The sequence below is a fragment of the Stegodyphus dumicola genome, chromosome 7 (assembly GCF_044657685.1).
Source record: "Stegodyphus dumicola isolate Sdum_Otavi_A_Nest chromosome 7, ASM4465768v1".
Lineage (NCBI taxonomy): Eukaryota > Metazoa > Arthropoda > Arachnida > Araneae > Eresidae > Stegodyphus > Stegodyphus dumicola.
In genome coordinates this window covers 116,186,446-116,290,351 of record NC_140774.1, presented here as the reverse complement: position 1 = coordinate 116,290,351, position 103,906 = coordinate 116,186,446, and the positions used below count along the sequence as shown (strand labels likewise).

Here is a 103,906-nt window from a genome sequence, read left to right as displayed (position 1 = left end):
ACCAAAACGTTGGCAGAAAATCATAGATTTTGGTGGTGGTTACTACCCGCACTAAAGATACTGCTTTTATGTTTCCTAACTTTATTAAGAACTTTTTTGGCGAAACGTTTTCGTTACAACCATAAATTTGTTTTGGACTTTATCTGACTTTCTACTTACTTGTTGTTTGACCTGTCTGGGAAGCCAAGGGATGCCCATCCGGTACACTGGTTAATGGCGCTGACTACCTTATCGATGGACTCAGCTGGAATTCCAAAGAGGGCATGGATGTTTGTAAGCGTATGATGTCTGTGCGATAAGGGGCACTCAAAATATACCGCAAGCCAAAAGTCCTCTCGAGAGGCTGATGGTAAGAAAAAAGGGGGGGGAAGTCTCTCGTACCACGCTCCGGATATTCGTCCTCAAAATTGGGGCGGAACTGAGCTATTAGGGCGGCAGGACTATTAGGTCACTGTTGACTGAACTATTAGGTCATTCGTATATGACCAGTAGTGAAATTCTGGCGGCCAACCCATTTATTATTATACCCTTGAAGGCGAGGATGTGTTTAATTGTATAGTGCATAGTGTCTGTGCAACATGGACAACATTTAAAATACTGGCTACTCGAAAAAGGCTTCTTGCTAGGGAAAAATATATGAAATGCCCTTATATCCGTTCCCCGACGTGCTCTCTATCAAAGGTAGCGAGTAGCTGTAGAGTCAATGTGGTAGAACTTTACCTGTGCAACCATTTGTGAGATTCTGGTGTTCCAGCCCATATCTTTCTGTGTATTCACTATCCAATATCTATTTTTCCAAATCATTTTTTTTTTCTTTTTTCAAATCTCAAAGTCGCAGATTCCAGTCAAGCAACGACAGCAAAGGGCAAGCAATTATGGCTGAATTATATTTCTCTTTTCTGTGCGCAAAGTATTAATTAATTTCTAAGGTGTCTAAAAGCATATGGTAATCGATATCAAGTGCAACAGCATTTCTGGTGTGTTATACAAGTACATACACCATAATTATTCTGTGATGACCAATAACATTGCAGATATTTAGCTCTCTAGTATATATTTAATTTTTATAGCAATTATGCAAGACTTGCTAATGTTTAAGGCTGTCTCTTTTTTTTTAACAGAAAAAAGGGTACAGAGTCGTTCCGGAAACATTAATAGAAAACAAAACGAAATATCAGAAGAAAAAGGCAAAATTTTAAAAGCAATTTTAGATAAAGGAAACTATGAATTAAAAATTTCTGCAAAGAATGTAAGTGCCATTGTTTCTCCTCTTAATGAGTCAAGCCAAAAGAAAAAGTTCTGCATTGGAAACGCTAATAAAAACAAAGATATATATCCAAGACCCTCATGGAAATTTTCCACTCACACAAGACCTGCATCTAAATCCCCACAAAGAATATCTAGAAAAGATGGAATAACCAAATCTCAAAACACACAAACTCGTGTCAACCACGAATCACGCAGAACTACGAGAGAAATTCCAAAGAAACAAATTACCGAAATTGAAGTGTTTATGCCTATAGTGGATGCTGAGAGAGATACATTAATTCTTCCAAAATATCATCGTCCAATTCGCAAGACATACTTCATAGACGTACATGAGGTTCAACATAATGAAAAATACCCATGGCATGCTGAAAGCAACGGTGCACACAAAACAACGAACCAAAATAAGTTCATATTTCCAGTGAAATGGACAAAACATACCCGTGGTAAAAAGTATCAAAATTTGCTTAAACTACCTGAAAAACAGTTCATTTCCAGTAATGAGGAATGTAATTCGTTACATAATTTTGTCTCGTTTCCTGGGAAAAGTTCGCTACAAAATTTAACAGAAAGGATAAATAAAAGCACTGTAGTGAAGCTTCGTAAGAAAAATATACCAAGTGCGGAATCTCTTGAAAAAGCGCAAAATTCAACCAGATCTGATAATAGTCAGTTTAAAGATATTTCTGAGGGTAAAAAGTCTTTTCGGGATATAAAATTAAAGCATTTGAAAAGTAACTCTAAAAGGTTTAATATAAAAGAAAAGCAAAGTACTCTAAAGGCCCCAATTCCATTCGATGTATCCAAAAAAGATATTTGTAAGTTAGTGGTAGAGAACTCTAGAAATTTGCAAGAATCTGACTATGAAAGTAATGTACCCGCCAGCAAACAGGCAGATCTTTGTAAGCAGAAACGCGGTTTTGACGAACCTTGCAATAAAATGTATTCTAATGCTTCACCCAGACATAAAATTGAAAAAGTAAACATTTTTTATCCATATATTAAACCTAGAGAAAAGCGTTCAAAATCGTACAAAGAACTATATGCTGAAGAAATGGCTTACAAAGAACAAACATTTAGAAGAAGCAACAGTTACAGTTTCAGATGTAAGCAATTGGAAAACCAATGCGATGCAAAAGATTGGCGAAAGGCACCTAGGTTGCGAAAAGATCGTACCAATTTAAAGAACAATCATCAGAAGGATGATAGCTCTGACAACAGTACTGAAATTTGGATAGACAGGTTAGCTCTTCTATTGTATTTATTAAACTATTAAAATATCAACAAATCTTAAGTAATATATTAACCATTAGTATGTGTGCATCAGTGGTTTGAACTTTCAGAGGTTATCCAGCTTTCAATAGTGTGGTGGTTCAGCAATCGTAATATTACATCAAATTTCAATAAATCAGCAATCAATAAAATATAAATTGCTTTAATTAAATATAATAATAGCACAAACTTAGAAATCTCACATTTTCACTACGTCTCATCTTGCATCCAACTATCTGAACACACCCAATGGTGCTCTTAGCGCCCTCTCGCGTCACGCGGGTCTTACCATTCTTCCCGCTTAAACTCCCATGGAGTTTACATTTCAGTTTTCAGATATTCAGTTAAAATTTAAAGTCAGTAAAATTACACTAAATTAAATATTAAATTTGTAAATTAGTAAAATATATAAAATAAAAGTTTTTCAAGTTCTTATCATTCAATCTGCAGATGGTAATGGAATAACTTTGTTGATGGCTCGCCGAAGAACACCTGTAAACGTCTTAGCTTCAACTACTCTAACCAGACCATCAGCACCAGAATACACTTGTTGGATGCGACCCAACGGCCAGTGCAGAGGATAGGAGTTGGAGCCCTTTAGTAGTACTAGGTGACAAATCTGTAAGTTCGGCTGCGAAATGCTCCATTTAGCGCGATTCTGGAGTTGATTTAGATACTCTGAATGCCACCGGTTCCAAAATTTCGCTTGGAGTCTCAACTAGTTCCCACCTGGAATGAAAAGAAAGAGAATCCGAAGCAGCATCGGTTGTTCGGTGGTAGAATGCTCGTCTGCTACGCGGGCACCCCCGGGTTCGATTCCCGGCCGATGCACTAAATGCGCATCAGTGGTTTGGAGATTCAGTGGTTATTCAGCTTTCAATAATGTGGTGATTCAGTAATCATAATATTACATCAAATTTCAATAAATCAACAATCAATAAAATATAAATTGATTTAATTAAATATAATAATATCAGAAACTTAGAAATCTCACATTATCACTACGTCTCATCTTTCATCCAACTATCTGAACACACGCAATGACGCTCTTAGCGCCCTCTCGCTTCACGCGGGTCATACCAGTATGCTTTGACTGAATGATTAAGTAAGTTATTTAATAAAGTGAAGCTTATTAACAAGAATTGCCTTTTACCTTTGCTTTCCGTTTTCGACTATATCTGTGAGCCAATGTTTGTAATAAGATTAAATTACTACTTTGTGTTTTGTTATATATATAAAACTGAATTCTAAAATGTATACTGGTTTAATGGAAGGCATCCATAATTTTACATTTGAATACTAATTTGTGTAACTTCGTTAATTCGTAATTTATTCATTTTTTTTTAATTTACGGAATCTTTAGTTATTTTCATAACATTAAATACTACGCACAAATTTATGCGTTCTAATGTGTGCGTTTAGTTTTGTCCTCTGTGGTAGAATCAAATTCCATATTTCTTGTTTTAAATTATTTCTAACAAGCGTTACTTACTTTTCTTCTTTAACCATTTCTTATATTAGTTTTAGGTCGTTATCAGTATATTGAAAAATAGCTTAAACAATGAAAATGCATGATGAAGATTTAACATACTGTGTAACTGAATTTTAATATTTAGCTATTGAACTAAAACTCAATATGTAACTTATTTTACAAAATCCGATTAAATTTTCAAGATTAAAATGATACTGCTCAAGATTAAAATGATATATTCAAGATATTCAAGATTAAAATGATACTGCTCAAGATTAAAATGATTAAATTTTTAAGATTAAAATGATATATGCTCATATGCTTACAAATATTTTTAAAGAACTTCATTGTGTAGGTATGTTGGTTCCCCCAAATGTCTTTCATCTCCAAATGTCCCTTCCCTTTGACGATTTGATTCCCTTTGACTTCCGCCGATACCTCCACTTGCAAATCTGTAAAATCCCTCTGACATCCCTGCTCGCTCAGCCCCCCATTTCATTCTGAAGATTGGGTTGTATTTTTTGCACCAGATTAAGAATGCAAGGAGTGCAAAAGCATCTCTGTTCCCCCCCTCCCGATTTTACTCCTTAAAGTTTTTCTTCCTTTTTAAACTCCCCCCCTCCGTTTTTATTAAGATGTCCATAATTACTACTTGAATTTCCTTAATCTAATCCTTGGACTTAAACAACTATTAACAAGACTCTTCCCCCATTACCCTCCTAACTATTTGTAGTGCTGTATGGTGAATGTCAGCAGTCATCTGAAGAACCAAAACGGAATTCAAAAAGCTCTTTACATTTATGCATTCTGTGGTTGAATTTCTCGTTACTTTACATATGCTTTGCATGGAAAAAAGGTACTAAAAATATAGATGCTGCCCCCCACTTTTCCAAAGAGAGGCGTTTTTGAATAGGAAACGTTTACAGAGAAATATGAAATTCTTACTGAAGTAGGTGTAACTTGTAAAAGGTCCATTACACAAATTTCTCTTTTTTTATTTTGTAGAGTCATTAGGTATTTATCAGAGAAAGAAACAAAAATGAACGAAACCCTCGCTGAGGTTCGAACTCCAAAATTTCCGACTGCCAGGTGGTCGTGCTTCCAATTATACCAAGAAGGCAGGTGTTGAGGATAAAGAAAATACCTTACAATTTTAATTCAATAATTTGCAAGTTGGACATTAACTGAGAATAAAGTAACAGAAATACCGGCAGCAGTTGGTGCTATTCGAAATTTAAAAATCTTCGCTGAAAATCCTCTAATAATATGTCAATAAACGCTGCATACTTTTCGCTATGCACAGAAAGAATTCAAGAGTGAGTTAAATTGTTGCTTTTAATGTAAGGTTCTAAATTTTAATTTAGATTCGAATTTTATTATTCTCCGTACATCTCTTGTTAGTTGCATTTGGCTTTAAAGACTCATGGTTATTAAAGCGAATAGTCAATATGCTTTTAAAATCGTCTAACCAATTCTCATATTGGAAATCTAAGCCTTATGCACTCTACTCTTGCCTTTATGACGTACGTCGCATTATTGGGCTTTTGAGGCCGTTGGTAGCTGGTAGGACACGTCTAATTTAGGGTTAGCTATATATTATAATTAAATACGAAAGTATTTTGTAACACACCAATGAAAATACTTCACATAGAGAAAGGATATTCTTTAATCCAGTAATTAATTATTTCAGAATTTCATCACGATAAAATATATTGGTATCTTATCCCTGCGTACAAACTAACAATTCATCTTATTATTACTTTACTTCTTTTCAGAAATAAATATCTTCAAATGAGGCAGCGGAAAAATAGCAACAAAGACATCGCTTCAGCAAGTCAGCATGTGCGATCAAATTCAAGCAAGAGCTCCAACCATCCTGTGCCTTTACGCAAGCGTCCCCAAACCAAACTGAAACCTGTCAATAGATCAGGCCAAGTTTAATGAATCACTTGAGAGATATAACTAAGGATATGAAATTTGCTTAGTCTTCTTCAACGGTTTAAAAGCTAAGCCTTTCGTGTAATAGTTGCCACCATATACTTTTATCATATCCGTGAAAGAACTGAATATATAAGGCAATAAACTGCCAGAATAAACCGAATGTGGTAATAATTAAATACGAAAGTGTACAACAGTTTTATTTGAATCTGAATGAAACTACTGTAACAGTGATACTTCCGTATTCTGAAATACTTGTTTTTAGACTTTTCTCGCTGATTGTGAGATCCTTATGTACTGCAGGTTTAGTTATTAAAGGTACATGACTCTTAAGTTTGAACTTACTGCATATAAGCTATAGAGATTCTCTCAGATAATAATGGAACCGACAGTGAAAATGGAGAATTCTGCCACATTTTATAGGCACGTGAACAGCTATTACATAAATGAACTGCAGTGAAAACGTATGGATATTTTTGTGCTTGTTATGGAAAAGTATACGAAAGCTCTAGAAAAGTAATGGAAGCTTAAAAAAATTGAGTCTATTTTCCTACGTACAATGACCTTTCAAAACTAACAAGAGCATCCGTTTTTTGAAGCTCTTGACTATTATTGCTTCACATACACAAATTCTATGACCAAATCAATTAGTAAGACAAAATCAAACACTATACGGACGAATACGTTTTAAAATTTAGGACAGCCCACTTTCCAAAAATATTGAGGAAGAGGAAAATTACGTAAAAGATTTTTTTAAATTTCAGAACATTACAGGAAGGAAACTACGCGAGTAAATACGGTACTTTACTTGCATTCTCGATATTCTCGAAGTCGTCTATGTCATTTCAGTACTGAAATACAGGTCTTATACATTAGAGCAAAGTATAGGATCATTAAGATACAATAACACGCCAAACAAGCGCTAATTTAGAAGTCAAGCAACAAATTTCTCTTCTATTCCTCGACATTTTGGTAACACGTAACACATCCGACTTCAGTACTACAGTTTACCGTAAACCTTCTTTGGATTGCCTTCCACCACACTTCAAATCATGTCATCCGACTAAAGAAAAGTTAGCTTCATTTTATTCCTATGTTTTCTGTGCACTTCAAGTTTACTCCTCCAAACTCTCTCTTGATGTACAACTAAATTATTTAAAAGCAGTAGCTATTGACAGGGTCTTTTCGCCCAACATTATTAATCGAGCTGTTAAAAAATTCTCATCTCAACACACCAAACGGCACACTCTTGTTTTAGGAGATTATAAGAATTCTGTTGTTATTCCCTTCTTTCCGTCATTTAGCTAAACAATTGCACGCATTTTAAAAAAACTTAACTTTCGGTTTGTTTATTCTATTATTGATAAAATTCCGAGTTTCATGCTCAAGAACCCCATTCCGGATATGAATCCCTGGGGTATTTACAAGATTCCTTGTGGATCCTTACAGGATTCCAGTGTGGTTTAATTTACACTGGTCAAACTAGAGAGCCTTAAATTTTCGCATTAAGGAACATAAGGCATATGTTAGAAAAACGGAAACACAGAAGTCTTCTGTTGCCCATCATTGTTGGTCCGAAAATCACACTTTCAATTTTTCTGAAACCAAAATTATTCAAAAAACATTTTCCATCGGTGAATTAGATTTTCTAGAGGCATTTCACTTAAAGATATTTCTGTTCTAGTTAACAATCCTAATTCCAAGTCATCTTTGCCTTCAGCCTTTAAGGAAATTATCTTTTAGTTCTCGTTTCATCAACAGATGGTGCCAGTGGCTTAACTCCTGTCCAGTCTTTCTTATCTTATTTTATCTAATCACTATATCTTATCTCGTTCATTTGCGCTTTTGCAGCTGAGGATGATGGTTCGGTAAAACCGTCGAAAATACTCCTGTGAAAATTTGAAAATATAACGCTGATTTTCTTCTAAATTAATATAGGATCATTGTTGAGTAAATTCTGCATAAAGTCGATAGTTACTCCAAAGACTCAGGATCGACGAGGCAGTTAAAAACAGATTCCGACACTATGCTAGAGTCCGTTTTATATTGGTGTTTGTATTATGCCGATCTCAATCATTTTCACATCCCACTAACAATAATAATTTGATCTACTTTCCTCTTGATTGTGTGCTGTTCTAATTATTATCCTTGTCAATAATGCAATTCCCATTAAATGCCGCTGTTGTTCTTACGCCGTGTCAATGCAATACCGATATCGACCTTCCATAGTATACATCCACAGTATAAATGCCTGTTACAACTTTGTGAAAGTGACAAATTTTCATATTCTGTTACTTATTAATGCCGATGTCTACCTTCCATAGTGTGGAACCAGTGCCTGCGACAACTTTGTGAAGGGGACAAATTTGCATTAATTTTCTTACTCAATATTACATCGTTATGAAAATTTATATTTTATTCTGTCATTTGCTTGCCGGTGTCGGTCCGGCGCTGAGTCTGTTCTACGCAATGCTAATACTATGCAATGTCAGTTTTACGCAATGGCGGTTCTATGAATATGACACTCAGGACAAGTCTCACATTTGAACTTCCTTACCGATGTCACGCTGCGAGTACAAATATTTCATTTGATCAGTTTTCTTCCTGTTAAACTGCAAGAAAAGGGGGTAAAGAACACTTTGTCCATGGAAATTGAAATATTATGCAGTTAGCACGTGTTCGCCACTTTTTCTGCTAATCAACGATATCTGTAATAAAGTTCTTTTCTTGGCTAGCGAACTGACCTCCTGCAGTTAAAATAAACGGCCGCAATTCAACTAATTTTTATGGTTGCTCTGAGTGTTGCTTATTGTTCTTCTATTCCAATTGTTGCTCTTCTTTAATATTTTCCTTCCGCAGGAGCTGATAATAGGAATCATAGTGTAACTTGACCAAGGTACATCTAATCCATTCTATTTTAAATATGTATTACAAAACTTTCTAGTATTGTTTAGGATATTCTCAGAAATAATAATTTATCGACAACCTTTGTACGGGTTAATAATAATTAATATCGAGTAGCTACGAGCAAATAAAAGTTCATATATGAAATGTAGTTATTTTCTTTTTTGACACTATGCAGTACTTCGATTAATAGAAATATTATTTTTTCTTTTAACTTTCGGCACAAAAAATTGATATTGTTGCTTATTTTTGTCTTTTATTTGTTGCTTTCAGTGGGTTATTGGGGCAAAAAGAAGAAGTAAATTTTAAATCTAAAATGTTATTCTAAAAGTAGCTCCCACTCCTTACTCATTTTTTTTTCCTGCCCCCTCCCGAAGCATCTTCATTCCATGGATTCGTTTACTTCAGGTATTTGAGGACAGTTCGCTCTTATAATATTCATGGGTAAATTGTCAAGTTCAAATACAGATCATTTTAGTAATGACTGATTTATTCGAAATCAAAATGTACTTTTGTTTGATATGTACCGAGCTACTCAAGTAGTTATGAATTTATTGCATTAGAAACTGGTTACAAGCATCGCAGATATGAAAATCATAGGTAGCTAAGGAGATAATAACTTAATATGCTCTTTTAATATTCTTAAGCTAATCTTTCAAAAAAATTTTGCGAAATTTGTCATTATTTCAGGATCAACATAATCGATTTTTTTGTTTATGGTAGATTTGTGCCTTAGTAATATTACGAGGTGTACTAAAGATAAATCTGAGAACGTTCTAAAAAATTCAAATGTTTTTCCAGTGAAATGCTTTTGTAGAATGTTACAATGAAATGCTATGCAGAATGTTGCAACTATTTCGTTTTTGCACTGCCCTTTACCAGGGGATTCAAATACGAACGGGACTGTTGCTATTCCATATCTACATATTACAATAATGCGTATGCAAACCGCCAGTTCTCTCCTATGGGAAAGAAGATCCACGGAAGTTGAAGGAGATACCTTCTGGAAGTCTATAGTGGACATCAATGAAAGTGAGCTAAATAGTTCAATCCCAAGTCTCAGGTTTAAATCCCATTTGGAATGCATGCTGTTATGCAATCGTCACCATTTATCATTGTTTGAAAATGGATTCACAACCAGCTGAAAAACTTCTAAGAAAATGATATAAAAGTGTTTCCAGTACGTTGGCAAAAATGTATCGATTCTAGAGGGGAGTGCGTTGCAGGGTGACTTTCATTCACGCTAAATGTTATGGTACAAAAAATCAACCCTTGTCATATTGTAATCACTTAGTATATTCTACAAAGTTATATTAGGGAAGCATTTAACAAAAAGGAAACGGTTGCAACGCACTACATTGATGTAAAAAAAATTACCTTTGAAACGAGGTTTAGCATAGAGAAGGATGAAATACATGTTTGTGAAAACTTTTAAATTTCGTTTCGTTTTGTTTCATTTAATTATGGCAACGTAAAAGAGGGCTATATGCCTAACAGAAGAGAGACTGTCGTGAAAGACTATGGAAATAGGACTGCATACATATTACAGATGGTAAAACCTCGAAAACGTCTATGTGGCCGTTCTCCGAGACTCGAAACCCGGAACGAACTACCAGTATTCAGCAGCGACCTTTACCACTCAGCCGTTGGTGGGCCCTAAACTTTTAAACGTTCATAAAACTATTTACATTAATCTAATGTTTTTTAAAAGTCTCTAACAGGGGAAAAAAGGGGTGAAGAAAATATTAGAAATGTGTGAAATTTTAACAGCGGAAAAAAAGGCTAAGTTTCAGTTCTTAGAATTTAATTAGGGTAATTGCGCGTAAGTTTGTAAAATGCATACATTAAATAACAGCACTTCAGCAATCTTTATAATTTATTAACAACAGATATGTACAAATATAATATCAGATAAATTATACCAGATTCTGCGCATATAAGTTTACATTGAATATATCTGTTTTCAGATAATGAAACTTAAAAGAATCCAGATTTTCACATTTGGGTACCTATAGATTACATTATAGCATAGAAACACACATTACTTTGTTAAACACCTTTTAATCAGATTTTGCGTTGCCTATAAAAAAAGTCTATTTTAATATAGTTACTGTAGATATTTTATTTGCTACAATATATATACAAATATCCGTAAAAAAAAGGGGGGGAGTATCTCACTATCTGAATTTTCTCACAGTTATTTTACACATTTAAATTAATGCTTTGATAGCAGCTGAGCTAGCACTTAGAAGCTTTTATCTTATAACTCTCAGCTCATATAGGTTTTGTCGAACTTTATCTAACCTACAAATGTAGCCTGTTTACATTACAGTTTTAAGTGTGGTTGTTTAATTTGGGGCTCAAATCCAGAATCGCTGTGTACACAAAAGGGCAACGTATCACTGCGCCATTGACGTCATAGGCGAGTTTTATTTATTTATGTTTTTACATAAACTGGAAGTTCTTACGTTATCCTTGCTTTCATAGCAGAAATTTAAAAAATGTCTCGCCGCATATTGTTAAAATAAACACAAAATATGATCGACAAAAATTGCTGTGCCTTTCCAATAAGAAACATTGATGAATCGAATGGAAATACTATGGGTTATACTCCAAGTAATTACAAGTATTAATTACATTGCAAGTTACTGAAACGCATCTTTTTTCATTATAATGTGCCTTGTTAACTGATGTATTTCAGTTACGTTACTGTAACAGATTGAAATCCCTTCCCTTGTCTGTCCGGTAAGTCTTTACTATTGCACTTACTTAACACGTTTTTAAGAAATATCTTGATTACCGAAAATTCAATTATAAAAAATATGATTGCCATATATTTCCTAGCACCGATTAGGATCTTCTCATCCCTCAGAAATCGAATCTACAAAAAGAATGTAATGGACGAATATCTGGATGACTAAGATGTTTGTCTACAAACTGGACGAAGAGAAATTTTAGCACGCTTCTCTACATATGGATCAGTTCTCACTTTGAGTCAAAGAGATGAAAATATTGCGAGGTTTATAATAATATTTTCAGCAACAATTTGAGTTTCAAATAAACCTCTCTTTTTGTCTGAACATTAATCTCCTTAAGAAATAATTCAGATTTAGGTACAGTCACAAGTATGCAAATTTTAAACGTGGCTATTTGGACAGGCAGTGAGAGTAAGAAGACGCAGAGAGCTAGTAAAATTAACAAAATTAAGTTGAACAACTGCCGCCAAGTTTTTATTAGTGCAGTTCTCTATTATGAATCCTTGGGATATAAAAGATTTCATAAGTGTATAATTCCGAGCCTATGCAGAATTCGGGGAGTGTTGCATTTTCCCAGACTTATTACATTAATTAGAGAATTGCTTGCTTTGAGCCCATGACTTAAAATTACGTTAAGTCGTTTATTTAATGTCTATTATTTCTGATGGCTGCAGGTTAGCAATTTAAGTAAGTAGTTATAGCAATTTAATAATGAATATTTTTTGTTTTTTTTAATTATTATCGCTATTTCTAGAAAACTAACTAGTATAGGAATTATAATTTGCTTTGCAGCTCTTATGTCAACGCCTATGCTAGTTAATGAGTTACAGACAATTTTATAAACCTCCATTAATTTCGAGAGCTATCGCCCGCAAGTCCCTCATCTTAAGGTATAAAAACAACTTTTGGTTAAGAAAGAGTTTTTAGGCAATTTTATGTCGAGAGGTTTATATTAGAAGACTAACATTTTCGCTACTATATGTAACATCACTATTATTGCAGTAGATCACGTAATAAGTAAAATAATTTCTCAGGTTAGGTTAGGTTATTTAATCACGGCAAAACCTCGAAGGCTATCGGCCTAAGGGGAGGGATGCCTTCGTGCAGGACGTTTTAAGGGAAACTGGCTCGTATACATGTTACACATGAGGAAAACCTCGAAAACACCCATGCAGCCAGCCCGTTCGCGGGATTCGAACCTCGACCGGACTACCAGTAAAACAACTTCTCAATAAGGAAAAAAAGAGAAGAATATGGTTTATGAGGGTTTTAGTTATATAGAACATAATAATCTATTTCTATTAGAGCAATGTTATACAACGTCTTTCAAAACTTACTTTTTTTAAAAATTTGTCGTAGTTGTCTTGGATTACGAAATTTCAGTAATAAACGATAATTAGTAAGGCTTATTTAATTTTAATATTAGGTATTTCTTGTATAATATTATTTCCAAAGTTTATAAGGAAAGTTAACATGAATGAAATAATGAACAGTTGCTTTTTCGGAATAGCACAAGTTATAAATTGCACAGCTCAGATATTTGCTTTTTGATGTGCATTATTTAAAATTTGGAATTTATGTGACAGTTGTTAAATGGTTTAAGTGATTTTCTCTCAAATTTCATGTAATTCATTAATTATCCTCAATAACATTGAAAGTTTCGTTATAAAACTTTTAATGTGTTAGCATTTATTTATTCGAATATTTTTCGAGTTTTTCTTTTCTTTATACTTTCTTTCAAATGTCTTAATAAGATCGTAAATAATATTTTATAACTTGTAAATAATAATTTTCATGAAAATTATTGATCACTTGTATACTTTATTGATTAATTACAACATTCTTTACAAAGTATAATAGTTTTCAAGTAAGCCATGCTTTTAAGTAAATAAGCATGGCTTACTTAAAAATTACAATTTCAATTATATTTATTTAAATTAATAAATATAATTGTGAGATACGAAAATTTGAAATATAAAATATCTTTCAATATGGTAATAAAGAAAACAGAAAGTAATCTGAAAATAAATAGTGCAGTAATCTCTAAATATTGAAAGGCAACCCGGAGAAGATTAATATGTGTCGAAAAACAATGTAAATTTTTTGTATGTTATTAACGACAATGATATTTTTAAGTCACTTAACAAAAGTTTGTCCTGACATTTGCTTCTTAAAGTATTATGGAAGTACTTAGATTATTAATTTCAGTTTAGTTCCGTAGAATAGTGATTAATTTACTTCATCTAATTGATATTAGAATTATCTAGGGAATATTAAATGGATATCAACTAATCAAAGGCTGTTTTTTATTTCAAATTTGTGCATAGCTGACGAAGTGTTTTTAAGAAATATTTTGATGTATTTTTGAACATCATTTTTTTAAGAATAGCACAAACGTCATTTGGATTTCACTTTATCATTCAACAAACACTTTAAATTTACAAGACAAAATTTATGTTAAGCTCTACTTACAAGAAATTACAAATTTATTGTTATTGAACTTGAATTTCTTTGCAATGAAATAATGACGGCTTATGAATTTACTAAAGATGGCACTTAATATATCCTTTACATGTAAAGGATTTTAGAAAATTTTAAAGACATTTTAGCGGTTGATTAAAAATTTCTAAATAAGATTGTAAGGTTAAGCATTTCAATTCAGAACTTTTTGTTTGTTTGAATATCACAACCGCTTCTTTGAAATTCTCTTAACGAAAGAAATGTATCAGTTTTTAAAAGCAATTTTGAGAAGTAATGTTGCTGTACTAAACTAATAAAGTCAATAAATCAACTTCTTTTAACGGTCATTTAATGTAAAATATGTAATTATTTTTTTCTAATTTTAACAATAATTATAAAAAATTTCCTTTTGGAAATTTCAGCTAGCTAAATCATCTCTGGGCTCAGTTAAAATTAAATATTCGGAGTAAATGATAACAGCAATAAGAAAATCAAATAGACATGAAATAAAATACTCTATTATCTACTTTTACATACATGTTCAGCGATTAGTTCTTTCAACATATGCATTAATTTATTATACAGAAAGGCTAGAAAATTTTGTACAAAAACCAAAGAAAGTCATCCTAGTATAGTGACGACGAACCTTGTAGATTGGCATGTCAAACAATTGGAAAATGCCTAATATAACTCAATAGCTAGTACTCCTTTTTCAAAAACCTGCAGTACTTCCTTACACATTCTTTTAATAACGTTCGGAACAACAAAGCATTTTATATTGAGTCATAATCAGCTTTATTTATATAGACTCTGTATACTGATAAAAATTGTTTTATTATGCAAATGATTTATTTCACGCTTTGGTTTGGTAATATTCAAATCAATAGAATGATTTCTAGTTCACCAAAGAACATTAAATAACGTAATATATTGACAAAGTTAGTAACATATACAAAGAGGAAACAAATTTCTTGCAATGATATTAAATTGTGTTACATATCATGTACTGAAGTTTCAAACAATTATAAAAATCAGGTACGAATAAAACAAACTCAGAGATAATAGTAATTAATGGAAAAGATCTAAACTATGTTCTTACAGCATACTAAATGAACAACAGGAAAACTACAGCTATGCAAAAGAGAGAAAAAAGTAAAAGAGAAATCAGTGGTTTTTGATAGAGGATACAATATGAAACCTGATATTTTGGCTTAAATGATTAAATGGAAGCATATTCGCAATTTTGATAGTAATTTGAACTGGTATGAAAAAAATATAGTGTATTTGGTATAACCATTAATGCGAGTTGCTATCCAGCATTTTCTGAATTAATGCCCTTGAAACTAAATAACTCAATTTAGATCTTGGTGGCTGCTATCAAACTAACGTATTCCCTCCTACGTATATATCCTCAAAGATTTTTACACTAGCGGTATGTTCTTTGGAAGGTCATTTTCGGACTGTTGAACAATACTTTTACATTTGAAAAAAAAAACAAAAAAATTCTGGATATGGCAAAAGATAAGAAATCTGCAAAGTCCAGATCCAAAGGAATGAAAGTACATGTTGTTTTCTTCCAAAAATTGATGGATGCTCTTAGCCTGTTGGGCCAATACATTATTCAGGTAGAGAAGCCATTTAACGATCCCACACACTGAAACATCTTTTTCTCAGTTAGGGCGTGGTTGTTAGAAATTATCGGAAAATAGGGAAGGAGTGAACAACCAGTGTAATGAGTAGGTATGGTTTCATCATGAGTCTGAAAAACGGTCTCATGATGAACAGAAAACGGTGACGATCTAGATCTCGTCACCATTTTCTGGCTTACCTTGTGTTCTTTGATCGAGCTATATAAAACACTCTTGTTGTACTGCCACAGAACTTGCGGAATTTCACCAAATTCTAAGCAAATTTTGATGCATAAATTGTTTTTTATTCGTAGAAAATTTATCTAAAAAAGAACGATTAAAATATATAATAGACAGCACAATACACCGCTGCAACTTAAAAGCTGTTCCATGTAACAACAAACTGCTTAGTATACCTAAAGACAGGTGAGTTCTGAATACGTATTATTCCAATACTCGACTTACATGAATTGCAAATGGCGGAACTATCTGCAGAATTTTGGTCAGCATCACATTTGATAACAATAAAATAATTCAATTTAATTATTAGCTGCAGAAATGTAAAAGCTAGTTTGAACAGTAGATGACAGAGACAACCGATGATTTCGGATGCTCTTGTACGTCAATATCAAATTGTAAGACTTATGTAATAGATTATCATATATCACTATTGATATACTTCTCACAGGTTCGCCAGCACTGACTAGGAATAGTTACATATTTAAATAAATTATATGCCTTAAATATCTCATAGTTCCATGTTAAAAATAATTAAGAATAAATATATCCAATTATGAAATGAAATGTCACGATAAGAAAAATTCTCTATGAAAATAAATAATTTTAGGTATCTTGAATTCAGTTCGGCTTCTTGGTCGGCTTGCTCAGGATCGGTTTTTCGTTTGCGATCGGTATTTAACTGCCATTTCGTGCTTAAAACGCGTGAACTGCTTTCGGTTGATAATATTTTGTCGTTCTCTCCAAGCACCTCGGCCTCTTTTGTTTTGCACACCTCTGTGAACTGCAAATGCTGGATTCAGAACCCACAGCTCAAATCCCGCCAGATGCATTTCAAAGACCTAAAAAAATATAGCAAAAGTGTATGTTAATAGAAGTTACATATTGAAATATGTTGATGATAAAACCAAAATATTAAATTGTATAAGAGATAAATGACGCTAAATTAAAAATAAAGTTTGAAATCAATAGGTGTTTAACAGAGTTTTTCTGAAATTTATTGTTCCAAAGATCATTTTTCTATCTGAACCTGATGAGAAGATTTTAGCATGTTATAGTTTAAGCTATTAGATAGCTTCTTTCAGATTAAACACATATATATCTTTCTTATTTTAAAAATTATACACTCTTAATTTTTGAAGACTATGCAAAATAGCTAGAAAAATCGGCATTGAGTACGTGTTAAACATTTTTGAGTGCAATATAATGCGAGACAGATCTCTATGATGAAGCTCACAGTTTAAAAAATAGTCAATAAAATAATGAATATTATTGACTATTAAATAATGAATATTATTTTATGATAAATATAGATTTTATTATATATTACTATATTTTTATAAAATCTATATTTATCATAAAATAAAAACACATTATATAATATATAATGTGTTTAATATGTGGTATCAGTATCAATTACCATATTCATGAGTTTTGTAGATTTAATACTAGCCCAGTATTCCCATTTTTCTCTTTCATTTACATTCTCAAAATATTTTAACCCTAATAAAAAAACTCTTTATTTTTTATACTTTATTAAGCATTGTCCAGCAGTGACATTAAGGTTGTATATAAACATTGTCTAAATGAGTTCAAGAGATGAAGCGTCGTTATGATATCATTTTGTACATACTTCAGTTATCAAAGCTCAGTGGCCTTTAGAATAAGAGGTGACCTTCAATGAAAGCCTAAAAGGGATACCTTTTGTATCCCTGTTTAGAGAGGCTGAAATGGGCCGATTTTCAAATACGTTTCACCTGACAAAGCCTGAAATGGAACATAACCTGAATATAATCGAGTGGTATTAAGGAGTGAACGGGACGCTGTATGACGCTGCCTATCATAAAGGAAGTGACACCTCTATGATAGACATATACCTTTATGGAAATTACTTTTTAAGTTAAACATTTCAAAACAGAGAGAGCATTTTTATATTGGATTAATTTTTCGACTTACTTTTTTTCTTGGCGAACACTGACCGCTTTGCACAAAGGTACCGGCACTTTTGTAACAATGCATTGGTACGAAGGCCTCTCGATTAAGTGATTTCCTTACTTTGCAGTTCTTGATTGCAATTTAAAATGTGTACTGATGAAAAAATTCGGTCGTATTATTTATCTCCTACTTCCAGTATATTCAGTGTTTTATATTTCCAAGAATCGAATGACTTATTGTATTTTGTTATTGTATAGTCAACAGAAGTTCTATTTCTGTTATCGTGGTTTGTCTTGTAGATAAAATATAGCTCAAATTCTAATGTTTAGTTATTATCTATTGGTGTGCTAGTGTCTTTTGAAATGATTTGGTAAGGACTTACTTAGTAGGATAAATTATTAAATATGTATTCTAATTAGCAAATAGTTAGACCATAGGACAGAAGTTATCAAAATTTAAAAGATGAAAATGTGTCTTTTATAAGGTCGGTCACTTAGAGATCACTCTAATAGTTAACATATAGTTCAAGACAGATATTTCTAATTATAGTAATTTTTGCTTGCAAGAAATAGCATCAATACTTGATTGAAAATAATTTTACAGTTGAACTAATGTTAGGAATTCATTTCATTGCATTGACAGTACAATAAGATTATATAATGATAAAAAATAAGCTTTTAAATAATTTAATAAAGACATATAATGTGAGTAAAAGAAGCTAAGGTAATCAATCGTCAATTTGTTTTGAAGAAGTATGCTGGGAAGGTGGGAATTTAAAAAAAAGCCGACACCATCGTAATAAGAGCACATGGTGAGAAAAATAAGCTAAACCTATTGACAACATTACAAAGGTACAAAATGCGCACAGTCACCAGTCACCGTCGCAATGTAATAAAGGCAGATGATTAAAAACTAGCTAAGGGTTCATTAAACAATTGCATAACAAATAACTTATCTTTATTATCATGGTTTACAGAACGTTAAGGACTTATTTTATATTGTGGAATCCACTTCGAATTATATTTACTTTAAAAAACCCCTTCTAATAAAATTTATTTTTATGATAGAAATATCAGATAAAACAAATCAACAGCGTACTAAATTAATTTGCTGTAAAGGAATAGGGTAAAGTATAATAAGGATTTATACTGCTTATTTGCCATTCATCTCTTAACTCCGGCCCCCAGTAGCCAAGGGATAAAGTAAATTATGATTTGTTAGACCTGATATAAGAACAGCCTACTCTTACAGTTTTCAAAATAACAAAAATAATGATTCCCTGCTCTCAGAGTGGTCTTATCTTTAAAAAAAGTCAAGCTAAAAAAACTTCTATAATTTACCTTTTGTATAATTTAAAATCTTTTGTAGCTATATAAAAGTATAAACATCTTTTATTAACTGTAATAATATCATTAAAAAGGGTATATGTTATGCTTTTTAATCACTATTGTTCGTGTGCTCTGAGATTTGAAGGTTTCGTTAGACCCTGTGTGTTAATAATGCACGTGTTTCATAGCTTCTTGTAACATAACGTAACGTGATGCAAAAAACAGAAAAGGTTGATTTTGAAGTTTCTAAAGTATTTATATTTCAAAATTAAAACTATTAATTAATGGGGCAGAGCTATTTATAACTTAACAGAATGACTCAGAATATTATTTATTACTATAAACATATGCACTTTTCAATTCAAGTCTGAGTTTAACATTTTTCAATGCTGTTATCACTGCTGCTTTAAACTACTGTTCTTATCTTACAGCAGATTTGATCCAATTCACCATACCCCAAAATAAGCTGTTCTTACAAAAAATAGTAGCTTTGAAAATCTTAAATATTTTTCTGGTTGATTGCTTTAAATGCAATCAACCTTATATTTCAAATTAATTTCAAATGCTTAGTCTTATATTTCAAATGCTGATATTTTTTTGTGTAAAACTAAAAAACGATTAAGACTGAAAGAAAAATACACCGAAGCTTAGAATACAGACATGGATTACAAAAACAGAATTTTAACGACGTTTAAGATATAGGCTAATTCACGTAGATTTAGGATAATTCATGTCATTTTCTTGAAATGTCATCTTGTTAATATAAATAACAAATATTGTTTCAATGCCTCAGTTTCTGAAACATACATCTGAAGTAAACTACAGATCATGACTAACAAGAAAACTGGGTATGTTAAAATAAATAAACGGAACCTTTGATTTAACTAAGCGAAGTAACATATAATTAATTCTGCACTATACCTAAACATAAATGAATTTCTTTTACGTGTATCAACAAGAGCCAAAAATAATTCCATCCAGTTTAATGCATTTCATTAAGCTAAGAAAAACCTTTTCAATGTCAAAATTCCAAAACATTTTGCATTAATAATGTTATTATCTCAAGTCCATTACCAAAATTAAAATAAGTGCAGCAGTTCAGGAAAGAAAAACTATTAAAAGAATTATATCATAATTACACATAGGAATTGAGGGAAAAAAGAATTTCTCTGGGTGAGTTATTATAATTTCTCGCACGTTTTCGATTAAGCTAATAATTTCCCAACATTCTGATCCTTATTCTTGGCAACGTCAAAAAGGTACATGAAGGATTTTCATGAATCAATTTTTGGCTCCACTATAATACTGACATTTTTTCCCCAGGATTTATGTGACCTTAAAGAAAGGCCATTATTTTGCAGACTGCATATCTCAGCTTCTAAAGAATTGACAACTTAACTTTTAGGAGGGAATAAAATGTTAAGAGATTCTGGCTAGTGCTGTTGGACTTAGCATCATAAAAATTATTCTTGTTGTATAGCTGCCCGTCTATGGGTAATCAAAGATTTTAAAAACATTCTTTCTCTTATTTTTGCTGTATGTACATCGTGTTCACAAATTTCCTTACCTGGATACTTTAGTTTTGTAACTGTTGATATATACTTTAGTTTTGTAACTGTTGATCGTAGACATACATTTCCAGTTAAAAAAAGTTTCAATTATGCAAATATTTATATTAAGGCATTTTTAAATTTAAAAAAATTCAATTATGTAAAAATTACCAAATATGAAATTTTATATGCTTCCTCCATCCGTTTACTGTAACAGTTTACATCGGTATACGTCATTCAACAGTTCCAGATCTTTCGACTTATACCAAAAGGATTAATACCGAACGAACTTTTATATTAAGAAATAAAGGAGAAATAATTAATCTGTTTTAATAAAAGTACCATTGATATTATTATTTCACTGTTTAATACTAAAATATAATGCAGCATGCGAGATGCGACGGAGGACGTGGGCACCACTCCTCTACCAATACGGTTAATCGGGTTACAGCCGAAAACATCGCGGACGAAAACGTCGCGGAGAAAACAATGCAAGGCGAAAACGTCGTGCTACAAAACATCGTGGGAGAAAACATCGCAAAGAGAAAACATCGCAGTTCTAAAACATCGTGGTACAAAACATCGTCGTCGAAAATAAAGCGGTTCAAAACCTTCGCAGTTTAAAAACATCGCCGTCGAAAATATCGTGGTAAAAAATAAAGTATCTACAAATCATCGCATGACGATAACATCGCAGACATGCTTTTTTCAGGCTTTAATAACTGTAAATGGATATTCCCATAATGATTTGTGAGCGCAAGTGATGTAAGGAAGGATAATTTTTACTTTTACATTTTTTTATTAACTAATAAATTTTTGCTGAAAAAATAAGAAGGAAACTCAAGCATAGAAAATTAAATGCAACTTAATAGATTATACTTTTTATGAAAAATTACCTGTAAAAACTTTATAAAATATGATTTATTAATGGTCTTTGTTAGTTAACTATGTCGGTTTAAAATTCTATTAAGTGCTATAAGTTGCATTAATTTTCTATGCTTAAGTTTCCTTCTTATTTTCTCAGCAAAAATTTAATATTTAATAAAAAATATGAAAGTAAAAATTATCCTTCTTTACATCTTGCGCTCACAAATCATTATGGGAATATCCATTTACAGTTATTAAAGCCTGAAAAATGCATGTCTGCGATGTTATCGTCATGCGATGATTTGTAGATACTTTATTTTTTACCACGATATTTTCGACGACGATGTTTTTAAACTGCGAAGTTTTTGAACCGCTTTATTTTCGACGACGATGTTTTGTACCACGATGTTTTCTCTTTCCGATGTTTTCTCCCACGATGTTTTGTAGCACGACGTTTTCGCCTTGCGTTATTTTCTCCGCGATGTTTTTGCCGCGATGTTATCGGCGGACACCGGTTAATCGGTATAGCGCCACGTCCGCCTTTATCTAGATAACCATACGTGTTCATTGTGCTAATATATTAATATATAAACATACATATAATGCAGCAGAAGAAATACATATTGCACATAAATGAAAGATGTGTTTCTGTCATTCGTATGCAGCATTCGAGAATAGGACGTGGCCACAGTAATTATGAAGTCGTCTGACCACAGTAAACCGGGACACTTATCGTCCGGTCCCCACGCGCAACTGCTGAGAAATGTTAACAACTGTCTGGTTTCGATTTCTTTTTCCCTACAGGGCCAACATATGTGTCATCAGTCGCCGTTATTTTCCTTGGCCGACAACTACCAACCTTTCTTATAATTGTACCTGTCGTTCGGAAGACTTTCCAAACTTTTAAAACAAATCTTTTAGCAATTCCAAACGTTTTGGCGACAGATGTCAAACCACTTCCCTCCTCAAGCTGGCCAATTCTGCCTCATATAAAGTGTCCTGATGATTTCTTGCAGACATGTTGTACGTACAATCTCCCTTTCAATTGAAGAATATTGCCTTAAAATGTGACTTTCTTGATTTAAAGTTGTCTTTTACTGCGCACGCTGACTTCTCACGTTTTGCGTGCCCTGACATGCTGGTGCTAATTTGAATGTTCGTTATCTTTCTACTGAGTTGGCTTTTCATTATATTGATCGCAAAAGGCCCTTTTCCACAATTCTGTGGCTGTAATGTTGAAAAATTAATTTGTTGCTTAATTTTTGGCCCTTTTCAACAATTCCATGGCTGAAATGTTAAAAAATGAATTTGTTGCTTAATTTTTGCACACTAGTATAGGTCTCTGAAAGGATGTAAAAGAATCAACAGCAGCATATAAATGAGTAGCGATTCAGTCCAAAAAAAAATGGAAATCCGTTATAGCATTAAATAAATTTCATCGATCACTAAACTGTATTGAAAAAAAGGAAATGAAATTATTCAGTGGTTTAACATCAATACATACAATACGTGCGTAGGAGTAGCACAAAGCTTAAGTCATGACACCACTTTAAATGAGCATTTCATAATTACATACTGTACTGGTAGGTTTTGTTAATTTATGATTTCGCATGACTTCTTGATAAGTGGCATCAGTGTATTTAAAATGAGTTGGTTCGTCCTTGGTATCGCTTTGTATATGTCCGCTCGTAGCGTCTAGTCATTTTTTTTTCTGATGCATGACCATAAAGAACAAAGACTGTCCATGAAATGCTTTTGTTAATGGCGAAAACTGCTGTTAAGATCGTTATTATACTTCGGTAGCTTTTAAAGATGATGTTTCAGTCAGTCGCAAGTGTATGAATGGTTTTGAAGATTGAAAAAATGGCAATAGGGCAAAAAGAGACTAGCAGATTCTGAAGAAACACTTTCTGTCTGACTATTCGTGGGACGAACACTGTGGTGTTTATGAATTCATGCTGTCATCGAATCTTCTTGCGTAGTGCATTTTCTTAGTTTCCATGAATAAAGGAAGCTCTCAAAAAGCAGTTTAGTGAATAAAAAAGGCAATTCTGCGATGTATATGAAATGAAAGAAAATGCTTTGATTGTTTTGAATAATATTCCGTATACAAATTTCCAGAAACTGTGTTCATACTTCTAACAGTAAGCAAAGCATTCGGAAAATTGTATCAATGCTGATAGTGTAATTGCTTAAACATAATTATAGTTATTTTGTGATATTTTGATCGTATTTTGGTTCTTGGAATAGCTGTATGACTTTTCAATACACTTTCTCTCCTTGAAGTTGATTTTAAAGCAACTCTGTTTCTAAATTCATTAAAAAGTTTTAGAATTTCTTTTTTTTTTACTTGTGGTCTTTATTGGATTGTTAATATATTCCATTGCCGATCATTAATATTAATCATAATCGAAGTTAGTCATCTCATCTTTCTTAAAACGAGTTTAGACTGACTGACGGATTGATCGATGAAATATAGCAGCGAATACCTCACAAGTGTGCAGTGTGTGTCGCTCGATTGCAAATAATGCCGCATGGGCGCATCACGTAAGGCTATTTGGATGTAATAACCCCAGACGAGAAAGTCATTAGTAGGAGAAGGAAGCCCAGAACATCGCAAGCGTGAAGAAGTCCGTCATCAGCAGAAAAATAGAAGTATCTGTAATAAGGTGGCACCATCTATTGCTTCCCAAAAAGGAGCTAGGAAAATTATTTTACAGAAATCATCTTACCAAGAAACACCAGATTAAAATTCATTTTTTATCATCTATTCCACCATTCCAAAGGCAAGTAAGTAAAATGTTTCTTGAGGAGACTGGGTCTTTTTACACTTCTCCGCAAATTCAAGGAATTTGCAAATTAGCAGCTATTGCTATGAAACTGCTAATTTGCAAATCTTGAAATCAGGAACTGGCTGTTTCAAAACATCAGAAAAAGATTTCGAAGATAGAGATGTTCGAGATGGCGGCAGGTCTACCAGCTATAAGAGGGAAGTTGCTATTCGAAGTATCTTTGGCAGGTAGGTTCGTTTCTGTTTTTCACATCAGTGCTACTATAAATTTTTGGGCGAAATTCGCGTAACTTAGATGAGGCAACATGGTTCAATTTGCAGTGCACGCAAGTCGGTTTTTCATCTTTTGGAATTTTGCAGATGTATGTTAAATGAATTTGACTACACTTAAAACATTGTGGTAAATTGTTGCAGAACAATTGTCCATGTTCATAATATTGGCAGCGAAAAACACATCATTGTATTGCGATTGTTTTCATATCTTCTAATAGCCACTCTCAAGTCGAGAATAGTCTTCTTCTCGTAAATATATTTACCACATCTCTTCTTTTCAGAGAGAAGAAAAATACGGGTAGTTTCATTTCTACACCACCGAATTTATTAATGAGCTGGGAGACTTTAATCACAGGAAAGCCTTCATCCACGAACATGGCATCAGTTAGTCGCGTGATCACGACCTTTAAAGATGTTTTATTCTTTACCCTGAGTTTAAATTTCTGTATCATTTTGATGATGAAAAAAATAGCGATTACTCAAATTTCCAGGAAAGATCTGATTTCATGATTTAACAGCCAGATTGCGTGTGTAAAAAAGTATGAATAATAAATAGACTTTTTTTATTTATCGAACTGTACAGTTTACTTTAACATAAACATACTGTAAATATCTAAATAAATAATGTATCGTTATTTTTATTCAGAAGCATTTGTTTTCTGATTCATTATTACAAATGAAAAAGGTATAATGATTATTTGGTGATATTTGTTCTTGTTGTGTACTCTTGATGCAATAAGTGAAAGCATCTCCGAATGCTAAAGCAGGAAGTTATTAGAATGTAAACAAGAATGGCAATGCCTTAGATGAGACTCTAATTACCAACTAAGTCAAAAAGCTAAGGTTTAGTGACTTGAAATCATTTTATAATTACTCATAACTCTTTAGGTAAAGGAGTCCCGGCATAAACATTGTGTCTAGGAAACTAAAATTATTTTAACGGGCGTATCGTAGGGTAGTTATACAGTCTCCATCAACAAATGTTTATACAGAATATGCTTTAAAAGTTTAAATCTGTTCGAAAGCACATGGACTTATAAAAAAATGGTCCAGCAGGCAATGCAGCTCTTATTACCATTTATTATATTTGAAACGGTATGATTATATCTGAAGAGAAAATTTTAATTTCGTTAATGCTAAAAGGATTATTTAGCTATTCTTTAACATTGTTCTGCTACTGTGTTTTTCTTCCTTTGAAAATGACACTATAACTGTCCTTAGGACATTCCGAACACTAAAAAACTAGTATATGATTCAATCACATGACATCAGTATTTAAAGTGTAAAAAGAAACAATAAAGAAATATTGTTTTAATCTTGAAATGCTACCAAAAAGAAAAACAGGAATGTCTGTTACAAGAGAAACAAATATCAAAATAGCTCATGAATTGTCTGCTGTTGGTGAGTAATTTGATTTAGGATGTTGTGGGACACGTTCACTTCAATGATACAATAATTTTGGAAAAAAAAAGCCATGTCTTGGAACTGTAATTTGTTTTCGAAAATTATGAGCATTCTGATCATAAAATGAATACTTTGAAGCCATGAAAGCACTTATGACATATTTTTCTAGAAGAGCCTAATTCCCACGTTTTTAGCTTTCTTTTCTACTCCTCAGATTGTAAATATCTATTGAATAAACAGCTACTATCACATTACCTAGTGATATAGACGGTGCTTTACTTCAAAATGATCTTTTGAAAGCCTTATCTACCTTAGATGCGCTGCTGAACTATAAGCACATTTTCACGTTGTGTAATGCACTAAACTGAAATACTTTTATTTAATTTAACCTAAAACTAAGATATATCTTGACTACTAATTTTTTTTCTAGAAAAGCTAAAAAATAACAACTTCGTTTATATGATCATTAAATACTGATCTCGTATTATCTGGTAATGCTATCTTATCGTTAACTCCCTCATATTTTTATTTTTCTTGCAAAATACATTAAAAATTAAAAGACATCTTATAAATGAGGACATTTTCTGTATCCAGGTCAATAATATATTTATATTGTCATTTAACTAATAAAATTTGCAAAAGTGATGCAATCGGAACTAAGAAAGACTTATAATTTTACAGATCAGCGCTTTATAAACTAGAAATCTCAACGGAATTTAATTTACATTTTGCGAATGACCAAACTGCTCACGCCACAAGCAGATTAAATTTATTGAAGTGATAACGATAAAGATATCTCACTTTACTACAGAACTAAAACATGCATATGCTTGTATTATACAAATTCATCTTTTAAGGAAACTTCATATTAAACTTTATTTGGATTTTATAGATAACTTCGGGAATCTCTGCGTTTCATAAAGAGCAAGACGCCTTCGTTCTAAATATTTAAGCATTACTTAATTTGTATTTAACATGACGCGCGTAGTGAACCACAAACTCGGTGTTTTTAATAAAATTGGACGTTCCGTTCCGGAATCGACACAGAGAATCGATTCACTTAACTGAGAAAATTTAATCGAATTTCAAAAAATGGAGTTGTAGCTCTTTTACAGTTTGCGGAGAGCTCTTGTTGGAAGCTTTCCAAAAATAGAGATATGCTATTCGTTAACGGACTGATTCACATTGCTGAGCGAGTGAATGCCAGATTCACAAAAAAGCTCTTGTTGAAAACGTGGCAGAAAAATTCGATGGGGAGTAAAAAATGTTTATCCTTCACTGTTTAAAGCGAGATTAATGTTTATCATTTTCCAACTTTTTGAAGAAATTTTATTCTTATTTCTGTGTAGGTAGGAGGTTTTTGGGAATTTCGAAATTACAGTTGAAAGAAATATGTTCAGAAAGTTTGCATTTGATTGAGTCGATCTTTCCGATACCATGGCTCCCTGGATTCTTTTTGCTTCCAGCTCCAACCTCTCTAACCGGTCCCGATCCCACTGCTCATTCGAATCTTTCCGCTCTTCGCTTCATCCTCGTTGACCGCTTTTGAGTCAACTCTTTTTCGGATCTTTTCATCAAGTTACATGTAGTGTGCTGTGAGGCATAAAAAAGAACCGATTCGTTTCAGTGTGCGAACGGTTCTGATCCGATCCCATAAAAATGCGGTTTCGCCTATTTTTAGTTCTTAACTGCTCAGTAAGAAGTATTTCAGAAAGTCCGGATGTTTGCTTCACTTGGATACTATATTTCCCATGATACAATTCCAGATGTACATGACTGTACATTTTTACATCAATATAATATTACAAATATCACTGAATCGCATCCTTAGTCTCCACAGTCCCCCCCCCCCTCGCTTGCATTTTCCATTTAGTCCCCAACATGCACTTTCTTTCCAAGCACTGTTCCTTCTTTCAGTGTTCATTCCTTTACGTAATCTTCAATTCAATCAGGGCATAGTACTAAGCTCTAGTGTTTTTTTTTTTTTTTTTTTTTTTTTTTTTTTTTTTAAATACCATCGACAGGATCTAACAGGCCACGATGCTTGCAATAAGTTCCACAGCACTATTTCGTACGCCCCTGCCTTGACGTATCCCCAGAGTCGCACAGTATGCTGCGATATTTATCAAATGATCAAGAGATAATAATTAAGTCAAAAATTAGATAAAGAAAGGGAGCAAAATCCTAACAGGAAAACTTAAATCAAAACTGAATCGAAAATAATAAAATTAATAAAATATTTGTGTAATAAAAAGTAAAAATTTTAAAGATTCCTTGGTTTTCTTCAAGGAGCAGCCGAAGCATTTTCAACAGAGCCACGTATCTCATTTATATCGGGATGTCGTGAATTTTCAAATAATTCAAAAGAAATAATTAAAAGAAATTGCCAGTTATAATTCATTTAATTTACATGATCATTTTAAATGTCTTTTTAAATTGCAGGAAAGGAAAAACTTCAAAACATTTAATTTAATTAATCATCAAAATATCATCTGCTCCGAAGTGACAGCAAAATAAAATTAATGTAAAAGCAAACATTACAAGAAGAATTTTCAACTACGTAACCACAAGACCACTGGGTAAAGAAAAGCAATATAGTAATTAAATACTTAAATAAATTTAGAACCCAAGAAAAAGTAGAATTGCTAAAAAACTTTCTAAATCAATATATATATATATAATTATATTTATTGTACTCATACATATATATGTGTGTGTATGTGAGTGAGTACAGATGGATTTCCACATTTTTAGAAAGATTTTGGGGCCGTTTAAGTAAAGTTTAAAATGCAAAGAATGTTTATTTTAAGTGACTGATCTGATAGCTTTTGTCTGGGTTATAAATGTGAATCTTGATTTCCATGCTAGAATGGGCTTTTGTAAAATTTCCAGGGCTATTGATTTCCATTCCTCTTTCATTACTTTCTGGAGTCCATACATCGTTGTGGGTTTGCGCTTAGAATGATATCATTTCAAGAGACCAGAAAGAGCAATAATGCATAGGTCAAGAATCAGGGAACTTTGGAGGAATACATTGAAAAGGCATAGATGCAATATCTTTATCAGTTTTCATTTTTCAAGGAAAACAATGGTAGGTTTAGAAATATGACTTGTTGCGCTGTTTTGACAAAAGTGTCACTCTTTGAAAGCCATTGTGATAAAGAAATGTAATTTCTTCTGTAAATATCTGACGTGAAACATTCTCTTGATAGTACGTTGAGATGATTTTACAATTTTTTCCACTTTTCTAAGTTTTAATTTACCACTGTAAGAGAATACTATGACAGTCATAAACCCCTTACTGAAACTTTCTTCGCATTGACGGAATCAGTTTTGTAATTTTTTTTTTTTTTTTTTTTTTTTTTTTCGTTTTCGATAATAAATGGCCCTTTCTTCGTTGCAGTAATTTAGGTAAACTCATGCTTCATGTATTTCCATTTATGTCCTGCTAAATAGTTTTCATGCAGTGATCTACAAATCTGAGTTAATCGTATGCTTCGGCAAAAGATATTTTTAGCTTTTTTAAGTTGTAAATATTGGTACATTATTAGCCCAAAGGAGTGCTAGCCCAGAAGGGCTATTCTCAAAATGGCATTTTGTGTCGAATTACTATAAACAGCCATATCACTTTTAAAATTGTTGCCACCAAATATTATCGCACTGTATTATATTTAAAGAAATTAAATAATGAAGAATCTGCATGAAAGTACATATGTTTCTCTCATTATGAAAAAAACAACGATACCTAGAGCGATCAAATTTTGAGTAACATAGTCATCCACCCGAATGTGGGCACCTAGAAGTCCGAATCTTGAGTTTAAATTTATTTTATTACCTATTTCATATTTTTTAAATTTTAACAAATTTCAAAGATTTCAAAGCGAACAGTGGCAACACAGTGAATGGAAAAAAATATTTTTATCTTCAGCGCACGAGACTGTCTGTCGGAAATTCTAAAGATATGCTGTTTTTAAATATTTTAGCTCAAATACCCTCGAAACGTGTATAGTGTAGTAGTGTACAGTGTCGCGCGTAGTGAAGTTTTAGTTGAAATTAGACTTTTTTAAAAAAAATTTTGTTGCTACAGATGTACGTATTTAAAGACTTTGTAGTTGATTTCTGTACCAAGGATTTAACTTTAGAAACGTTAGAAATAGTACATATCTTTTTCGGATATTCGTTTGGAGTCTTCTTTTCATGCAAAAGTAATTACTGGTGGTTTTCCTTTTCCACTTAATAATGTTTTTTATATTGCACTTGGAAATTTTAATACTGTGTATTTTACATCATTTTTGAATTATGAAATAGGAATACTTCTTGACGGAAAATGCAGAAACGTATCCTTCAATCTGCAGTTTGTTTACAGGCGTGATTTTGAAAGAATGAATGAATTTAAAAGTAGCGCACAATATGTTACATTTCAAGGAATAAGCTGTTGTCAAAAATTTTTATTCCAAATCATTTTATTCTTTTTTGAATCCTTTATCGAAATCTTCCTTAAAATGTGTAAGCAGCATCTATATACATATATTTGATTAGATTATTCAAACAGTTGTTCAAACATTATTAACTAGAATAGATTAAATTATTTTCTGCCAATTCCTAAAGGTACGATCGATTTTCTTTCGCTCTCGTAATCCTATTTTAAACATTGTCTGATTGCAGTGAATGCCAAGAACTTAGACATATTAAATCTTATGTAAATATTAGATTCTGACCTTCAATCTGACACCTTATCTGGAATAAGTCTCCTGGAGATATAAAAGTAGCAAAAAGGAAAGACTCTGTGATCTTGAGGATCGATTTTTACGCTAGTAGGATTTCGATTGGTTGAGACATTTCCAAGATATATCTCAGGTGCAGAGAACAAAAAAAGTAAAATATCTTAGCGTTTCTTTACGGAATCATATGTTTCTTTAGGGAATTCAATATCGCTAGACAGATATTAGATTTACTGAAAGCACGGATGCAGAAAATTTGTAGTTTATTTCAGTTTTTCTCGACATCATTTTGTTTTCCAGAAAAACACGTTTTGAAGATATATATGTTATTTACAATATATGAGCATTTTCATAAATTTGTCTAACATATATAACATTAATATTCTGTCATTTACAATCTTTATTTTATGAAGCGTAATGCACGATGCTTGTATGCATTCAAATATAAAACAGATTTTATTTTCATTTTTTTTTCAATGTAACTGCATAAGTAATCTTACAGAGGTTATGTAATCTACCTATTTTAAAGAAAACGGAAGGAAAGAAACTGATTTCTGTTATGTTGCTAACTCTTACATTTAAACCCATGAAAATTAGATTTTAATTAAACTTGGAAATTTTTTATTAACATTTGACAAGGGGCAGATTCAAAAGATGTAGTTTAACTTATACTTTAACGAAAAAGAAAATTCCATCTTCATTTAAAATCAACTTTAATAGGAAAAAAGCCTTGCGTTTAAGAACAATGGTTATTCTTTTTAAGTTGCAAAGATACGTTTGTGAGCATTGCATTCGCATTGTAAAGTGTAGCAGCAGGGTATATTAATGTTATATCTCGGGGAACGATTAAAGAAAAATCATGAACAAGATGTACAAAAATTCTATTTCTGATTATCACATTGATATTTTGCATTGTGATTCATATTGATTCATTATAAATGGCTCATTATGTTTCATGATGAATCATATTTCATTATGATTCGTAATGGCCATGTTTTATTCCTTTCCTGTATAGAAATGGCACTTGATTGAAATGTAATATCACTAACAGGATATGGCAGCGGTCATATAAATACCTTTGTGAAGAATAATTTTGCTCTCTTCCAAGCACTGAGACTCGCAAAGCTGTATATTCCGAGTTGCCTTTTAATAATTTTCTTTTTACCCTAATATAAGAATATTAATTTAATAAGAATTAGATTTAGTTCCTATTCCGTCGTAAGCACCATTTAGAAGAAATGGTGCTTACATGCTATTGCAGCCTCCTTAGTACAAGTCATAAAATTTTCAGAATGAGTCAAACTCTGGGAGTCATGAGGAGCATAACTATTCTTCAGGCAACTATGCTCATGATAACCCTTTAGTCAAGTAACATCGCTATTTTCGAATGCATTCTTTTTGTTGTATTCCAAGTTTCAACAATGTACAACGTTCAAGTTCTAACGGCGTACAAATAGTGTACAATGTCAACAAGGACATAGACAAGGAAGAAATCAAAAGAATTATAAAAACACAAAACGCTACTATTCAGTAGCAGAGATCGAAGTTCTATTTACGATAAACGCCCATATGCACAACAATAGATTCTGTAAGTAGTTCTAGCAACATGCAAAACATTAATGAGCAACAAAAAGGACAGCCTTCAGTGGACCAAGAACAATGTTAAAGAATTTCTAAAAGTTAAATGAGTCAAGTGTGTAGGATTTAATAACAGTGTTAGAAATTGCACAGAAGGGAAAAGAAGCACAGGATATGGTGAAGAAAGTTTCGAAGCCAAAGACTGCACGGAAAAAGGAAAGAAATGCGTTGGTAGTCAGAAAGCAATCAGAAATATAATATGGGATATACTGATCAAGACTCACGAAGCAAGGAATGCCCATGTTACATAAAGAACTGACGCAACTAAAATATAATAAGCTACCATACTACAAATAAATATTCTGCCCTCAAAGAGTGAAACAGAGAATTCAAAAGCTGTGCTCGAGCTAAACATTTCTTTCAAAATAGCATGCATGCAAGAACCGTACGTGATTAATAACAAAGGGTACGGTTTTCCAATTAAATTTAGAGAATTTGGTCATTCAAATGAGCAAAAGTATCTATTTGTATAACAGATAGTGTTTCAAGTAGCAACTGGTTTTTTGATAGTCACAAAGAAAACAACACAATAACTACTAAAGAAATAAGTCAATACACTAAAAGATTAAACGACAACGTTTCAAAGCGTCTTTGAAGAGCCACAACGAAGAACAGTCACCAACAGCGGAATAAAGAGTCCCCTTTAGCAAATTTGCAAAATATGAGGAAAACAGTTGCTATGGGAAAAATAAATAAGCAATTAAGAAAAATTTCCAGAAAAGAGCCGGAGAAGATAGAAAACATTACAAGGCTAGGTACAGAAGGCAAATCTATAAAGAGAAAAAGTGATCCTGGGACGAATTGTGGGAAAAGATTACAATGAATTCCCTATTTGGAACGTACTTTGGCATGTTCATAGGTAAAAACTTGGGGCTTAACCGCTTAAGCACTTAATCGCTTAGGCTAAACGCAGCATCAAGAGAAGACGGAACGACAAAGCAGACAGCGAAAGGCACGATATTCAAAATAATTAATTACCACTTCTCGCAGGATCACACGAGCGAAAACAGAATGGAATACACCAAACTTAGAGCAGGACCAAGCATCCCAGCCATCACCGATAATGACCGCTTACTCACAAAAACAGAGATAAGGTGAAGGATAACTTTTGTTAAAAGAGAAAATACTCCGGGTCTTGAGAGTCTCACTGTTGGGGTAATGGAAGAATTAAGATTAGCCAATAAAGATTTGCTCGTATAACTTTACATTTATTTTAAATTGTTAAAATTCAAACAGATATTTCGTAACACTTTCATCCTTTAAGAGTCGAAGGACACAGAATAATTACTTTTATCTCACTTTGAAATATAGTTTTAGAATAATTTTGTTGATTCTTGTATCGAACGCCATTTTATTTCATCAAATATTTTTTTTTTAATCTAAAATGTTTAACTATCCAGAAAGGCATAAAAATAATGACGGCAATAACGATTTGCTTTGTATGCATACATAAAAATATAAAGAGAAAATGACAAATTCTGACAAAAGAATTTGTCATTTTCTCTTCTGCAGTCACGCAATGTGATGGAAAATGATAACATCGGAATTTGTGCACAGGAATTAAAAAAAGGAAGAAGATTGTTCTTTTTGAAATTATTGATCATGTCTCCGACTACAAAAGGCCTATTTTCTTTCTGATTCTAAAAGGCGAGGCTCTATCATTGGCTTCTTTTGTAAAATATACGTGTGTCTAATCAAGCTGAAAGTGAAAAGTTTTTTTACGAGGTTCAACAATACTTCCAACCAGCTGCCAGGAAAGAAAATAACTAAAAGCAAAAATAATTCAGGTGTTCCATCCTTATCTGAGCTATCTATTTCTTTCTTACGGAACTGGTGATGGAGCGAAAAAAATGTATAATGATCCTATAAAGCCTTTTTTGCAGTTAAAAGAAAAGTGAATGCCATGAGCAAGCCATGTTATTCGCAGTGTCTTGCGTTAAATGAGTGGCAGAACAAAATCATAGCAGAAAAAAAGCTTAAATAAAAAATGCAAAATTAAGACTTTTGAAAATTTTGAATTTTATAAATAATTTACGAATAAAAGTGAAATAATATATATATATACATACGAATGACTGAATGACTTACACACTACGAAACATTTTTTCCAATGGATTCTTCCGGAAATTTTTTTAATCTTATAAGAGAATAAAGTCTCTTGAACCCATTCTTCAACAGCGTCAATAACCAACTCGTTAGACATGAATTTTTTCCTTTCTGAAATTTCTTTAAATGAACTAAAGATGTGAAAATCCGATGTTGCTAAATCATTTACAAACTAATTTTAAGAATGGAATAAATCTGAAGTAGAACAAAAAATCTAAAAATGATTCGCTTTGAAACACTTTTGTGAACCTCGTACTCCGAGGGGTAAAATAAACATTGAAATATACATTTGAAGGCTTTTACGCCGTCGTTCAGAGCGTCGTTACACCATCACTCATCATTTAATTTTCCCAACTCACTTGAGGCTTGGTTCAACTGAGCTTTCATTCGCACTCTTTCCACCGCGCGAGGCGGAAAGTAAGCTAAAAAAGATTATAGGACTGCATTTGCTGATGCTATCGTTAACACATTTACGAGGTAAGGCGGGCTAAAAAATGACTTTGAAGTGGCTATTCTAAAGCAACAGACTATAACTGGAGATGATGGAAGGTGGACTGTAATGCTGACAATTTCAACCATACCTGTGTTTGCCTAATGAGTCACAATTAAGTTGAAATCCTCGTATTTCAACAAAAACCTTTGTCTTTAAATGCATTAAAAGAATTTTTAGTTTACTATAAATAAACTTTAATTAAACTACTGTGTTTCCCCGGAAATAAGACCTAATAAAAAATTCAAGCTCTATCTTGATTTTTCAGCGTGCTTCTAGAATAACTCCTACCTTTAAAATAAGCTCTACTTAAGATCATCAGCCAGATGAGCCCCTTATTGCTGAATGACCAAACGAAGATGTAATGCGCATGCACATTTGAAACAAACGAGTGTGATTACGGCAAATAAGAATCTTCAGTATTCAGTACCTCATGTTAGAAATGTGTGTGTGTTGATTTAATAGTAAATTCAAAGGATAATAAACTCAAATAAAATGAGTGCAAAACGAAAGAGCTATAACATTGAGTATAGGAAACGACTCCGGTGATAAAAATCTTACAGCTAAGCAAAGAGAAAAAAATGTTAGGTCTACGAATGGTGCGAAGATCAAAGTAAAATAACCTCAGTCAGCAGAACGACGAGGAAAATGCCATAAAGCTTAAGTGTGGATCAGGTCGGCAATCATTATTTCCTGAATTGTAACACATCATCCGTGAATGGACTGCTGACAGAACAGCAAAGTGTTTGGTTGTTCGCAAGGCTGATATTCAAGCATTTGCCTAGCAATGGTATCACTGCTAAACATATCGCCAGATCAAAGCATCACAACACTGGGTGGGTGGCTTCCCTGAGCGATATGAACTGGCTCTAAGAAGATTGGTCACACAGTTCAAATTTGAAAATACTGAAGTGATTAAAAGTACATTTACATTTAAGTGTTTCGTTGATGGCATTGACTTCTCTAAGTTCGAACTCTCGAACATGATTGCTATAGATGAAACTGTTTATGGATCAAGGGTCTTAAATTACTATTGATCTGAGAGGTGCCTCTGCGATGTACATTCCCTCCATCGCTTATGAAGGTGCATGCATTACAAGTATTTTTGCAGTTTCCCTAGATGGAAAGACCTCCTTCCTCCTCTAATCATCTCTAAGGGCAAGAAAGAGGAAATCGACAGTTTTTCAGATATTTATGATCTTGAAACTGAAAAGCTTGGTGAACACAAGCAGCAATAAGAAAGAGGGCCGATTTATTTCTACCACTTGTTTTCCGAGGTGACACAAGGGGTATGCTAGTGTGGGGTTCTGCCAGACTCACCGTGCTAAAACCACGAAGAACTTCACTGCAGAAAGAAGAATTGATAAAATAACGAGTCCCGGAGGAATGACTGCATATCTCTAAACTCTTGATATTGCAATAAACAAGCCATTTAAAGACTATCTCCGCATGTAAATGACTGCATTGAAAATAAAGCGGAGAGAAATAAATAAGCAAACTTCTTGAAGTCTAAGCTACAAGAAGTCGGTATTTGAATAAAGAATGCATAGGGTAAAATAACTGACAGCTGTCTGGCCAATGCCCTATGAGCAGGCTACATGGAAAAGAAGAGCTTATTTGAGGAAAGCTCTACTGCTCAACATAAGAGGCTAAGGCCAGTGCTCTTAGAGGAAATGAAGTGGCAAAGTATTCAGGCCGGAATTCGTGGTTTGGTGCTTTATGACTATGTTCGAGAGAACGACGACATTGCTGTATTAGAGTGGATGATTTTGTTCATTTTTGAATGCATCTTGAAAGTGAATAAATATATTTTTTGAACCTGAATAAATGCATTTTTTGAATCTGAATAAATGCATTTCTGGAACATGAAAAATAAGATATTATTGTGCAGGAAAAGTGAGACATCTCCTGAAAATAAATCCTACCATGCCTTTTGCAACAAAAATTAATATAAGACACATTCTTATTTCCGGGGAAATACGGTATACAGCCTTTTCTCATTACATGTATCATAACATGTACTTGACATCAGGTATAATTTAGACACCTCTGCTTAGTGAAGACTTTTTTTTTCCGTATTTGTTCAATACATCTTTAAAGAAACAGCTGTTTTGTTTCCAATCTTTAAATCTCTGTATAATGAAATTTATAAAGTAAACCTGCAAATGATGCTTTGAAATTTAAGATTCCATATAAGAAAAACTGCTATTGGAAATAAAGCTCGTATTGAACTACTTATAACTAATGGAATTTAATTCATTAGGTATTAATAAGTGTAACCGTGACTTAAAGGAATTCCACTGATTAAAGACCAAATGTCACAAAGCACCAAGATTAATATTACAAAAGGCAATGACTATGTTGACATCAAAACCACACTTAATGCCTATATTCACCAAATTCTTTTTCCTTAGTATTGTTGCGTTCTTTCTTACTTCTGACACCAGTTGTTACGTTATTTTCTTCCTTCACTTCGTACGGCGTTCGTGTGGATTTGGAGTGAATAACGACGACACTTGATGAAGTATCGAAACACACTTTATTCACCAATATTGTCAGGACATCTCCAAAACACGTTTCATAGTCGTCGATGAACTACTATAAACACGCTAACACGATCAGCGACACAGCCTCCAGGTTATCAGGCTATCACGGTGGAGACAGCTTCACGGCAAAGCTCCCGACTCTTCTCGGTCGTTCTCGGAACTTCACATACTCTCAAGACTCTCCACGTTAAAACTCGCGATACACTCGACTGCACACGAGCACAGCTCCCGAATCTTCGGTTTAGTCTAAGACAAAACTCGGAGCTCAACACGCTCTCTTGAAAATGCACTAACCGCGATACACTAACAGACTCCTTCGGTGCACTCGACGACCCACTCGGCACTCGCTGCGCGGCTATCAACTCGATCGACTCCGCAGGGATTGACTCGCTAGACGAGACACACTCTCGAAGAGAGACACACACACTAACTGACTGCGGACCAGCAGGGTTTATATAGCTTTCGGCTTGTGTTCGGGAATATTCTGGGCTAAACCGGTAAGAATTCGTTCCAGAAGGTTCTCCAACCGAATCTATCCTTTTTTGAGACTGAACTACTAGGTTTATTGTTCCCACAGTCAGTATAAGATTACTGAGCGTACGTACTAGTTACACGCTTTCCACGACGCTCCGTCTTTTGTTTTAATAACTGTGGAAATATTGCGATTTATATTTCAAAAGTAGTTGCTCTGCATAGCCAACATCCCAAGGAATGCGGGTATAGCAAATTTGTGATTCTAAGTGCCTTAGTAAATTAATTACGAGTTAATTACGTTTTTTACACCGAGGATTACAGTGTAAACCTATCTACACGACTACAAGTGCCCTCCCAGCAGCCTCTGCTTGCCGACGTGCCTTGTGTCTTATACCATTGGATGAGTAATATCTTCACGAGTAATTTGTTACCAGTTACAAGTTTGTAGCTAAATTTGAAGTCGAGTTATTAATTTTTAAACATATTTCGTGTGTAATTCCGTGAACTTTGACCTTTCTGCAATGTCAACCTTCGATCGGATGCAATCTGACCCCCCCCGTAGCTTTCGATTCCCATTCTACTAACAAAGGGTGAATACTGGGAAGTGGAGCATTGTTTCTTCGGTGATTGCGCGAGAAATAATTAAGCCACGACTTCAGTTCCAGCATCATTGTTCTAGTCAAAAAGAGAGCGACATAAGTTTCAAAATTTGGTGAAATTTGGACAATTAGTTCAGGAGATATTATTTTTATCTGCAATTTTTCGGACTTGGTAAATTCCGTGATGAGTGACAGCTATGTATGCAGCGCATAGTGAATGAATTTGCATATTTCCGTACATCAATTTACGTTTGTCCGATTACTTCAATAGTGTAAGCTACATTAAGTGCCTGAGAGATTCTCGCCTCAACTACCAGTGTTTATATTATTCAGTGCTTCCAGTGTTCCTCTGTACAGTGTAATTAGTGCAGCGCTGTGATTAGTGTGTTATTCTTCAGCTATTGTGCCTTTTGGATTACCATGATGTTTTGCACAGATGAAAAACAGATCAAGTTATAGTGCTCAAGTGTAATTCTTCCTGCGGGCTCAATTTTAAGCACTGCTCAAGTGAACTACAGTTACGCAGTGGCTTTGTGATTTAGTGTATTCAATGAATTAGAGACTCAGTGCCTTAATATAGAGATCTCAACAACAATCCTAATATAAGATTTCAACAGCAGTGCTTTAATATAGAGATTACAGTGCCTTAAGATAGTTCCTGGTTATAGTGCCACAATTTAGTGCTAAATATAGTGCCTCTAATTGCCATAATATAGAGATTTCTACAGCATTCAGTGAAATAGTCTACACAGTGAAATTAGAGACTTAGTGCATAATTTTAAAGATTCCAATAGCAATTAGTGACTCTGCGGAATAGCGGATTAATTTATATTTTTTATCATTAGTGATATCATACAATAGACTCAATGCAGTATGTCTGAACTAGAGAGAACCATTCTAGAGACCTTTCGGGACATCGCATTACGTGGAACAGAGGTAGTCAACAAAGACGTGAACACTTCTGTAATCCCGCGCTGTACCACTGGCACTAACACCCCTTACCCTGAGATGGTTACTTCAAGTACAAACACGGACTCCCTGCCAGTAACAGCAGCTACAAAGGCTCCCAGGAACACCGGGGAAAGGCATAGCCACTTGAAGTCAGCGACAACACCATCAGCGATTGTGCCCCAGCCACCAACCTTTGCGGCAGTGCTTAAACAGTTCAGTAAACCCAGTCTGATCATCAACCCTTTAGGGAGTATCCATCCACGTGATCTAAGAACATAGTTACAGGAAAAGGTTCCACTTAGTGAGATCCCAGTTGTCAACGCTATCAAACAGGCTCCATAAGGCGGACTAGAAGTCTTTTGTAATACAAACTAGGAGGTACTCAAGTTACAGGAGCACATAAAAAAATGCTGAGGTCCAGGCCGAGGTTCGTCTCAGGCAAAAGAGGCAGCCGAGAATAGCCATCCATAATGTTCCAGAACATGTTAAACCAGAGCAGCTCATTGCAGAGCTCAGCGCAACAGCAGATCTATCAGCAAGAGTATACAAACCCCTGTTCCGACTTAAAGAGTGCCGAGCAAACAGAGTCAAATGGGTCCTCGAGTGTACCACAGAGAGCTTTGCAATCGCCATCAACATCAGACGTCTGTTCACAGCATGGCAGGCTCATACTATCACAGAGTTCTTGGGAATCCGTAGATGTTATAGATGCCAGCAATTCGGGCACTCCCAAGATCTCTGCCGCAGCAAGAAACAGTTCTGTGCCTTCTGCGCTGGGTCGCACAACTCCAAAGTCTGTCAAGCAGAGTCACCAGCCTGTATCAATTGCGGGGAATGTAACTACCGCAACGGCACCTCCTACTACTTTGAACATCCGGCATACCACCCGGAATGCCCGATATACTAGAGAGCCGTCTACAACACACGCTGCAACACACAATACTGAAGCTATAAAATCTCAGCAGCCTACCAATGCTATGTTACTACCTAATACGTCTGAAGATAGCATCACTATCTCACAAGAGATCCTACCGACAAATATCGACAACCTCGTCAACCTGATTCTAACTCATTCCTCAGCAGGCTCCATAAAGTGCACGCAAAATAACCTCCAGCGGGCAGAGCGGGCAGAAGCAGCTACTACGCAACTAGTGCAGCATGTCCTCGATCATGAGATAGATATCATCCTTCTCCAAGTGCCTTATTGCAGAAACGGCGCGATAGCCTGCCTACCACTCTCATGGAAGATCTTCCAGCGGAAAGCGCAACTTAACGAACTACCCCCGAGAGCGGCGATCATTTGTTGCAATCCACAATGGTCCCCACTCATTATCAAGCAGGCAAGAGATCATGTTGCAATTCTCCTGAATTATAATAACTCCCAGATTATCCTATCATCCATCTACAGCCCTCCACCAGAAGACATCAACAATGCAGTAGATAGTATAGCAGAAATACACAGAAAACATACTACCATTCCTCACGTAATAAGTGGAGACCTAAATGCGCACAACGTCATTTGGGGATACCCAGATACCTCACCGAAAGGAACTGCGTTAGAAGAATTTATAATGACAGCCAATCTACAGTTAATAAATACTCAGAATGGCCCACCGACGTTCGACAACTCATACAACAAAGGATGGCCTGATTTAACAATAGATAAAAGTAACATAGCCAACAATATAACAGATTGGATGGTCACAGACGACGAGAGTTGCTCTGATCATAAATATATCCACTTTGCAATTAATACCGACACAAGCATCACTATCCTTAAGCGCTACAAGATCCCAGGCAATAAACTGCGTGCATTAACAAAGGCTTTATCGGATACCGTACAGAGTGAATAAGAAGTAATAGACCAAATAAGTAGCCCAGAAGAATTAAAAATTTATACAGATCATCTCCTCAATACATTGCGATGTATTTGCGACAAGCTCCTGAAGACTCGCACTGCTAAACGCATACAAGGCATATGTTGGTGGACTAAGGAAGTGCAGAGCCCTACGACGGCGTCTCCGAGGTGTAATGGATGAAGCCACCAAAATGGCATTGCTGACCACATTCCGCAAGGAAAGAGCGCATTATAAAAAATGCATACTACGAGCTAAAGTCAATAGCTGGCGGAAATTTTGCACAGCTAATACCAACGTCTATGGAATCCTGCATAAACTAGCTACAAATAAAGTTTACAAGCCTGACCAGCTTTATGCCCAATCAGCCAATAACTCAGACACCACTAATCTTGCAGAAACCACAGCATCTGCTATCTTTAATGCAGTCTTCCCAGCAGATAACCCGGATGATGACTCAACAGAACAACAGAAGATACGGGACAACCATTCCATTCCTAACACACCAGACGACATTCCCTTCGACTCAGCTGAAATACAGCAAATCTTCCAATAAAAAAGTCTTCGGGACCAGACGGTCTAGACTATGCAATAATAAAGGTGGCTTACACATCCCGCCCTACCTTTCTCAGCCCACGGCAATACGGGTTCCGAACTGGCTTGTCAACCACGAATGCCCTAAGTCATCTTAAAGATAGCATAGAACGAAATAGAGGCAGAAATCTTCACACGGCATTCATATCCCTGGACCTGCAAAGCGCCTTTGACACCCTCTGGTGGCCTGATATTAAGCATGCACTTAGAGAGGTCCAATGTCCTGAAAACATCTTTAACATCATCATGGACTATCTACATACACCTAGCCTCATAGTAGCCAACAACAATGGCCTCACTATCAAGCGGCAGGAAAGAGGGTGTCCACAAGACTCTTGCGCCGGTCCGTTGCTTTGGATAATCACCTTTAACTCCATACTACAACATGAATGGCCTTTGCACACAGATATCATAGCATACGCCGACGATGTAGCCCTTCTGGTGCCTGGCCGCACAAGAGATGAACTGGAACGGAATGCCACAGAAACCTGCTCGATATTCACGGACCTATGCAATAAAGTTAACCATCTCTCGACAAAAGCATCGTAATTCCACGTCCTCGCGCAAATTCCACAAGACGTCCATGTATAAAACTACTGGGCAAGAACTTAAAAATAAAGAAGACGATTAAATATCTAGGAGTCACTTGGGATCAAAGACTCACCTGGTTACCGCACCTCCAAGAAATACGTACAAAAACATCGACCATCGCAAGGAAAGCTAGGCAATTTCAAGGGAGAAATTGGGGACAAAACCCCCATATCAGGAAACTGTTATATCTGACAGTGGCAGAGAGAATAATTCTCTACGCAGCAGTCATATGGGCACAACCAATGAGCAGCCGAAAGACCAAGCTACTGACCACAATTCAACGGCTGTTTGCATTAAACATTTGCGGAGGTTATCGCACAACAGCGTCCAGCGCCGCCACGATACTTGCAGGCCTGCTGCCATTACACATAAAGGCAGAGGCTACCTATGTACGAATCATCCATCACAGACAAGAAGCCACATATGCAGGAATTACGTTCAGAACAACAGACTATGAACTCCCTGGTAGTGTGCAACACATCCACCCTGCCATCAAAGGTAGAGGGATCCATGTCAAAATCCAACATCAGCAATCGCACTCCAGACAACATACTTCCTCCGCGATTACACAACTGTTCACTGATGGATCAAAACATGATCAGGGAGTGGGCTGCGCGTTTGCTCACTACGAACATGGCACACTAGTAAAGGAATGGAAAGGACATCTCACTAACAGCAATAGTATCTTCCAAGCAGAGACACTAGCAATATTGAATGCGCTACGACATGCCCTCAACCTTTCCCTTACCAATGCGACTTTCTTCACGGACAGCACGTCAGTGCTACACGCACTCAGGGATCATCACCACACTTCACCCATCATCATAGATACACAGCAACTTTTACGCAATAATCATCAAGTCCACTTTAACATGGTATGGGTGAAAGGACACTCCGACAACGAAGGGAATGACGTCGCAGACCGACTGGCTAATGAGGCTGCCAACAATATCCACGCTCAAACTATAAGAGCCCCTACCCCCGTCTCACACCTCAAGAAAACTCTGCGTAATATCTGTAAAGAAAAGTGGCAAGAAGAATGGAATAGTGGCGACACAGGGAGAAGGACGTATAACTTCCTACCAAAGGTAGACAGGAACGTTTTATAACAATAGCCCCACTGACACAGTACATAACGGGTCATGGCCCATTTCCATCTTATTTTATGCGTCATGGCATCTCAGCATCTGACAATTGTGTCTGTGGCATGCTAGGTTCTCCCGAGCACTACCTATTTGACTGCAGTCTAACAACAAACCACCACTTACCACATCCAACGAATGATAGAACACTTTACTATCGTTTCATAATCAAACACCCGCCAACTATAAGGAGTATCTGCGCAGTTGTACAGCAAATCAACGCCCTAAGGCAAGACATTTGCGAGCCACAATAGCATGGTACTGCAGACAATGTACTCAACGATTAGGTATTCGCAGTATGTACACATTCTGTAAGCGCCACATTCAATTTCGAGCCTCATATAATCACCTGCTTTCAATAGCCAACAACGTGCAGAAATAATGTTATTGACATGTTTATCTGTGTAAAGCACTGGGCACCCAATGGAATGATGTGTTATCGTAAATCGAAATATATAATATCCGTACAATGCACGAATGTAGTGTATGCAACGAAATATGTAAATCATGCAACAGAAGCCCCTAATGAAAGTATGTACATTATGTATTAAGGGTACTGAGCATATTTCCGCACAGCGCTTCTGCTTTACGCACACCTTACTATGCCTCATATGCTTCTTCTGTGTGCAATATTTGCATTTATGTGCTCTACGTGTTTCCAAATGTATTCTGTGTGTCATGATATGTATTCTCGTGTGTGTTTTTATGTCTTTATGTTACGTAATTACGAGTGTGTTTTTATGCTTTTTTACGTTTAATTTTGTATATCTATGTGTTTCAGCTTATATGTGTGTTTGAGTGTTTTAATGCCATCCTTTATATTCTTTTTAAATTACTTTGTGTTATTTACAACGTCCTATGTAAAATCTACTTGACATCTAGCCCCTGTATGGCCATGTAAACTCCCGGTGCATCCTTACGGAGCTCCAGCGAGTTGCTTCTTCGAGATAGTGGAGGACGTGGGACATATACCTGTTTACCTATGTTATACGCCAGGCGTCCCCGTCCTCCGTCACCTGTCACCTTTTCCCACCGTCAAGAATGCCGAAATTTCATGTAAGAAATTATACTCTTTTCAAGAGTTTGAAAGTAGGGTCTCAATTAATTTTATGTTTATCATCAGTTATTGGAATTAAAGTATAAAAATTCATCTTAAAGCAGTGATGCATTAATAGAAAAATTCTGAGTTTCGTTTAAAAATATTTTCTTGTGGTAAACTACTATGATAAAAAATTCAATTTAAAAAAAAAAATATTTTCATGCAATAAGGATTTTATATTTTTATTTAAAATGATGTGCGTTAAAAAGAGAATGCCCTAAAGATAAATATAAAACAAATTAATGCTCTTAAAAAAGGAAAATAATTAACGATTATAATGGGAAAAATAGATTAAATAATTCTATTTACATAATTAAACTAATACCATGAATAATAAAAACTTGGGGTTGCCCTTGATAAATTTTAAAATATACTGGTTTTTGAAAATGCAAATAAATTAATATATTTCGTTATTTAGGTGCTCCATGCTTTTATTATTTCCGATACAAAATAGCAGGTAAATCGTGTAAATAGAATTATTTAACGTTTAAATAGAAATGTGTAAATAGAATTATTTCCATTAAATTATATGATAAATTATTTTTCTTGTCTTCGTACATTAAATATTACATCCGTTTTAAATAAAAGCTTATTGTGTAAGAAGGGTTTTCTAATTATATTTTCCTTTTTTGAGATCTAAATCACACGTTACCAAGAATGAAATCTTAAGTTATTATTAAAACACAAGCAATGCATTGTATGAAATAAAGAAAAATAGCTGAGGGTCTTTTAGAGAATATAATATTTAATATTCATTTTTGAAAGTCGGATATAATACAATGCTACACCGAGAATTTTATTTAAAGCTAAAATTAAAAAAAAAAAAAAAAAAAAAAAAAAAAAAAAAAAAAAAACAAATATCGCCTATGCATGCGTCATTAATTGCTCCACGATGGCAAACTTCATTATTAAGTTCACCAAGATGACAAAGTCAAACAAACCAGTTTACTCTCCGTTTGCTTTAAAATGCAACACAATCTTTTTAAAAAGTTTATAAAACCGCTCAATTAGTATTTTTTATCATTCTTGTTTTAAATCAGGGCGAAGGGTTTATTTTTTAATCCGTGAACATTTCCAAACTTTATATCCGAAACATTTTTAGATGTTGAAACTTAAAATTCGTAAATGGCAGACAGTTGAGCGATTTAGAAAAAAATCGTCGAAATTCAGAAACTAAATTGCAAATTTCATACATGTTTCATTTAAAAGATATTTTTCTCCTATTCGATGATGCAGTTAGTAAAATTCTGATATTTTTAGTCTGTTCGTTAAACGGAGATAGGTGCGAAAAATCGTTTAAATATTAAATAAAAAAGTCTAAATCAAATTTTGGGAAATATTGCATCATCACATTGTATTGTCATCGAGCAATAGAATTTGACAGATTATCAGAATGTAGTCTAAAATCGATGACAAAATTCCAACCACAGTGAAACACCATCAGTGAACTAAATATAAGCTTAGAAAAAGAGCAGACAATAAATTAAACAGCGAAGATTTTATTGCAGAAATTCCTGATCGTTCACGAGCCGTAAATCTACTAAAAACCTGACCTTTAACTTTTAGAACTTTCATAAAGTCGACACCAGAGTGACTAATGTCCAAGTCATGTATTAAATCTCCCCAGTGGATTAAATATTGATTTTTGTCGAAAGTGACCCTTTTCTAGAAGTTGTTATAGCTATAAAATACAACTATTTCCATTATAACATTTTTAGGGAGAGAAGGGCTCAAGAACATTCTTATTACTTTAAAAATCGAACAAAGTATTCTTCGGTCACAGAACCATTTTTATTAGGTTCCATAACAGGAAGACTGTTTACCTGTGAATTAATCGTACGTACAAATATAAGTTATGTATCTGAATGATGTATGCACCTCTGAATTTTCTGTAATAGTTTCTTTGTTTAGAAAATAATTTTACGTACTACTAGAGGACTTTAAGAAACATATTTAACATAACATAAAAAGTAAGAAATTACTTAGTGTAAAGTCTAACTGATAGGAGTACTTAAATATAATGTATGCAATAATTCAAATATTCGTTTTTTGCTTCTGTTATAAACTAAATTGTTAGTGCCAATATTATCGAGATGGCTGATCATTACGTTTTGAACCATATTAATCCCCTTCGTGTCTTTGTAACCGCATTATATTAATTCTCACGATATTCGACGCTTTTTGATTTTGGTTATATTAACATTAGACTAAACAGTAGTTGCATAGTTGTTTCCTAATGTTTCTCTTGGAATACCGATTTATTATGGAAGTTTCCAAAATTGTTTATTTAATTTCAGCTATCAATATAAAAGATTATAAGTTTCTCTTTTTTTTTTCAGAATATTATAAGATTTGACTAAATTTTCTATACAGAATGTATAAAATACTAGTAATTAGGACCGATCTTAAAATATTCACTTTTATGATACTAAATTTAGACTCACATTTGCATAGTAATTACACATTTGCTTCAACTGAAATCAGATGTTGTTATATCTTGTAATTTAAATCACAAGTTAAAAATACAAGATTTTAAAGATTATTTAAAGTCTCGAGATTTTTTAGTCGTAAATTTTAGTCGAGGTATGAAGTTGAAGTTTAAAAAGTTTTACAGCAAGCATACAATTAATAAGAAAGTAAAAGCGCCTTATTGCTTTGTAGACTTCATAATATTCGCATTACATTTTATTAATATTATGAGTAATATGAAGTATACTTAATCAGTACGTAAACATAAATGCTATAAGCCCAGAAAAAACTAAGATTCTAGAACTGATATTCGAAATATGCATTAACAGTATGCTTAAAAAGATATTATATACACTTATTTAGTTATAATTATTTAGCTACATCTCATTAAATCTATTCCAGCAATTTCCTATTAAACTTTGATTTTGTTCAGAGTAATTGGGAATTCCCGTTTTAGACGTGTCTCTCAAATGTCAAATGATAGATTTGTGTCAAATAGGATTTAACAAGCGGAAAAGTCTTAATCTCATTAATTTAGTTTCAGAAAATTAATTATCGTCGATGCTACTAAGGAATTTTATTATTCCTGATAATGTTATTCATTACGCTAAACGTTCTTCCTCCTAGCTTCTGCAGAATTAATTGCAACTGTATTCAAAATTCTATTAGTTTTGAAAATTTTACTAGGAATCCGTGTTCTATATTCTCGACATCAACAAAATTTCAGCAGCTGTTTATTAAAATGTTGTATTTTAGTGTTTTGTTTTTAGTTTATTTTTGGTTTCAGTCTAAGATGCTTCACAAATGTATGAGCGTATGATCAATTTTTAGGATGTAAAAAATAATGCAGAAATGCATTCATTAAACTAGTTGCATCGTTGTTGTTCAGAAAGAAACGACTCATATACTTTCCCAAATTTTCTCAGAAAATCAGTATTTTATTTCTGTTTCTAAATGTTAAATTAGATATATTACCTATCTTAATTTTATATCAGTTCTAATAATTAAAATATTTCTCTTTTTCATAGCTTTGTAAAATATATATGTTTCCTCTGAGGTGCAGCTAACGAAACTAAATCATTCGAACCGATTTGTTTTTACCCAATACAATTTCATAACTGTGATTGAAACGGATATGCAAAGTGTTATATGATTTTCAACTTGTTTTCGCATTCTTGTCACTACAGGCTGTCCACCGAGGCCCCGATATTCTCACAGTTTTAAATACTGCACTGCCAATATCTCAGAAATATTCCTCTAACGTCCTTTCGAAGAATCATAACAAACATCATCAGAAAACTGCGTAAGATACTTTACTTCAGTTATATCTTTCATTATGTTACTCGAAGACAAATGAATGCGGTGATCTATACCAAACGCAAGTATGAGCAAAATTTTTCATCTTTTTTTTTAATAGTAGAAGCACTTTTTCCTACCATTAGCTGGCACCCTCTCTTAAAATCTGATTACATTTTTAATATTTTAAGTTTAATATTAATTAAAATTACTTTTAAATGCCCTTTTTAAAAGCATATAAGGTATTTTATTCAGTTCCCTATTCCTTCGTGGTGTAACTAAAATCACGCTTCGACGAGTAATCAAATCCCGTCGAAAGCACTGCAGTTTCTTTAGTTTTCAGAGACTGAAAAACTCTACAAGTAAATCTCTAACAAGTGGTGCTCTAACTAAAAGGGGGTAGACGATAAGTCACCACCAAGATTTTACGACAGTGTTCCTTAATCTCCAGTCACACTTTAAAAGAAAGACGAAGTATATAAAGTATTTTCGCCCACCTTTTCGTATGACCTCGTGGTGTAACTGTAATACATATATTAACATGTTGTTAAAAATTTTGTATAAAATAACATGAAAAATCTGCCAGAAAAATAAAGTTACAGGCAGAAGTCTATTTAACATTGAGGTAAATGGCTATCTGGATAAATTGGTGATCATCGCCATTGTTAGCGACCATTTGGCGATATACTGTATCGCCAAATGTATATATATAAACGTAGCTGTATATATTGGTGTATATATATTGGTACTGTAACTAAACAATATACGTAGCTAAATAATACCTGTACTGTACGGATCTGTAATTGATGTATAACTGTAACGGATCTTATATGTAACTTTAACCGTATATACCTTTTAGTAATTTGGAGAAAGGCAAGAAAGTTTCCTGGCGGCCGATGAAAAACTATATAAGACAGGAGAGATCATAGGTTCTCAATTTTTAGTTCAAGTCAATTTTTAGTTCAGGGTTTAGTTTACTGCTGTGAGATTTCCTTGCGAGCTTCGCTCTTTGGATGCGCTTTTCTTCAATGCTTTGTGTTTAACGTTAGTAGTTTGAAGTGGTAACAATGGATTGTGCTCTGTACGTCCGAGAAGAGCTGCGCGAGTACTTTTGCTGAAAGTTTCAGAACTTTAGAGTGTTTCATTTGGGAAAATAAATGTTATCAATCTATTATTGGCTAAATGCGCATTCCATTTATTAAGAATCCGTACGCACGTAACAATATATATTTCTTCATGTTTCTGCAAAGATATATTCCACAATACCTGGAATCATAAATGAAAAATGGAAGGGAGTTTTGAAACAAAAATATGATTAATATTTTTAGAGCTATTAAAAATTCTTGAATGTTTTACGTTTTAGAAAAATAATTGCTGAAAATATTTACTGTGCTCTCTATACATATTAACTGATTGCCAATTTTCTTTGTTTAACATATCAGTTTTAATAATAAGTGTCCTTTTACTTTAATTTTCAATATTTTCAACGAATTTTAAAATAATTATTTGATTTGCAGTCCAAAAATAAAAAAAAAGTCTCTATCTTGAACTGATTTCTATTTGCTATCATAGACTTCCTAGTTGTTTCGTATGCTGTTAATTTTCCGAGATATCGCGATTCTTTCTTGGTTCCCGAAGAATATTCGTAATTGTTTTTCTGTTCAAAATTCTAAAGTATTTCAGAGTACTATTTGGAAGCACTATTATTTACGTTTTTCAGTCTGAAATGCAATGTTTCAGTAAAGCTACACGGTGGATCGTTCAAAAAGCTGTTTTATACAGAACTCGTTTCTATATGCAAAATGTTAATATTTAAGCATGATACTTTTTAAAATTAACTTGTATTAGTGATTAAACATTTTCATTGCATTCCATTCAGAATTCTGGGGGTCCATCATGGTTCAATTGGATCAGATCATTGAATATTGGTAGTTCGATCTGGGTTCAAATGCCGATAATTTGGATTTTGGATACATGGCGTTTCTTAATTTTCTTCACGAATCAATATAAGTACAATTTCTTGTGATGTAAATACACCCAGGTTTCCTGTGCGAAATAATTTCTTCTCCCACTCAGACAGTCGTGAGTTTGTTTTAATCAATTAAACAAATAAACATTTTAGGCAAATCTAAGAAAATAAGCTATGGCAAAAATAGACAGCAACAGAACATTTTTTGAATTTAAAGATAAAAAGAGAAAAAAATATGCGTTCATAAACATTAGCCAAGAATTAAATAAAGCCGATAATTCCTGGTCAGTTTGGACATCGACGATCTGCACTATTCTGAAGAAGATGGAAGAAATTAAGAAATTTGATGTGGTCAAAGCACCGTTACTTCCAAGCACCTTCCAAAATTTCTATAAGAAGTTGAGAAACTTGTTGGTGTGGATTAACGAGAAGCAGTTAAAAAGGCGATTAGGTGCTGGAAGCTATCACTTGCGCTAAGGCTAAGAATCTGTACTTGGACCTTCTCCGAAAAACACCAACTGAAGATGAGATGGTAATGAGATTTTTGAGGATGCGGAACGGATTAACTAGATTTTCATTATTTTCAATGAGGAAGTTTGTTTCTAGATACGAAAAATTCGCTATAAGAGCTCAAGTTTGGAACAAATTAAACTCGTGTCTTGATGTTCCCCTGTATGCTGAACGGAGTAAATTTTCTTTACATATAAAATAACGCATGTTACGTCATTAGCTACACCTACACACTACACACCACAGCCCTCTAGCGGCATTTTAGGTATACAAGACGTAATAAACGAATCCGACGGAAAGATTTCAGTAGTGTTAGTAAAAACCTCTGAAGGCACTTTCAAAAGAGGGATCAGCTAAATTTATTTGCTTCTAATGAATGATTGAATTTCCATTTGCATTGATTGTAATAGTGTATTTGCATCTCTATTTATGTTTATATATTTTTTATGTATTCGACTTTATTCACCCTTATAACCGGCAAGGCCGCATAAATACGGCCTAGAATATTTTTGTTATATCTATAAGAACGTATATATACGTGTATATTGAAATATGTCAAAGAAATTAAGGCAATATATTAAAAGTACACAAATCCAGGTATAAAATACCAGGATAATTTTTACATTAAAATCAAGGAAATAATTTTTTCTCATAGTAGTTTTGGGAAATTTTGTGATTTCTTAGCGAAAACCCTGACCAGTCAGACGTTTAATTCCCTTATTTGCTTAAAAAAGTGTATTTCCTTGTCAATTGTACCAATGTTGAAATCTTGCTACATAAAATTGTAAAATTGAAATTGAGATTTTAACACGGGGTGTATGTATGTTTCGTCATTAGCTACACCTATGCAACACAGCCCTGCCTCATTCTAGGCTAGAAATTAAAAGGTGTTCTTTCCCAAATGGGTTGGATATTTGCAGAAAGTATTACTTTGTATTTGTATTACGCTATATTTAAATTAGTGTAAATTCATTATAATGATCAGTAATAAAATTTCATCCTTCAAAAATGTGTATAAAAGGCGGTGCGTCGTATACACCGGCAAATACTGTAATTGAAATTTGTGTCACAAAACATTTTTTGTTTTAAACCCGTTATAAAAAGTAAAATTCTGAAAATATTTGATATATTTTAAATGCATGATGTAAAATTTGTTAATAACATGCAGTCTTATATATATTGAAAAGTAGTGAAATTTGAAACTTACTTGGGTATTTCTGGTAAAACCATATCCGATGAATCTCTCATCATGTAGAGGCACATTTGCTCTAGCTACATAAAAGGGTTCGTAAAAAAATTCATAATTGCTTATTTTGTAAGCAGCTTCAAGTTTATTAGAATCAGGTATTCGCTCCCAGCGCGAATGATTTGTGGCATATTGATTATGGATAAATACTTTGGCATGGAACGGTCTGCTTTGCTTCATTTGTATTCTATCTAAGAGCTCTGTCTTAGACTGGGGAACTGGAAGTCTTTCAGGCATCTCGTACGTAGGCACCACATATACGCATTTGGGACAGTTCTTGGCGTGAGGTGAAGAACCCAGGAAGACATTGAGCTGCTCAGCGAGTTTTGCTACGGGCATGATATCAATGTCCGTCAGGAAGTGATAAGCAGTCCTTACCCCACGCCGTGCGACGTTTCTCAGATGATTTTGAGGATGAAGTGCCTGTTGCCACCAGCGTCGAAAAGTACTAGTTCTGTACCGTAATAACAAAGGTAGAGCTTCATTACTTCTAGCACATGAAGGTATAGCTTGATGATCATGAGAATGTCCAAATATAGAATCCTCCGATGGTGCCATATCGCGATGGTATAAAAAATGGAATGTAGCATTCGTGCGTATAACTTGCGAACACAGTCTTAAATATGCGATGTAGACTTTGGCTATATAAAAGTCTACGCCTGGAACAAAGACTGCTACAGACATAGGCGCTCTCCAGGCATCGGCGACTTCCAGCAAAAGGTGCAACCTGTCCACAGAACATTGTGTAGCTAGGGTCACATATGCAGATTCTGAGTAACTGCTGTACCCATTGCCAATTACAACAGAGTCGTGTATGATGTAAGTACGCCTACTGTCTGTTCTGGAAGACGACTGGTTAAAGTTGAAGACAAAGCTGGACAGCAGGTTACCTATCAAAAGAACTCCATCTTGCTCGGCAGGAATAAACTTGGTGATGCTTTTATTTTTCGTGCTACGAGATATTAAAATCATAGCAAGCAAGTTGCAGAGGGTAAATAAAGCAACTGCTGTAATGTAGACGAACAAAGATGAACGGCTGCATGCTGGGCGGCAACGATGCCGCATAATGGGCGAACACCTGAAAAATATTATAAAAGAAATGAGAGGGATTTAAAGATAAAAAAACATAAAAATAAAATGGATGTAAAAATCAGAGAAATGCAATCTTAGTAATTACCGCGTATTTACGAATATAAGCCGAGAGATAAGGTTTTGTTGCAAAAATTCAGTCAGAATTGAAAAACCCCATGGATAAGCCAAATCTAAGATTGAATTCCAACTAATAAATTATAAATTTCATTGGAAAAATAGTTCAGAAGTGAACATCCGATCTTTAAAAAAATGTTGTTTTATCAATGTTATGGTCGAAACTGAAAATGATATTATTCTACACAGCAGATACCGATTATCTTAACTGTGAAATGGAGAACGATGCCATTCACATGGGCTTGATCGTAAAAGACAAGGACATCAGAAAATTATAATTTGGCAAACTCAAAAATTTCGACAATTTTTTAGTCAAATACTGACGTTGCAAAATTCAATGAATATATATAAGAATTAAATAAAACTAAACCTCTTTTCAATTAATTTCAATTTTTAATATTTTTAAGTTAATCAGTTTTATAACGGAATTATTCATAACTAATTCTAAACTCGTATATCTAAATTTCCAGCTGCAAAAAAATTGCTAAAATTTCCCGGCTTATACACAGAAATATACGGTAATTCGTAAAAAGAATGATGAAGTTAATTAATATAAATTAAATTATACAAATAATTTTATTGCACTGAAAAAATAATAAGTTTTTAAGAAAATTATTATAGAGACATGGAAGTTAGCAACGTCTATAGCAACGAACTAATCATTTTGCTTTTCGCACCGCATTACGTTACACTGCGCTACCTTAGCATTATCAGATTCTCTGACTATCAAATTGCCAGCTCTAACAGTTGCTGCTAGGTGTGTTGTAGAAACCTTTTATTGGCGTGGATGGTCAATTCTTAGAGAACTTCTAATCTTAAAATAAAAGTCATTAATTTGTCTAAACAATTAGAGCAATTTTTTGCAGTATGACTATTATCTGTTCGCAGACTTTATTAGAACAAGAATCAAAAGAATGATCATACTTCTTTATAATCTGAATGTCTGAGACATCTATATTTGAATTTTTCCATTTTCACATCATGTAACGGTATGTCAAATTGCCAAAACTTTAACCATGCTCGCCATACTTTAATCATGACAGCTGTTGCCAAACTTGCGTCACCAGTCAGAAGTTTACTTTCTAGAAAGCTACAAATTCGAAATCAGTTGCTAACCTCGAAGTAGAGATTTTTAATTTATCTTTAAAACTATAAACGTAATTTGCATATATAGTGTAAGAGACTGAGTAACTTAAGCAGAATTTTCTTATTGCTGAATAATGTTTTTGTTCTTTCAGTTCTTAATGATATTCAATGGAAATACGAGTACTCGTCATTTCCTAAATGTTAATATCTGTTAACCGTCATCTATTGAAAAAGTTTAATGCACAGACTAAATTAAAAAAACATGAAATGAAAATAATTCTTTCTTAATTCATAAATACCTATTTGTTGTATAATAACATTCATTTCTTCTATAACACACTCCCTTAATAAAAGAGAATATATTATACAGCAAAATTGTATTACTTTATCACTATATTTAGAATAAAAGGTTAGAATACTGTGTTAAAGATATCAAATAAAACTACAATAAGTATCCTTTATTAAACTTGCAGTTTTTTTAAGCAAAGAATATCAAGATTTTAATAATGTGTAATAATTTTAATAACCAAGATTTTAATAATGTATAATAATTTTAATAATCAAGATTTTAATAATGTGTAATAATTTTAATAATCAAGATTTTAATAATGTGTAATAATTTTAATAACCAAGATTTTAATAATGTGTAATAATTTTAATAATCAAGATTTTAATAAGACTGTAATCTTATTTCTATCAGAAATGAATTTACTTGTCGAAATAATCAAACATAAGGGGGAAGCTTTGATAAATAATAATTTGATAAATTAATTATGAAATTATTAAAATGGATAAGTCATGAGCTATTAAAATCAAACAAAAGTAGTATTGAAAATCATACTATGGAGCAAGCATAGTGATATTTGCTTGCACTGAAAAATATTTCCCTTTTAAATTAAAACAAACATAATGTAATCTAATCTAATAATTTAAAACAATCATAATCATCACGGGCCAATCTGCCGTAGAAGCTTTTGTTATTCCAAAGTATAAAGTGTTTTCATAAATTCTGAAGTAAGGAATTCATGAATAAGAAATTAAAATAATCATGTTACATAATATAGAATGTTAAAATAAAACGCTATTCAGTCACTTTATATAAAATATTTAACATATAAAACTACTATAAACAAAACCTTAAAGAGTATAGTCTATATCCTCTTCCCAAGAAAAAAAAAATCTTTACTATTTAATCTTTTATAATTTTTCGATAACCTTTAGAAAACGGCAACTTAGGGCTGTATTAAAATCTCTGTAGATATATTAATATGCAAAATGAAATTTAAAAATAAATATGTAAAGTATCAAATAAAATACACTTTATTAAATTATTACAGATTTATAGCAACGCAATTCTTAAAATTTTTAACCATAAATAGCTGAACAGTAAATGATTCTCTACAGGGAAAAATATGATATTAAAAGTTTTATCTTAATACGAGTTCATGACCTTTGGAATTATGAAATATATCATGAAATATCTCAACAAAAAGTAATCAGGACAGCAGAAAGGTGTGGTTTTCTCCTTAGGCAGATAACTCTCAAGCGTTTTCTAAAATCAGCTAATTAAAAGTTAATCAAATATTAAATTATCTTTATCCGAGAATAGATACGTGAGGAAATTACAATAAATTACAATAGATTATAAGGCAGATCTATGTTCATGGCAAACGATTTCTTTAAATTTACTAAAAGTTTTTTTAGAGGCATATAATTCCCATTAATATAATTTTTTCATAAAAAAGGAAGAAGGAAGATGTTTCATGAACTCAGATTCAGGTTTAATATTTTTAACACTTTGGTGAATGTGGACAGATGACAGAGTTTTCTAAATTTAATTCCATTAGAGTCATGGTCGGATGACATTGAGAAATGGCATTCATTCACTGCTAAAATGTAGGTCTGTTTAGAAAACTAGATATAAGCTATTAATTATAATTTTTGTTCAATTTTTTCAACCCTTTCAAAACATTTGTTCAAACTGACCGTTCACAGAATTATAAAACGGAAAGGAGAATGACATAAAAACTAACTCCATATATCATGCGAGGCTGCCGACAGTTTGTCATCCGATCTCGTGAACGCTCACCGCTTCGTGATCACACGGGCGTGACCGACTCTATGCCCATCACGCATCACAGACCCATGGACAATGAACGGAGGACAGCGATCGTCCATCATTCTTAGTTTCCTCTTTTAGGACCGTAAAAAATCTCAAACTATATATATACGCACACAAAACACGAGGGTACTTGATTTACCTTCAGTTTGTATTGATCTAGGACTCCCGCATGACAGTGCTCCCACTGAGGGTGTGTAATTGGTGAAAACATGAATGGTGACACATTTAACTCTTACGTCAGGGCAGGTTATCGCTATGCGTTTAGCCACAGTTTCCTAACTACATTTATGTTTCGCATTAAGGTGCGTCATTCGCTTTAAAAATCATTATTGCAATAGGAAGAATGATTTTTCAGTGTCATTTACACCTTAGGTACGTTTCACTATAAAAATAAGATAATGTAATGTACACATGTAAGAATAATAAAAATACCAAATAAGTAAGAATAAGTAGACTTATTATATCTGATCATATATGAAGCAGATGACTTAATCACGGTCCAGAAATGTCCAGAAATGCTACCTGTTCAAGGGCTGTATGTCGGAGGACTTCATAAGGCAAATCAGCCCTAATGAGGTTAGATATGGAGAGAGAGAGAGAACGGAGGACGTGGGCACTATCCCCTTACCAAACGGTTAATCAGTATAGAACCACAACCACCACTAACTATAGCACCCCTTCAATATGCATAATGCCACCTGAAAGGTATTCAACGTGCACGACAAGACATACAAAATAACATGTCACAGAGTTACAGATTAAAATTCAAGATACATTACTGGTACATTACTGATGAAAATATGACAGATGCAGAACTGATAAAAGGCTGATATAATACTGGTACTGATATTAATATTGATTAATCCTGATACAGTACTGATTCATTGATATAACACTGATTATTAATACTGATTAAACGGGAATGATTTTGCACAAGTCGATAAATAAATCCATCAAATAATACGTCACAGAGACTCAAAATATTGTGAATTAAAAAATCATAGATCAATGTTCTACTGTTGCATTACTTGTACATTACTAATGAAATATAACTGATACACTACTGATACAAGGCTGATATAATACTGATACAATACTTTACTGATGTAAGACTGTTATATTGCTCATGCATATACAATACTTTACTAATATTAATACTCATACGATACTTTACTGATATTAATACTCATACAATACTTTTACTGGCATTAATACTCATACAATACTGATTAATTGTAAATGGGAATGATTTTTTACAAGTCAGTAAATAAAACCACGAAATAACACGTTACAAAGACTCAAGCTAATGCGAATTAACACATCACATATGCATTATCGACACATTACTGTTATATTACTGATGCAAATATGACTGATACACTACGTATACAGGGCTGATATAATACTGATACTGATACAATACTTTACTCATGTACGAACGTTACATTACTGATACTAATATGCATATACAATATTTAACTGTTACAGTAATGATACAATATTTAACTGGTATTAATACTGATTAATATTAGTACTATACTTTGCTGATGTAAGACTGTTATATTACTGATGCAAATTTGCATATAATCCATACGGAACATACGTTTATGGCAGCAGGAGAATTTACGCTGTCTGACATAAGTCCATGCCCAAGCGCAGACAGTTTGTCCATTAAATTGACAACCTTTGCAATCAGATATCTCTGCTTTATGATAAATTTGCAGAAAGCCTGCCTGTTGGTCAAATAGAAATGGATCCAGTATCCATCTCTGAGTTTTGGTAATATTTCCAGTTGAAAAATATCCATTGAATGATTCGCTCAATCGTCTCAAATGTATTACAATGTAGGGTATAATTGTATTCTTTTCATGTTTCGCAGTAACAGAATCAAACAAGGGAAAGTTTGCTAAATTCCCCTTTTCTACTCGACATATCCAAATTTCTAATTTTGCGATAAATGAAGATAATTTTTCACTAGATATTATTATATTTATACCAAATCCTTGCATTGATAGATTCAATTCATTTAAATGGCTAAATATGTCCGTAAATAAGTAGGCCAGCCTCAGCATTGCATCATCACTCTCAAAATCATTTTTTTAAATAACATTTTTGACTAGTCAGTAATTGAATCAGCCTGCCTGTTGGTACTTGACATCTGAATATGAAGAGCAGATGTCAATGGACAAGTGGTCAGGGGACCCAATATCTATTCAGTAGCAGAACTCAGTACGGCTGAGTCCGCGTTTTGCAAAATATTGCGGAAATGGACCATGGCCAGTGATAAATCGGACGAGCTAAGGGTTGGAAATGTTACGGTTAGTGTCCACATACGCCATGTGATACTGCGTTCGTCGACCGGTTGAGCCCTGGTCCCATTCCTCTTGCCATCGTCCAATGGCTTTCAATCTCAGGCATTTCTTTAGATAAGAAATAGGCCATGGGATATTGACTTGAGTACCTGCATTGCCTGAAGTTACCTCTTTTGCTAGACTGTCTGCAGTTTCATTTCCGTAATGCCCAGCATGGGCTTTGATCCACTTAAGCTGATGAGGGAAGTGCTCTCTTAGATCATGCTGAATGTTTTGGATGATGGGGTCGGACGGTCAGGATTACCCAAAGCGTGCAACGACGATAGACTGTCTGTTTTTCTAACTGCTTTTTAATACCATAAGTGATTAGGTAGCGTAAGGCTTGTGCAATAGCAATCGCTTCACTTTGGAAGACTGAATTTTGAGAGCGCAGTTGACCCTTCCAATGATGTGTAACTATATGATCCCGCAAAACAGCAAAAGCACTGCCTGTGTTTTCGTTAATTTTCGAGCCGTCTGTATAAATTTCCATTTGAGAAGGCAGAGCTGTAGTATTTGGCTGGACTTGGATGCAAATAATAATGCCTTTAAATGATGGATGGGTTAGATATGGAGGAAAACTATGAAAATCTTATGCAGATTTGCCCTTTTAAACTGCCGAATATAGAATGCGAAGAAGCTATCAGCGCTTTTAGTGCTCAGCAACTGGTAAGTTCCAAGCTTATATAATTTTTGACCCGAATAAAAAAAGTCTGAAAGTCAAGATTTACAGAAGGTGTTCAGTAGGTTTTGAGCTTAGCGACAATGTAAAAAATTATTTTCACAGTCTTTTTACAGTTTTTCTTAAACTAAATGTAGCAATTCGTTAAGCATCGAATTCTAGCAGAAAAAAGTGTCTTGCAACAGCTGTCAAACAACTCCTGAATGTTATCCTTCAAATCATCACGCTTTTATAGCATAAAACGGGTAAATACTGCTTCAGTTCGTGTTGAGGTAAAAGACAGGGAAATCACTTAGGTCCAGGTTTATGGAATACGGTGGATAGGGAAAAGGAAAATGAGATTTATAATTGTTTAACAGAAATTTGGGAAAACTTTATCTTGAGGGCTGGAGCTTTGTAATGCAAAAGAACAACTTTTGTACTGAGTTTATAGCGGCATTTTATCATTTTGGATTATCGGAGATGAATCAACATATTGGCCTAATAAACATTCATTATCATAATATTTTATTTTGTGGCATAAAATCTGTACACAATAAATAACTTCCATCCAAAAAAAACTGGTATAAAAGTCTTGGCAATTTTCTGGGTTCTCAGCTTTTATATTTGGGAGATCTACAGTATTCCTCAAACGAGCTTTCTTGTTTCGTTTCTGAGTTACAATGATGATTTAATATTTCATCTACCATTAGTAATGAATAAATATTGCTATTAGCTTTTATCACGGAAAGCAGTTCTCAAGAACAATTAGCAACATATTTCTTCATTTCTGTTATCAGCATTCTGAGTACCATCTGGCACAGATCTTTGACGTCACCAGGTTTTATTGTAGGATTTTCTTCACTGATCAAGCAAGTATGCTCATTTCCATAGAAATCTTGGAAACCGTTGTTCTTTTGTTTTCAATCACGCATTTCTCAATTTCAGCACACATTTTTAGCAGCCATATCTACTTGTGGCCTAGCCTTGAATCATATCTTGAGTGATACATTTCCTGTCTAAACATGGTATTCCATCTTCCACCTTTTGGCGGAACAAAATAAAGTGTATCACCACAGATTGCAACAATGCGTTTGCACATTTGTTGGCATTATGTCTTCTTCTATGAAGAACTTAACGAACATTTTTGATATTTTTTGCATTAACAGATATCAGTAATCGCATAAAGCATCCTGTCAAAACTTAATTAATAATACTCGCTGTGTGCGATTTTAATTTTTATACTTCCAAAGGATGAAGCATTAATCTGAATCTGCTACTTCACTGCACATATCAAGCTTAGGCTTAAAACGCATTACAACGGCCGAACCCCATATCCATTAATAGGAGCACTCTTTAACCCCCATATACAGTACACTTTCGCAAAACAACCGGTGACCAATATATCTCAAAATACGATTAAATAACATGAACGTGAAAGAATCATTAAACTTGAAAATAGTAATGTTCTCTAAGGCAACCATTTCCACAGAAGTCTAAAAACGCTTGAAGTCTAAGAAGGTTTCAGTCTATGCAACTAAGTATACCATTATATTGTTACGAAATGTCCAGGCGCGGTAAGATAGCTTCCCCGCAAAGCAGTTTTAGGGTTGCCATAAAATGGCAAGCTAAGACCGAGTGGCCACATTTGGCGAGAAATCGCCCTTTTGGCGACATTCGGCGACAAAATTGGCGATATGCCATGGACGGATGGAGAATTTTCTGGTTTAGCACAATTCTTACCGGTTTAGCACATAATGTTCTCGAACACAAATCAAAAGCTTTATAAACCCTGCTTGTCCGCAATCAGTGCGAGTGCTTCGTCGAGAGTGCGAATGAGTGTGTCTTGTCTAGAGTGCGAGTGTCTCATCTAGTTAGTTCGTGAGGAGACGATCGAGTTGACAGCCGGCCAGCGAGTGCCGAGTGGGTCGTCGAGTGCACCGAAAGAGTCTCTTAGTTCGTCTTCGAGACAGCGTGTTGAGCTCCGGGAACGACTGAACCGAAGAGTCGGGAGCTGTGCTCTCTGTGTCGAGTGCATCGCGAGTTGCAACGTGGAGTTCCGAGAACGACCAAGCAGAGTCGGGAGCTGTACTCTGGTGCTTTGCAGTGAAGCTGTCTCCACCGTGATAGCTTGACAGTATGAAGGCTGTGTGGCCGATTGTTCCATCCTGTGTATAGCAGATCTTCGACGACTGTAAAACGTGACTTTGGAGCTGTCCTGACAATGCTGGCCAATAAAGTGTGTTTCGGTACTTCATCAAGTGTCGTCATTCACTCCAAATCCATACGAAACCCGTACTAACGTGAAGGAAGAAAATAACGTAACAACCGATATTAAAAAATAAACAATATTCATATGTGTGAGAGGTTCTCAAATAGGGTGGAATTCTCCCTAGGCAGAATTTTACAGTTTCAGGTAAGGGAATATGATCAGTCTTTTATTTAGTAGTTAAGCATTTAGTTTTAGTTAAGGAATATTAAAAAGATATTTTTATTCAAGTTTTGATATTTTCCAATATTTTCTATACTTTTTTATTATTTAATTTGTAGAATAAGTTTTAAAAACTTAAATCTAAATAAATGTATATATTTATTTTTCAAATTTGTGAAGGAGGAATGATTTTCTAACATGCATGAAGCATGTTATGCATGTTAACAAAAGCATGCCTGTTAACAAACAAAGCATGTTAACAAAAGCATGCACGAAGCAAAAAAGTTTGAGAAACTCTAAAATATACACACGCTCCAAGCAATGCAAATTAATCTTAGCAGCTCTGATTCAAGTTTAATTTCAGGACGAATGAGTGTAATGTTTTCGATTAATAGGTTACCAACTATTAAATAATACAATTTAATATTCAATCTTTAAAATTATTATCTGAATGTTTATGCTATTTTATCCACTTCGAAGAATGGCGTTAATTTTACAGTAATATGCAAGATATAAAACATTCTTTTAATTCTCGAATTCGTTCCAAGAAAATGGTGTTTACAAATAACGTAATGAAGTTATTAAAAGGAATAAGAACGAGCAAATATTTTATTACTATATAAACATAGACGTATTAATTTAAAGTATAATAATATGCATGACAATATTTCTAATAGTTAAACAGCCGATAATATCTTGATACATTGTAAATCAAAAAGTTATCAATTAATCTTAATTATGCTGCAAAAACATTAAATAATATATAGACTTGGTGTTAAAACTGGCGGAAATAAGCATAATTGACGAAATGTAAGTTATGACCTTTTAGCAACATAAACTAAAAATTCAGATTGACACTACAGTGAGATTTCGGTTCATGGATTAAGTTAATTCGTGAAGGCTGCTCGAAATATGCGTAAACGAAAACAATCCCCCCCAAAAAAAAATCACTGTAAATTAGATTAATTCTTTCCCGAAGCATAGATGATTGTTTATTTAAACTTTACAACAGCACTCTGCACACAAATTCCTAACACAAAACCAATAGAAATCAATCAATGTATATATGTATTAAAAATGTAAACACAATATTCAAATAAAATAGACGAAAACGTAATTTAATTTTACTGTATCTGTACGAAGCAGAATGAACAGTAATCGAGAAATGATTAGAAAAATATTATTGCTTGGATGTGAAATTCCCTTCCGTAAAATCATGATGTGCATTCAGAGAACAAACTAAATTCAAACTACTTGCAAAGGTCACGCCAAAACATTCCTCTATTACTGTTGAACTTTATACCAGCCTAATACAAGAACCGGCTGATTATAATGAAACAAACACGATCTGATATTTCTTCTATGATTTCTCTCATTTACAGATTCACCTAATCTAATTATTTATGGATGATTTGAGGGCTGGGGAGTAGCACAGAAAACAATACGAAGGGATGAAATTCAAATTACAAAGAAGTAGAAATTCAGATATCTTGTTAGGTATTGTAATGTTAATATTATTGTGTATCTTCATTGGAATGCAGGGGATTTTTAAACAATTATTATTGTGAAAGTTACCTGTATTTTATCCATAATTTTTTCCCATTTGTTTTTTTTTTTTTTTTTGTAACTGCGGCCTTCGAAAATTGCAAAATCCTCAAAGTTTTCCCCCCCACAATTTTCGTACCATAAAAGTAGTAAAAAAAGAGAAAAAATGCGACAGAAAATACGGTAAATATACAGCGATAGCAATAGAATGCAGCAAGTTATACAACGAAATATAAATCTTTTAAGTTTAATTCAATGGGATAATGATAGTAAAACATTTTTTCGAAAACTCAGATTTTTAAAACCATTCGCCGAATATTTTAGCCCGGATCACTACATTTAATGCTAATTTATAACTCTCATAACTTAAAACTGAATATATCAAACAACAGAATCAGACTCGGAGATATATCATTTAAAAGAATTTTGTTCCTATGTCTTTTCGAGATTCATTTTAAACGTACATAACATTTTTAAGTATATATCGTTGTAAAATATTATACTTTAAAACGAATTGAATTATTTGATGAATATTTAATTTCAACACATAGATTTTCTGCGTTCGGTTATCATATAAATTTTTGAAACTTTTTCCAAATTTTAAATGAAATGTATATTTATTTCTTTTGCCACAATCCAATTTTAAAATTCCTGGGTGCGTCTGAAACAGAATTCTTATAGACGCGTATTCTTTTTACCTACACTTAGACGCACTGCCTTCTGAAAGCTAAGGGAAAATAAACCCAAGAAAGAAAAGCATAAAATTCCGTATATGCGTGAGTAATATAGTCATTTAAGGTTTTTACGGTATTCGTACGCTTGAGATTTCTTCAAAACTTTTAAAGTATTGTTTTCACTTAAGTGACATAAAAAAATCAAATTCCAATATTTTGACACTGGTTATTTACTTACAAAACTAAGTATTCTTGAATTGCCTCACCTTTTACTAAATTTATGTAGTTTATTAATGTACTAAGTAACAGACCTCATTATTCTGTTCTACGTGATTTCACGCTTGCACATAAACTAAATAAAGGAAATAATACCAAAGCAATTAAATATAAAAGAAGCAACAGTAAACTAAAATGCGGAAAGTTTCTATAAGTTGTACAATTGTTAACCCTCTAACCGGCAAGGTCGTATATATACGGCCTAGAATATTTTTTGTTATATCTGTAAGAACGTATATAGTATATGTGTGTATTGAAATATATCAAAGAAATAAAGGCAATATATTAAAAATGCACAAATCCAGGTATAAAATACCAGGAGAGATTTTACATTAAAATCAGAAAAATAATTTGTTCCCATAGTAGTTTTGAAAAATTTGTGCTTTCTTAGCGAAAATCTTGGCCGGTTAGAGACTGCAGCTTAATTTTTGTCGTAGCTTGTAAGAACTAAAAACGCACATATAAAAACACACCTCAGCCCTTTCTGTAGTTTAGAGCACTCCCGTGAATGAGCTTTACCGGTTTACTTCCAAAGTCCGTTTGATATTGCTTTATATTATCTCCATATACAAATTATATTTTGAACTGATTTTTTATTTCCTTTTCTACAGAAAATTAAAGTAATCATGCGTCTTTTTAAATGTTGTGCTGTCTTAAATTTATCCTATGTAATTACAAATAAATGTTATAATATCTCCTGTAATGTAATGTCTCCTGACAGGAGACATCTAAATGGTATGAGAGATTTAACGATGTCCTCTCAGACAGGACGTCGTTCAAATTTCAGACAAGACATAATGATATCTCATTAGAGGAGACACTGGAGTGGCACGCAAGACTTACCACTCAGGACATTCGAGTTTCATGCAAGATATAACGATATGCCATTAGATGAGACATCCAAGTGGCATGAAAGACGTATACCTTAGGGGCGCATCCAAATGCAAAGAATCAATGTTACTTAAATCTGAATACATCTGGAACTGGTGAAATTGAAAAATAAAAAACAAAAGATGGCAGAACTTTCAAAATAAGCTTGAAAACCTTACTCTCTGACTTTCTGTTTTCATACATGAATACTTTCAAAACCATTATGTGCTCGATTTTTTGTAAAAAAAAATGAAGCACCTGAAAACCCTATTATTGTACCAAAAATAGCGCGAATATGTAGAAAAGTTTAAAAATAAACCCCGCTCAGAAATTTTCGTGCTCGGAATATGAACAGTGTTGCCACACATCAATTACCTCGCAAATGTAACTGTAATCGTTCTCATCAGGGCAAAGAAGCAAAGCGGGGAATGTTTTAACAATGCGATACGAACCACTAGTTCTTCGTGATTAAAAATATCGCCTCATTAATATACATTTGCTTTCGGGAACCCCACTGACACTGCCATGAGCCAGTTTGGCAATATTTCATTGCTGCAGGTTTTGTACATTGAAATTGAATGCTTAAAAAGGAAAAATGGCTATTATATCAGAGGTGTTACAGAATTATACAAACAATAATAAAACTGTAGTTATTGTTACATATACTATCTGTTAAATATTTCAAGTAAACCTAAAACATTTTCTTCATCAATAGTAATAAAATAATATATGCTTATGAATTTCTCAAAATTATCTTTACAATGTACAAGAAGATTACTTGGGGATTAAAAAGATCTTTGCCAGTTTCGAATTCAGGCATTAGAACTATAACCTGTTGAGCGAAGCTAGAAGTTTTCTTCTCTTCTAGAAAAATTTTTATTATAGATCATGCTGTCATTTTTACGAAATAGTTTCGACGAATGAGACAAAAACGTTATCAGGATGTGAGGAATAATATCAAAGCTAAAGATTCCATTCCTTTTACGAATCTTCTCTTGGAGAGTCCTTCACAAAGGCATCCATTCTCTTTGGGAGATAGCTCTTGCATACTTTGTCATTACAAGAAAAAACAAACAATTTCGTTTAATAATCATCAGGAGAACACAAACTGAAAAGAAATTTTTAATATGAATACAGACTTTTTTTTCCTCCGAATAAAAGAAGAGCCAAAATAATTAATTCATAAAGAAGCCAAGAAAAATAATGAATTCACAGATTAAAAGAAACTAAAACGTAACTAAACTAACGTAACTAAATTAGTTACTTATGCATTTTATATTTTATTATGGCTTTTATATTTTATTACGCAAATCTTTAATAGAGTAATCTGTAATTAAAATTCTTTCGTCAAGCTTTCTTAGATTCTTTCAATGACGGCACTCCGCTCTTTAGGCAGATGCTCTCGCGTGCTTTATAGTATTCAAATAAACTTCTTAAGTTAATCTCCACACACACTTCGAATTTTATGTCATTCTAATGTGTGACATTTTGGCTTTGCAGCTCGAAAGCAAAAAATTCGTATTACTGTTATTTATTCAAGCAATTCAGTGAAACGGACGCTCAGCCGACGAAACGGACTCTTGAATAAATTAATATCTTTTATTAAATAAATGTACAGTTTTCCACGTAATGTTAATTTGCGGTGAAATAATATCACAGCAATTTTTTTTTTTTTTTTTTTTTTTTTTTTTACAAATCTTCAGTAGTCAGATTTTCTATGTGTCTCTCTTTGAAAATAAATTCTTCGACCTTAATCTAGAATTCCAGTCTGTATATTTAAAAAAACAATTGCTGTATTTATTTATTTATTTGCATTTATTTTAAAAATCATGTAATTTTAAAGAGTTAGTAAGAATAATGTAACAATAATTTTTTATTTCAATACTATTTTAATTTTTTTTGTGCATGTCATATATATTCTTGCAGATCAGAAGGTTATGCAAATTAAGGGCAAGCGGAAAAGTGTTTAAAGCTAGACAGGATATTTGTAATTTATGCCTCGTGGCGTAAACGCCCGCAGTGCTGTCTCTGAAAATTTAGAGTCAGTATGTATTTGTCGCAGGTCAGAGTGTCTGACAATAGAATTTGATAAGTGGTTTTAAGTTAGAAAATTGTATTGTTTGAAAGGAACTTTTCCCTTGATAAATGCAATACTTCAAGACAATTCGCTTAGTTTTTATTTTTACATTGCTGTTAATAATGTAATCGATCTTTTTGAGCGTTACATAACTGGAGAATGGGACAAATATCAAGTATTAATATCAAGTACGTCATGATAACCGATATGCAATTACACTTCAGGAAAAGAGTCGTACATAAAATGCTTGTCTGATGACCTTTTAACATTTCGAATTTCGCTTTCACATTTCGATGTGCTTTATTGCGATATGAGTCATTGCTACCGTTTTGCAAATTTACGAAAAACGTGACGAGAACAAAATCAGTCATGGATAATTTAGTATTCCAAGTTATTTCGGTTTTCATGCGCTATTCAACAAAGTAAAAAATGGCGCTATTTCAACTTCATCACATTAAACGGTCTCTTAGATCCACCAGCTCATAAAAATGGTTTTCTAATGTATATTCGAAATTGACAAGGATGCTTTCATCATAAAAAGAGAATTTTAATATAACGATGTTTCGCTCCACTTTTCAAAGATTTGTTGCTTTTGATATCGAATAAAGCATTAGCTGCAGAGCTATACCGTTTGCATATTTCACAAGTGCACATCAGTTTAGCCACTGAGAGAGGGGTTTCGAAAATTGACCAATGAGCTTCTATTGCTCTTGTGATGCTAAATCTTCAAGCCTGTGAGCGTATGTTGTTTACGTTTTAATTTGTATTTGTTTCACAGGTATAAATATATGGCATAATAGTAAAATATCTCGTAGTGCTTTCGTTTTATAAGTTTAATTAATCGCTGACATTTCACTTTCGCGATTTTTATCACGCATTAATATTTGGATTGATGTTCACGGCATATTATCGCTCTTTACATTGAGAAAATGACTCAAGCTACAATTAGCTTGGAATATTGTGCATTTACTAACACCTGTGGATTCAGAGAACTTAAGTGTACACTTTTTTTAATTCTGCTGAGAAGGACTCGAAGTGTTACAATGAATCTAGTGTTTCGTATTTCAGTGCTTGCATTCTTTTGCTTTTTAAAGTGTAAGATTCAGAGTAATATTGCGTATGATATGATTATATCCATTATTAACATTAAAAGTTAATACGCGAGTAAATTGAATATATTCGTTGTGAATAAGATAAATTCGTTCAGTTTGATGAGTACTTCTTGAGTAGACAGTACATGTAAGAGTGAGCAGCTATTAAATGTAAAATTTACCACACTAAATATATACGAATCCAAATTAGTAAATTTTACTTTGAATAAAATTCTGCATTGGTTATTATAACATCTTTATCATATAAACTGCAATAAAAATTACTGACTTCTATTTACATATATAATTGGTATAAATATTTTTCTCATATGCATAGTTTTATGTAAAGATATCACTTGGGCTCAGATGTTATCACATATTTCTTTCTTCACCTTATTTACCACTTATTAAGTAATATTTCACATAGATATTTTTGCGGGGTATCCAGCATATGTTTGTATTTATTTCAAATTCCTTCAACCAGGCAATGAAATCTTCACAATTGCTTATGTTTGATCCAATTTCACAATGAAAAGTTTCAGAAGAAATCGACGATGCTTTAATTATTTTGTTCAGAAAATTGCGTAGCAAAATATTTTCAATTACCTTTCTTAAATTTTAAAGCACGCGAAAGATAATGTGACATGACAGAAATATTACTGGATGCCCGTTGGTCCATCCTAGGAACCACTCCCTCGGTGGCTATACAGATGTGCACTTGTGAAATATGCATACCGTTTAAGGTATTTGAAACTTGACTGCAAAAGTAAGTCCTTGAAATATTGTGATACTGTTTGAAAGCACTAATATGTGCTTTGTTATTGAAGCTTCGCAATATCAAATACCGTCTGAAGACAATAATGGCTGATTGATTATACCAGTTGAACCTATTATGACAATCTCAGAAAGCAGAATTGGACAGAAAATTTATTACGTCATTTGAAAAATGCAACGGAAAACACCTTAAGGTATATTTTATTATGATATGCAAATTGAAATTTAGGAGAAAGTGCAGAATCGCCCACTGCTGGGCGCGTTTTTAAGAATTGCACATACTCGGTATCAATGCACACATCGACCTATTTTCACTTAAAAAAACATCCCAGAATTGCACAAAAATGGCATTGTGCACTCTCTTGACATCCATGTACACATTGACCTATTTTCACTTAAAAAGTCAAAGAAAATTGACAAAAATCCAATTCTTCTTACTCTCGTAAATAGCGCCAAACAAATAAGTGGGCGATTCTGCACTTTAGTCGGAATTTATTATTTTATTATCGCCAAACATTCGAGAACTGTATACCTAGGAAACGGTACTCCTTCCGGGAGGACATTCTAAATACAAATGGCTCTATTTATGTTACAAATGATAAAAAGTCACAGAAACATTCATGCAGCTAGCCCATTCACTGGGATTTCAATCGAAATTAAACTATCAGTATTCAGTGTTCTTGTCCACGCACCCATTGATTTTGATAGAGGAAAACAAAAGACCTAGTAAAAGTATCTCCGTAGTCAAGCTTTAATGTAAGTGAACAACTGTATTCAAACGTTTCTCGGTGCGACTAATAAGTTATTTTATTTTGGAAAAATTCTAAAGCATTATGTTTACAAAAATGGAAGCTATGAATTGTAATATTTTAAAACAATAATTTATTTTACATTTACAATAATTAGCAATTATTTAGAAAGTTATTAATAATTAGGAAAGGAAAACTGATTTTCGTCTGGCTAAAAAATACTAAGACGCTTTTCAACTGAAAGAAAACATTGTTCACAAAAGACTTCAGCGACTTCAAAATATATCAGATATAAATTGAAGAACTGGGTAGAGCTTTAGATTGAATGAGTTGCTTAATAAGTCAAAACACTCGAGTGCTACCCAGCTAAAGGAAGCATTTATGGAGAACATTTTAAGAAAAAAACTGTGATAATTCCACCAAAGGATACGACAAAATACAAGGATATGACATTCATATACGGAAACGTAGGCTAGAGCTATATGTATAAAGAGAGATTTGCCTTAGTGTAAGGCTTTCGGACGGAATCTGGCTTATATTCACGTTTCATACTTCTTTCTTTTCAAGTCTTAATACACATTATTGAAATTTGATGATCTTGGAAGCCTTGGAATCCTTGAAGGATGATCTTGGATGTACCTGTAGCATGAACTACAGGTACAGGTATTTTTAAATGGGTGGGTCACCAGAATTTTATAGGTTGTACAGATATAGTGGCACTGCACTAATTGCGGAGCTCCGCCTAAATTTTATGGGAGTACACCCAAGGGGCGCCCCAAGAGACTCCCACTTCTCTTCCCCTACTACCAACCACTCGACAGAACGTTTGGCTTGCCGTGTATACATACACTATAAACATATAAACACCCATGCCTTCTCTAGTATTCAAACTCATGCCCATCGGTATAGCAGTTAGCGTCGCTAACAACTATACCGCACGGACGGAAGTACAAATTATTGCAGTACAGCAAAGACTCACCTGTACTCCTTTGAAGTACAAACTACTGCATCAGTACACTGACAAATTTCTTAATCAGATGGGAAGTAACATACTCAAAAGTGGGCGAAAAAAAGACATACAGATGACCGTATGCAAATAATGCTAATTATGCACGTCATTGTTTGAAATCAGAAATTCTTAAAACTCTTTTCGACTTGAGAAAGACACGTTTCTACAATTTAAGCACTTTTTATTGAAATTTAATTCGATTTTTATTGAGTTGAAGCTCATAAAGTGGATCATGCTATTTTTCATTTTCGTATACGAGCATTTCAAAAATGTTTCTTGGTTACAAGAATTCCAGCAAAGCATTGAATTTAAAAAAAAAATGGTGTGGCCGTAGAAGGTTCTGGATGAAAATTACCAGCATCATACCACAAAATCATTTCACTAAACCTGGATATAATACTGCCTCAAGTAATACTACAACTAAAGCTGAAGCTTTAATAGATATTAATGAAAGGTCTGACTAACGTTACTTTTATTGAATGGCTTTAAGGAGCTAGAATCCAACCAAAATACCCTTTATGAATATCCCCTTTTCTGATAATAATATTCGTAATATATCCTTTAATCCTTTTGTGAGGTCTTTAAAATCTAAATTTATTATAGATTACAAATAACCTTTAATTAGATCAAAAAACGTTTCATTCATCAAATCCTCTCATACATCCCAGCTCTTAATTTTCATTAGAAATTTGATCTGAAAGCTTTGAGTTGTTTATTAATTTAGAGTTTTCCTGATAAATATTAACACATTTATCCAATTTCCTTCATGGGCATGGTTCAGTTCAGTAATTGTCTCCCTTAATTTGTTATATTAATTGCAATACATTCGGGAAATAATTTTTAATCTTTTGATCAATTTATTAAACGAACTGTGTTTTTCGACAAGCAGCATCCTATGTTACTTTACGTTTCAAGTTGTGGGAATCGGATAATTTTTTCCAGTTTCATTTATTAATTTTACGTCACAAATACAGTAGTTTAGTCGATGTAAATAATATTTACACTAGAAACTTCATTGATTTGATTTAATTAGGAAATGTTTTTTAAACTTCCATTAATCTTCAACGCGAAAAGTAATCAAATATAATTGATTTGCAATAAAATATTTATGCGAAACATTTATGCGTGTAAAAATATGAATACAACTTTTAATGTACACATATCATATTCTTTAAAAATAATTGCTGTATATGAGGCATAGCGGAAAAACTGTATATAAAAAACTTAGTGTACATGATGAACCTTATCAGACTAAAAGGGAAAAAAAAGAAAAGTGTAATAATTCGTCTACCAGTTCCAACTTAAAAATATTTTGGCGAAATTATTAATTGACAGCATTTTAGTAATTGAAGGTGAAAATAAGAGATTTGTTTAATACACGAATAAAAATTACATTTTGAAACGTGCAATATTTGCATATTTTATAGTTTAGAAAAAAAGGTCTGCCTTTTTTTTTTTTTTTTTTTTTTTTTTTTTTACGTAAATTTTAAAGTCATCCGAAGTTAATTCCGTGTTGTAATAATAGCCTAAATCAGCCATTTTCAAACCGTGGGACACCAGAGAAATAAGAGAAAAAAAGATGGTACACAAAGAAACAAATTATTTTTAACTATTAAATTCAAAAATTAAATACCGTAACATCCTTTTTAAGTTTTTTCTTTAACACTCGTAAATTTATGCGATCTGAGCTTTCTTCAAAGTCAATAGCTGCTCATAGACTTAATAATAGCAAAGTAATCCGTTTTTATTTCCACAAATATTCTTTTAGCCATAGACATAACAAAATTTGTCATAAATGAAGTTTTTAAAAGGAAAAATAGAAATGGACTTTTTATTTGTATTTAATGGACTTTTTATTTGTATTTTTTTAAATGTATTTAATAGGAAATAAAAATAATTTCCTACAAAAAGATAATAGTATCTTATTAATGCTTTTAGAGTTGATCAATTTATTAGCATGTGTACACTTTATTTAGTCATCGTTTCCAGGCTCATATTGCTCTAATTTTAATTAGAATAATTTTTTACGTCGATTTGCTGTCTGTAACAGCAGACATTTTGTCTCCTTGTTGCTTTCTGTTCCTTACTTTTCTACGTGATTTGAGAATATCGACGTTTGTTTTTGAAGAGCTCGTAATAATTTGAGCATTTAAATATTTGTGAAAAAATAATAAAACAAATTTAGATTTTTCAAAATATAAAAATAACTAGGATTCACTGAGCTAAAAAGTGATGATTCATAAGTGATGGATCCAGGACAATCTACTAGTACTGAGAAGACTGAAAAGAAAAGAAAAATGTTTTATAGAAAATATAATGAGAGGTACGTATTATTTGGGTTTTCTCGGAATGGACATGAAATGGACTCTTAATCTCAATGTGTTGTCTGCGCTGAACTAGTATCCAATCAAAGTATGAACCCTCAAAAGACATCTTGAATCTAAGCATACGAATTTAAAGGATGAATCTGAAGAATTCTATGCATACGAATTTAAAGGATGAATCTGAAGAATTCTATGCATACGAATTTAAAGGATGAATCTGAAGAATACTTTAAGAGGAAATTATCGGAGTTCAAAAATTGTAAACAAGTAATGAAAGTTTTCGTTACTTCAATAGAAAAAGCTTTGGAAGCTAGTTACCTAGTAAGACAAAGAATTGCCAAAACTGTGCAGGCTCACACTAATGGAGGAAATCGTATATTACCAGCAGCTAAAGATATCGTTTTAACATTATTTAACGAAAAAGCGGCTAACGAACTTAATAATATTCCGCTAACAAATGACACAGCAAGTCGACAAATTCATGAAATGGCAAATTCCATAAAAGAGACACTTATTCAAAAAATAAAACACAGTGAGTATTTCGCATTGCAGTTTCGCAAAAAGTACTGATATAACGAATTCGGTTCAATTATTATTTTACATACGTTTCAAATAAAATAAAAGAATTGCCGAAGAGTATTTATTTTGTGAATCTTCTCATGACTGTAAATGAAATTTTCAAAGTAATTGGTATTTTTTATGTCTGAGAAGGGTATTCCTTGGAATAAATGCATTTCCGTACGCAGTGACGGAGTTCATGATTTAACAGGAAAATATTCCGGGGGTATTTCTGAAGCTCACTCATCGAGAAGCTTTAGTAGCCAAAATAATCCCCGAAACCCTGAAACTTGCTTTGAATAATATTCGCATTTCTCAAGAACGTAGTACTTGAGACGTATATTCAAGACGTTTATTTAGCAGACGAAATATATCCATAATCTTTCTTTACCGCAATTAATTTCTCGTAGAAAAAAATGATACTAAAATAATCCGTTATATCCGTTAGATGAAGGTAAACGAGTAAAATGTTGTCTTGATTGAAATAGATGGAGCGTTACCTATGAGAGGGTGTGAAATTGATTGGTTGTTGAAAGCAGTGAGATAGATTAAATGATTAGGAAAACATAAGTAATTTGATAGCAGAAACAGAAAAAGAGGTACATAAAATCCATAAGCGATTTTTATTTGAATGCTGTGGCATAAATGGCAGATTTGTGAAAATTGCACACTCTACGCCAATGTTAAAAAAAGGAAATCATTATGTTTTTTTACGTAGACATGCTTAAATACAAAACAATTCTCTTATAACAAAGGAAATAAATTAATTTTTAATTGAGATAACGAAATGTAATGTTTACAGTTCTGGAGTCACAAAATCCTAAATTCCAGGACTTATTTGTAAATTAAACTACCATTCAGGAAAAAAAAAGATCAAACGAATTACAAATTACTCATTAATAATATGATTTCCTTTCAGTGAAATAAACTATCTGCCAATAATTAGCAATTCGTGTATAATTTAAAAATAACCTTCTCATCTGCAGTTTTGTTATCATGTTAAAAAAAGTTTTTGCTAAAATTCATAATACAATCTTATATTTCAAACCGCAAAAATTGTTTTATTTCAACATTGCATTTTCCCTGGCTTTTTAGAAACGCTACAAATACTATCTTGTAGGCGTTTCAACATTCTAATATCATAACTTCACAGAAAAAACGGCTGCATCTTTTTAAGATTTCTCCAAACTCTGAAGGAGGAAAAAACGGTTACATGCAGGATTCTGCATTTCATATCGGAAGTAGACTTACCTGTGTCTTTCGCAGACCTATGTTCTTCGAGTTTGATAGATGCAATTCTGTACTTCTGCATATGTCTTGAAATTACACGTTTTACAGAGCGCTGCAGGTGTAATTTTCAGACGAAATGCTATAGCTTCCAAAGTGAAGCAGAAGGGTAAAATGAGTCGATCTCTCCGTCCCTTGCTTCGATTCCGGGTTTTTTGGAGTAGCATATTTGTGCTAACATCGCTTCGTTTGGCGACTTCTGTTTCCCTTTCATGGCTGTTTTTTCACTCCGTTTCAGCGCTTCATTATTTCGATAAAAAGAAAACTATCTTCTATCTATATATATAAAAAAAAAAAAACTATCATGGTTTCCCAATATATTATGCTTCCTCCCTGTAAATGCACAGACTTGAAATCACTGACTGAAATCACACAGGCTTAAAATGGGCACTGAATATGCATTCTCAGACTGTGTATAGACTTGAAATCACTTTTCTGGGAAATGTTCCAACAAGTTGAAGCAGTAATTTTGAAGAGATCTCATAATAATCATTTATAAATTTATAAATATTTAAGTTACAAACAACGAAGTAGCAAAAATGATATTAAAATGTAATATAATTATAATATATAATAATAATCTGATAACATCTGTTTTAATTTAAGTCAATTAAAAAGGAAGGAATTTTAAAATCAGTGGTAATACAAGCAAGACTTCAGTTTCTACAGCAACAAATTAGTCTTGTCAAATGTATTGACATTTTTCTAAATAAGTTTTATCGCAACTTTTAGCTTCACATTATCGCAATTTTTTGCTTCACATTATGCATTCAGTGAAAGTGAAAATATGAAAACAATTACAAGGCAAATACTATATTTCCTAGCATGTTTTCCCCTCTTTTAACAAATTTTATCTTCCGAAAATTAAGAGGGAAATATTATATAACTTAATTTTCTAAGAACTTGGTTACAGTAAGAACATAACAAAGGAAAAGTAGTCACGAACAAACTACTGGAACTACTCGAACAATCACAATATTATTTCCTTAAATTGAATCTACACTGCAATAATAATACATAGTAATATTAACATTACAATACCTTATATATACTGGACGTTATATAACTGACGTTAGACAGGCTGGACACGTCGCACGCACACATGTGAAACCCAGGGGCACCTCACATGAATGAATCTTGGCTGCTGTTCCCAAGAAGGACAAAAAAAAAACGATGGAGAACGGAGGCGATCGTAAGTTCCGTATTTCAAAAGATCAAGCACATCAGCAATAGGTAAATGCTACCATAAGCTGGACCATAGACCAAAATTATTTATTTTTCCACGACATAGCCTCTTATTTGGCTGCAGTAATTGAAATTTCGTATGTAAATTAGGTTTGACTTAAATGAAGCCTTATCACTATCCTTATAATTAAGAAATGAAAAGTCCGCTTCTATCAAGGAAAAGAATGCATTTACTATATCTAAAAGGGCTGAATGTCTAAAAAATACAGAGCTGATAAAACGGTATGTCACCATTCTGTTAATTTTTTCCGGTACGGACCCCCCCCCGGTTTTTTATTTTGAATGCATAAATAAAAAATATTTAAATATTGAATTTTGGAACAATATTGAAAGAGCTTTTCACACCATTTAACTGAAGTTAATTCTTCACACCAACCATAAATAAATCTTACACACTTCATGAAACTCAACACTCGGCGACTTTATCGCTTGCGCCGGCGAAATGGAAATTTGCGCCGGCCAAACGGAAAAGTACCGTTTTTCCTTTACAGAAATATATATTGACCGATGCTCACACTAAATTTTTACAAGAATGAAATCTTACAGACGAACAACAATTCGGCCGTGACTTGTACCAAGAAATTCTAACGGTAAACAATATGTGATAGGATTTGTGATATTTCCACAAGTAAAAAAGGTGTTGCCAAATTCAGTACACTAGAAATTTTAAACTAAATTAATTATCATATTCAACAGTATGCAAGACGAGTGTAGCTCGTCATTGTGCGATATGGCATGAAAAACCAATGACGAGCTAGACTCATAATTTTAATGGAAGGGGTTAAGGGCATGTTTTAGAAGGATTCCTACAAATCTGGAGAATCTAACGTCTTACCGAAATAGGATAAATTACAAAGAAAAAGAAGACTACTTTTCTGAGCAAATAAAAGCACAAAATACTGTAGAATAACAGCGTGTCTGTTAATTAGCTGTCTGCTTAATATCGGCGAGAAGTCTGTAATAAATGGTCTTTAGGTAATTGGGCTAATTATGTTTCGAAAATTAGCACACTGGAAACTGTTTCAGGATTTGTTGATTTATAGCTCGAGCAACGAAGTAAAAATTATTTCCTTTATCCTTTATTTCCATTTAAGGGCCCACCATCGGCCGAGCGGTAAATTCGCTGAACACTGGTAGTGCGGTCTGAGGTTCGAATCCCGCGAACGGGCTGGCTGCATGGGCGTTTTCGTGGTTTTCCCCCTGTGTAACGTATGTACGAGCCAGTTTACCTTAGAAACTCTTTCACGAAGGCATCCCTTCCCTTAGCAGATAGCCCTCGAGGCTTTGCCACACTTTATTTCTATCCTTTTATTCTTTTCATTTTTATATATCATATAAAGGATAAGCTAAGGAATAAACATTTATATGTGAATAGAAGATAATTATTATTATTAAAGTTACATTTCTTTAATATTTTTCATACTAAAATTTAGTTTAATATGATACGTTTTTATGGTGTATAATAAGGTTTTATTCCTTGAAAAATTAATTAAAAACCAAATTAATGCTTTTTCTGGTTGCTTTCTTTTCTTGTTTTTTATTATCACCCATGATAAAAACTAAAGATCATAATATTTATCACTGTATTAATCGTTATAGTATTATACAAATTTAAACTTACAATAATGTCAACAAATGTTTAAAATGATAAAAATGCGTCCACCAAGCAAGAAACACAACTACACTGTTTCGGATATGTTATTTGGAAACCTAGCGCTGCGCACAATTTCGGAGAATCCCCGGGTTGAAATAAAAGAGCGCTAAACCGAAACAGCGCTAAACGAAACAGCGTTAAGCGTGGTCTTACTGTACTTGTAACATGAAAAGCCGGATTATATTTTGCAGAGTTATCAGTGTTATTCTTGAAACTGAATTCTTAACAGCCAAACACCTATGACGACGAACGTTTACGCATTTTTGCTATCAACAGCATTTTACGGATTAGATATGTTGTACGAAAAGCATTTAATGATCAAAAAACTAGTTCAATTATTAGATGTATATTGGGCTTACTTCTAAATGCAAACATATCAGTAACCTTGTAATTAAAAATGAATATCAAGAAATAAAGTTCTAACAAATTGATAATGATTATAATAATATACATATATTATTAGAAAGGTTTTTTTTAATGCACCATCTCTAAGCAACACAAATTTAATTAATGCGATGAATTATTGGACTAAATTTCAGTATTTTAAGGATAACGTATTAGATTAAAATGCATTGAGAACTAAAACTAACTCGGTCTGAATTAAGATTTCACTCTGAACATAACGCGCCCAGCTTGACTGCAGTCTGTCAGCTCCCAAGTTATCTACGGAACCTTGCGATGAATCAGTGTGGATAGCAATTTATCATATTTCGTTATGATTGAATCATAGAAATGTATCAGATTTCATTATTGATTGGATAAACATCTATGGAGATGATTAAATAAAGTTTGGAAATTCTTCAGGTTCATAATTTTGTTATCTTCATCTGTAAACCTTCACACTCAGCTACGACGACTGCAAGCTAATTCCTCTTCAGTGTTTTTTTAAACTAATCAATTTACGATGCGATGCAAATTTTATTCAAAGATTTAAGATGCAGATTTTACTAAATTTTAATAGTATTTGTAAAAATAAAATAAGCTCAGTTGCGAATTGGTGTGCTAAGAATAACTGCTTTGTTTTTGGAAGACATTTACACATGAACAACCTTAGTTTCACAGCTGAAAATTAATAAGAAAGAATCCTGTTAATGAATAAGCATCTGCAATCTGTAATCAAGAAAATTTCTAGTAATTTCTCTTTAAGACTTGAAACTCAGGAAGAAAAATTAGGAAAGTTAATGACATAATATTGCCTACTTGTTTTTAGGCATACCCCAACCATTATAGCGGATGCAGTCTTAAATTGAAATTGCTCAACTAGGCGTGACTAATATAATTAGCAGTAGCTGTTTTAGAAATACGGTAACTACCTGTGTTGTTTATTTAGTACTTAAACAGTAGAAAACACCTTCTTCTCATTCAGCCATATTATTTATTAAAAATAGCCCACTATAAGTTCCAACGAAACTTAGAAAAAGAAATATAGCAAACAAAAACAGGCTTACATTCGAGTAAATACAGCGTAATGTGCTCGAGAAATTATCCTTTTGATTCACAAGAAGTTTAAAGAAAAGAAAAAAGAAAGAAATTGCTCGTTTGAAATCGAATTCTGCTAAAACATCGAATTAATAACTATCTTCTAAACTATTATTCCCATCATTTTCAAAGCGCATAGTCTTTCGTAATTTACCATAAAGCATTTGCGCCAAATCGCAACCCTAAGAGCCAAACTAGCTCAATACTCGCCAATCTCTTTCTTTCCTCCATCGAAATCGATTATTTCTCCTCCTCCTCCCACGCATGAGTCTGTTTACGGAATTTAAAGCTGAAAGCAGACAATATTCTTATTATGGGATCTAGATCCATTTTCCAATTCGACATGCTATTTCTTGAAGTATTCTGTAACTGGATTTTCTCTGGGAAGTGATCCATCAAATATGTATGCTCCATGATCCAGAAATGAGATCTGAAGAACAATAATAAAAATAAACAATAATAAAAGTTAAGATTCATCTCAATGGAAGATACGTATTTGAGAATAGATTTTAGCAGGAAGTAAGTTTTAAGTTGTGCCCAACTATTATTACCACAATTCGGCGGCACGACTTTGATAAACTTAAGCGTGTTACTTTTAAACTTCGATAAATTTCAAACTAAGAGTGATTAATAAATAATGTATTAAATGGACTAATTGATGAAATTCATCCATGCTATTATTATTTTCTGACGTGACATTTTTAGCCCATAAGGCTATTAGTCTCGAAACACGATTTTGCGTTGTTTCACTTTAATGCATTTTTTTTCACTTTTTCGAGTCCGTTGCCTTTGAGGAAATGTAAGATATTATTCTTTCATATTTAATTCGTCTATTATTGATTACCAAACTAAATTTTTTGAAAGTAATAGATGCAATGCTTAAAAATATTTATATTTACTTTTTAATCTGATTGATTTAAATAAAAATACACTTAATTCGTGATATATCTTATTAAAAACACTAATATGTTACAGTTTTTAAATATAGAGAAGACAGAAAGCGTTCGCAAGTTAATCTAAATGCATATTCATCTAATATAATTTAAAATGTTTTGCTATTCAATCTGAGAAATGTCTATTGATAATCTCTTCTAATAAACCATATTAAATATTAAAAGAGCCCATTTGCACGATCATTAAGATCTAAACCTTTTGAGTTTTTGAGCGTTACGGGTTTAGCTCTGAAATTTCAAAGTTCCTCAAAATGTCATGAATAAGTGATATTTTCTTGATTTTAATTAAAAAATGGCTCTTTCATTTTGTACCTTGATTCCTTTTCTTCCAATATACATCCAAACTGAAATCGGATACATTAAAAGCTAGCAGAAATTTTCATGTATAATGAATGTGTAAGGCAACCTTCTGTACGGAATTTTCCGGCCGTAACGCTTAGAGGCTTAAGACATAAGTTCGGTAGTCAAAATTTTAAATCTTCCTTGCATTGACGATAAGCCAAACTGATCACGGTACAGAAATCTCGTTTAACTACTTTTTTTAGGAAATTTTTCTGATAAGATTGGCTAAAGTATTAGTCATTTAAGAGGTTTAACTGAATCAATTCGCATTTACCAGCGTTAGTATTGAAAGTCACCGAAATCATTCGTAAACTTTATGGATTTTCAACACTGAGTCCATTTCTAAACTGAGGACCATCATTTTCGAAGCTGATCAGTGCTAAGTTGATTTACTAAGTTTATGAATGTGCTAGTTAAGGAATGGAAACTAAAACAGTCTGGTTAAATTAGGTTAACTGAAGAGCTCACGATAGTTATATGCCTAACGGAAAAGAGGGCTTTGGGAAAAATTGTCGAAGTGAACTATCTCCCATATTCGCTTTACACATGGAAAAAAACCACGAAACCAAAGAGCCCAAAGAGCAAGCCCGTTTTTCTGGTTCGAATTACCATTATTCAATGGTCTTAACCATTCTGCCGCTAGTGAGGTTTAAAGCAATTTGAAAATTAAGTTCTTAAAACATCACAAGTTTCAAAGCAGTTGAGGCAACTTACAGTTACCCGTAGCATTTCTTCGAAACATGAATGTAGAACATGTTTGAAAGGTTAATTCCTAAACACAGAACGAATTAAAATATTGCTTCAACGATTTTTAATTTGTTGATAGTTGAACTAATTTTAGAAGAAATTAAAAGACAACCAGAGCTAAGTAGAAATCCATAAACTTTAGTCAGGACAAAGTTAATGAATTTGCACTTGGAATTTGACTTAATGTTACTCATTGAAGAAGGTAACTTAACTAAGTAAGAAATGTTCTAGGAAATCTTTTGGCTGACGCTGAGAGGAGGCAATAGTCCTTCATTTTTGTAATCTTTAAAGCGTTCGTAAAGTTGGCAAGGCAGGAAGAAAGAACGGTAAATTTCTTTATTTACATAAAATCCTCTCATAGAGGTGCTTATGATATGGAAGAGATTGCATGAGTAAAGAAAGAAAATATAAAGAAATTCGTGTTATAGCACTGCTTCACGTGTTGTTGAAATTTATGTCGGATGATGAACTGCGAAAACGAAAGATTTCCAAAATTTGAAATGAATAAATAAATAAATGAGAGGGAAATAATAGATAAATAATAAATAACAAATTAAATAATAATAATAATAACATAATGAAAGAATATTAATAAATAATAAAATTAAAAAGACTTGGTGAAGACCACTAAAAATGTGGAATTTTCTTTTTGAAGAGCAACAAGAATCACAGATCGAGCTATGCGTATGAATTTATTTCAACATATTTTAGGACACTGAAATACGCCCAAAGGGGAAAGTGGTTAGCGACGCTGACTTCTATATGGGAGAGACAGGTTTTGAATCTCGGAGAAGGCCTGGATGTTTTAAATGTACAGCATCTGTGCGGCATGGAGGCACTCAAAATATGCGGCGAGCAAAAGTCCTCTCGAGAGGTTGATGGTAGGGAAAGAGGGGTGGAAGACCCTTGGACCTGTGCCCCGCGGTGCTGTGCTTTCCCGAGGAGCTCTTTTTTCGCCGAGCAGGCATTATTCCTTTCAATCTTCACCTCAGGTCGCAAGCCTTCTCGGAAGTTACGGGATGCTCTCCTTCTTAATTGGAGCAGAACGGAGCAAATTCGGACTGTCACCTGAATGATGCTCAAGGCTCTGGCCAGCGACAGATGCAGTCTAGTACTCCTTGCTACGATTTGTGAACTTGTTCTGATCCAGAGAAGTGAGATTAGTAACAACAACAACCATAACAGAGCTTTGAAAAAGTAATGAGTTACCAGCTCAGAGTGGCTTAGTAATTACTAGCAAATCCTTTTTTGAATTCTGCTGTCAGATACTATTTTTAGCATTTTATAATTTCTTTCATCAGTTATTCAGTGTACGGGGACTACAAAAATGCTCATAATATTAATGACCGAACCTCAGACATCAGCTACGCATAATACTCCTAATACCCCCCCCTCCGGATATGATAAGAGTAGTAATGGAGAAAGTATCGGGTCATGATAAAACAACCATTAGAGTTGCAGCGGATGGTAAACCCACTGAAATATCGCTTTACTGATTACATTTAACGTTTGCTCGAATAATTTGTCTAGAGCTTATAAGTAATGCATGATAATTTAGCTTGCAGCTGTTGATATGAAGTTACTTAAGCATTCTTGCAGAAATTACCCTTTGCAGTGTAAAAAACCACATTAAATAACTTTCGAGGCGTATGCAGAATTTTTATTTTTTGAAATCGTTCGGAGTTAAGTACTGTTTCGCTGAAGCAGAAGCAGAATGCAATTTTATGCTTTCTCCGTTTTAATATCTTAACCCTTAAATGCATTAATTTTTATTTTTATTTTTAAAGTCAAAAATACATTAGAATTGGTATCAAATAAATAGGAAAAATACTAAAAAAATCTAAATTAAGTTTTTATTTCAATTTTTGAAAAAATATTATTAACTTTTACAAAAAATAGTGTGACAGGCAATTGTGTAATAACAATTTTATGTAATAATACATACCTTATAAATTTGTTCAAGCAATTTTAAAACTTCGAATGCATCAAAATAACAACACGAAATCAAAAATTCGTAAACACGAATGATGTCCATACTCTATACATTAACTCACAATAATGGCTGTTACACTATTAGTGGTGTCACTACACTGAAACTTTCAAAACTATATACATAAACAGTATGATGTACAAATGTAAACATCCAATTAGTTACATTATGCAGCAAGCTAAAATTTGCGTTTTGATTTGATTTATTGGCTAAATATGAGTATGTTGCCAAATGGCAACTACATGCATTTAAGTGGTAAGCTGAACTAAATAAGATCTTCCGATGGATAAATTATTTGCAAAGAAGGCAAAATATAGGATTCCTTTATTAATTTTTGTTATCAGTAATCTCTTCAAATATGGCTACAGTTAAGAAAAAATTCTTTTATATTATTCATGACTTCAGTTTCAAAATTAGACAGCATCTGACTTTAAATCTAGAATCTGATTAAATGCCGATAAATTAAAGCTATATACTCTTTTCATTATATTATCCTCATCATTTTCATTATATTATCGTTAGCTCTTTACCTAAGCATGCAATATGTAATATTTGAGGGTTATGGGTGTATTCTCAGTAACTTACTAATAAAACGTTGTCCAAAGTTAAGAAATATTCTTCTTTTTTATCAGTTACGCATGCGTTCCAATTTCAAAATTAGGTAACATTTGAGATTTCGCTGTTGTTGAATTTTAGCTAATTTTTAATTTCAAATTCGTGTGCTTTTATTCTAATTTTATCTCTATGGAATCATGCTTTTTAATAAAAGCACAAATTTCTTATATTCAGAAATATTTTTAATTAAATTTTCTCATTTTTCATGACACATACTTCTCTATTTCTATTCAAGCTTATGCAAAAGTCAATTAACAAACACCAGAATGTAGACATTGAATCTACAGGAAACGAAAAAAAAATTTCCGTAAACTGCTTTCTAACTCAGGAACTTTTTTTCTTTTGTTGCACTTTTTAAAATCCTTTCATGCAATAGAATTTTAAACTTTAAAATGAATACACTATAAGATAATGCTTTAACATCTGCTGAATGTTATTATGAAGTTAAGATGTCTTTGATGCTCTCACTTCTAATGTACACCACTTTCTCCAAAAAAATGAAAATTAATTCAGAGGAACTCGCAACACAGGCAATAGTTCAACTTTTATGTGTTTTGTTATCTATTGTTTCAGAGAATAAAATTCAGCTGGTACGAATGAATCTTCCGAAAGTTTGAATTTTGGTAAGATTTAACTTAATTTTTTTCAAGTATACCTTTCGTGAAAAATAAGCTATATTTTTTTATTCAATTTGCCACACAATTGACTGAACTATTTTACTTGTATTGAATTTGTCAAGTCTAAAATAAATGCAATAATTTAGGATGCGAGAGAAGGTACAAATAGTTTTAATTATGGCCGATGGTTGTTGACGGTGCTATCCTGTAAAATGCGTTTTGCGTATTAGAAGGATGGAACTTGACAAACGCAGCCGTAGATTCAACACATTTTATTTCTGGACAAAATAATTTTTGAGACACATATTTTGATTTAAAAATAATCAAGGGCTTACTTTGCACTTAGTCAGAGTAACATTTGTGGAAGTTTACTACATAATAAGACAATGAATGACACAGATATGTGAGTAAGCGCAAAAGTAAATATAATAATTTAATGAATGCGAGAAGAGATGCAATTAATTTTAATCATGGCCGATGACTGCATGGCCGAAGATGGTGCTGGCATATAGAATGCAAAACTGCGTAGTAGGAGGATGGAGCGTGCAGACAAATGTAGTTATAGATTCAGTACAATTTATCCGTGGACAAAATAATTCTTAAGATGATTATTTTTATGCACTAATCACTAGGAGTTAAATCTGCACACGATCTTCGTCGCATTTTTAGAAGTTTACTACATCTTAAGATATACTGTGAATAGCAGAGAGAAGTGAGCCGTTAGTGTTACTTGGAGGCAAGCAAGTGGGCTTCAGAAGAAAGCCTGAAAAAGTATCAAAAGGTTTTGGTTCCCTAAACAAGTTTTGCAGTTTCAGTTTTTAGCTTTTGCAGCCAAAGTACTAATAATTGTTTTTGGTAGTTATTCTGCATATTTTTTCCGTAGACTGATGTTAAATTCTGCTAAGACAAAAAGCTTGGTTTCACCAACTGTAATCTAACCTGAATAGATTAGCAAAAGAGCACTGAATATCAAATTATTTTTCTCAATATATCAGTCGGAATACGAGAAATATTGTATTACAAGGACAATGGACGAGAAGGTTTTTCAACGGAAATGAATAATAGTTCAATCTTTAGGACTCCAATGATCCCTTCTTCCAGCATGCCTTTTGGGGTGTAACGGTAGTACACATAGCGCATATTCGAGAGGTTCAGGTTCGAGTCCCGGCGAGAACATTGCTCTTTTTCACGTCTCCAAGCATCAAAATAACCTAATGACTCTACACTGGGCCCCTAACTAAAAGATGGTGGGTGATAATTCATCATCACCAGTCCCTTCATCCCTAGTCTCTTTTTAAAAGGGAAATTAGGTAAGGTACCAGAAGTTATCGCAGCCCTACCTACCTAACCAAATAAGCTGATCTTATGGTCATAACAGGCTACGCCGGCCCTCCTTCCGGCATGCATTTGTGGCGTAACGGTAGCACACTTGCCGCGTGTTCAAGAGGTCAAGGTTCGAGTCACTGCACTGCTCTAAGCGTCAAATAACCTAATGACTCTACAACATCATGAAATGTTAAATTAATATGTTAAATTTAAAAAACGTTTGTAGAGACATTAGGTAATTTGGAAGCAGGAAAGATGAAAATGATCCCGGGAATCGAACCGCTGGCCTCTGGAAAACGCGTCCAGCTTGCAGACCACCACACCACGAAGGCATGCCAAGAAGGCGGGAGAAATACCTTATAAGTTCACACTGGTAATTGATCTCGGTGTTATAAAAAGCCTCTGCGAATTTCCGTGATAATGGCACTGAATCCCTACTCTTGAAAGAATGAAGGTATTCTGTTCTATAGGAGGAAGATGTTTCCTTAGTAGTTACTTAATAATTATTTTACCTAATTAGTTATTTATCCTGTGGTGTTTCCCATTTTATTAGATATTCTTCTAATTATACAATATGTATAAAAAAGGTAGCCAAAGTTTTTGTTTTATTAAAAAATATCAATTCTAGCCATGCAATTTCAAATGCGAAATTTTTCGAAGTGAGGTATAAGATTTTATATAAACAGCCCTAATATCGGAAAGACATGCAAATACAAGTCTAATATGGTCTAATTTATGCATCGTAATAAAGCACAAAAATGCTAGTTAATGAAATATCTAGTAAACTTTAGTACGAATATTGGATAAAATGTAAAGGTACCGAGCCTTTATTTCTAAGTTAAGTTGATTGTTCCATACATTTATCTGCAAATCTTATGCAGAAATTTCAGAACAAATGTAATTAAATAATCACATTCTAAATAGATCTATATAGTCTAGATAGATTATCTTGCAATACCTGGTACACAATAAAAATGAAAATATACACAGTAATGTGCGAAAGAGTTCTATAGTTGTAAAACCAAACTTTTTATCCGGTTTCTGTTCCAAAGATATTAATTAAAATTTTTGCTTTATAAAATATTCAATATTCATTTTTCAAAGAACTCAAAGGAGGTTTTTTTCCCTTTCTTCTTCTCTTGGAGAAAATATACCTGCATTTGAAATGAATGGAGTTTTGTTTGAAATTAAGGCCTAATTTAAAATTTTACAATAGCTTATTTTTTTTTCAACATTATATAAGATCAAACATCTTTATAATATTTAATACACCTTGTATAATATTGCCCCTTAAAATATTTGACTAGACCTTATTAAATAGGAAAAGAACATGAAGATTAACTTTTGTGGGCGAAAGTTGCAGAAATACTCAACGAATTGCTGATTTAAATATCTTTTCAAAGCAAATTTATAATTGAAATTTTAAACTTTTTTGACCATTTAAGATTTTTAACTGAAATTTTAAATTTCAGTAGAACAATTACAAAACCAATATTTCTCATTTTGATATTTAATGTATTTCCTTGTGCAATTGTTTTTTTAGTAATTTAAGCGTTTGAAAATAGAGAAGGGGAAAAAATGTGAAACCAATTTAATTTACGAAAGACGCAGTTACAGTAAGAACATAAATAAAAGGTAGTCATGTATAAACTACTAACAGCTATGACAATATTCTTTAAAAAAACTGGCATTCCAATAGAATGCATAGTACTATTAACATCATAATGTCTAATGAGATAACTTCATTTCTACTTATCTGTAAACGTGGATCTCACCCGCTCTCTTTCTTGTCTCTTGTACCTTTTAGACCTCAAATCATGGATGAATAATTAGAGAGGGTGAATGTATAGCTGACTCAGCGAAACCACAGACTGACTGTCAGTTTGTGTTTGCTTTGCTGTGACGTATCGGTTCTTGTGTTAGGCTGGCTTACAGTTAGAATGCAAAGGTTCGGTGTGACCTGTGCATGTAGTTTGCGAAGTTTTTTCTTTGTTTATAAAATGAAAATAATCATATAGGTGGACGATTCCATTTTAATTAGTTAAATTAAAATGGATTTATTAAAATTTAGTTAATTTAGTTCTCTGAACGCATTGAGGAAGGGGAAAATTACGTGAATAATTTTAGAAATTTTGGAACTTGGAGTTAAAAATCTGTTGGAAAAGTAAGCTAGGAAATACGGCAATATTCAGATTTCCTAATTGTATAAACAACATTGATAATTATAATTTTAGCTGTACACATGGAATTATTATTACAAGCTCTATTTAAATAAATATTCTTCCATACATATTTCCGATTATAAACTGTTTCAAATTGGTCCAGAATCCATTTTAAAATGATAGATAATATGATTAAGTAATTAAAAATCTAACTTTTTATATGATCCTTGTAGATGAAAATGTCCTGTCAGTAAAAATTTCATTATACTGACTATCCTCTTATGCTCATTCTTTTTTTTTTTTTTCTTATCCATAAGAAGAATAAAAAAATCATAACATTGCAAGTAGAATTCTGAGATATTCGAGAAGAAATTTACTTACTTAAATCATTTCTCAGTGTTAAGCGATTTCTATAAAATTAATTACACATGCCTTTACGAATTTTGTAAGTAAAGATACGGGATGTTTCGTATTTAACTTTTAAAGTATGTAAAGAAACGTTTTAAAGTATGTTTTACTAATTGAAAATTTTGCTTTACGAATACCATAATAATTAGGGAACCCTTCCACTTTATGTGTTGGGATATTTTTCAGAAAATTCTTTACATTACTTTGCGAAACTCTGTAACTGAAAGCATAGGTTTAAGATTCTTGCATTTAAAGAAACAAAAATGTTAACTATATTTTTTAAATAAGTTGTATCTAGAAAAATGTAATATGGTGTATTTAGTTTTTATGCATGTCTCCTATAAAATTTTCTTTTCCTTTGGCTTCTGAAGAAGGGAAACCTGTGTTTCATTGCCTTCAAAATCGACAGAGTTTTATTTAAAGCCTGTTCCAAATGAAGATTTTTTTTGCCTAATTTAAAAACTTGCATTTCCATATCTCTGTTATTATCTATGACACCTCAGTTGGGGGTTAAAAGTCTAACAGGAAGAACATACATCGAAAATGAAACAAATACAAAACAACTCAATGAAATAGCATAATTAAAAAAAAATACAAAACAATTCAATAACATCACATAATAAAAATAATGTAACAAATTGCTGAAAATTTTTGGTCTTTTACTAGAAGCAGCCGAAGAATTAATTTTATTTTTATTAGGTACTTGTCTTTAGGTTTTTATTTGGTATTTTTTAAACATTTATATTTATTAGGTTATTTTATTCAATGTTTTGTATTTGCTTCAATTCTGATATATCTACTTTCAGTAGAAGTGTTAAGCCCCTTTTCTGAATTAGTTTTTTTATGTCTTGACTTTAAATATGTATGTATATATTTATATATATGTATGTATGTGCGTGTGTGTGTAAGTAAAATAAATTTTAATTTAAACTAATTTTAAATGAATGTAAGAATTGAATGTAAAATACAAAAATTCTAAAATTTTAAGTAAAACTGTTCAATTTTGCGCTAAGAGCAATTAAATTCCTTGATATCTTTATATTTTTATTTTACTTTACTTTTTGCTTGTTTCAAGCTGGAAAGTATTGAAATTACTTGTATGGTTGTAATTATCAATATTTATATATTTATTTTTATTCCCAACTTTAATTTACTGATTATTAATTTTTAATTGCTTGTTTTTTTTGTACCACTCAAAAAATCTTTTTGGACTTCATTGAGATATTTGAAATAATTACTATTTATTTTATTATTATTATTTTTTGTTTGTTTAAAAATTGGGAATATCTTCTTATATATCTTCTTTATATCTTCTTTTGCACTGTATCGTTTGAAACACCTTATACAATATTTTATTAATGTAGAATAATATACCTTATATAATATTTGAATAATATTTCGAATTTTTTCAAATTCCAAGGGATTCTCTACCAGTTATAAATCTAACGTCACGTCCAATGGCAAAACTATCTTCAAAGCAGTATGGAAGATTAAGATCTTATGTATTATGCAATTGACTCACATGCCAGGTATCGTGGATGATAAATGGTATGCTAACATGTAAACTAAAGTAATAAACTAAAAACTTTGGAAAGCTTCCAATGACGTTGTCTCTAACATAACATCTTAATAAAATATTATGCTTCGAAAATGGCTTTCTCCGTAATGATCAAATGGTTACTTCACCACTTACCGGCAAAAGTTTAAGAAGGTGGAAAATTTATTATTTCCGTCGATTCTTTAAAAACCACGAACTTCAAATATCTGTAACAATTTCCTTTGGCAATCTTTCTGTATAAAGTGTATTAATATTGACACTCAAGTAATTCTGAAATACAGTGGTACCTCAGCAAACTAATTTAATTCATTCTGTCACCAAGTTCGTAAGCTGATTTACTCGCATTCTGAAACGATCTTTCATATTGAAATATCATTAATCCGTTCTAGCTCCCAAAATAACCCAACGTTTTGACTGTTTAGAAATAAACTGGTAACTGGTTTTACAAGGTTTAAATATCGAAATCTCGCCAGACGTTTAAATATTGCACAGCGTACCTTCATTGTTCTTTACTGATTTATGTTAACGTTTTTGGTATAATTTCATTCCAGAAGTTTCTTTATTTAGTTAGAGAAAAGAAACATGGAACAGATCGTTCTTTATTTAGATAATCCACAAATGAAAGTTTCCTATACTATGTTGCATGTTAAATAATAGGCGAGGTTTAGAAATAAAAGTAGGTATAGCTAGAATTTTGTGTCTCTTTAAAGCGCAAACGACATTCTTACAAATAGTACATTCTTAAAACAAAATTAAAAATAATTTTCAATATGCATTAGTATTAGAGAACTGTTTAGTTAAGTGTTAACTTTCTTGATAATATCTTAACTGGAAGGCGTGATCAATAAAAAAGTCCCAGAAAGGCTTGTCCGATTCAAAAATTCCCATGGAATGATTTGGAGTGGCTTAAAAATGACGGGATGCTCCGGCTCCCTGTTACAGAAACAATAATAAATCAAGGGCAAGAACTTATGATTGCGTTGTGCAATTACGCTTATCTCTTAGAGCTGAATAACACTGTTTGGCAACAGTGACTTGCGATGGGCTCATAAATCTCTCATTTGCTTTCTTTTCAGCCATGAAAGCAGTGCCTAAAATTCTAAAATATTCCAGTCAGTTGAATACCTTATAGTCGGGCATTTGCTTAGAATCCATTCTTATAAATATGACTTAATAACAAATATAGATATAAATTAATATTAATATTTGTGTTTATTATAAATATATAATACGCAATACTGATATATATATTATATAATAATATAATATGCATGTTTGTGTAAATACAGTGACAGTTAGAGACTCGCACTCAAGTACGCCATTTGCACTGACTCAGCTGCTAAAGCTGACTGATTCCGCTTGTGGATAATGAAGATAAATTTTTTAATTTCTTCATAAATTTCTCATCAAAAATTACAAAATTTATTATTTAACCATAATTTAAGTCGTAGAATCGAAATATGGAAATAAATTTGTTTTGTTATTTCAGAAAAAAGCCGATTTTGCGTCAAAATACCCATGTTATAACAAAGCTATATATAAATCTAATGTACATCTTAAGTCGCGTTTTCGAGACAATTTGAACGCAATTTGAATTTCGTCAATCGGCCTAGTAGAACGGGAGATATAGAAACTGTCTCCCTCCCCTTTTTTTTCCGCAGTGTGCCAATATATTACTAATACGTGTGTTAATCTATTTGCTTCCCAGTATGGTAAAAAAATAGAAATAGACTCACAAGAAAGATTAAATTCCTCATCTGTAAAAAGGAAATCCCCACAGTCTCGAAGTCTCGAATGCTCTAGTTGGGATAAAACTGCCTTTTTTGCAGTTCATCTGACGAAACAATTCAAGCGGAATGATTTTTCAGGAATTAACAGACTTTGTTCAGCACATTAAAGAATCGTTTCAAGTTTGAATAAGCTCTACTTACCCACAAAATCTGATAACCTTAACCAACTTTAGGGAAGTTTTGGACATAATTAACCACATCAGCTCAAAAACGGCTCCTAGGAGGGATTGCTCAACAAACATATGAAAAATCTTCCCCACTTTGTCACCTGTAAATTGACAAGTATCTTTAACGCATGTCTGGTAAAAGAATACTTCCCTCAGCCTTGGGAGCACGGAAACATTTTTCTCCACCGCTTAGTCAACTATCGTCATTATGCAAGTTCCTTGAATGCCTCATCTGTAAGAGAATGAAGCCATATTTTGCTCAAATCGCTGATAAACAACATGCTTTCTAGCGAAGCCTTTTAACTATTCTGTAATCAGTACGGATTCTAGAAATAATTCAAACATCATCCCATCATTTCTCCACAATAGGTCAGACAAGGCTCTGAAAGACCTGTTGTCTTTTCCACATCCAGTCTGTGCTGGTGATCCCCAAATTTCCATCTTTAGGCCAATCATCTATTTGCTTTATGAAATGAATTCCTAAAATTTAAAGGCGAACACCACACCATGATTGCGTGTTATGCCATCATTACCCATTCGAGAAGGCCAAATCACGCTCTTGAGTAGATCCAGGGCAAGACTCCGGAGATTGAAAAATGGCGCTAGAAATGGAAGCTAAAAATCAGCCCCAAAATATCGAATCATATTAAACATAAATTATAAAGTTTCAAACAAACTGTACTGTAAAGTGATTCTTTTCGGGAAGCAGGTCCCGCTGGTACATTCGGCTAAATACTTAGCAGTTTGATTGAGTAGATCATTCTTCTGATATAAGCACATTAACCGTACGTGAACTTCATACGGTATCATTCGCAACATTCCCCATTATTTTCAAGCGCCTCATGGCTCAGTCTTGCCTATAAGTGTCTTTTTAAGGCCATTATCCGCCTGATCTTTATTTATGCATAAGCAATCTGGGAAAGCGCGAAAGAAAATGAACTGAAGAAATTACAGGTCTTGCAAAACAAGTTACTGCTGATTATCACTGGTGCCTCTTAATTTATATGAAATGAACATTTCCTCTATGATTTGAAAATTGACACCATAAAGGGATACTTAAACAAGCTTATTCTCAAATTTTACAAGGCAGCAGCCAAAACTATTGCAAACTTTGCTGCATTTCTTAATTATGAAATTTTAATGGACAATTTTTTTTCATTCATTTGTATGTTGCACATTTTAAAATGCAAGGAGGATTTGTCACCTGACATACGATTTAACCCCCTCACCTACACATAGTCGAACTGTCTGGTACTTTTCGTAATGTAAATTCCTAAATACTATATATTTTCCATTCTCGCGTGTTGCCTATACTGGTCATTTTCACCTGGAAGCTAACGCTGGATTCAAAATGAGGTATGCTTATATTTCTCCCCCCCCCGCTTACCTAGATTTTCTCCTGGTTCTATAAATGGGACCAGATGCTTGACGACTCTAGGTGTTTCAAAGCTAAAATGCAAAGCGCCTCTTTTCTTGTTTTTAGCATGTAAGGCTTCTTAGGAACAAATTTCATGTACCATTCACTCTAAGGCTCCGTAAGGTTCTGTGTAATAGCTCTGGAAAGTATACTGTTTAAGCAGTAGAGCCCCAGAATTATCCTAAAGTATTTCAGTATCGCAGAATATTTATCATTTCCTCCTAGCTCCACTTCCTTATCGCCACACGCTATGACATAGAATTTTTTCCCGTGTTTTTCCTTGCTTGCTTTTGCCAATTTGACTTAAATTGTCAGCTCAGCACATCATTGTCTAAGAATTTTCCTCTGCCGACTTAGAAGATTATGGCTTTCTTTCAGGAGATGCTGACCAGGTTCTCCAGAATTCATAGATTTAGCAAGATTTCCACATTCTCCCCGGATGATACGCTATCATACAAGACACTACGAAAAATGACGTACTCTATGACGGAAGATAACTCGGAGTATTTCCCTGTTTCCAGACTTATATCTCCCAGATCTGACTGAACAGAAAGGTGTAAACAAGCGAAGTCCCAGCCGTAAATTCCGTTCCTGATTCCTTTCCAGTGCAGAATCCTGATGATATGGAAGTTCAGAAGTACGAGCTAGAAGACCCCACAGCACGACTAATCTGACGAATAAAAGGTACGCGATTTATTGCTATGAATGTGAAGCTTCATCTCATCCTGATGAAAATCTCGAATCGGAGAAAATATAGTAAATGAAGAAATCAAACAAGCAAAATTCCAAGAATTCAAACCTGCAGAAGTTTCTTCAAGTCTCGCAAGAGATCATTTCCATCGGCAAACCAAGACCAAACCAGTGGGATATCTTTTCAAATTAACGGTCTATGACAGAGGAGGAAACTTCAGATACCAACCTCGTCTGACAAACTATCATCAGTGAATCCGAAAAATCCTAATTCTGTTGCCCCATTGACTATAAATGTGGCCCACCAGCAGCCGAGCGTTAAAGCCGCTAAACACTGGTAGTTCAAACCAGGGTTCGAATCCCGGCAAACGCGATGGTTGCATGGGCGTTTCGTTTTCTTGGTTTTCCTCATGCGTAACGTGTATATGAGCCAGTTTCGCTTAGAAAATCTTCCACGAAGGCATCTCTTCCTTAAGCAGATAGCCCTAGAGTGCATTGTCATAATTAAATAAAACAGAAAGCCATTACTAATGCAACAGCCAACCAAGATGATTCCGATCAAATCGATAATACTGGTCTTGTCTACTTGTATAGAAAGTCAGAAATCCTGTCCATTACGATGTTAGACTTCACCCTAACTTGAAAGCAGCTCATAAACCTTTTGGAAGACGATCAATTTCCGCACTACAAGGCTAAAAGGGTAGAAGATTACCAATTTAACATCAGAGTCTTCAGGTCTGAGACACATTATAAGATAACAGCCTTTTTATTGAAAACGAAATGAAATATTTTAAGCATATGTTGCCGGACCGCAAAATCTGAAGGTTGCGTATTCTTTCATATACATCGAACTGAATTTGGAGATGCAATTATCGAACAAAGATTTTAACTCAAAAATGTCGCCCAACTGACAAAACGCAGAGGTTTCGAAGTAGTTAAGATGTCGCTGCTCATCGTTTTTGTTCAGAAACGAAAAGAGCCGGACCATATTCAACACTGTGTTTCCCATGCACCTCAGGATTCGTGTTGAACATTACCATGGCAACGTACTTTCACCACGCGCAGAGCATATACAAGTTACCACTGGGATGCGTAAAACATAATTCAGACCATGAATTCTGTTTCTGTACCAAATCCAAAGGCGAACGGCCCAAATGTGTAAACTACAGCTCTATTCACGTAGCAGTTACCATGCATTCAGTACTTTTCAAAAGCATAAATATCAGCTGCAAGGAAATAGACTCTATTCAGGGTGGGTACTATTAAACAGCTCCCAACTGCGAACCAGCAGCAAATTTGCAGAGATCCCTGAGCTGTCACAAAAGCTCTCAGAAAACAAGCCGTTGAATGTTCAACTTACCACCACATTTACCATTCTGAAGATCTTATAAGGCCGCTCAAACGGTATAGTGGTTAATGTCGCTGACTGCCTTGCCGAAGGGCCTGGGTTTGAATCCCAGAGAAGGCATGAATGCTTGTAAATGTATAGCGCCGGTGCGGCATGGCGGCATTCTAAATATGCGGCGAGACGAAAGCCCTCTCATGTGGTTTGTTGGAAGGAGAGAGGGGTTAGAGACCCTCAGACATGGCTCCCCGGAATGCTCTCGATTAGAATTGGGGGCGAAACTGAGCAAAATCGAACTGTCACCTGTAAGGTGCTTAAGGCTGTGGCCAACAACAGGTGTAAATCAAAGCTCCTTACCACGCGGTATATAGTGGGCTTGGGCTGATGTTACGGTCAGACAAGTGAGCATAGTAACGGCAACAACATCAGATCTTTCAAGTCTCAAATAGTGTCGGAACTCCAGTCAGGTCCTAAATCCAACAGCATGATTAGAAAAGCTTCCTATTTGTACTTTCCTATTAAAATAGTGCTCTCGAACACCCAATATCTTAGAGCGAAAATGTAAGAATTCCAAAACTTTATCAGGTGACAGGACATGTATATCTACCTTAAAACAGAAACCCAAGCAACTCCGTCCGAAACCTTAAGCTTACAAATTAGTACTCATGCGGGTACGGTAAATGACGCAATACTACTGCAAACTGCAAACTTTGCTGCACCTCTAAGCTATGAAATCGTAGTGGAGGTTTCTTTTTTCATTCTTGCGTATGCTGCACATCTTCTAAGGTAACAAGTATTTATCACTGACATGCGGTTTCACGCCTCACATAGACGAATTGCCTATCACGCTTCATGTTATAAATTGTTAACCACTGTATATTTTCCTTTCTCGTGCGTGGTGTGATATTGGGACCTGTACGCTGACGCTACTCTCTAAGTTGAGAACACATCTTTCCCCGCCACCTGAATTTTCTCCTAGAGCTACAGATGCCAACTAGATGCGTCACGGCTGTAGGTGCTATAGATATAAAGCGCCTCTTTTTTTCATTTCACCATCCAAGACCACCTACGGGAGACACATTTCACTTACCATTCATTCAAAGACTCCATAAGGAAGTCTGCAATTGGTCTGAGAAGTTCTACTTAAACAGTAAAGCCTCAGAATATCGCTACATATCGAATCACAGAATATTTGTCGGGTTTAGTCGAAACCTCGCTTTAAGTATTCTGATTGATCGTGCCTCTTTATGCACAAAAGGCATCAAATGAGAATTAACCGATATTATTACTAAACACGTGTGTTGATCTGTTTGCTTCACATTAGAGTAAACAATGGAAATCCCTTTCCATTGTTTACCTTAATGTGAAGAATTAATACCTAAAATATTATTTCGATTCTTAAAAGTAGTAAAATATGTCGACCACTAATGAATTGAAGAAAGCTTCTGTTAACCCATCTTCCTTTCAGAAAATATTAGTCGAGGTTAGACGAAAATATTGTTTTAGATCTTCCCATTTATCGTGTTTTCTTTTTGCACACAAAACCATCAAACGAGAATTTAATGCGCACAGGTTTCGTGATTCAATAGCAGGAGAGAGAAAAATATTTACATTTTAAGGATGATAATCTCATATAAAAATAATCTTGAAAAGAAAAATAATCTAAGTTTTTATAGACACGTAAGGTATGATAATCTGCAAAGCTGCTTTATGTAAAGAATTTGTATTACTAGAAATATATGTTTATGATTAGTCATTGCGAAAACAAACTTACTTTTATTGAAACGGGTATATATTTGCTACAAAAGTCTTTTATTTGCAATAAGAATTCCGAAATAAGTCTTTTCTCCCTCCTTCCAGTATGTTTTCGCGTTGTAACAGTAGCACACTCGGCACGTATTCGAGAGGCTCAAGTTCGAGTCTTGGAGAGGGCATTGCTCATTTTTCATGTCTCCTCATCCAAAAAAAAAAAAAACTAACGACTGTACAAAGTGAAAGAATAAACCTATTTATTAACAACCATATTTCTTCCCTTATCCCTCCTAGTTTTTCAGCATATGATTTATAAATGTTTGATTAGTGGTAACACTATAAAATCCATGCACAGATAGGAAAGTACTATTTTGTGTATGTAAAAAGAATGTTATTGAAATTCATAAGTTTTTTTAAATATATAATATAATAGCATTTATGTGTTTTTATATGAGCTTTTTAATGTGCTATGGTTTTCGTTTAAACCGTCTCTTTGAAAATAGTGTATACTGCGTATTCCTCTACGTTTCTTCAAGAGGTAAAACTAATACAAAAAGAGGGGGGGGCACAAGCGAGTAAATATGGCATTTCTTTGTGAAAGAACATTCCTGAATGTGATTTGAATAGAATACGTTACATTATGATTAGTGAATTTAAATTTTGACGAGAAAGATTAAAAGATTTGCATTTGCATAATTTGTGTTGCCTAGCAGCCTAAAGAAAGCATTGATTCATAATTGTCTGGAATATTCTTCAGTATTATCGTTATTCAACGAATGTAACATCACGCAATGTGTTATAATCTAGGAAAAGATGTTTAACCATATCATTAGAGTCTTCTACAGAAGTTCTTGGAAATTGTAATTAATGCTATTTGCGTGCAAAACTATTCCAAAATATTCATATATTCCTATGAAATCGATCTTTTTACAGAAATATAGTAGTAGCGCAATTTCATGGGGGGGGGGGGTTGAAACGAAGTTTGGCAGCCAGATTATTTGATTAAATACTATAAGTTTTGAAGATTAAAAGTACGGAATAAACACATAATTTATTTGTAATCAAATATTTGATTTCGAAGTTAACTGATAACATTTCTGAAATTTAAGCATCCAAAGTAATATGAATATGGAATTCTTATAACCCATTTTTATAGTCATTAAAATAAAAATTTGAATTTTTGTGATGATAGAAAGGCGATGTAATAAGATACCTCCAATTTATCAATTAAATAAAAATAAAATGTTTTAGGTAAATTACTGCATTTGAAGACTTTTTAAATTTTTTATAAATCTATGTAATCAAGTGTTATATCGCCGGTTTGGCTGAAGTGCAATGTATAATTGAAGGATTTAGAAATATAGGAAGATCCTCATTATTTGATCTCCGATTATCCGACATTCTATTTTTATCTGACGTAACACGAAAGCTCATGCCAAAAGATATTAGTGCTATAATAAACAGTAGAACGTGTTCAGAACTGAAGAGAAAATTCGCCAAAGTAAAACATAAAATTAGGCAAAACAACTTATGTTTGGCGTATGGGCAAACAAACTATGATAGAGTCCTGGCTAAAATCTACGCCAACCATAAGGTTTTGTCTGTTTTAAGTGTAATGTGTTTCTTTCGGATGTATTCTTGCCGTGTGGTTACCAAATGACCCACAGTTATGATATCAGCATATCAGGTCAAAATCATTGCAACTTCCTTTTAACATTTTACGAGTATCAGTTACACTATCATTTTTATATCGTCGATATTAGTTGTGTTGCACTGGTCAAGCGCTCGTGTATTATGCGTTTACGTTTCTCTTCTGCATTAACAAATGTCAGGCAAAATGCTAAAGAAAGCAATTCTCACAGCTGGATAGAAGTTTTAGGTTATGAATAGCCTAGATAAGGATTAATGGAGGAAATGCTGCCGAATAAGCTAATTTTTTCCCGTTGTAACATAGCCTGTTGAACTTTGCTAGCTCGCACTTTACATAAAACCTGGCTGAAGCATGCATACACCTACTTTTCCTCAGACAATTAATCTATTAAATTCGACACTTTTTACCGTACTGAGTAATTTTTCTTTAAAAATGCTGTTTAATTAATTAATATGAAGAAGTACTTTGACAAACATCATCGCTTCTTTTAATATTCATCTCACAACTTACTTCTTCTTTGTTTCTGTGTTTTTACTTCCTTGTACGAAGTAAAAAGGAAGTATTGTAATCGCGAAAATTTTCAGGCATCATATTTCAACGAAAATATCCATTTTGACCGCTATCGAATGCAATTTAATGATGTTTTTGCGTGACATCTGTACGTAAGGACAGAAGCAATCGGTCGCACCAAACGTATATAAATATATGTATTATTATTGTTCATTGAACGGGACTTAAGGGTGGGGTAGAATTGCAACAATATTAACTACAACAAGGAACAACTACAAGTTGTTCATTGAACGGGAGTTTATTCCCCTTGAAAAGTTAACTAATTTCTGATCAATAGCGATAATTACTTGTTTTTAATTTTTAGTTTCTTTTTCAAAGTTTCAAATTTTGTTATTCATGATTTAAATTCAAGTACCCGTAAAACATTTTTTTTTTTTTTTTTTTTTTTCGTAATTTACATTCAAGTTACTTTAAAACACAATTTTCGGAATTAACTTCCTACATATAGGTTCCCTCTTTTTTGATACTTCTACTAAATTTATATTAGGAGATAATATAATCAATATTTCTCTAGTAAATATATATATATTTAGATATATATATATATCTAAGATAAAAAAATGCAAATCAAAATTATAATTTAAAATGCCTCTTAATTGCTCATTTTTAATTTGGGTACTTTGTCTCTAGTAATAACTTTCTCTAAACTGCGTCATATCTGAAAACGTAATCCGCATTATGTCACCTTGACACTTCTGCATTGCATTTTAAGTTTTAGCCAATCAGATTAACAAAAAAATTTACTATAAATATTGTTGCAATTAGTGGCGACTCGTAATAAGCACTGTGGAACTGCAGCACCCCTTATTTCCACTTATTTTTAATATTTAATATAATGTGCCTTTTATACTTTAATTCTTCTTTTATACTTCTACAATATTTAATTATTAAGCTTAATGTCAGTAGCCATCCCCCAGTTTATCAAAAAGGTATGAAAGTCTTTGTATGGAACTGCGCGCTTCACAGTTCCAGCCTTGTTTGGCTGTTCTGCGCATGCGCACACAGAAAACAACACACGAGCCCCGCGTGTGCTGTGTTTAAAAACCATACACCATATTCTTGATTAGATTATTTTTCAGCAATACTATTTGATTCGTTTTGTTGATTCTTTTATTTTACAGAAAACTTTAACCATGCCCTTGCATCCTCAAGTAATAAATTCTGTGACTGTAAGTGAACTTCGAGAGCTTTCGTTTTCACAGCTGTCTCTCCATGAAAAAGTTACAATTAAGAAAAGAGGTCGTTCAACACCTGATATTCTAATATGTCAGCCAGGCATAAGCAATAATAAGAAATATATTCGTAGTTTCAATTCTGAATGGTACCAACGGAAAAGTTGGCTTTGCGGTTGTGAACTAAAAAATGCTCTGTTTTGCTTCTCGGGCTTGCTGTTTGGAGGTGATGTAACGTGAACAAAAGATGGTTTCAGAAATATAAACAAAATGAAAGAAAAAACTGAAAATCAGGAGAAGTCAAAGAAGCACGTTGATAATGTAGTTTCACTGTCACTTTTAGGAACCGTTCTTATTAAGGAGAAATTTAGTGAGGGATACAGACTTTCAGTCAATGAGCATAACATAAAGGTTAAAAAGAACTGTGAAATTTTGTGCAAAATAATAGACTGCATTTTCTTATGCGGAAACAATGAAACTCCCTTACGTGGACATGATTAAAAAGACGATTCAGTAAATCCAGGGGTATTTAGAGGATTAGTAAATTTTGCATCTAAATTAGATTCAGATTTGAAGAATCACTTAGAAACTAAGGTGTTTCGAAGACCATTCAGAATGAGATACTTGACTGCCTGTTTCGAATATACCATGAGGAGATAAGGACGGAAATTAGAAAAGCTTCTTTTGTAGCTTTAATGGCTGATGACACAACAGATGTTTCGGAACACCGTTTTACCGTAGAACAAGATGGTCCTTGTTCTACGGTATATATTGAAGAGAAATATTTGAGCGTTTCTGGGGATTCTTTATTCCAGAAAATCAAACTGCATATGGCATATCAAAATGCATTTTAGAACAATTGGATATAATCCTTCAGGGAAATGAACAAAAATTGATAGCTCAGACATTTGATGGTGCAAATGTCATGAAAGGCAAAAAAGCAGGAGTTCAAGCAAAAATAAAATCAGTTTATACTAATGCACATTTCGTTCACTGTTGTGCACATCAACTTAATTTAATAATGAAAAATGCAGCAAGTATTTCACGAAACGCGAAAATATTTTTTTCTAAGATTCTGGATATTCCAACATTCTTCTCAAGATCACCTCAACGTGTGTCCATTCTAAAGAAGCATATGGACATTAGCATTTCACGTCCTTCCTCCCCAAGGTGAAACTTAAACATACGGACCATAAACAGAGTTCATGAAAATTTGCAACCTTTAAAAAATTGCCTTACTGAAATTCAGTCAGCATCAAATACAGATCAAACTATTGCAGAAGCAACAGGAATTTTAAAATATCTAAATGATGATAATTTCAAGTTTTGGTTAGAGCTTTTTTATCAGATTATGCCTCATGCTGAAATAATATACAAGTAAATGCAATCCAGAGAAATTAGTGTGTTTAAAGTTAATGAATATGTAACAAATTTCAAAACTGCTATTTTAGAATTAAGAAACTCAAAGTACTGTGAGAATTTCTTCAAAGACACTGATGTCAGAAGCGAAGGAAATATGTATATATATAATGGACCGATATTCTTCCACTAAACACTTAGCAGCTGCTAAATTGTTCAACAAGAAATGCTTCGCTAGTTTTAGGAATACACATTTTACAGAAGAAATGGTACTGACCACTGAAGCATATCCAATAATTGACAAAGAAAAACTTGCAACTGAACTAAACGTATTCTATTGTAGGTCTGATATTCATGAGTACTGCAAATTAATTGAGCTACTGAAATTTATCTTGGAAAATAATCTAGACAATGTTCTTGGTGAAATTACAAAACTGATAAAAGTGCTCTTGACAGTTCCCATGACTACATCAGAGGCAGATCGCTGCTTTTCAACATTGAAAAGAATGAAAACTTTTCTAAGAAGTACTATAAACTCGGAAAGACTAAATGCGCTTGCAGTGCTTTCAATAGAGAAAAATTTCCTCAGTTGTCATCCAGAGATCAAGGAGAAAATTATTGATCTTTTCGCGCAAATTAAAACAAAAAGAATGGATTTCATTTTTAAATGAATAAGTAACGATTAAACTGTAACAATTTAGGTTAAAGTAAATAAGAAATGTTTAATTTTGTTCTTGTAAGATTTCATGAAGTTTCAAAATAAATTTTCTTTTTATACATGCTTGTTTACTTTTATACAATTTTAAAACAAAGGTTAAAATTTTTAGGAACAGTACCCATACTAATTTTAACTACGAGTCTCCACTAGTTGCAATCCTACCCCCACCCTCTTTCTCTGCTTGTGGTTGCTGGCTGAAGGACGTCTCTTGCTTCGCTGCTTTTGTTTAAAATGTAATGCGCCATCATCAAAATTGTGGGGTGCATATTGCCCCCATTGTGAAATGCCACAATTAATAAAGGTATATTTGGAATATGAAGTGATTTTTGTGATTCTTCAAAAGTTCCCGACTACCAAACTGAATTTTATCATCACATATATATTCACTCTGTTAACTGTCTCAGTGATTTCAGTTTCTTTACTCTTATATATTTGTAAGTTGTGCATTTTTTGCTTTAAAAATTATTGAATTATGTTGTTCTTATCTTCCAGTTAAGGTTTTTATGCCTTAAGTAAATATGCATGCAATATTTGTGGAGTTATCAACAATTTAAAAGCTGTTTAAGTGCAGCTAAGCCTAATTAATTTTCCGTTGACAGATATGTTTGTTTACATTTCAAACTTGGCAAAATAACGAATTTGCTGCCAATCTAGAGAAACTAAGCTTCGCAACAACAAAGATAACGCCTTCTTTTATTATTGCGAATAAAT

General features: G+C 33.3%; 2 protein-coding genes across 2 annotated transcripts in view; one reads left to right on the top strand and one right to left on the bottom strand.

The window, feature by feature from the left end:
- LOC118190180 (uncharacterized) overlaps nt 1-6,273 on the top strand; it is a 14,839-nt gene extending 8,566 nt beyond the window's left edge. Inside the window, exons 2-3 of the mRNA XM_035360858.2 lie at nt 1,122-2,508; nt 5,785-6,273. Of these exons, the coding sequence (XP_035216749.1) occupies nt 1,122-2,508; nt 5,785-5,950 (1,553 nt within the window). The 3' untranslated portion in view covers nt 5,951-6,273. The remainder of the gene's footprint in view (nt 1-1,121; nt 2,509-5,784) is intronic.
- An 8,292-nt stretch (nt 6,274-14,565) lies between these two features.
- Nucleotides 14,566-75,606, bottom strand: LOC118190184 (beta-1,4-glucuronyltransferase 1-like). Its single transcript, XM_035360860.2, has 3 exons — nt 75,433-75,606; nt 52,339-53,455; nt 14,566-16,774 (listed from the first exon to the last, which is right to left on the bottom strand). Exons 2-3 carry the CDS (start codon nt 53,440-53,442, stop codon nt 16,580-16,582), a joined length of 1,299 nt encoding a protein of 432 aa, XP_035216751.1. The 5' UTR covers nt 53,443-53,455; nt 75,433-75,606; the 3' UTR covers nt 14,566-16,579.
- Nucleotides 75,607-103,906: the final 28,300 nt, after the last annotated feature.

What these genes read in the sequence shown, in the direction of transcription:
- LOC118190184 (XM_035360860.2), bottom strand. Translation starts at nt 53,442, where the DNA reads ATGCGGCATCGTTGCCGCCCAGCATGCAGCCGTTCATCTTTGTTCGTC. An exon ending in GTTTTACCAGAAATACCCAA is followed by an intron (nt 16,775 to 52,338) that starts GTAAGTTTCAAA and finishes ATATTTTTTTAG; the next exon opens with GTCTTTGAAATGCATCTGGC.